The 109,339-nt window shown below is 34.2% G+C and overlaps 12 protein-coding genes, 3 non-coding genes and 2 pseudogenes across 15 annotated transcripts; 9 read left to right on the forward strand and 8 right to left on the reverse strand.

Moving 5' to 3' along the window:
* Positions 1-2,627: 2,627 nt before the first annotated feature.
* Positions 2,628-5,810, forward strand: LOC114713374 (uncharacterized). The gene is made up of 5 exons (XM_028898005.1): positions 2,628-2,740; positions 2,957-3,517; positions 4,929-5,108; positions 5,198-5,249; positions 5,351-5,810. Exons 2-5 carry the CDS (start codon positions 3,258-3,260, stop codon positions 5,441-5,443), a joined length of 585 nt encoding a protein of 194 aa, XP_028753838.1. The 5' UTR covers positions 2,628-2,740; positions 2,957-3,257; the 3' UTR covers positions 5,444-5,810.
* A 1,623-nt stretch (positions 5,811-7,433) lies between these two features.
* Positions 7,434-11,202, reverse strand: LOC114713375 (signal peptidase complex catalytic subunit SEC11A-like). Its single transcript, XM_028898006.1, has 8 exons — positions 10,983-11,202; positions 10,355-10,467; positions 9,831-9,902; positions 8,810-8,845; positions 8,399-8,444; positions 8,186-8,273; positions 7,792-7,849; positions 7,434-7,686 (listed from the first exon to the last, which is right to left on the reverse strand). Exons 1-8 carry the CDS (start codon positions 11,059-11,061, stop codon positions 7,636-7,638), a joined length of 543 nt encoding a protein of 180 aa, XP_028753839.1. The 5' UTR covers positions 11,062-11,202; the 3' UTR covers positions 7,434-7,635.
* Positions 11,203-16,486: 5,284 nt separating this feature from the next.
* LOC114713366 (NHP2-like protein 1) lies at positions 16,487-18,562 on the forward strand. Its single transcript, XM_028897998.1, has 5 exons — positions 16,487-16,593; positions 16,705-16,825; positions 16,987-17,090; positions 18,040-18,171; positions 18,261-18,562. Exons 1-5 carry the CDS (start codon positions 16,591-16,593, stop codon positions 18,285-18,287), a joined length of 387 nt encoding a protein of 128 aa, XP_028753831.1. The 5' UTR covers positions 16,487-16,590; the 3' UTR covers positions 18,288-18,562.
* Positions 18,563-19,762: 1,200 nt separating this feature from the next.
* TRNAS-AGA (transfer RNA serine (anticodon AGA)) lies at positions 19,763-19,844 on the forward strand. Its single transcript has one exon. It is a non-coding gene; the product is annotated as a tRNA-Ser (tRNA).
* A 4,439-nt stretch (positions 19,845-24,283) lies between these two features.
* On the forward strand, positions 24,284-27,825 carry LOC114713423 (protein NRT1/ PTR FAMILY 6.2-like). Its single transcript, XM_028898070.1, has 4 exons — positions 24,284-24,545; positions 24,860-25,410; positions 25,764-26,107; positions 26,917-27,825. The coding sequence occupies exons 1-4, from the start codon at positions 24,357-24,359 to the stop codon at positions 27,441-27,443; spliced, it is 1,611 nt and encodes a 536-aa protein (XP_028753903.1). The 5' UTR covers positions 24,284-24,356; the 3' UTR covers positions 27,444-27,825.
* A 1,541-nt stretch (positions 27,826-29,366) lies between these two features.
* LOC114713358 (probable sugar phosphate/phosphate translocator At5g25400) lies at positions 29,367-30,986 on the reverse strand. Its single transcript, XM_028897989.1, has one exon. The coding sequence runs from the start codon at positions 30,719-30,721 to the stop codon at positions 29,684-29,686; it is 1,038 nt and encodes a 345-aa protein (XP_028753822.1). The 5' UTR covers positions 30,722-30,986; the 3' UTR covers positions 29,367-29,683.
* Positions 30,987-38,271: 7,285 nt separating this feature from the next.
* On the forward strand, positions 38,272-40,784 carry LOC114713413 (beta-glucuronosyltransferase GlcAT14B-like). Its single transcript, XM_028898055.1, has 4 exons — positions 38,272-38,930; positions 39,580-39,655; positions 39,766-39,881; positions 40,016-40,784. The coding sequence occupies exons 1-4, from the start codon at positions 38,375-38,377 to the stop codon at positions 40,528-40,530; spliced, it is 1,263 nt and encodes a 420-aa protein (XP_028753888.1). The 5' UTR covers positions 38,272-38,374; the 3' UTR covers positions 40,531-40,784.
* Positions 40,785-42,295: 1,511 nt separating this feature from the next.
* On the reverse strand, positions 42,296-43,947 carry LOC114713400 (pentatricopeptide repeat-containing protein At2g22410, mitochondrial-like). Its single transcript, XM_028898030.1, has 2 exons — positions 43,632-43,947; positions 42,296-43,430 (listed from the first exon to the last, which is right to left on the reverse strand). Exons 1-2 carry the CDS (start codon positions 43,880-43,882, stop codon positions 42,296-42,298), a joined length of 1,386 nt encoding a protein of 461 aa, XP_028753863.1. The 5' UTR covers positions 43,883-43,947.
* A 727-nt stretch (positions 43,948-44,674) lies between these two features.
* On the reverse strand, positions 44,675-46,725 carry LOC114713382 (2-alkenal reductase (NADP(+)-dependent)-like; annotated as a pseudogene).
* Positions 46,726-48,212: 1,487 nt separating this feature from the next.
* TRNAR-CCU (transfer RNA arginine (anticodon CCU)) lies at positions 48,213-48,285 on the reverse strand. The gene has a single exon. It is a non-coding gene; the product is annotated as a tRNA-Arg (tRNA).
* A 131-nt stretch (positions 48,286-48,416) lies between these two features.
* Positions 48,417-52,181, reverse strand: LOC114713385 (heme oxygenase 1, chloroplastic-like). The gene is made up of 4 exons (XM_028898016.1): positions 51,772-52,181; positions 50,164-50,387; positions 49,300-49,407; positions 48,417-48,631 (listed from the first exon to the last, which is right to left on the reverse strand). Exons 1-4 carry the CDS (start codon positions 51,962-51,964, stop codon positions 48,539-48,541), a joined length of 618 nt encoding a protein of 205 aa, XP_028753849.1. The 5' UTR covers positions 51,965-52,181; the 3' UTR covers positions 48,417-48,538.
* Positions 52,182-54,308: 2,127 nt separating this feature from the next.
* TRNAS-GCU (transfer RNA serine (anticodon GCU)) lies at positions 54,309-54,390 on the forward strand. Its single transcript has one exon. It is a non-coding gene; the product is annotated as a tRNA-Ser (tRNA).
* A 940-nt stretch (positions 54,391-55,330) lies between these two features.
* On the reverse strand, positions 55,331-58,117 carry LOC114713383 (SPX domain-containing protein 1-like). The gene is made up of 3 exons (XM_028898012.1): positions 57,676-58,117; positions 57,003-57,129; positions 55,331-56,081 (listed from the first exon to the last, which is right to left on the reverse strand). Exons 1-3 carry the CDS (start codon positions 57,985-57,987, stop codon positions 55,639-55,641), a joined length of 882 nt encoding a protein of 293 aa, XP_028753845.1. The 5' UTR covers positions 57,988-58,117; the 3' UTR covers positions 55,331-55,638.
* Positions 58,118-68,519: 10,402 nt separating this feature from the next.
* On the reverse strand, positions 68,520-69,630 carry LOC114713384 (ethylene-responsive transcription factor WIN1-like). The gene is made up of 2 exons (XM_028898013.1): positions 69,480-69,630; positions 68,520-69,314 (listed from the first exon to the last, which is right to left on the reverse strand). The coding sequence occupies exons 1-2, from the start codon at positions 69,557-69,559 to the stop codon at positions 68,696-68,698; spliced, it is 699 nt and encodes a 232-aa protein (XP_028753846.1). The 5' UTR covers positions 69,560-69,630; the 3' UTR covers positions 68,520-68,695.
* A 10,344-nt stretch (positions 69,631-79,974) lies between these two features.
* LOC114713386 (uncharacterized) lies at positions 79,975-80,792 on the forward strand. Its single transcript, XM_028898017.1, has 2 exons — positions 79,975-80,243; positions 80,346-80,792. Exons 1-2 carry the CDS (start codon positions 80,084-80,086, stop codon positions 80,618-80,620), a joined length of 435 nt encoding a protein of 144 aa, XP_028753850.1. The 5' UTR covers positions 79,975-80,083; the 3' UTR covers positions 80,621-80,792.
* Positions 80,793-87,583: 6,791 nt separating this feature from the next.
* On the forward strand, positions 87,584-90,845 carry LOC114713380 (uncharacterized). The gene is given in 6 exon segments (XM_028898011.1): positions 87,584-87,798; positions 89,249-89,510; positions 89,761-89,801; positions 89,804-89,856; positions 90,306-90,372; positions 90,468-90,845. Coding segments are annotated over 6 exon segments (504 nt in total). The 5' UTR covers positions 87,584-87,771; the 3' UTR covers positions 90,522-90,845.
* Positions 90,846-103,965: 13,120 nt separating this feature from the next.
* LOC114713359 (EIN3-binding F-box protein 1-like) lies at positions 103,966-106,644 on the forward strand (annotated as a pseudogene).
* The last annotated feature ends 2,695 nt before the right edge of the window (positions 106,645-109,339 follow it).

Raw genomic sequence — 109,339 nt, forward strand, 5'->3', positions numbered from 1 at the left:
GTGGAATTGTGGCTAAGGATCACCTCAAGTCCCCAAACCCTCATCCCCAGAAAAAGACCAAAAGAGGAAACCAGACAAGAAACTTGTGGAAAGTTTCATAAGCAAGTCTTCTTAACCACTTGAAAACACATAATTTTTGGCCCCTCCAAATCACGATTTATATTATTCTCTTGTACAAGAGTCTACTGGGAATCTGAAGGCAGCCATACCACAAGCTATATATCGCAATATAATAGAGGACATAAAAGAGCTTACCTGTGAAGGGCGGATATATATGTCTAGACATATAAACACAGAGAGGGATGCTTTAAAAAGAAGCTTATGGCCGCCGATCTTGGAACTTCTGGGTATTCTCGTCAGGTAATTTAGAGCTCTTGTAATAGTAAAATGGGAATTATGCGACAGTATGAAGGATCTGAATCTGAATGTAGTTGAATGAGGCGTAAGCTAATGACATAATTGAAGTAAGTTGCGCAGATGATGATTCATAATTGTTTAGATTATGGCTCAAAAACCTATGATTTATTGAGTAATAAATATAAGAACTAGTTGAAGATTTAATTTATTTTTTTAAATATAAGACCTCAATCCATTTTTTCTCCAATATTCATAGCAATTGCCCATGTTAAAGGATTTTTATTCTAATGTATATGATTAAAAATGGTATTTCAGGAAAAAAAAAACAATATTCATTTATTACAAATAACTAACTTAACTAATTATTTTAATATTCACAGATTAGTTATGAGGCTCTTATATTAAGGATGGATTGGAGTTAGTACTTAGTATTCACATTAATATTTTCGTTTTGTTAAAAGCTATATATATACTCCATTTAAAAAAAAAAAAAAAAAAAGCTATACATGTACACTCTCTGACTTTATAGAATTGAGATCATCAGTGTAAACTTTATTTCTCAGGACAAATTTTTTCCCCTCTTATTTCACTTCTGTATAATTTTAATTATTTGATTCTTTTTTTTTTAATCCTCTTCTGCAATCCTCAACAATAATTAAGTTATAAAAAGAAAATAGAACTCAAATCCAACGCAAAACAGAGCAAGCACGTATAGACAAAGGTATTTGCCTGCGTTTTCGCATCATGTTTTGCGAGTGGGTCGAATCTTCATTTTCCAAGGGGTTAAGGTTCATCAAGAAATCTAAAGAATTAATCTAAGTGTGTCTAGTATCATAAAATATTTTGTAATTTATCAAATGCTCTGAAATATTATTTTTAAGTGTATCTGGCATTTTAGAGTATTTTTAATCTTTCTATACTATCAGGTATTAAGTGTGGATACTTCTCCTAACAAAGATTTTAATACTAGTTCATTATGTTTTTTTTTTTTTATAAGCTATTAGTTCATTATGTTATAAGAGAATAACTTTAACTAAACGTTAAATTTGAAGCGTTTTGTTTTATATGGTAAGGTCCACTATCATGGACTGGATCTGCAAAATCCAACAACCTGGGCCTCACCCAAGCTTAGACAACGATGTTTGAAGCAGTTTATGCCATTCATATTTCATGCCAATTGCAAATGCATGTGTTTGACGCATACGTATCGAAATATACAAGACGCCAATTTTAAGAATATCTCTGTGCTATCATCTCCCAACACATGGCCTTGTGGGATTATGTATATATAATCGATCGTCATTTCGATCGAACCAATGTCTGCTTTGTTTATGAATTTGATTAGATGGATGCCCAGAAAGCGACACAATGTGCCCACACGAAAATTTAAAAAAATAAAAAAGGTGAAAGCAGTCATTCACTCATTCTTCATAGGTCGTGGGCAGAGTAATTTTTTTTTAAAAAAATCAAATATATATCAAAGACATTAAAATGTGTTTTACTACTGGTTACTATTACTAGTATTTATTTATAAGGGACTGTTTGGTTTGGGAAAAAAACATTTTCAAAAAGTATTTAAGTAAGAGTAAAACTTCTCTTACATACTCATTTCATATATTGTAAAATTATTTCTAAAATAATAATTTGAATTCCAAGCAAACACTAGCTAAGTCATAATAGTTCAAGTTTTTATAAAAAAAAAAATGCAAGTTATGTTTTGAATCTGCATATTAATTTTATAGTTAAACAATTATTCATGAAGGAAGATAATTTTTTTCTCTTAACGAAAGATATTTTTAGCCAAAGCTTTGGCACTGTATTTTCACCCTGTCGAAAGAACCAAAAAAAAAAAAGCAGTGGTCTTTGATTATTTTCATTGCAAAATTTATTGTTAAAAGGTATCCAAGAATTCAAGTTTCTAGACGGTGTAATTCATTTAAAATTATTTACAAAAAATTTATGTGAATTAAATTCTAAACATACTTCTAAGCTCAGAGAATATTTATAAAAAATATTGACAGTAATTCATTGTAAGGGGTCTAAATCTTCTTTAACAACATGTATTCACCTTTGTGAACATGTAAGCTAAAAAAAATTGCATGTAAGTACTTAAACAAATTTTGTGATATGAGATTTGTATGCAATTTTTCAATGGATTATTTTCACATTAACAAGGAATACAATTTAAATTTTAAAAATATTTTTAAAAAAAAGGGTCTGAAAGGCTATAATCAAAACAGCTCCAGGAAACGAATCTCCAACCCCCCACGCTCCTCGTCAAATCCTCTTTTTGATGGAAGGATAGCGAAAATCAGATACCTCGTCGCCGTCATCTTGCTTCACAAAAGCCCGACGCATGCACATTCTCATCCATACGACTAAGGTACCCTTTTGGGTTTCGTCACAATTACAATAGCCCAAGCTTTTCATTCATTACCGGAGTCCCAGAAACCAAGGAATTTCCCATGTTGGCGTTTCCAGTAACTATAATCGCTTTAAAATGGGGCTTCTGGTTTTCTCTCGGAAATGGTCTTCAGTTTTGCTAGATTATTGAATTCATAATGCGTTTTAGTGATAATTCATGACCCAACATTCTTAGGTTGTCCTTCGCGGCGTCATGATGATTCATAGACCTCTGTGAAGTCAATCTCCCATTGGTGTGCTTGCCTGCTCTTTCAGAAATTAGCTGATTTTGAATCTCGTTCAAGAGAACATCATTTGGGATTACCCTGTAATTAAATATTAGCGAGTAGTGATCACTACGAATTCTTGGTGACAAAATTTCATTCATCCTGAGGCAAATTTGATTTGCTCGCAATTGCTTGCGTGGTTTGCGGAATTCAAAGAACCGAATTACAGAGGTTTTGGTGATACTGTGTGGGGGGTTTCTTTTAGTTCCAATGTCGGGTGGATCACCGGTTGGGGGAGGTGGATTTATGAGGCAGAGACACAGCCAAGGGTATTCAAGCAGTGGTGATGAGCTTGAGGACGATGCATGCTCGAGGCTGCGTCCTTCTTCGCCTCCAAGTCCTAGATCAAGGACGTGGATCGAAATTCTGGAAAATTTTCTTTGGCTAGCTTCGGCGGCTTTCATCATATATTTTGGTGATCAGCGTTCCAATTTGATATATCTCCTCTTCCACGACGACAGGATCAGAAGGTAATAACTCGCCCGATCACCACCGGCCCCCGCCCTCAAAATACCCTTTTTCCTTCTTTTCATCTCTGCCAAGAGCATATTCATTTGTGTTTTGTTGGGTCTTTTTTCTTTTGTTATTGAAAATCTCGAGAATGTACTCTATCTGGCTCTAACATTGCTTTCTATGGTGATTGGTGCATTGTGTTTTACTCAGCGAAAGTAAACGAATCAATACCATAAATAGAAAGCTATAGTAAATACTTGTTCATTTAGCTTGCATGTGTTTCTTTTTGCTCCCTATTTCTTTGTACTGGAAGGAGAATGTTCTTTTCTTCTTCTTCTCAATTACTGTTTTGCTGATAAACGGAAGACTGGGCCACACCCGGGGACACACCCCTGCATGCACGATGGTTTCTATTCTAAACATGTCCAGCTCATTTTATTTGAGCTAAGAAAATAATTTTTGTCTTTGTTTCTATTTTACCCTGTTGCCAGTATAGATAGGTAGAGCATGCTACTTATGCACTATCATTGGTAGTATATTGTTTCACAGCGTGGGCACTATTCACTGTCACTTTTGATTGGAGGTAAATTATTGAACATGTTGAAAAGGATTGCTATCTATGATTGTAAGCTGTTTCAATATTATTGAAGACTTTTAACTACTCAAGTTTTGCCATATTGATCAGTGCTTGAAGATGTTCATGTCTATTAAAATCACCATATTGTGAAATTTGAAAATCGGGTTAGGGATATTGGTTACTAGTGTTGCATTGTGCTTTTATATTCAATTGCTGGAGCTATACATAAATTGACATGTTATATTCAACTGCTGGAACTATGCATAAGGCGTAAAAATGATAAAGAATTATATGAATAGCATATTACATCCTGTTTCATTGTTGAGTATTTAGGTTTTAGATTTTTGCCCTCCTGTTGATGGAAAACTCTTTATTAAATTGTCGTCCAATGGTCATATTTACCACCTTTTGGTTTATTTGCGTCTTGTTAACAATATTGGCCTTTTCATTTGGAAAAACACCTGCTATAGATATAATATTTGTCAAAAAGTTAACGTTCCGGAGATGATAAGATTTAGCTCAGGGTGCTGTTATATTACAGGATCACATTATTGGTTAATCTTGCACGTAAGCCCTTGTGCCCTGGTCTCAATATATGTATTTCCCTCCAGTTGGAGCATGACCACTAGTAGTTTTGATGGCAAATTTCATGTTGAAAATTAAACCATTTTATTATGAAGAAACATTAGTTTTAATGATGTACAGGTTGAGTATGATTTTGCCTGTTTGAAGATTTATGAATTCAGAATAATGAGGATATCTGCAAACTCCTTGTTGCTATGGATTGAGTGATTAAATTGTTGGCTTAAATCAGTCTGCAAGAGTCATGGTTCTCCCTATTTTTCTTGCAGACTGCCTCTATATCTTGGGATGATAGGTGTTGGTCTCAATGCTCTGATTTTCATTTATACAAGCATCTTGGCATGGAGCGTCCGAAGACTTGATGAAAAATGGGGACTGAAAAAGTGGGAAGTGACAAGTGTCACCTTTTTGCCATTTGTAACCGTATTTGGAATCATCTCTTTTTGCTTGTAAGCAATTGTTATTTCTTAATTCCAGTGCATTGTATGTTAAACAATTTGAGTATGCCACCCTGTGACTGATTCCTGTCCCTTTCCAGGTTTTCCTTTGCTTTGTGGCCAATCTGGAGTTTCTTGACACTCCCTCTCCTGGTATATTGACAGTTTTGCTTTACTTATACCTCCTACTTGTTTTCTTTTTGACCGAAAGGTAAAGTTGTGACTGAACTACTTTTGTTGCTCTTGTACCGCAGTTTACCCTTTTCATGGCTTCCATGGTAATAATCCCATATCTTGTATTTGGGATGTTTCGGCCGCAATACGATGAGCAGCTCCGTACAGATTAACCTCATATGATTCAAATGAGGAATATTACTGACATAGGTGAAGAGTTTCTAACCCAAAAGTCGATGATCCGTAGCCACGGCTATGTAGATTGAAATTTTGTCTGAGTATGTGCGGTGTGGCATGCTGTGTTTTCGAAACTGGTGTCAAGTGTCAACTGCTTTCTGTAAGAGTTCAAAATCTTGTTACCGTGCAAAGCACGTTGCTTAAGAATCATAGGATGCCAGTTGATCGCAGTTTCTGGGCTTCTTGACAGAGAAAAAGGATTTAGGTGCATTAATAGGCGATAGGATGGCGTAACGTAGCAGTTTTGCAAGATTAGTTTGCGTAATGCTAATTGCAGTTTTGCTTATTGATGCCTCTTTTCAAGTTTTTCATCTTTTTAATTTTTGGCCAACGGATCTCTTCAAGTCTTCATAGTATTCTGTTATATGCTAACCAGATAATATTTGGGCGAAGCACTAGTATTTCATCCAGCCCAAGCACGTATCATGCTGAGAAAAAATGTGTCCATTTGATCTTTTCGATATCAAATTTTGTTTTGCTATAGACTGGGGAAATACTTGGGCACTAGGATTGACCCTGGCCTAAGCAGGAACATGATCTCTGATAAATTCATTGAAAAAAAAATGATGCAAAATTTATAATCACAATGAAGAATGGCTGAGCAAATTATGCTGTTTCTAGAGCCGCTGGGAAGACTGCAAGATGGTAGCGCTGACCTTTGACTTTGTGGTTTGGATCTGGCTTTTGCCATTTGGGCAAGCAGTAACAAGTCAACAACTCATAAATTACCACCCACTCAAAAAGGAAGATTTCAGGTTTCAGCCTATACTTGCCTGGGGAAGGAGGAAGTGTTTTCATGGTGGTTGTACCAGTTGTTGAAGCTGAGCTGTTCTATTCGGTTTGTTTGCCAAACACGATAATGCAATTAACCAGCACTGTTGAGGTCCCACGTGTATAAATCACTTTAGTATAATGTAGTTAACTTTTTATTCAAAAATGAGGGGCAAGAAAGAGAGGAGGCCAAGAATTTGTTTGATTTTATTCACTATTTTTATATTTTAAGGACAACTTTAGAGTAATTTTTGGAACAAATTTTTAAAATTAAAATTTAAAAATAATTTTATATTATTAAATTTTTAAAAAACATATTTCAAATGGTGAAGTGAAGAGTAAAAGAATAATTTGCTTTACTAGCACAATTGTCATTAGTAAAAATATAACGTTCTTTGCTTCTTTAATTTTATTTAAAAAAAAACATAAAAAAGTTCTATTTAAATTTTAATTTTGTTTTGCAACATATAACGGAAGATACATTTTTAAACATAATTTTATTTTTATTTTTTAAAACAAAAAAAAATGTTTCGAAACCAGAAACCAAACAACCGAACTTGCTTTTTTTTTCTTGCTTCCCTTGTCTTGGTTGAGCTAAGAAAAGGGCAATGGACAATGGTCATTTGTCTCTCACTGAAGTCGAAAGCTCAATTTCAAAGGAGTTGCGGAGGCGCATTTAAAGCTCGACCCACGTGTCCTGCTCATAAGAACATTTTTTTTTATTAAAGAAAATTCGAAGGATTCTTTACCTCGAGAAAGATTAACCAAAATACAGTAGCCTACTGATATCAATATTAATGATACTGATGAAGCTCCAATTTTTCATATTGCTTCCCGCTTGTTTTGGTCCAATTTCTTTTTTATATTTTGAAGGTTAAAATACATATTTAATTAATTTAATTTTATATAAAACTATTTTGGTTCTCTAATTTTATTAAATATTTTTTCAACTCGCTGACATATTGTCGTGAGTTTTATTAACCAAAAACATCGATATTAAAATTCAATATAATTCTACTCATTTCTTTATTGATGAATAGCTTCTTCTGTTGTGTTGCCGTTGTCCTTAATTCTTTTCGTTAAAACTGAAATCCCACCATGTTGATAGGCATCATATGGAGTAAAGGGGCAATTAACTAATTATCCAAACGCGTGTAATATCCAGTGTTCTCTTCTCTCATACTCAGCTGAGTCTGGACTCTGGAAGGCAGTGACATGTAAATAGACATTAAGCAAAAGCCAGCGAGCAAAGTTCAGGAATTCATCTCCAATGTATTGTACTATTTAATAGTAATCTCCCTAGACAGCTAAATTAACGTATGTTTATACGAATATGCCTCAAGAATCGTACACCTAATTAATCTTTTGAAATTATAACCAGCAACCCCAACGCCCCGATTAGTATGTACTGCAACAATCAAGAGAAGACAAGTCAGAGAATTGATGGAAAAGTGAGCGAGCAAAGAAAAATGTAAACGAGAAAAGAAGAGAAAGTTGACACTTTAAACCTAACCTTCAATACGGGCTTTTCGGTCATCATTATTGTCACCCAGCCAACATAAGGTAAGAATCTGCAGAAAATCATAAGAAAAAGATGTTAACAACAGTTTCAACTTTCAAGCGATAGTGACTACACAGAAAGTTAATTTTTAGTCATTCTCAAGGCATATCAATCACTCCCCTTCAGAGGCAATGAGATATGGAACTAACAAGCCCTCCATAGATCTTTACAATAAACCATGTCATATCATAATTTTGTGTGTGTGTGTGTGTGTGTTAAAAACCGTGATCTCATCTGCTTCATAATTATAGGCTTCATAAAGAGTGAAGATCAAGTTCATTCTCGATGCTTCTGAAGGAAGACAGTAAAATTTAGTATTCATTTCAAAGATATTTGAATGAATTACCCAACAGCTCTGCCCATTATATGATGTTTCTGCAGCCAATGCTGACCATGTTTGTACAAAAACCTGTCGTCCATTGGGTTATTGTCCCCTGGTACAGTATAAAATAAATGTTAGAAACCAGAAACTAATTATCACTCAAAGCTTATTGATGCGTGTCTCTTTGGTGGCCATACAAGATCACAATTGAAACTAAGTTTATATAGAGCATGGAACCTTTAGTGAGGATATAAGCTTCTCCAGTGTCTTGACGTTCATGAACCTCATATAAAGTAATAGAATAATTAGAATTTATATTAGCTATTTTGCTTTTTAAGCATAAAGCATATTCATGATCTATTGCCAGACATAATAAGCACATTGACTATGGATATTAAAAGCAAAGTGGGAATTGGTATGCGTAATAAGACTTCGGTTCCATTCACCAAAAAGAAACAGAAAAAGGAAAAAAGACGTCCATTCGAGTTTGCATCGATCAGTGGCTACGAGCGAGTCATTAACATCTATAACCTGCTATATTCTTGCAATGTATTCTTAGTTAATATAGCATATATTACATGAATCAAATGGATGTGGCATAGAAAAGAAACTAGATACGCTATATAGATGTCTTCCAAAGTCTGTTACCTGTATTACTCGGTGAACAATTGGAATATCACGTCCCTACACGATGTGCAGACATTTATTAGCAGAACAGATAATAAAGAAAACCATATTCAAATCAACATTAGTGGACGCAATGCATAAACACATTTATTGGCTTCATTTCCACCCATCTTCCTGTTATTACTTTTTATATGAAAGTAAATTAATGGTTCAGGCAAAATCTAGGATGAAATCAGTACGCAGGCAACAAAATTGAAATCCAGTATGATTACGCCAACAAATTTTTTTTTGTTCTTCAGCATCCTTGACAAGTACATGAAGTCTCAAGGTGAAAAATTGAAAGAAAGGAAGGATCCCTATGCTATAAGACAAGTGCAATCATGTACAGGGGACCAGTTACACAGTCCATCTTATGTAATCTACAAAAGTTAATTCCTGTAGCCAGCAATAACCATAGGATCTAGGACTCCTTCCTCTCCGTCTGTAAATATGGAAGAAACGAAACTCCATGCTACAATACTACTTCTGATATTAATTATAAAACCTTATTTGTAGTCTACAAACGAAATTTTATAATTAGGACCGGAGGTAATACATAATTGCATTTGTGACGCTTGTAATTAAGATAAACAAAGAAAAAGCAAATTATGTCTCTGATTATCACTAAAAGGAGGGGATAAAAGAAATCTTCACAAGAACGCGTGATTCCACAAAAAATGAAAATGGCTCCGTGTCTTATGTGAGCGAAGTAATTGCAATACAAGAACTATCTTTTAAGTATATGTTAAAGTCTCATCTGTCATTGGTACTGACAAATGCAGCACAAAACTAAATACTGCAATTTCACAGTAAACATGCCCAGAAAAATTGACAGAGGTAGGATCATGCACTGGTCATATGTCTTGCCAAGATGTGGTAGTGTTTACTGTTACAGATAAGTCTACATCTACAGAATCAGAAAACTTCAGGCCTCACAAGAACGGATTTCTAGAATAAATAAATCTAAGCACCAAACCTGAAGAAAAGGATAAAGAAATCATACTTCTACATTGAAAACAACAATCTCTCCTGTGCGAATGGGATCCTTGCTCATTTGCAAAAACAGAATGTCACCCTGGAAGAGAATCAAAAGCTTTAGTCAGATAAAGCATTTGAAGGAGAAAAGACGAGAAAGGAGAGTGAAAATTTCAAGTATGAAGTATATCAACTTATAGTGACAGCGGGTATGCTAAATTGTTAATAGCTTACCAGTGCCACATCCAATGTATATTAGATAACATAAAAAATTCTATTCTTTTCATCCGTGACACCCTTTTTAGGGGCATGATGCTGAGCCGCTGGCTTTTCCAAAATAAACGTTAACTTGTCCTGATGTATGTACTGAACTAAACTTTGAAACGATTTGCCACTAAAAATGTAAGGAAAAAACAATACAGCAATCATTGGTTAACACCTCAATAATTATTGTAATTGTATCCAAATATGCATTTGTATATTCATAATATTTTTTATGGCTATGGGAAAAACTTCAGCAAACTTCTGAGAAAAATGTATTGACATACTCACTCTCTGGAAACCAGGTTCCATGCTTTCAGAAAGTACAACTACTACTGGTGATTCACTGCCAGTTATACACATTAATCCTTTCCATATCATTAGAGCTGATGACACAATCAAGCCTGAATAGATAAGAGAAAAGGAAAGATAAATGCAAATTATAGACTTGAAGACAATATTAATAAACAGAATTAATTGCACTCCTTTTATGTTGGCATAAAAGAGCAACAAAAAGCATACACGATTGATGAGATAATGTCATATAGGGCCCCATCACTTTCTAAAGTCTAAATTAAAATTGAAGAAATCAGGCTGAAGTTCTCCAGTACGGAAGAGAAAAGTCGTCGCATTTTTCATCAGGCTTCACTTTTCTCCAACGAGATTGGTGAGGGAGGGGGAAAAAAAAGCGCAAGGAATATATATAACCGAGAAGTTAACAAATTAAACGATTTCAATAGCAGAAAACAATGAAACAATAAATTACGGTACGGGTTAATGGACGAACGAAGACTCAACTACCGGATGAAGCAGGTCTCTGAAAGAACGACGAAGTGCGTGGCAGTCACAGCCGCCGAGGAAGAAAATGGAGAAGAACATATATAAAGATGGGGATACGAGCAGGGATTGTAGTGCATACCAAGATTGACGAGCTGGGTTAGAGATTGTCTGAGTTGAATGGACTTGAAGGAATTGGCAGTATCTCCGATCCACCCCATTGGTCTCTCTCGAATCAAAACGAAACGCAGAGTGTTGAGACTGAAGAAGGAGCAGTGAATTGGGTTATGCGCTATAAAACTTCTCTGCCTTGTAGAATTTGTATGGGGCTATCATGCAGCCTGAGATTCTTACTTCTACTACATGGGTTGTGCATCCGAAAATTGCAGATCCATCTTTCACACTTCAGACCCGCGTGTCCGTGGCTTTATGAATGTGCATGTGACACGCGTATTTCTGCGGGCCCATGGGGCAGAATGAGGTACGAGGAACCTTCGTTACAGTGATTTTTTTTTTAATTATATACTTCCTTCAGTATTTTTATTATAAGTTTTAAATAATTAATTTATAAATGATACATAATTATTTAAATTCTAGTTTTTAATGTCTTTATAATAAATAAAAAATATGTAAGAAAATGTGACAAGAAAAAATTAATTAAAGTAATATTAGATAAATGGTATTAAATGTTAAGATCTTAAAACTTATAAAATGTACCACACCTCTTTTAAAATTTGAGTTTTTTTTACCAGATTTCCTGCATTTTGATTATGGAAATTAATATCTCCCACCAATTATTAAGCAATTAATATTTTTTTTGGACCTCTAATTTATATGCCGTTAACATCAATAGCATCTAGAGGCTGTTAAAACCGTTTGTTCTGGTCACGAATGACAATGAAAAAGTAACAAGGGAAAATTCTTAGTAAATATGTTGAACGTTTCCAGGATCCAAACGACTCCCTCAATTCAACAAATCCCGAATTTCTCCAAAGAAAGATTAATTCAATAATTTGAGATTGTGATTGTTGTAATTTCACCAAACTGGCCCTCGCTTTTATAAAAAGGAAATGCCAGCCACCTCTGGCACCGTTTGTCACTCCCGCAATGGCTGGAATATTTTTGGCAAGACTGGGTAATAACTGTTGGGAAAAAAAGGCATGATTAATAGGAAAAATGGTTAAAAAAACTGTCAAAAAAATTACAAATAAAAACCCATAACAATATTAGTATGGGTTTCAACAATAATTTTTATAAATCAGTCCCTATGAGTGATTTTTCTATTTCGGCGGTTTTTTTTTTACCATCTTCCCCAACTAATAGTAAGTTCACACCTTAATATAAAAACTAGTTTCTTATTCAATTTGATTATAAATGTAAGGCCCCAATTTATTTTATCTTTCATATTTATTTATTTTTTTAAAATAGTCCTTATTATTGTAGTTACATATGTTAAATATAAAATGTAAGACCCCAATGTGTTAAATATTCTATTAAATAATAGTTCTAATTAATGCACACTATTAGTAAGGGTATTCTATGTAATATAATACTACCTCCGGTTTTTAATATAAGAGCTTGTTTGAATTTTATTTTGGTTCTAAATATAAAATCTCAATCCACTTTATCTCTCATATTTATCTATTTTTTTTTCTAAAATAGTCAGCGTAATAATGGTATTTATAACCAATACACTTGATTAGTAATGATATTTTGAAAAAGACAATACTTATTTATTACAAAAAACTAACTTAACTAATTTTCTTGATCGACTCAAATTAGTTAATTAGCTCTTATATTAAGGACTGAGGACAGTATGTTATACTTGATCCTTAATATTATAAAAATGAGATAATTAATTTATTTATGAATATTAAAAAAATTAATTAAGTTAGTTATTTGTAATAAATATATCTTGATTTTGTTAAACTATCCTATTTAATTATTTGCATTGGAATTACCCATTAATCGGCACTTCCTTAATATGTCCAATTAATAAGGATATTTTGAGAGAAAAAACAATTTGTGAGACAAAATAAATTGAAATATTATATTTAGAACTAAATAAATCTATTGTCTAGCTCTTATATTTAGTACTAGAAGTAATGCCTTGCATCAAAACACTTTAAAATTTGTTGGTGAAAATACTGAGTAATCGCTAATATGTTATAGTTAATTAATAACTATTTCATGCAGTTAATCGCTATTCCAGTTTCTGACACAATACCATGTATGCCATAGGAATATCACCTCCGTTTCTAATTATAAAATTTTATTTATAGTTTACAAATGAAATCTTAGAATTAAGATTGGAGATAGTGATTTAATATTATTATAGTCTATACAAATAAGAAATATGATTAAATAATTTTATGTGAAAAGGTTTATGAAAATACAATTTATTAATGGGATTGGGTTCAGGGGGCTAATCTCCCTAATCAGGCCGAAATCCCATCTAGGAGAAATACTCATGTAGAATTATATTGAATTGAATTACCATTTATTAGTCTGAGAACGTAATATATAATTAAATATAATATAATATTATATATCTGAATACATAAAGAAAACAAGCACCCAATAAATTGACAAACATGTAATACAAATATAATTATAAAATTAATAATTTGTAATCTGAATTTTTATAATAATTTTTGTCCTTACTAAATAATTACAGATTAAAATATAAACATTTTTCATTACTTTTATAATATAGTAAATCCTCGCAATTTACACTAATTGATATGATTTTATCTCACAATTAATTTAACGTTCTCCTTTCAAAACTAATATTTGAAAAGAAGATCTTATTACACTTCCAAAAACAAGATAGGAGGATTATTCCAAAACTGATTGGATCTGCTTTTTTTAAAAGTATGTTGGACGATTTGAAAATAATTCTCCTCACGCTATTGTTTCCTCCTCCTCTACTATACTTTACACACAACTTGGGTGAAGATGCAGGTCACGCTCCTTTCTTCTTCCTCCACCATCCTCTAATTTGCACACAACTTGGATGAAGATGTGGGACGGAGTACAGGCAGAAGGTAGTTTGTTTGTTTGTTTATAAGAGTACTTTCGTCTTTCTGCTCTTTTACATACACGGGAAAAGATGAGCGTTAGAAAAACTTTGGATTTGCCCACCATGAGAGCTCCATAACAAGTTGTGTGCAGTGATATATAGATGAGTATGGCTGTCTGGCTTATTTGTTTACACTTGCATTGGTGCACAGCTTGGGACTGGCTATGTACCAATGAGAATTGTACCCAATTCTCACCATTCCATTCGCACATAACCAGCTTGTATCCGTATGAAGTATTCTTACGGTTCTAAATATAAGACCCTTATACTAGTGTGTATAAAAATCTTATATTTAGAATCGGAGGAGTATCACAAATGTGTTAAGAATAAATATGGGCCTCCACAAAGAAGAGTTGTTCCAAAAAAAAGGTAAGTGTTGAGTGTGAGTATAACTTTCTCATCCAAATTTTAAATCCTCTATGTGTACTGTTACTGGCTTGCTGCTTAATTTAGATTGTTGTTTACTGATAATCTTATTTATAAAATCTAGTATCCAATATCAATAGCTGTGATAGAGAAAGGATATATCTAATTTAACATCTAATTAACACACTCTTAATGCTAATGAGAATCTATTTCTTGGTGTACGAGAACGTTTGTAGGAGAATGTGCGAGAAATGTAAGAACGCCGGGCTAAATGCATCCATCTAGATGTGTGATCGTGTACGTAGTTTTTGTCATATTCGAAGACGAATGCAAAACGTACGAGTTCTATTTTTAACATTCTTTGATCCTCTACAAATTTGAAACTTTAATGTATAGATGCATACTTATACCCTGTTCTGTAAATTGCAAATTTTGTTTAAAAACCTGGTTCTTGTTGTTCGATAACCAGATATTTCTGAATTAAAGCGACGTACGAATTTCTGAATTGCTACCATTTGCTGATCTAGCGGCCCAGGACTATGGTTGTTTGATTCTGCTTCTTAATGGCAACCCGTTCTATATATGGTGCAAGCAATTAATCAGTTTTAAGCTTTTCCCTGTCAACATTTCTTCAGTTGATGACTTTTTGTGCTTAATTCTTAAAAATTCATATTTTGACGGTCGTGAAATTACTAAAATCTACCCGTGTGTTCAGGTTGAGCTTTTCCAAACAATATACTATTAGTAGCTATGAAATTCATGAAAGGGACTAAGGTGGAAGTATGAAGCAAATCAGAGGTGCAAAGATCATCTGGGACTAAGTCATTTCATTTTCAAGATAATGATTTTACTTAGCTCATAATTGAGCATCATAATGATTTGAAGAAGTGAATAGTGTTGTTTATTCACGTGCGTACTTTTGAGTGCAGTCATTTCAATTAATTTTCAAGTATTTGAAATTCATTTCTAAACAATCTACTGTGAAGAGTCAAATCCTTTTCCTTGCATGCCTCAACAAATGCCATCAAAATTTGTAGACATCACTTTGTTATCATGTCGTATGCGTGAAATATTATTATATTTAATATGTGTATTCATATTTCATACGAATAAACAATACGTAGAAAGATATAAATTAAAATGATGTTATATAAAGATAATAAAAATCATTAAATAGAGATAAGATCTTTAATTAATACCAACAACTATGAAAAAAAATCTGAATAATAGTCGTTAGATGAGACAAATTTTTCATCTGAGGTCAACATGTATAAACAAAATTAAAATCTAATTTCATCTGATGCGATAAATATTTGTAGTTAATATCAAATAGTTAAAATTTTTATAACACTCAAATGTATCTGTTATGATTTCACAGTATTTATTTTAAATTTTTAACAATTATCAGGTGTCAAAAAATAAATACGGAATAATAGTGGGTGATGCGTACGTAGTTGGAAGCTCTACAAACAAACTCATGCAAGACGCCAAAAAAAAAAAGGAGAGAGAGAAAGAGGGAAAAAAAACTCGGAAAATTTAATGATTAGGGTGAATAATAAGTAAGGAATGCACTTCCTATATATTAGGAAGATATGATCTCCCATATTTTAAAAACTTTCCTTAGCATTTGGAATATTTGTTTCTTGCCTCTAAATTAAATTAGATTTTAAAGCAATTAAATATATATATCTTCTTATTGAAAACAATTATATTCGAGGTACTGTTAAATACTAAATATAAATACTTTTTTTAATAGAGATTTAAATTTTGATTTGTCACGTTGTGATAGACTAGTCTTTATATTAAACTCAATCTCTATAAATTAAAGTAATTTATGTATTTTGATTAGGTGAATATCATAATTAAAATCGCCCAGCCATTAAGGATGATTCACGCCCAAAGTCCAACATTAGGAAATCTATTTTTTTAATTAAATTTATTTTAAACTATCAATTTAATTGAAAATGTCATCAAAATTCTTATACATCAATTAATCGTCATATTTTCCAAAATCTAGCTACAAGACAAAGGCAGGAGGGGAAAAGGATATAAATATATATATATATATTTATTTTTTTTAAAACAAGGGGCGTGAGCCCAAACCCAATGGAGTCCTGGGCCTCCAATAAATAGTATCAAGCCCATGGCAATACAAAACACCTAAAAGATATGACGCTACTTCTGTTAGCGCTTAACAAACAGCATCTGTTACTTAAACCTCAAGTTCGGTGCGTTTCCCCTTGTCTTCGCAAGGAAAAACCCTAGCCTCTTTTTTCTCAGGAAATCAGCGACGCAGCCAATAATGGTGACCTTCCCTTTTCTCTCCTCGTCTTTGCCTGCTTGGTTCTCTTTAGTTCGGAATCATTTTCTTCATATCTTTAATCTTCTTTTGTTTGTTCATTGCTTGCCGCGGTAGACTGGAGAGGCTGTGAATCCTAAAGCTTACCCCTTGGCGGATGCCCAACTGACAATAACAATACTGGATCTTGTCCAGCAAGCTGCCAATTACAAGCAGCTCAAGAAGGGTGCTAATGAAGGTCAGGGTTTTATATTCCTGCCTCCAATTTGCTTCCGCATGTTTTGTTGTTATTATTATTGTGTGTCGTATTTTCTCTTTTCTGTTGTTATTTTAACAAGTTCTTTACTTCGTCATTTCACAAAAATCAAGTTGTTAACATTATTACTCAATCTGTTTCAGCAACCAAGACGCTGAACAGGGGTATTTCTGAGTTCATAGTGATGGCAGCTGACACTGAGCCGCTTGAGATTCTTCTTCATCTTCCTCTACTTGCTGAGGATAAGGTTACTTTGGATCATTCTTCTCTTTTTTGCGAACTTCGTTTTTCTTACTCTGCAATGAATGAATTAGCGGTGTTATTTCATGCGTTCTTGGTCGTCTGGCTACTCTTTTCTGCATTGATGTTTGGCCAAAATTTATTGTTTGATTGTTATGGAACTCGATATTAGGATGTGTGTGTCTGTGTTAGTTTGTTACTTGTTAGCCGTGCTGCTCTTGTGTTATGATTGGGAAATGTCATTTGTGTATAGCATCATCTCTTGTTTATGAACTTAATATGGACTAAATAGTTAATATAGAACTATTTCGGATTGATGCTGTTAATCCTCTTTGAAAGTGGCCTTCCTCTGTTAAGGTGTAGAATTGGTTTTGTCAAATTGGTGCAGGATAAAGGAAAGGAATTATCTGTTGCCCGGTAGAATGGGCCAAGAGATTTGTGATGGTCATTTCATATTTTTCTGTGCAGCTCTCCTGTGTATTGTTCAGTAATATGCTATTCGTTTGTTCATCTGCTGTAGCTGTTGGTTGGGATAGATGTTATTATGTAAGATGTTTTAATCTATACTATATATTTTTTTATGTGGCTACAGCTATATGTCTACCTAACCTGTGACATGTATGCTTTGTCTAACCTTGTTGTTCTAGGAAGAAATTCATTGATGCAGATTGGCTTATTTTTATCCATATTCATGAAGTATTGTGCTGTCTTTGTCCTGCTTGCATCAGCATGGATAATAAACACTTTGTTTCATGGCAAGTGTAATTAATCAACCACATCTTGCGGTTGGAGTGGATGAGTGAAAAAAATAAGCTGTCTTAATTTTGTTAACCTTCTGGTAGCTTAAGTTATTAAGTTCAGATTTGAGTCTAGCTTGTGTTCCAGCATTCGAGCTGCTGTTACTGTTTGAAAACTTGTAATACTATGATATAAAATTATTCCTTTGAATTTTGCAGAATGTTCCATATGTGTTTGTTCCATCAAAACAAGCACTTGGACGAGCATGTGGAGTCACACGGCCGGTGATAGCATGTTCTGTGACCAGTAACGAGGGAAGTCAATTGAAATCCCAGATACAACAACTAAAGGTGAACACTGTTAGATGCAGACTACATTTTAGTGTTACCATGTATATAGAATGAATTTGCATTCTGATGATAATTGTCTGGAAATGCAGGATGCTATTGAGAAGCTTTTAATCTGAGAAATACTATTCGGTATGATGGGCTTCTTGGGTTGTGTTGATGCTCCTTCAGAGGCTTTGACTGGACGAGATGCTGTGTTGTCTAGGGAATATATAGATATTTGTTAACCTACATTGTTGTTGACTATGGAAGATTTTCTGAGTGCTATTTTTTGCTTTAGTATGAGTGATGCTTGGAACTGGGATTTGAAGTTTTCAATGTGATTTCAGATATCGTGAGAATTTATGCACCTCTCTTCTGCTTAGAATCTAATGAAGTCTTTTTTAAGCTGTAATCAATTTCTCTTTAGGATTATTTGTTTTGAAGAAAAAAAACTAATCTTTCTGAGTTGAAGTAGCCAGACCGCTTACCAAAATAGGCATGCTAGGCTACTTATTTTTGTCTTCTCCCCAAATTTTTGGGATGAATCGGAAATGCATGTTGGGTTATGTTTGTTTTAACTCATAAGCATCCAAAAGATATTGTGCTTTCCTACGAAAAGGTCAAATGACTATGTTCAACTGTGCACCTTGAGTAAACAGGTTTCGGAGGATGTCTGACAATTTTCATAATCATTTAAAAAATGACGCGAGCTGAGGTAATTTTTTTTTTAACGTATTTATTTCAAATTTTATAAAATTATTTCTTAAAAGCTATTTTGAACGCCTCCTGAATTGTGAGTGAGTCGTGTTTCGGTTTTAAGATGTCGTCTTTTAAGTTGAATCAGTTGTGTAGAGTTGCAACCATTCAGATTAATTATACTTTTTGTTTTTCTCCAATATATTTAACTAAACTCTAAATTGTTAATTTAAATCTCTGATGGTTTTGCTAGAGACAACAGTTGAAAAGTACACGATTGCAGAAGTAGCAACGGGTTGGTTAGGCATTTTCGCTGGTGTTTTTTAAACTCCGTACTTCGTTACAAGCGTTTTATTTCCAGCGAATTTGAAATTTTTTCTTTAAAAAAAGCAGGAAATTATGCAAGGCGCTTGAAAAAACGAGGTTAAAGTAACTAAGAATACTTCAAGTTCTAGTCCTGCATCATATTTTAAAATTTCTTGCTTCTTTTAACCCAAAAAAAAATTCTTGTTTTGATTACTTATGAAAAATAGTCATCCAATAAATTTTTGGTGATTCAATTGAAAATTCATCAGCGAAAACAAACAATTAACTCAGTAAATAAGTGGTTAATATAATGTGTTGTTCTCATGAAACTTTAGAAAAAGTCAAATCCATATAGTCAATAAAACTCCAGCAATTTAACTTATGTCCAGTTCATCACCTTTAACTATTTATTTATTTTTCCTCGACAAATTTCATTTTGCTTTATAATAGCACATAAATTATACTTCTATTTTAAATATTTCCTTTATCAATTATTTTTTTACTCAAAATATTTACTTTTTATCGTATTTTCCCTGTAATTTTTCTTAACGTTTTTTTGAAGTGATTCACCCTGATCACTATATGATCTATGTGCGATCCGAACCTCAAGGTGGGCGTGCCGGAGTGGTTATCGGGCATGACTAGAAATCATGTGGGCTCTGCCCGCGCAGGTTCGAATCCTGCCGCTCACGTTTTGCTCCTTGGTTTTTTACCACCTGATTATTATTGTCGTCATCATTTTAAATCTGATTTCCGCAGGACTAACAAAAGAGAGGGAGAGCATGTGTTGGCTACTTGGCTTTCAAAGTGGATTATGGGTCTGAGCACAGAATCCTCCCATGCTAATCCTCATATTTAATGAATTCATACATGGAACGATAACGTTAGCTTTGTATACGATGAAACAAAGGTCGTCCCTTAGCTTCCACCATCCCATGGCTTAGGTTAGTGGTACGAAAGCTTTCAACTTTCCTCTCATTTGTTGAGCCATCATTATTCTGGACCAGGTATTTCATTTGTGGTACACACCCTTTCTCTTTTTATCCTCTTTCCCAGCTTCAAATCAATCAAATCCTTTATCCTTCAATTTTACTGATCCCTCTTGCCATTGCCAAATTAAACACTACTGCTCAAGCCACATGGTGGGATCGATATGCCACTTGACTATTTCTTACCCAAAATCTGATTCTTTGCAGGTCAAATTCAACAGCCTGTATCACCGCCACACACACAGCATCCCACATTTGCGCATGAAAGATTCTGCATTATCCTCCTCACTGTGTGTTCCCACCATGTTCATTATAACACAATTATTTGCAGACCACTAATGACTCACAATTACCTGTGACTGACATCCTCGGCCTTCATCCATTGTAGGTCTTTTAGCAAGCCTTAAAACAAAGGCAGCATCAAAGATTCACCCCCTCCCCCCAAAACCAATGTTTTGATTCTATGGTAATAAGCAATAAGAACAAACGGCACTGCCATTTGAGTATAAACACATGCTTTCTTATGATTAAGACCAGCAGGGCAGGTTTTTTTTATTTTTATAAATAAAACAATGCATCATTACATGTTTGCTGGAGAATAAAGTCCACATTTAAATATATAAGCTTGTGAAGTTTAGGATAACATAAGGCTTCTCTTTTTGGAGAATTAAAAGAAAATAGAAGTTTTAAAGAATGAGAAAAAGAGAACATGCATTATAAAATACTAATTATCTTCAGCCCCTACATTAATAATTTGTGGACAATCCGATACCACACACACACACACACACACCATTGCAAGTAGAAGGTTACGCAAAACTAGTGTAATTTTGAGCTTGGATTTGCTCTATTTCGCATAATAATAAGAGTTTCTTGATAACCTCTTCCCACCTATGTATGTTATTGCAAACAATAACCTCTTCTCTCACTGACATAAACTCCAAGTAACTGCAGATTTTAAACTGCAAACATCGGAGTTGTTAAATATTGTAAATGTATATGCATGTTATAAGAAGTCATAACAGGACACGGAAAAAGAAAGAAAACTGCAATAGCTGATATTAAGACAAATTTACAGCATGAATGGAGAAAAAAAATAATAACTTATTCCAATGGTACAATGGATGAAGCATTTGAGTGCACAAACGTTTGAATCATAGTGAAATGGTAAATTTAATCTCATGTATTCATATTCGTATTATTTAGTCAGAATTCACAACATAGATCAGACTTCTCTAATGAAAGAGAGTAAGAAATCTTCCAAAACAACTAGACATGACAGCATCCCCGCTTATACACCAAAACCTCATATTTCTTCCGTTCAAGAAAGTAGCGCTACAAAATGAGTACCATGGACCACGTTGAAGGATTAGAATCAAGAACTAATCTTGTGGCATTCATGATTGTGGCTCTTGGTGAACAATTTGCCCGACCACCATAATAAATTGATGGGCTATAGTGGCTGCTGGGCTCCACTGCGCACTCATTCTAATTGCTAGGCACGGCCACCACTGTTTTAACCTTTGCTACCTGCTTTTTAGGAAATAGATTTAGTGAATTCGAAGGGAAACCCATTCAAATTTTGCTAAGACAGAAAAACTCTATATCAAATTTCATCTCAATGCCCCATACTTTTCATATGAGAAATTATGTATTTTTTGATAGATCTGAGGCGAAGTAGCCATTCATGTCTCTAAATCCTAACTCAAGATTAGTAATTTCTTGTAGTATTAACTGTTAATTAAAATGCCAAAGTGAAACTGAATTTTATTTTGTAGATACGTGTATCAGACATGCGGTATGCATTTGTAGTGTGAAGGACTTGCTTGCAAGTAGTCAATAGATAGGTTTGCTGAGTAGTTAGGATACATGAAAGCAGTGTTAATTAGAAAAGTAAAAAAGAATAATCTAATTTCAAGGTACTGCTGTAATGCATAATTGCATACTAATGATTAGCAGAAAGAATTAGAAGGTAAACAGTAGATCCACAAAGAAGTTTTTCCATGTTGCTTCTTGCTCTAATGGCTCCTCACTGTACAATTATGATGGTATTGTCTGTTGGTATTTGTGGCCTAGCAGTGCACGTACAGTCCAGATCACATGGATTAGGAATTATGAGATTATTAGAGCCACCAGTTTAAAGCTAAACCATTATAGCGTTATTGAATGTGGAAACAAAGAATTTAATAACAAAATCTCTCCAAAAACGCGTGGTTGGATTGCCTTCATTGGATTTTCATCCAGCAAGTGTTCTTCTACTGTATTTTCAAGTAATCGGGGACAAGAAAGCCCTATGAAGAGTGCTGGTTCAATTCGATTTTGATCAATGGGGAGTTCGAATACACTTGAGGGCTAAGTAAACCAATGGATGGTTTTGATTCTATTTAAAACTAGACCATGAGCCCTATGCTAAATTTACATAAAAATTGGCGAGTTGCACAATTCATGGCTTATAAATAGTATGGTTTTCTATGGATTTTATATCATATATTATATTGATACTGTGCTAATGTAAATGAAGACCTGACTATAACAGATATGGATAAAAATCAGTCATACATGGAGGGATAGTGGCAAATGTAAATACAACAATTCTTTCTTATTCTCCTCAATCAACATCTTTTTTTTTTTTGGCTCTTAAGTAATATTTTAAACAATAGCTGCATATAAAACAAGAAGTTTCAATCCATCCGAGAATTATCCACTTGCAATTGCCGCCACTAGCATAAACGTTCTGAAGTGGGAATAATGTAATTTCCCTTCTTACCTATGGGATGTTCCCACTGAGTTCATGTTATATTCTCTGCCTTTAAAAGGGCAAGCTCAGAGATCTCAAATGCAAGCTCCAAGTTGAAGCCTAGAAGAATTACAAGTTTCTGTTCATTCTAATTTTAGCAATTCATTGAATGGTTAGTGCATGCTTGTTATTATTGACTTTTCATCATTGTCTGATACATTACCTTAGTTTTTGCAAATGCTTTTATTTCCTATGTTTCAGGAGGAGAAGTTGAATTGGACAGTTGATAATGTTGTGGACTACAGAGGTTGTCCTGCTGAGAGATCTAAGACTGGTGGTTGGGTACCGGCCTCTCTCATTCTAGGTTTGCCTTTCCCCTTTGACGCAACACCATTGGCCTTATCAATTCTGAAAGTAATTTTTGATTAACTGTAATATGAAATAAATCAGAACTAAATTCCAGTTACTATGCAATATAAACTTGACTATAATTGACCCTTTAACATTCTAAGATTGTTATGATTTCATGTTTGTTTTGTTAGCTACAAGATGGTGATTCATGCAGTACTTGCAGCCTTAAAAAAAGAGAGTTGATGTTTCATAAAAAGGCAACATAGAAACACATGTAGTATACTAAGAACGTCGAGAGTAGGACCCACGCTGGGAGTTCTGTCCCTTCTAATCATCGGAGCTCCTCATAATATTCCATTTGATTCAATCTAATAGCTATTCAGGGGGATAATTTCATCATAGGATGGAGAAAATGTTAGTGAGACATGTCAAAGCAGATACATAACACAATATTAGAGTTGGAGAAAAATCCAAGTGGAACAGATCACATTAACTTTCCAGCATCCCAATGTACTGTTTGTTGGGAATTGGAGTTGGAAATGGCGTAATACGGTGATACCATATTAGATTCGTACAGGATTTTTTTTTTTTTAATTCTCATCATTCGTACTGTAAATAAAGACAACTTTTCAGGCCAAAAAAAAAAAAGATAACTTTTAGATCATATTTAAGGTTTAACCAGAAGATTTTTTCCCCCCGGCTTTTTATCTTAGAAGAGACTACTTGAGTAAGTCGTTGACCGTAAGGAGATCCATCTTGAAGATTGTGGCCATTAATGAGAATACAAGTCCAAGGGTGAAACCTTACTTATGGAGATGCAGAGAATTTTTTATGTAGTTTCTTGAATCTTGTTTTAAACCAACCCCCCCCCGGGGGGGGGGGGGGACTGTCTGTTTCTAAGGATTGAACTTTGTTTTTTGTGAGCATATTATGTTTTCCCCCCTCATTTAGAGCTATATTTTCAACTTTGTTTTCTTTTCGACGTAACAAATTGTTCAAGTTTCATAGTTACATCTGACCAACGAACTGAAAATATTAATATTAATCTTCACAATAGAAAAACAAATGAGTAGAAGTTAATTTCCAAATTTCTTACAGGAATTGAAATTGTTGAGAGGCTATCCACCATGGGGATTGCAGTGAACCTGGTGACATACTTGATCGGAACTATGCATCTTCCAAGCTCAACTTCAGCCAATATTGTCACTGATTTTATGGGCACATCGTTTCTCCTGTGTTTGCTTGGAGGTTTTCTTGCTGATTCCTTTCTGGGAAGATATAGGACAATCGGAATCTCTGCTGCAATACAAACTCTGGTTAGTTCATACTGCACCTAAACGTTATTTATTTATGTCACAGAAAAACGCAACCTTAATTTGAGTTGTCATTAACTTATTCCTCCTCCAACCACCAACTTAACAAGTTAGCTCCTATTTTGGTTGGTGGATGCAGTTGATATAAAAAGACAGCATTAAAAGCATTTTACGGACTACAATATTAAATCGAAAGAAAATTTTTTGTAATACTGGAAGTTCGGTTCACTGAACAAAAGTAGGATTTTCCTCAGACGAATTTTCGTCTTGTCATGTATTCTCCCTAGTTTTAACTTTGAGGAGGATGGTGATTCCAGGGAACTGCCACATTGGCAATCTCAACAAAATTGCCACAGCTACGTCCACCACCTTGCAATGCTACAACGAGCGGGGACAATTGCAAGCAAGCTAATGGATTTCAAATGGGATTTTTATACATGGCTTTGTACATTGTTGCTCTAGGGACTGGTGGTCTGAAGTCTAGTGTTTCTGGGTTTGGAACTGACCAGTTTGATGAGAAAGATGAGAAGGAGAAGTATCAGATGGTCTATTTCTTCAATAGGTTCGTCTTCTTCATTAGTTTTGGAACTCTGATGGGTGTCACAGTGCTCGTGTATATAGAGGATGAAGTGGGTCGAAGCTGGGCGTATGGTATATGTTCTGCTTCTATGTTGATAGCCATTTTGGTATTCTTATCTGGAACTAAAAGATACAGATATAAGGAAAGCTTGGGAAGCCCAATTATCCATATTTTCCAAGTCATTGTTTCTGCTATAAGGAAAAGGAAACTCAATCTGCCATACAATGCTGACTCGTTGTTTGAGAACACACCTGAGGCTTCAAGAATTAAGCACACTGATCAGTTCCGGTAGGGTGGACTTTTAAACGTCACATCATTATTTGCATTACAATTGAATTATCTGCTTTTTGCCTGTAAATTTAAGCAGACTGATCATGCCTATAATAATCAGTGATGGAGCCAGCCTCAAACGTTTGGGAAGGATTTTTTTTTTTTTTGGGTGTGTTTTATATTAAAATAGTTAATATGTTAGACGATTAGATTAAATTTATCCCTTCATAGTCTCATACCCTTAAGAAAGAAAACGGTTATCTAAGACATCATTTTAGCATTGTTTTATTTTCTGCTATAGTTTCTTGGCTACGCATTTTTGTTAAGATTAGAGGAATCAGTCTAAATGATTGTCTCATTTTCTGCTATAGTTTCTTGGAGAAAGCAGCAATTGTGGCAGAAGGTGATCTTGAGAAGACCATATCTGGTTCTGCTCCAAACCCTTGGAAACTATGCTCATTGACAAGGGTAGAGGAAGTTAAGATGATGGTGAGGCTGCTACCAGTGTGGGCCACAACCATCATGTATTGGACCACATACGCACAGCTGATCACCTTCTCAGTTGAGCAAGCCTCCACCATGGACAGGTCCATTGGGAATTTCCAGATTCCTGCAGGCTCTCTCACTGTCTTCTTTGTGTTGGCTGTACTAATCTCTATTGCTGTTTATGATCGTCTCATCATGCCCCTTTGGAAAATGTGGAAAGGCAAACCGGGTAAAACTTACTGTAGAGAAAAAATACGAAATAATAAGATATTCCAATTTGTTTTGATACAAAAACAGATCAGAGAAATGGAGAAAAGAGTAAGGCAACTTGGTTTACTGGTTGATGATAGATGCTAGTCAATATAAAATAGACTCGTCATGTTTGAGTCAGTCATTCATTCATGTATATAGGCATTACATGGCACAGAAGTACCCGGTTCAACCTGCATAAATTATTGGCATTTATCAGGTCCTCTTCTAACATATTTCCATGGAAATTTTTACGTTTATAGCTTAAACCAAAGTATTAGAAACAAAAAGCAATTCTTTACAATATAAGTGCGTGTCAATAGGTCCCATCATCTGGAAAACCTACTTTTTACGTTTTATGAAAAATTCTTGGATGCACCATATGTACATACAACTGTTAAAACTTAATCGGCACAACTTGTCTTGTGGATCTCACATGTTCCGGCCAAATCTGAGCCGTGTCATATTTGTTCGCATGGTGTACAAAAGAATTTGTCATGAGTGATTTGTCCTGGCACTTATTAGTGCAGTTATTACATCTAAAGGTTCAACTGTTTTCTCCATTACTGAAGCCAACATAAAAAATCCATTGCATAAAAATTTGAATGACAAAACTAACCTTTAAAGCAGTTTTAAGTAACTATATTCCATGCAACGATGGGATACTTATCCAGCTGCAATGGCCTAAAAACATTTTCGCCATAGGTACACAAACACATTTAGAAACCAAAGCTATCTTCAACGTAACAACACTATTAACTAGAAAAGTTGCATCTTTCTGTGAAATAGGTTTCACCAACCTACAGAGGATTGCGATAGGGCTTGCACTTTCAACTTGTGGAATGGCAGTCGCTGCATTGTGCGAGAGAGAAAGACTGAAGGTGGCAAAAGGAGTGAATCCAACCCCAGCAAGGCTCCCAATAAGCGTTTTCCTGCTGATTCCACAGTTCTTGTTGGTAGGTTCTGGTGAAGCCTTCGTATACGTAGGCCAACTTGACTTCTTCCTGACACAATCCCCAACAGGCATGAAATCCATGAGCACTGGTCTCTTCCTTACCACCTTATCTCTTGGCTTCTTCGTCAGTAGCTTCCTAGTTTCAATTGTGAAGAAAGTTACTGGGACTAAAGATGGAGAGGGATGGCTAGCTGATAACATGAACAATGGAAGGCTTGATTTGTTCTATGCCCTGTTAACCATTCTATGTTCAATAAACTTTGCTGCATTTCTGGTGTCTGCAATGTGGTACAGGCCTAAGAAATCTAAACCTGCTCAGCAAATGGCGGTAATAGACGAGTCATTGGCAGATAAGTTTTGAAGAGCTTTGACGGTTAATTGTAGGTAGCCAGATTATTTTACGTAGTTTGGTTTGTTCTTCCTGGCAAAGTTGAGGACTCCACATATATATAACAAAAATAAGCCATGACTCTTCACCAAAAAGATTCTGGGTTGAGCCACTAAAAGCTTTGATACAATAGAAAGTACTTCCTGTCCCAATGGGAAATTGTCCTGTTCTCGGAGAACTGTGAATTGTCGTTTGCAATTTTGATGCAGCAGTGCATGAAGAAACAGGAGATTCAACCCGCAATTTGAGATGATATTTTGGAAGACTTGTTGGGGTGTTCATGTTGGAGCTGGAATTCCTTGTCCTGTGAATTGGTAAGATCATTGTTGTCTTTTATATTCTTGTATGTCATGTTTGTCATTGTTTGGTTTTGCTTATATGATCTGTTATACAAGTCTCTCGTTCTGTAACGTTCTGGCTCAATGAATAAAGTTTATCACATTATTCAAGATTGTTAACAGATATTCATATATTTATACGTATACATATATAGGTCGTTTCAACATAAAATTAATAGAAAATAAATAACAAACCTCATGCATAAGTCATAATTAATATAGCTTATTTAGACTCTATGCATTGAACAAGAAAACACATGTCCAAGAATTCATATCAGTTGCTGATATTTTATTTTTCAACACTCGGATAAGAGTAATATAAAATATACGGGGCGATTAAGAGTTTGTTTTTGGTATTTAGCGTCAATCATGCCAAGTGTTTAAACCTTTCATCATGTAACAAATGGCAGCATACACCAAACATCCACATAGGTGGCAGGCAAGAGCTCCGTTCCTGTCATATCAGAGCCCCTCATTAGCGGCGAGGGGATAGAATATTAGAATTTCAGGTCCTGTTTTTGGCCATGATAATTGAAATCAGATCAAAAGGGCTATTTCCTCATGAAGAGGGAGGCTGCATATTGTCAAATACTACCTAACGCCCTCAATATAAAAGTTAATTATTTATAATAGATTAAAAAAACATACTAAGTTAATTATTTATAATAAATAGGTGTTGTTTATTTTAAAATATCCTTGATAATCAAGTATATTAGTTAAGAATATTATTATTAGAAAGGCTATTTTAAAAAAAAATACATAGATATAAAAAACAAAATAAATTGAAGTCTTACATTTATAATCAAAATAAAAATTAAACATAATCTTATATTAAGAATCTAGAAACATTTCCCCACTTTAATGACAGCCGAAAGCAACATATCATGATAGAAAGGAGACCTTCCCCAAAAAGTGAGACTCAGATACGAGTGAGAAAACAAATTCATGTTCAGTAGTCACCACTGTTGACTATCATGTACGAATGCATACCTTTTTTTTTTCAATTTTAATTCGAGGAGTTTGAAATTATAAGCACGATCGAACTCCATTTATAAACCGAACCCAATGCCAAATTATTAGCCTCATCAATAGTACCCACAGTTCCAAAGCGCCAAGCGAACTAGCAAGAAGTCGAACGACACAATGCCGCCCCTAAACAAAACTGTTATCCAACTGCAGGTGGTTCTGTTCTTTCTCGACCTTTTCTTCTCTACTTTCGTCATAGCATAGACCCATGCTTGTAAAATGAATCGAAAATGTAGCAATGCAAACACAAAACAGTACTTCTGAAAAGCTCAATGATCATCAGATCAGAACCCAGAGTGTAGGGACTAGGTTAAATTAAAAATCCAAGTATAGAAATTCCTTCAATATTGAAAATGCATTTTGGTCCAAGAAAGGGAAACGGATTTCAGGTGAACGGGAGTCTAAAAATAGGACTTCTTCAACAACCATACCCTAACGTATATACCTCCCACTTTCACAGCGAAAGGCTAGATCTAGACGACACAGCCAATTCCGCTGCCACGGGGGCAAATTGCAGTGAAAGCAGGAAGTATAAACAAAAACATAGAACAATACACATCAATTATCAAATATAGATTTTAATAATCGTCCACAAGGTTTTCTCCAAAATAAGGTACATCTAGCCTAGGTGAACTGGAAATACAAGGGGAAAATACCCATCATAACCCGTGGTGCATCATCTCAGCTAAAACCTACGTACATGGAAGGAAAAGATATAGGGATAATAACATAAAAACCCACACCCGTATACCACAAACCCAAAAGCGCAGCCAGCAACCTCCAACTTCGATCAAGGAATTATAACTATAAATCTTATATAATCCAAAAAAAATGAGATTAGCAGTCACTTCAATTCTCGTTGTCGTTCTTCCTTCCGGTGTTTCCTGCTTCTTTCTCTTCTAGCAATCTTCCAGCCTCCTCATCAGCTTGCTGAGCCTTCTTCTGTGCCTCCGAGGCCTTGAGGGCCTGCAGCTTGGAATGATTATAGTACGCGACCCCCAAAAACGCAAGTCCATACCCAAGTAAATTGACGGGTGTGACTGTGTCCTTTATCACAGACCAGGAGAATGCAATCAACAACCAATCCTTCACCACCCCAGCAACATTCATGGTCAAAGCCGAAGTCTTCCCAACAAGCAAAAACACCGCAAGATTCAAAGCAAAAGCGCAAAAGGAATTTGTCCCGAAAATTTTAAGGTCCAGATGAAAACTTGAGTGATCCCTCAAAGTCGGGTACTCTACGATGACCCAGGGGATGGACAAAAACACCAAACAACAAGGGGCGACATAGTAAAGTGAGGTGATGGGGTTAAGTGAAATACCCTTGGAATTCAGCAAAATCTGGATCAAAACCAACCTGGTGGCTTCAAATGCAACCGCCATAAGCTGCAAAGTAACACCCCAGGAATTGAATTTAGCTTCACCATACGCGGCAATCGCAACCCCAACAGAAATCGAGATCATGTTAACCATGGTTTCACTCTTGAAACCGTCCTTCTTGAACAAAACCCCAATGGAATAAACAGCGACGGGCATAAGAGCTTTGAGCATTTGAATAAAGGAAACAGAGAGGTATATATATGCAGAATTCGAGAACCAGAGGGAAAGGGAGTAGAGTGCACCGATGGGCACGACGGACTTGAGGTAGAGTTCGCGGGACATTGAGACGGGCTCGACCAGCTTCAACACACGAACAAGGAGATAAGCGATGGAGGAGCAGAAGGCCATGTGGATCATGGTGAGAGAGATCGGGAAGGGCCAATTGTACATCTTGCGGTCCAGGATGTACTTGTTGTAGACGATGACGGTGAAGCTGAGGAAGATCCATATTGCCACGTAGGTGTAGGAGAGGATGACTTTCTTAACAACCCCATCGGAGATGGCCATTTTTGTCGATGGAAGAAGCAACCCTAACCCCAACTCCGATGAGACTTTAGGGTTTTGAAGCGAGAAGGGGAAGGAGGGTTTAAGAGAGGCAAAGAAGGAAGCGGCTCACCTAGATCTCAGGAGCAGATCATTCAATAAATTTTTTTTTTTTTTTGGCCTGAGGAGTAGATCATTCAGTATGAAATGGGGTATTTTGAAAAGAAGTAGAAGACGACGAAGCAAGAACGCGGAATCAAAAGACGATTTTGGAATTGGGAGTTCAGCTTCGTCAGTGGAAAGTCAACAACTTTGAGCAATTCAACTTCGGTTGACACTTGGTGCATCCATGATCCAACAACCAAAAAGATAGGATAGGGCGACCTGGAACTCCATGATTGGTTGGTGCTTTGCGAACTTAATTTCTTTAAAAAAAATTGGTTAGAATAGTATGTGATTCTTTTTAACCGGAGAGGAGATTTTGATTTTTTTATTTATCATGTGCACTTTTTTAGCGCATCATCTCTAATTTTGTTCCCATTAATTAAGGAAAACAAATATAAAGACGAAAAGAGATAAAATGAGTGAGAAAAAATATTAATTATTTAATAAGGATAAAAGTAAAAATTTTAAGTATTTAATGATTTCTTTAATATGTGAGAAACTATTATAAGTGACAATAAAAAAGGACCAGTGTAAAAACCCTCTACCTCAAAACATTTTAACCCATCATAAAACCTCTACTATGGTAGAAAAGGAGAGCTGTTAAAACGAGCTACCATAGTAGAAGGAAAATTTTATATTTTTAGAAATTGACTTTCAAGCTCGGGTCAACTCGTAAGACGTTGCATGCAACTAAAATAATCTATTCATATCCACTGGGCCTCCGAGCCTCCGGTCCGGGTAACACATACATCAAGATCAGCCCATCTAAATAGTTTTCAACCATATAATCCAGAGTTCATCAAACACTAGCAATGGCCTCCGACCAAACAAAATAAGGAGATACATTCTCTCCAGTTTACAATAAGGCCGGGTAATCAAATATATCAAAAAGCAGTCCTAAATGTGGCAATATATACTAGTCATACATATACAAATGCTAGAGGCCTAAAGCTAACCGAGCTCAAGCCTCTACGTCTCTTCCCGATGGCCCACGCCCAGAACCTTCACCTGAAAACATTGTAAACCACGGGGCGAGACTAAGTCCCAGTAACCAACCTTTCCAATACTAGGTACTACTAAATAGGTGCTCGTGAGGTGTCAAGTGGGACAGTTCACAAATAATATAAAACGATAGCCACAACAATTCATGTAAGTGCAAGATGCAATCCCATCAACCAAATCCCTCACTTTGGGGGATTTTCAGGAGCCGAAGCCGGCCTATCCCTCACTATGGGGGACGTAAGGAGCCATAAAAGGCCTATCCCTCACTCTGGGGGACGTAGGGAGTCAAAAGGCCTATCCCTCACTATGGGGGACGTACTAAGCCAACCATCATGCATTAATGGAGGCCTTACCACGTGGTAGTAACAGACAAAACTCTCACTAATTCCCAATTAATGCATCATGCTCAAATCATAATCAAAGAGTAATAATCATTTCACAATTAACCTCATTCAGTGGCATATCCTTCACAATTTCAAGATTTCATTCATCATCAATTAAAAACCCCACAAGACGGTTTTCCCTTTTTATATACAACATACAGTTCGAACATAATTACTACTTAAAGCACAAAACACAAATCTACTCACAGTACCACAGAAGCAAGTACTAAGGATTGGAAAGTGGTTACCTCTCGCCTGAGCAAGGAACAACAAACCAACGATGTGGCCCCGTGCACCACTAAGACTCACAACCGGTCTACACAAGCACACAAACACACAACCATCATATATTAGCTTTCAAACTAATAATGTGGTCAACACAACACTTGGGGACACAAAATTCCTATCTCCCATCAAAACTCTACCCAACTCAAAGGGTATATCTAACAAGGCAACACTCTAAAGTCATACCAATCCATTAACACCTTAATTCCTTTCCAAACATCAATTAGGATTCACAACCTCAAGGACCCACTATGGAATTCTACACCCAAACATCCCATTTGAGCAATTAAGGCTCCAACAACAATTCTAAACCGATTAAACATCCAATTTAACCCTCCTTAACATAACCCAATTCACAAAACCCAAAATCAATCTCTACATTGTCATCCTCAATCCCAGATCATCCAATTCCATAAACCCTAGCTCCAAAAATTCAAGATTCTTTAAATCTAAGGAAACTACACCGATTAAATACTTAAACTAACCCAATGCAATCAATTAAACTCAAAACAATCGGTCAAAAACCTCAATTCCATCACAACTTAGAAAATCCTAGGGTTCCACCAAAAATCCTCAGAAATTCCAAGAAATTCCAATAAAGAAAGAAGATTAGAGGTTAAAATCACTTACTTGAGGTAATGGATTCTTAGAAATGCCCCCTCCAAGCCAAAATACCGAAACCCTAGCAGAGCCTCTCTCTACCTCAGATTTTCTTATTTTTCGCACGCTGAACTGCTCCCGCGAATATATAGATTCGCGACCTTTCGCCGCGGTGAACTCCATCTTCGCCGCGGCGAACTAATCCCGAGAGGGATTACTCGCCTGAAAACCTGGCTTCGTCGCGGCGAAAGCTTCCCGAGAGGAAACTCTCGCTCGCCCAGAAAACATTCGCCGCGGTGAAACCTTCCCGAAAGGGAAGCCTCGCTCACTTGAACAACTTCGCCACGGCATCCCCTAGACTTCGCTGCGGCCAAACCTTCCCGAGAAGACACTCCCCTTTGAAACTCCCGGTGTGCCGCGGCGAACATACCCTGAGAGGGGTACATTCACCTATTCCTCCAACAAACCTCAAATCCAACCCAAACACCAAGATCAAGATTAAATCACTAATCTATCCTCAAAATCAACCCAAAAGAGGCTATTAAAACCCGATAAAACTCAGGATGTTACAACCAGAGTGGTAAGAGTTAATTGATTAATTTAAGTAAATTAATAAAATTAGTTAGGTTAGCTATTTGTAATAAATATGTATTGTCTTTTCTAAAATACTATTGCTAACTATGTGTATTTGCTAAAACTACCATATGATGAAAAATTTAATATGTGCAACTCTTATGCGAAATACCTTAAGAAAAATAGATAAATATAAGAGTTAAAATAGATTGAGATATTTTATTTAAGATTAAATTGAATATCAAACTAAATCTAATATCAAAGATCGGAGGTAGTATTAAAATTCAATATTTCTATTACATATTTGTCACTCTTTCAATTTTAAATGTAATACCCATTTTATAATATAATTTATATTATAAAATAAATCTTATATTTATTATCCAAGTATTCACAGTGATTCCAGGTTAAGCTCAATTATATTTGGTATAAAAATAAATAAATAAATGTATTTTTAAAAAAGATGATTGAAATCAAATAAATAGACTAAAAAGTTTATAAATTGAATTAATATAAATACAAATTATGTTTATACATATAATTTAAAATTCAAACATGTATAATTTAATTTATTTTAATATATGGCTATTATTAAAAACTATACATCTTCAGCCCCTTCGACCTTCGGCGACATTCAAAAAAATGTTTTTAAAGAAAATTGAAACATCTCTTCTCATAATTTGAATATAAACTTTCACATAATTGCATATTATGGGGTGTCTTTCTTTAAATTCTGGCAGTATTTGACCATTGAATTTATAGTAAAATGTTTCAAAGCGTTTAAGAAGACGGTGAAATCTTGGCCTGCCAGACAATTTCTCTTATGGAATTACGGGTCTTATAAGTAAAGCGTGGAACGCTAAAAGTCTTCTGTAAACTGCAATTCTATATAATTTTTATGCCTAACTATTCTAATTGTCGTAAATAATGTCATTGACTTGAATTTCATGCACTGTTAGTTGCATATTGATGTGGACCTTTTCTGTTCACTTCATACCATTACTTTAGAGTAAACTTTATTTTCCTGGTAATATGTAAAACAATAAGAAGTACTGCGTGGCAGGGGAAAAAAAAGAAGTATAACCGAAACTAAACTTTTCTTTTTTGGGGTACAAATCGAAACTAAAATGAAGACAGAAAGAAAGATCTCATTAGTCATTATTACAATTCAGGGCCCAACACTGTTCTTAATGTAAACGAAAACGCAATGGTCATAAAAAAGCAAAAAAAGAAAAAGTGTAGGGCAGGATGATTATTGTTCACCGAGTGGAATGGGGTTTAAATCAACATATTTCTTCAGATATATGGGTTTGGTTCTTATTTCATGGTTGGTTAATGTTTATTTTCTATGATTATTGCTAATCTAATGAAGAGATACAGTGATAATGGGAAATCCAACAGTGAGGAAGCCAGGATTCAGGAAGGAGGTGAAAACTGAAAAGGTGATCTAGTGTTTTGTTTGTGGGCCTGAACGGGCTTTTTCGATGCCATTTTGGGCCGTCTCTGCTGTCCACTTTTATAATTTTTTTTTAAAAAAATTGACTCAGTGACTCGAGTTCAGTTTTATTGGCTGGTTAGGATTAGAAACATGAGACATAGAAAATAAAGTCCAGTAGAAAAAGTTAATTCCTTATAATACAGCGAACCAAAATTTGAATTTTTGTTAGGAGATATGTTCATATTTAGTATCTAACAGTATCTCAAAAAAAAATTCAACAAAAAAATACATGTGCTTAGCAAAACAAGTAAATAAACAAAAACATGAGAGGTTTCGCTTAAAATCCTAATGTATTTCAACACATGCAAATTTGTAATATTCAAAGACCTAAAAGTAGTTAGAGATATCAGCCATTGAACATGCAAGTAAAATGCAATTTCGATAATACTGGCAGAGGTGTTAGTTAAAGCCGGGAAAACGGGCCGAGCCCGTCGGGCCGGTCCGTTTAAGCCCGTTTAAGTTGAGGGCCGAGCTTATATTTTGAAACCTTGAAAGGAAAGTCGGGCTTAAAAGGGCCAGCCCTGTAGGGCTGAAAAATAAACGGGCCGGCCCGTTTAGGCCCGCCAAATTTTTTTTTTAATTTCTATCTTTTTTTCTTAACTTAAAAAAGAAAACCCTAACATTTTAAACATAACATACTCTTAGTTTTACTTATCTTGGCAACTCACATAGATAGCATTCACAAAAAGAAAAAAAGAATCACTATAGCTGTGGGAAAAATAACCAAAAAAATATGAAAATTGCAAAATTTAAAACTAGGTATATTCATAAAAATATATTGTTATTTATAAGTTGTCAAAACCTATTAAAATACTGTATCTATAATTTTTACAGTCTTTATTTATCATTCTCCCATATTTTTTATACTTGAAATATAATTGATCAAAAAATCTTTTAAACTAAAATAAAGATTTATATCATTTTTATAGTAGAAACAAATTTAGAACTAAGAATGATGGACTCTTTTCTTTTTTGTCGGTATGATAAATGATTATTCTTTATGTATACTATGTTTGTTAGTTAAACTTTTTTGTTAATTATTTATAATCAAACTAGATCATCCGCATTGTAATTATCTACTGAACTTAATGCTTATTTAGTTGTTTATGTCTGTCCTCTATTTAGTTTGTTTATTCAATAAACTTTATTATACTGTAATATATGTTTAGACATGATAATGTTTATATTTGTGACTCAATTTTATTTATATTTATACTTTTTATTAGTAATTTTTATTGTTTCATTTTTATTATTTTGATAAAATATACAAAAAAAAATAAAAATAATTATTTTAATTAAAAAGACCAGAAGCCCGCGGGCTAGCCCGAGCCCGTCATCTCACGGGCCGGGCTTGAAAAAATGACTTATTTTTAAAACTCGGGTTTAAACGGACCGGCTCGTTTAAGCCCGAGCCCGTCACGGGCCGGCCCTGCAGGGCCGGGCCGGCCCGTTTTCCCAGTACTAGTGTTAGTAAGCATTCATAAATGTCAATAACAACTGTTTTGGTAATAATGCCACCTCATATTTAAATGAGATCTTGACCTTAAGTCGGCATTAACATGTTTATGTTCATCCATACATTTAAATTGTATTAAAAAGGGAACAAAAAAGACAAAACAAGTATGGGAAGACATTTCTGAAGAAGTGATCTCCCAAGTAAGCTGTTTTGCCATGTCATGTATACAAAAAAATTCATTGCATGAGGATAATTTTAATATATACATATTCATGTACAAAAGAGCATTGTTAAAAATATGTTTTGAAAAATATTTATTTGAGCCTAAGGGCGAATGAATCATGACATGGGATAAAGATATACTACTATATTGCTATAAAACAATGTGTGTTGCACTTTAATTTGTGTAAAATTAGGACTCCGTCATTATTGAAAAAGCACCCATTCTTTTAGCACCCAGGCATGTGTTTTTACTGTTTGTTGCTTTCAATTAGACTCCTTTTTATTCTCTCTCGTTTCACAACTGTCCACAATCCACTTCCCATCCTTTTTGTTTTTTTGGGAGCACTGATGTCCGTCTAATTTTACACCTACTTACCAGCCAGGTGTTTCTTTTGTTATCTCCATGTCTTCCCACTTGCCCTTTTTTTCCTACTTTAACAAAGTACGTATTCCTACCTTCAAGACTTGTTCCTTTTGACTCTTTATTCCCTTTTGTTTTTACTTTATACTTCCTTACGCCCCTCTTTGACGCCATTCATAGAAGCTTTCATACCAATTTCTTCTTATCTTCCATTGCCTCCACAAATAACGATTACACGACCCTGAAAAAACAAAAACAAAAACAAAAACAAAATAACAAAATATGAAAAATCCTCATTCCACAGTTTATTCCGCATTTCGCTCAAAGGGTTGAAGGGAAGGAATGCATCAAGCTGTTTGCTTTTTTGATGGTTTACATTAATGTTCAAAAGAAGAAGAAGAAGACGGTCATCCGAATTCTTTATTATATACTCCTTTGATCCTTAATATAAGACTTGATTGTTGAGTTGATTTGGGTCCTAAACATAAGATTTATTTCTCATATTTATTAATTTTTTCTAAATTACTTTCATACATACTCCTTCAACCACAATTAAGTAAAAGAGGGAAAAAGGATATTAAAGAATATGATTATGGTGTTTTAGGAAAAATGTGTCATATTTCTTATAATTAACTAACTTACCTAACTTTTTTAATCTAATCAAATTAGTTAAATAAATCTTATATTAAAAAATAAAAAAGTGTCTCAGTATAGGAAAAGTATCTCAACATAAGATTTACCCTCTAGTACAAAATAAATTTTATTTTAAACATCAGAGGTCAGGTCACGGAGGAACCACTAATAAGAACGTGACCATGCTGGGAAAGGCGCGTGTAAGGCGAAGTCCTCGTCCTTCTTGTGAGAAGTCTTCTTCTTCTTCTTCTCTTCTTTAAGACTTTAACTGATAATAACATTTTTTAAAATAAAAATGAGACGGTGAGAAAGTGCTCTTTTATTATCACATTCTTTACCTTTCCACTACGAATTACCATAATCATCGTTCCTCACAGATTCTTTCCAGTCTCCTCCACTTTGCATCAGTTACCCCACTTTCCTCCACCCACCATTGTCTTCCCCCCACATTTCATCTTCAACCTCATTCTCACTCGCACACACCCTCCTTCCTTCTTTCATGGATCCCAACAAGCAGCCACAGAAGAAGAAGTGCTTTCTCTCACTTGCTTTCTCTCTCCTCCTCTCCACTTTCCTCATCTTCCTCTCCGTCTCCGTCTCCTCCAATCTCTCCTCTCGCTTCAATCCTGCTGCTCAACGCGTTGTTGCCCATGAAACGCCTCGTTTCGTTGAATCCAAGCTTCGCGTCTCCCCTACGTCCTCTGACCCTGTTCCCAGAATCGCTTACTTGATTTCTGGATCAATGGGAGATGGTCACAGTCTCAGGAGGACCCTCAAGGCTCTTTACCATCCGAGAAACCAGTACGCGGTGCATTTGGACCTCGAGGCCTCGGAAAAGGAGAGATTGGAGTTAGCTAGATTTGTGAGAGACGAGCCTATGTTCGTGAGATTCCGTAATGTGAGGATGATTGTCAAGGCTAATTTGGTTACGTACAGAGGTCCCACGATGGTCACCAATACCCTTCACGCGGCTGCTATTTTGCTCCGGAAAGGTGGAGACTGGGATTGGTTCATTAATCTGAGCGCCTCCGATTATCCGTTGGTCACTCAGGACGGTACGAATTGCCCTGTAAAATTTTTCTTTCGTCAATTGTTGCTCTGCCTCATATTTGTTCGTTGGTGTGCAAGCTTTGTGCTTTTGTTTTTTGGGAAACTGATTCAATTCCAATGGACTTCTTTTTCTAAATTGAGCATGACAACAATTAGTTCTGGTATTTATCGAATCTTGTGCTTCTGAATTTAATGCTTTTTCTGTTTTGGCCTGAATCAGCGAGAATCCTGAACTCGCTGTTTCTTAATTAATATATTTTCCCAACAGTTGCCTTATTATTTATTATTTGATTACCTAAATGCATTAAAGATTCACGGTATAGTTGTCGGTGCACGGCTATCCCTCTCTCTCATGGAAGCTTTGATGGTTCGTTAATTCTTATTTGACGCTGTTGCTACTTGTTTGGTATGGTAAGAACGTGTTTTAACATTGTGGAAATTCATTTTTAGAATGTTTATATACACCTTACTATAATTATGTTGTGTATATTTTAAATGATATTGATTGATGATGATAATATTTTTATATACACGCCACACTTAAATTTTTAATAGCCTAAGAAATTGAAGGGAAAAAAATCCACGTACTGAGGTTGAACTTTTAAGGATCATTCACTTACTCTGTCAATCTGAATTGCTTCTTTTGTATGACAGATCTGCTACATACACTCTCAACTACACCGAGGCATCTTAACTTCATTGAGCACACCAGTGACATTGGCTGGAAAGAGTACGTTTATAATTCTTTTGAAATTTTGTTCGCCATGCTATTTATTTAAAATAAAAAAAATCCAAATGACCTGATCTTATTTACCTGTTACTTTTTACTATTTTCAACAGGCATCAGAGGGCGAGGCCTATTATTATCGACCCGGGTCTTTATAGCGCTCATAAATCTGATGTGTTTTGGGTGACGCAGAAAAGAAGTGTACCCACAGCTTACAAGCTGTTTACAGGTGAGAAATCAAACCGGCTTACGCAGAGTACTTCACTAAATTCAATAACTTGTACTGGAGAGAACAATAAAGAAATGACAGTATTGTAGATCCTGATCATAAATCCAAGGACTCAGCTTCATAATTTTGCTCAGGTTCTGCCTGGATGATGCTGTCTCGTCCATTTGTTGAATACTGTTTGTGGGGTTGGGATAACTTGCCCAGGATAGTGTTGATGTATTATGCCAACTTCCTATCATCACCGGAAGGATATTTCCACACAGTCATATGCAATGCTGAGGAGTTTCGTAACACAACTGTGAATCATGATCTCCATTTCATATCATGGGACAATCCTCCAAAGCAACATCCACATTTCCTTACAGTTCATGACTACCAGAGAATGGTGAACAGCCATGCTCCTTTTGCAAGAAAATTTGGCAGGAACGATCCAGTCCTGGATAAGATTGATTCTGAGCTCTTGGGCAGGAAGGCAGATGGGTATGTGCCTGGTGGGTGGTTGAGACAGACAAATTCAAACTTCACCAATCCAAAGTATGATGTGAGAAATACCACTGATCTTAGGCCTGGTCCTGGGGCTGAAAGGCTAAAACAGCTTATTAATGGTTTGTTATCAGCAAAGGACTTAAAGGCAAAACAGTGTCCATGAAAGTACAGCTGGGTTCAGTACCCATTTTCATTGCTCAGCAGCCAACTGCCAAATTGCTTGCTCTGGGCTCATCACATAGCAAGGATGATGCACCACAACAGAAGAATGAAATGAATGCTTCTTTGAAAATACGCTTTACCCGTGGCCTACTTTACACACACAAATTTGATATACAACCCCTAGTTTGGAGTTAATAATATGTATCAGATGCTTCTTATTACCAGTAATTAATGGAATTGTTGTGCTCTTTAGAATGTCTTGATAGCAAATATGAAAGAAGAGAGTTCAATTTTTTTTTTTTTAAATTATTGTCTTGCTAACTCAGCAAAAGGATATGATTTGGTACTCCGTCGAATGCCTTTTTCGCCACGGGAGAACTCAATTATAACATAATTTCGCCATTACACCTCGGATCAAGAACAATAGCCGCGGACCAGAAAAAATTTGTGCTTTTTTTGTCGTCCTCTTGGGGTTAAAAGTACATACTTAGAGTGATACATCATGCTCTGACATTATTTATTAAATACTCTTCCACTCCTCCTGAATATAAGATCCTTATATTAAATATAAGATCCTTATACACGCTAGTATAATGGTCTTATATTTAGGACCGGAGGAGTAAAATTTATCTACAAAATATATTAAATAGTGAAACTCCGTGCATTTTTTTTTGGGGGTAAAAAAAAACTCAGTGCATATTGTTTTGACAATATATATGAAATACATCTAATTAAATCATCACAGGGAAGTCATTTTCAGTTTTATTCCAAACTTGTCTTTTTACAAGCTTTATTTTTATAGAAGCTCATTCCCAAGATGAATTATTTTATCAATGAAATGACTGAACTTTTATTTATTTAGCTATTTATTTTCTAAGCAAGCAGTGCCTATATTACATGCTCAATTTTTATCTTATCCTATCAACATGCTTTTTCCCCCCTAAAATATAGGTATCCTTCTATCGAAGACCATCCTATTCTAAGCACTGTCCAGTACTAAATATGAATACCTCTCTCAGTAGGAATTCGAACATTGATTTACCATATGATGAGAAACTAAACTCTTCTGTTAAACCCAACTCCTTAACTTTATATTGGATCCCATCCCGTGGATTGATAAGAAAAATGCTTTAACCCAAGACAAAAAGAAAACAAACAATAACATACGAGGCCTTCGCCCGCCTTTTCCATTTTTTTAAATGTTTTTAACGATAAACGCGAACAGAAAAATGTGATCAGCAAATAACAGTTTTTAAATGTCCTTACCATTGCACTTCGCACTATTGCCCTCGTGTAATGTACAGGTAATAGATTAAATGATCAATTAATAGGGGTACGGAGGGAAAAAGTAAAATAGACTTAATTTAAAAAATTAAACTGACTTTACTTTAACATATTTTCAAGTAAAAATCACAAAATAAAAAAAATTACAAATAAAAAAATTACAAATAAAGACCCATTATAATATTAGTATGGGTTTTGATAACAACTTATAAGCAAATGACAACAATTTTTGTGAATAGGTCCTTGTATGTAATTTTTTAATTTCTAATTTTTTTTTACGATTTTTCCTATTTTTAACACTTTCAAGAAATATTACCAAAATCAAAATTAAATAAATACTATCATATCTTCAAAAACAAGATCAGGTTTCCCTTCCCATGCATCGAAATTTTCCTAAAAATCGATTTTTTTTCCTTCCCCTCGTTTTTTTTGGGGCCGGGGGCTGATGGCGTTCTACTCCCTCCCTGGAAAGCTTATTCCCATTAGATATCCTCCAAATTCACCATCCTGAGAAAAGAATCAAGCAATTTACATATTTCTTGTGCCTGTGGATGCGATTGATCACCGGCAAGAAATTCTTCAACTACATTATTCACTTCTATTATGCTACAACCAGGTTTCTTTTTCATTCCTGCTTCTGATATCTTACTCCTTACCTTGTTAGCCTCCATATCCCACCCAGCTTCCTTGTATATGTTATATGAAAGAACATGAGTCCCACTATCAGCTGCACCCATATCAGTAAGCTTTTTCCAGACTCTGTTTCCAATATCTACGTTCTTGTGAATTCTGCATGCATTTAGAAGAGCACCCCACACGTTGACGTCTCCACCGGCAAGTCCACCCATCTTCTCTTCAATAAAATTCTCTGCTTCTTCCACCATGCCTGCTCTGGACAAAAGGTCAATGGCGCATGCATAGTGCTCTACCTTGGGTTTAATCCCATAAACACTGCTCATTTCTTCAAACAACTGAAGGCCTTCTTCAACCTTTTTTGCATGTGTACAGGCAGTGAGAACAGCAACAAAAGTAGTCTCAGAAGGCTTTGTCCCATTTATAACCATTTGATGAAACAATTCTAAAGATTTCCTTGCATCGCCACTCAGAGCAACCCCAGAGATCATAGCATTCCATGCTCCAGTATCTTTGTATGGCATGGCCTCAAAAACAGATAAAGCTGATTCAATACATCCACATTTTGAATACATATCCACTAAAGCTGTGGCCAGTATAGGATTGGACTCCAAATTGAATCGCTTGGCATAAGAATGAACCCACAATCCTTGCATGAGTGCACCAAGATGAGCACATGCAGTGAGTACAGTTACAAGGATTGACTCATTTGGCTTGGTGCCTGTGTTCTGCATTTCTGAGAACAAAGCAAGCACTTCCTTAAAGTTACTCACTCGAGAGTATGCTGCCATCATTGCACTCCACGATATGACATTTCTTTCAGGCATTTCATCAAACAGCTCTCTAGCGCTTTGTACATCCCCCGTCTTGCCATAACCATCGATCATCGCGGTCCATAAGACTACATCTTTCCTCGGAATTTTATCAAACAACAATCTTGCAGTTTCCACTTCACGAGTGTTGGAGTAAAATTCAATGAATGCACTGACAACAAAAGGATCATCACAATAACCAAATTTAACAACATGGGCAAGCACTAAACAACCGGTTGCTTTTGAACAACGATCTAAAGCAACACAGGCCTTAATCAAAGCTGGAAAAGTATAATTATTGACAGGAACACCATTTTCCAACATCTCTAAGTAACATAATATAGCGGGTATGGGTGCATTTGCCTGAACGTACCCTCTGATCATGGAATTGTGCATGAAAGTGTTGCGGTGTTCCAGATTCGCGAAAATGGAGGAAGCGTAAGATAAAAGCAAGCCATCATCGGATGTCGCCGCGGCGGAGAGAAGCGGCGCGATGGCATAGGGATTATGCGCGAAGTGGCATCTGAGAATATGGGCATGAGTCTGCTTCAGTTCCTTCAAGTTCTTGCATTTTTGCGCCACAGCCGTCAGAAATCCTCCGTTCTTAACAGTCTTTTGAATCATATGTGAACCAGCGTAGCATTTACAACCAAGCAATTCGTGTCCTAAATTTGTTGAGCTTTCTCTCTATTATGGGGATTTTGATTTTGCTATCCTTCTCATTCGCATGACACCCCACAGAGACTTTACATATACATACACATTCATGTGCACGTGTGCGTATTAATATATATCAGATAGTCATCTTCGCTAGCTAATATCAACGAGAAATTTATATTTTATTTGCGGCATATCCTCCACCAACAGAAGAAAAGACTAATCTCATTTAGATATGGAAGTTACTAGAATTTTTTCAAAATCCAACATCTGACTCCATGTTGAAAGGATGCGTAAGTTGATTTATATTTTATATTAATATATGGATTATTTATTTTATTTTATTTTATTTTATGTTCACAATTTTTATCAAATAAATTACACCAATGTCATTTTTACCTTTAATTATACACAATTTGAAACCCATTGATTCAACTGACACTAAACATCTTTTTTAATCTTCACTTAGATTACATGTTATTGGTCTGCATTGTTTAGGGCTAATTATGTTTTTAAAGAAAATATTACCACCGGTTTTTAATATAAGAATTCGTTTAACTTTTATTTTGATCCTAAATATAAAACCCTAATTCACTTTGTCTCTTATATTTATCTATTTTTTTTAAGATAGTCATTGTAATAATGTTAATTCTAACCAATACGCTTAATTAGCAATGATATTTTAAAAAAGACAATACATATTTATTACAAATAACTAATTTAACTATTTTTTTTAATATACTCAAATTACTCAACCACTTAAACTAGAGCAAATATATAAAGTTTTATTCATAAAGATGCAGGTGAGTTTCATGTCACGTTATCCTGTAACCTCTCTCTCATCATAATCTCACTCGTTATTCTCTCCATCACTGTTCTGCAACTTTAACAATTTTCTTTCCAATGTTATCTCCATGGAAGAGTCCGATGAAAGCAGAAGGGATGGTGTCAAGCCCAGATGAAATGTCTTCAAGATTCTGCAATTTCCCACTACGAAGGTGGTCAGATGTGCAAGAGACAAAATCTGGAAAAAATGTTTAAGAAATCAGCGGCCAGAAATCCTCTGATGTTAAGTCTCTTGTAAACAACGTTGAGCATGTCTGGTGCAGCTCGCTTCCCTGGATCAGTATACTCAGACATCACCCCACACACAGCCACTCTTCCAAATGCATTCATGTTGTCCACTGCTGCCTCCAACATGTCTCCTCCAACGTTGTCAAAATATATGTCTATCCCTTCTGGAAAGTACCTGTAATTGAAATTTATCGCGTTTTGTCAACAACTTATCCAAGGATCTTATTGCTGATAAAGCACAATAATATCATACGCAACTCATGTAACCGACCCCACCTAATAGAACAACATTGTCATCATTGTTGTCGTTGTTGTCTACTAGACAAATGTAAGAATCCACACATCGTGTATTACCTTTTGAGAGCAGATTTTAAGTCTGTTTCTTCTCTGTAGTTGAATGCATCGTCAAGTCCCAGCTTGTGCTTCAGTAATTCCACCTGAAACCGATTACTCCCAGATTAGTCTTCTAAGCTAAAATGGACAAGCTACTTTACAAAACAGCAATTCATGGCTATGACTCAAAAAAGGTCTGAGCTTTTTGGAACAAGATGGCCCTGTCAGATCAAAAAGATAACCTTTTTCTGGCTTCCTGCGCAACCAACCACATAGCAACCAAAAAGCTTTGCATATTGTGCTGCTAAACTTCCTACAGATCCAGAAGCAGAGGATACAAATACTTTTTCCTCTTTTTTGGGTTTGCACAATTCAAAGAACCCAGCATAAGCTGACAAACCATTGAACCCTGTCAAAGATATTAACAAGAAACAAAATTCCCCACCAATTCAGATTGCTTCACGACAATCAGTATACATATGTCAGTACAATTTCATGCAGCTGAGGGATTCCGGAGAAGTTGTCCACTCATTTCATATTTTTTAAGGGAGAAAGTCCCACTATTGACCCAAAAGAAGACTGAATATACTGTTGTTTTCTGACAGATGATATAGAATTGGGTAAGATTCTTCATGCTATAAAGTTATGAATTATGTTATGCAAATAAATGATGGGTGGAAAATAGATACCTAGAATTCCAAGATGGTAAGTGAGTGGGAATTCAGAGTGGTCCAGTTTGTTAACAATGCTTGCTTCTTTAACCAAGCTGTACTCGGCCCACGTGAACACTCCCACAACAACATCGTCCTTCTGAAACTTAGCACTCCCAGAAGCCACCACTTTCCCAATAGCAACACCATCAATTGCCTGCATATCCCAGTGCCGTCATTCCAAGTCATACCTGTGAATTTGATCTTGAAACATAAATAGTTCAGGAGCGAGTGTGTGCGTGCGTGTGTGTGTGTGTGTGTGAGAGAGAGAGAGAGAGACCTGATTAGGGGTGATGGGGGCTGCGAAGTATATGGCTTTCTGAGAGGAGCTATGGCTCTTCATGCGATTAATCTGGTAGGGATCGATGGAGATATAGAGATTCTTAACGATGACATCGTCAGAACCAGGCACCAGTGAAAGAGATAAGTTCTCAGTTTTGAGCTCAAAGTGAGACTCTTTCGGTGTATCCTCTATGTGATTCTTTATCACTACCAACTTGTTGCTCACTTCCATTTCTTCTTCTCCTCCTTCTCCTTCGTTGCGCTCTACCATGGCGGTCACTGGCTCATTTATATCCACGAAACGGAACGCGGAGACAAAATGGAATCCTCGTACAATCACAACATCTCGATTTCCTAGATTCCCTTGTACAAAAGCTGGATGTTCACAGCCGGCGCGTTGTCCTCCTTGGTGGGGGAGCAACTGGGTTCAATCCCACGGAGGAGTGTGTGTACGTGTAACCCTTGTAACCACAAAATAAAATAAAAATAAAAAAAGCTAGATGTTCACATAATTAATTCAGTAAGTTGATATCTATTTATGCATTGGTTAGTCCTTTTTACATCTGAAGACACCAATTAATCTATTTTAATTCAATTAAAAAGAATTCCGTTATTAACCACAAATATATAATTTACCCAAACTGTTTTGTAGGCAAATAGGAACTATTCTTTTTGTAAATAAAAGTTTAGATGTGTTGAATTTTAAAATTTAAAATAAAGACATGCATTCAGGTTTAAAGAATAATAATAGCTAAGACTATAATTATTAGAAGGACTATCTTAAAAAAAATACATAAATATGAGAGACAAAATGGATTAGGGTCTTATATTTAAAACAAAATAAAAATCAAACAGAGTCTTATATTAAGAACCGGAGGTAGTACTTACTAACAATGTCAATGTCATCACATCGTAACTATTTAATTATAAAGTACTGTAATAGTTGTTCTAAAAATGTTTGATAATGCGTTTTTTTTGAAAAAATAACAATCAATATACTAATATCCTATGACCTAACAACTATAGAATACTGTCAATTAAAAAGATTAAAGGAGAATTTCAGTTAAGGACCGCAGAAGACAATTTGTATTAATCAATAACTTTAGCCACCGGTGGCCGGAACAGTATCTCTGGTTAATATTTATTTTTAATAAAAAAAATGGAAGGGTATTATTGTAATCTCACTCTAAATTTTAATTTCAATTTGGTCCCTTAGTCCTGCAGTGAAATTTTAAAAAGTTTTGATCCTTGATTAATATAATTGTCTTCTGCTTTCCTTAACTGAAATTCTCCCAAGATTAAATGTACGAAACCTAGCCGAGCTACCATAATGCAATCCCTTTATTTATGTTGCCGATGTATAAGATAAAGACATCAAGTCAAAGAAAAATTAATTAGCATCCACCCATGTTTTTTAATGCAAAAGGAAATAAAATATCGCTTCGCTGAAATTAAGCAGGGCGGCTATTTTGTTCCGTTCTTTAAAGAGCTTTCTCTCCATTCTTAATTTAAAAAAAATAGTAGTTAATAGCTCTCAAATTAAAATTATTTCCAACTTTATCATCATAAAACGAGATTATGAAGGAGAGAGAAAAATGTAAAAAGTGACATATAGGCATTAATTATAAAGTTAAAATTGACGATGTACACACAGGACCAAGCAGCAGTTTGTACAATTTTTTTCCCCTACGTCATTTCAGTTTAATTTCCTCCCGGCACCAAAGCGGCGCTGTAAAATTGAAGCATGATGAGAATTAATATTAGAAATTTAACCCAGGATTTTGATTAAAAGAGTCCAGATGTTTTTTATCATGATCCCAATTCCCAAGGCTTTCGAATAAGAAGGGCTCAACCATCCGATGGCAGGACTGGCAGGACAGACAAAAATTTTCAGAAATCGCGCCAGGTAGGGGTCGAACCTACGACTTTCTGCTTAGGAAACAGACGCTCTATCCACTGAGCTACAGGCGCCAGTTAGTCAGTTATCTTTCATCAAATCATAACGTATATGTGACCACCCGCAGGCCCTCCCCCTACAGCAACGATCGAACCGGAGTCATCCAACCAAAGGTTGCGTGGGCCTCGGATTAACACGAGCAATGTTACGAGTTGATAACATGGAAATGTGGAATTGAAGACGGAATGATCATACATTTCACACTGTTGTTGGCTTACGCCATTGGTTAAACATGATTAAGTGGATAATGACTGAGCAATAATTACATCATGATAATATTAAACGCAGAATCTCCCCCGAGAATTTGAATGACTTCTCTGTTTCTTCCAGGCAATGATTCTTCTCCTCCCGAGTCCATCCCTGACAAAAACCACCAACCAACACATTCTCAGAATTCCATCTTCAATCACCAACTATGAATCATGTAAAAGGTTTTTGAGACATTCTTATTCTTTGATGGGATTTCTTATATAAGCAAGTTTCATGTAAAAGAATCTCAACTTGAGAAAAAACTTAGGGCTTGTTTGGTTTCTTGTTTTGAAAACAATTTTTTGTTTTTAAAAACAGAAAAACAAAAAAAACTTGTTTGGTAATTTCTTTTTAGTTGATTGTTTTAAAAAAAACAAAAAAACAATAATATGTTTTTTAAAATTGAAAAACCAAAACAACTTTTACATGTTTTCTTGTTTTTGTTTTTATGTTTTTTATTTTTTTATTTTGAGAAATTGGAGAAATCTTCTTTTTTTCCTCTACTACCTACTACTTATCACTACAGGTGATAACTACCACCTGTCAAAGTGTAAATTTTTATATTTTTTTCCAAATGTGATTTTTTAAAAATCATTTTCCAAACAAAGTTTTTTGCTTTTTGTTTTTGGTTCTCAAAACTTGTTCTTAAAAACAATTTTATAAAATTGTTTTGAGAATAAGAAAACAAAGAACAAAAACAAACAGGCCCTTAATTATTTTAAATTTTTTCCCCCGAGAAATGGAGCCCGGGATCAAAGGAAAAGGTATGAGAAACTTACTTCAGCAACTTTATTCAACTTGTCTCTCACATTCTGCAGTAGCTGGGAAAGATCACCATCCCATTTATAGAACTCCAATTCCTTGTTGTTGAGTATCTTCTCAGCCACCTAGAGAGACAAATTTGAGAGTTAAGATGACATTCAGCATAAAATAAATCAAGCAAAGCACTTCTAGGCTTTACCTCCACTGGAGGAAATGATTATAAAATATCTGTAACTGAATCAAGCCTCCTTTCTGGAAACCACATACATACCCACACAAAAGTGGCGGGCAACCACACTTGAACAAATAGCTGGTTCATTATTTCTCTCGCTATAACTTTAGATATTGCAAATTCTGATTAAAAAATTAGACACAAAAAGTTGCATTCCAATGAAGAATTATAGTGATTAGACGCCATAAAGATGCCTCCACAAGATAAAGTTTACGATGCAAAGAAAATATGAAGGCAGGAACAGAACTTATAGGCCGTGCCCAAGTGAGGTGATACGACCACGCTTTGGGCAGTTCAGGCATCTGACAGACTAGAAATGTGTCACGTATTCCATTTAACAGGAAGAAAATGGGGGCATTCCAACTACTTTGAAAACCTTAACTCCTTCAGTTATCTTAAATTTTTTGCATAGCCAATGATCAACAATAGTAATGATGCAGAAATTGGAGATGACAGAGAAGGGCCATTTCTAGAGATAATGATAATGGTAACTCCCCCAGCACCTTAACTGATGCACCATATGATTCATGCACAAACATTGGCAAGACTGAAACTTCAAATCTGATGTGCTGGTGAATTGATATCATCCAGGGTGGGTATGAGTTATTGACATAAATTGAAGAGAGATTGCATGAATTTGATTGATTACCTTCCTACCAATCATTCGACCACCTGCTGTATGGGCAAAGTAGATGTTGTAAAAGTGACAAATGAAGGCCTGGGGATCATTCTCTGATAACTCCTTAAGATACTGTGCATAGGTTAGACCAGGGGTGGAAGGTTCAGGAATGGTATGCCCTTGTTCACGGAACCACTGCAAATCCTTTTCTAAACTAGCAGACCTTTCCAATCCTGTATTTCTGAATTCAGCATCTGCAGAAGGAGCAGTGAAACTTCAACAGACTAAAAATCAACGTAAAAGAAAAAAGACATACAACAAGGGGCAGCAATTCATAAGTTATACACGTGCTAAAGAACCTAGATCAACCACTGCACACCCACAAACCCTCAGGAGGGCGAGATTGACATCGAAACAAACAAGAAGTCCTTGACATCAAGAAAATCAAATATGAATGATAATAATCTTCACTGCATCTGCATGTGCTTTAAGATGCAAGTGTAAATTCACCATTATCATAGTAGAAAGGCTATATATCACAGGTCTCCCACAGCTGCCCAAAACAAAAGCAATTAGGAACGGAAAGTAAAACCCTTTGTCCCTGGAACACCAGCTTTGAACCGTTTCTACATAAAGAAAAACAAGCCAGGCTTCGATGCAGTGTTGTGTGTATAAGCTAATTTTAGAGACATATGACAGGTAGAAACACTTTCTACAACAATCAACGAGGCAAGAATACTGTTACCCTATACACGATGATGGAGTTTATCTCAGAAGAAAAGACAATTATAATAAAATTAATTTTTGAGGGGGGCGGGAAAGAAGGAAAACTATTTCAGGCAAACTAATGAAGATTCCAGGAAAACTATTTCGGACCAACTAATGAAGATTGCATTATTCTTGGTGATATTCCACGCTCATTAGAAGTAACGCAAGACATATACGAGGACCACAAATATCTCCCATGTAAGGAATACTCATTTTGGCATAGGGTTCGAACTATGCATCATACTCCCATTATAGTTTTTACATGATTAAGAACACATTAAAAAACACCAAAATAAACATTTAACCCCGGTAAAAGCCTTGTAAGGATTTTGAATTTTCCAGCAGAGGAAATCCGAGAAGCAATGTTTCTCATTGGATGAATAATCCAATATAGATAACCACAATAATCACTTGAGTGGCTAATTTTTCTCTTTCAGTAGATTTTGCAAGCCGGATTTCTGGGTTCAACTTCTCCTAAATGACACTATATATTTCCACATCATTCAAAAGCGGTAAAAACAGTATATAGAACCCTTTTAGAACTCTGATATCTCCCATCATTATTTTGATGAAACCCCGCATAAAATTCCAAAGCCCTCAGAGCACAAACGACAGAAAATGAAACAGAACTTGAAATTAACTATATCTGTCTCACGTTAATAAGCGGTCAAAATGAAGATGAGTGACAACCAATCGGATGGACAACTATACGTCAGCCAGAGCCAGGATCAGCAAACTTACAGCCAACCCTAGGGAACCACCTTTCATTCACACAAATGAAGATCAACTCAATCAAGTACGAATCAGAACAGCGCAAAATATCATTAACCATTCAAAGACAAAGAACATTAACTCAGGGCAGGAACTCACAATAAGGATAAGCAGCATCTTCAATTATCTTCTCCAGCGTATCATAAACCAATTTGCTATCCACTAGAAACCGCAAATATCCATCAATTGTGAGTTCCCACTTGGTCACGCGTTGTTCCTCGGGTTCCTTGACTTCCTTCTCACCCTCCTTCGCCTGCTCTTTGGTATGCAACTTCATGGCCACAAACCTCATCTCCTCCACAAACCCCTTCGACTCACCCGGATAACGTTTCTTGGGTTTCTCAGCCGTTGTTGCAGAAACAACAGCCTTCTGGGCACCTTCGAAGTCCCATTTGGAGCCCGAATTTGCAAAGATAACCTTTTGGACAAGAAAAAGGTGCCAAATTTTGGATTGCCGATGAAACTGGGTACAATGGAAGGATATTGACGAGATGCTCTGATACGGAGCTCGCTAAAACGGGATTTAAATTGAGAAGCTGGAGCGAGAGAAGCCATAGGAGTGCACTAAGTCGAATTCAGTCTGAGACTAAAAAGGCGGTGAGAGCAAACCAAGTCTCGATTAAAGCAATCTTAAAGAAGAAGCAACAGAAAATTCACCAGAATAATAACCGAGTTGATATAGTAAACTTCCGGTCAAATATGTATATAAAAAGACGGTATCAATATCCTGGTCGAGTGGATGAAATGAATCTCTGCAACAAAGTAGGGGACTGAGTCCGTGAAAGCATCAGGTTCAAGCGGTACACCAATAACAAGCAGCAATCACAACAAATAAGTTTATTTGGTATGATAAGGGAAAAATAAGAGATCGTGCTTTTCCTCGTATAGGAGATTCTTGTTCTTTTTTCTGGCTTGTGCTGCTATTAGGGAAGGAATGGGGAAGATGTTTCGTGAAATAGCAGGAAAATAAAGGTTAGAAATGTCTATTAGGAAACAACAAGGAATAAAATAAAGCTAATGCTGGATTTCCCTGGTCGACACTGTGCCAAGCAGGACAACCAGATTAAACGACACCGTTCCTGAGGATACCGATTCTAGAATAACAACAGATCATGTGATGGTTATGAAAGCCAGGCAACGCTGTGAATGATTTGCCCGGATTGAGCAGTCTAAAACCGGGCGGTGGGCTGGAAACCGGAACCGGTTTAAGAAAGCGGACGGGCCAAAGTTTCCTCCTTTATTTGGAATCAAAAGGCGAAGGACGAGGAGGAAGGGGCACGAATAAGAAGATAAAAAGAGGGAAAGATAAGAAGCAGCCAACAGCCAACAGTAAGTCAAGCAGCAAACTTTAAAAACAAAAAAATCTGAAAAAGGGTCTTAACCTTTTCTTCCCTCCAACAATGACAACAAAAGAGCACAATGTAAAAAGGGTATTGGAGGACGAAGAGAATGAGATGAACTGAAGTGGAAACCCAGTGCCGTGGCCGGTTAAAATTGTGGAAGATTTTGAATCTGGAATAGTCATGGACAAAGCAGCTAGGATGACTTTAAAAATGACGATCGAGAGAGATTAAAGAAGCCTATGGACGGCATTGAAAACATGCGAAGAAAAAGGAAATGTTTCTAAAGTACATGAAAGATATTTTTTTTCACCTATTTACAAATCATCTTATTAAATTTTTAGTATTTTATCTTTCATTTATTATAGTCTAGATAATTATTTCTTTTAAAACATGTATATAGTAAATAAGTATAAAGTTAAAAAGTTGTTATATTATACTACATCCGGTCTTTAATATAAGACTCTGTTTGACTTTTATTTTGATCCTAAATATAAGACCTCAATCCACTTTGTCTCTTATATTTATACATTTTTTTCAAAGTAGCCCTTCTAGCAATGATAGTTCTAGTCAATACACTTGATTAGTAAGGATATTTTAGGAAAAACAACACCTATTTAGGACAAATAACTAACTCAACTTACTTCCTTAATCTCCTCAAATTAGTCAACTGACTCTTATAATTAGGACCGGAGGTAGTAGTAAAGAGTTAATGTAGTTTAAAATTTTTCTTAATTTATATAAAACATGCTGAATTTCCCTTATAAATAGAATCAAAGTATTATGTCCTACTTTAACTATTTAACATATCTTCAAGACATGCTCTATTATAAATACTTACTTTTTATAGTTAAATTCTCATAGGTATAATAATATTTTTTATTTAATTATTATGTTGGACTTTCAGTCTAATCGATTTCATTTGAACAATGATCCGCTAGTTTTTTCAGTTTCATGTTCAGTCAGCTACCTAGAACATTCTGCTTAGGAAAATGTTATTACCAATCAATGATCAAAAATATCAATCATCAGTCAATATATAAATATATGCAACAACGCTTTGATGTCTTTTGCCTTCCATTCGGGGAAAAAAAAGTGATATCCTTCTCAATATAAAATTCTAAAATTATGATTTGCAAGAAAAACAATCTTAAATATTTCATTATATACTTAGAATTTTTCCTAGTTTTGAATTTACATCATTTGAATTTATCCACCGATGGAGATAGAAGCGTGTTTAAAGAAAGAAGCTTCAACAGGTATAGCTATCTGGTTAAGAAACACCCCATCAACAGAGTCGCTTTGGCCGAGTGGTTAAGGCGTGTGCCTGCTAAGTACATGGGGTTTCCCCGCGAGAGTTCGAATCTCTCAGGCGACGTTGATATTTTTGTTCTTGTGCACTTTCCTTTAACTCCATCTTTGCCGATTCTGTCTTTGCTTTCACCGCTTCCCGTTTACGCCACTTTGCGTGTTGAATCCTGTTGCACGTATTCCTTTCCTTTCTAACAATCTTCATTTGTTGCCGTTTACATCAGATCAAACATCAATTATCTGTCTCTTTTTGTCATTTTACATTTCGTTCCGTGATCCCCATGAGTTGCCACCCACATATGGTTCTGGTTCACCAACAGCGCGAGTCAAGTTGAATGTTAGGAACAAACAAGACTCCTTTTGGAAGAATCTTCTTTCTGTGTGTGTATGGATATAAGCTTTTATTGCAAGGCAAGCACTGACTAGCATGGACCATGATTCTGCAGTGCTGAGTGTTATCATGATCTTGTGAGATAGGTTCGAATATTACGAGGGGAAAACAGAGCCAGTGGCCTCACTCGGCGATCCTGTGTGGATGACTATTTTTTGCATGATGTCTTTGCTGGTCCATCAGTTTTAGGTTGAATCAACCTAAAAATGGAGTTACTTGATGCCATGTGAGTGCAATAACGAGGTTGAGAATTAGCGAATTTGGAAACACGAGGTCTTAGAAATGAATTCTGTCCCATGCAGCAAGCAGTTCACTAAAAATTATCAGAAGTCTTGAAAACAACAAGAGAAAAAAGCACATATCTTCCATCAATTAGTTTCGTAAAGCTTTCGCGATCAGGCTAGGATCTACATGATTAATTGATCATGCCCGCAAAGTAATGTCTTTTCATGTAAATATCTACTAACATCTAATACTATTGACCAATGAAAATTTATAGTAAATTAGTCCAAATGAAAGAGTGGCTTGCCTCACAGTGACCACCATTAATATCTTCGTAGAGTCATCCAAGTCATGAAATGCATCAAAAAACCAAAAAAAAAAAAAAGGCAACCAGAAAGAAAACCTCTAAACCTGTATTAGTAACATTCAAGTAAGAAGCAGCTATAGAATATGGGGTTACAGTACATACTGATATTGAATATATAAGCGTCGGCAAAACGTCAAAACATGGCTAATCCTACAAACTGCAGAGGTTTTATTATCCGGAACCTATATGATTCTATCGATCCAACCAATCCCTTCTTTACATTTAGCATCTTACATCTGTGTTAGTATCTAAGGCATAAGCGTAACAGAGACTTCATTCTCAGGGGAAAACAAGAGGGGGACGGGTGCACTGCCCTCTCAAAGTAACCCAGCAGGTTACTTGGCCGTTTGTTCCAGAACTGGTATTTTCTTCCACTTTTCTTCCAATCCATTCATTTGCAGGGGTGGCAGTGAAAACACGCTAACTGTGGAGCTTCCACTTCTAATCTCCTGCAAAACATGCAATGCTGATATGGTACTCTTCATATAGAGACTCTCCATGTACTCAATCTCCGACATTTCCTTCGGTATCAGCAGACCATTGCTCTTGGTTGTAGCTGAACTTGAAGGATCACACCCTTCTGCTTGTGGATTTCCCTCACCACAGGCTGCTGGTTCATTTGCAGGGAAGAGGCGATCCAGCATTGATTCACATTCCTTTACTAGCTTGTAGAGGAGGTCAGTGGTGAAAAATGGCTGCTGCAATACCTTCTGAATGAATGGCAAGCGAATCAGGGCCCCAGTTCTCTTATCATACTTCTTTAGTATTTTCACTAGTCCTGTAGAAAGGAACATTGATTAATATCTGAAACTGTTGATGAACGAAGTCTAAGTTTACACAAATCCTCAATGTATGCTCAAAAGCATCTACTCTAGGCTGACTAAAGTTTAGCCTGTATAAATCACTTAATCTAAATATAGCTTTTAGCACTATTGAAGTGAGGGAGAAAAAGAAATTGAGCATCGGAGACTAGCTACAAATCTTTTTTAAAAGAAAAAATCATGATCAGCCAGTCCATTAAAAACGGATCATTTTGATTCATAAAGAATGAGGCGCAAGAGGACTTATGGAGAAACATCTCTTGTTCTTTTTACAAGATCCTGATTGGATCCACATGTGCTGGGTAAAAAGAACAAGATTCTCTTCAGCGTCAGCAAAAGACTTAAGAAAGTCATCTGCTATAATTACACCGAGTCTATCAGGATCCGATTTCATTTGTTTTTAAAGCAGTTTCAAAATAGAATCACTCTCAATTGAAAAGAGTCAGACTTCTATTCAAGGGTTATGGCCTTTCAATTGATGGGACCCTTCTATACCTTGTAATAGGAAGTTCTCTAGGTCGTTAATAAAAACACTAACATGGAATTTTTCAGGAGGCAACAAAAGTAGATACAGAAGGCATTATATTCATAGCGCTACCAACAATGTTAATTGACAAACTTCACTGAAATTGAGTTGAACAACTGGTCCTTATTTTAACACGCAACAGCTACAAGTTTTTATCAACTTCAAGAAAGACACGAGTATAATTACCCTATAGCGCACAAACACCACAGGTTACAACGTAAATATCTGATTTACTCTGTAATGGAGAGAGAGAAAGAATCCAAATTTCAAACAGTCCACATGATTTGTCCTCATGCTAGATTTTTTTTTTTAAGGGATTATTTAAAAGTAATATATTGAGAGTTTAAAGCACCTGTATAGTTAAGGGCACTGTAGTTTTCCAGCAAGACCATCTCTCCATGGAAATCAACAATTTCTTTCCGAATTTTCAGTAGCTCTTCATTAGAATCCTTTACTTTCGCCACCCTATCTTGTAACTCCTGCATTTTAATTACAATAAACACAAGTAAGAATACTAGTTCTCAGTATAAAGCTGCTTTACTTATCATTAAAGAATATGCTTAAGACTTTCTTTAGAATATATGATGCAAACCAGTGACAATATTTTGGAAATGCGAAAGCCACTAGCATAAGCATCTTGCCTTTCAACTATGCACAAAAACGACAACGTATGGCACTGTGCAGAATTTTTTTGGGGGATCATAACTCATAAGCACTATGAGGAGAGGTGAGCTGTGGTCCGTTAATCAGTTCCCCTTACCAAAGAATTTCTTTTTTTTTTCTGCTTTAATTTTTTGGGAGAAGGAAAAAAAAACAGATCTAATTCTAGCGCTGTGGTAAGTTGCGTCTCAGCTTTTTTCTAAGCATATATTCCAAAGCATATCAAGCCACCAAAAAAAAACAAAGAAAGAAAGAAAGAAGAAGAAGAACGAAAGAATAACAAAACTCTGAAACATAATCACTCGTGATTTGAAATTAAAATGGGAAATCCATGTTCGGAGTTCGGAATAGAATGATTTTCTCACCTTCAATTTGATAATGTACTCTTCCTCCTTCTCAACGAAGAAGTTATTAAATTTCTCGAGTTCGTTCTCCAACAAGTTCCTGAAGTCGCACTCCTCCTTGGACATGCCATCCTTGTCTCCGCCCTCCTTGGAATCAAAGGCGTCGACTCGCTGGCGTTTAGCGGCCCTGTCGGAGCCGCCGTCGCAGCCAACTTTAGCAGCAGGCTCCAACTGCTTCAACTTCTTCTTGAGCTCCTTGTAGGAGAGGAACTTGTCCCGCCACTCAGGCAGGGTTTTCTCGATCTGGTTGCTAAGACTCTTACCGAATTTCATGCTTCGTAGTGTGAAGAAACACACGATTCCAGCGAACAAACGAATTACAGAGGGTGTAAGTTGAGGAGGAATGTGTAGTTATGTGTGTGTACTAGAGGGAGGGGGGAGGAAAGAGGGAGAGGGAGGGGATGGAGAGGAGGAGGAGAGTGATATAACGGTAAAGGAAGGGAATATTCGGAGGACATTGATTGGAATATCCAAAAAAAGAGTATATTTGGGGTTTTATTCCCTTGCCCTGCTAGCCTCTCATATCACCTGCCAAATTGACTCCCATTCACTCTCAAATTTCAAGATTGATTTTTTTTAAAATGTCAGTTTAAGTGTAATTAAGCTTTAGATTTTGAAAATAATTGTTTTTCTTAAAATATGATTCATTATTTAGATTCACATTAGATAATAGTCTAATCAATTAGGTGAGTTAAGCCGAAAAGTAAGTAAAATTGAATATTAGTCAGACCTATTGATCTATTTTTATTTAAAAAATGCTTGTCGATATGACAACGATACATAGAGTAAAGGTAAAGCATATTCATCTTTTGCTCTTTTCTTTTCGACTGAGCACTCTTCAAGAGTAAGAGGAATTTCAAGTTTATTAGTGAGAATATTAACCTCTAAGTATATTATATTTGTATGCTTTGCAAGCTACAACATCCTCCTCTCTTAAAAGTGAAATTGAGTTTCTTTTCCATCCAAAAGTGAAATTAAGTTCGCTAACAACAAAAAAAATCAATTCACATATAGTGAACAAAATAATTTGAAATTGTTGAGTAATATCTATACACCCCTTATGCACTCAATATTTAGGGGGAGAAATCATGTGGATTAACAAATGCCATATATACATTGTCACCAAAATAGACAAATCCATGTTGTTTGTTTTCCTAATTAATATTAAGATATAAAAAAGAATATTTTATTTTATTTTATTTATTCAGGGGGGGATAGAGGGAGTAGAAGCCAAGGGGGAGCTTTGCTCATAAAAGACGCATGGTATAATTCGAAGGTCTTTGGAATATCCATTCCTCTGTGTTCAGTTTAGTCATAAATCAGACCTTCCTTCATCGCCAACCAACTGCTTTTATATAAATATATAGAAAAGACAATAATTTCAAATTATGTTTCAAAATGACAGTACATTTGAAATTAATGAATTTACAATGCTATCTTTCTGATGATGATGATGATGAGCAACGTGTGCACTTGATAATTAGTCATTTGTGTTCACCGCCATGCCAATATATATATCTGATAGGGTATTATAGACACAAGAATCGGATGAGGATAATGTGACGAGTTTAATTGGTCAAAATTAATGAGTTTGATTATATTTGGACTCCAAATTTAAAACATTTAAAGTTTTGGTCCATCAACCTAATAGGCTGAATCTCACCTGCGCCCTCGGATATACTTGGGCATAATCTAGATTCTTTCCTCCTTGTATATTCAGTTTTTTTAATTAAAAAAAATTAAATTGCCCAGAGCATGTGTAATAAGGTCGCATTGGTTTTAGTCAATAATACGGTTCTAACTTTTGACCAAAACAATTGTAAATGCTCATCCCATTAAAACCTAATTAATTAATTTGAGTATATCAATAATATTATTTTAATATTTTTTTTAAAATATGCTAAGCATCTTTCTTAATTCTTTCATCTCTCGTACCTAATTATTGTTCGAAGAATATTAATAGGGTGAATTTGAAAAAATTAATGAACATATAAAATAGATTTTATATACAGGACCAATATTAACTTTTCAATTAAATCACACTGAATACTAAACATGGACTTATTAGTTATTAACACTTGAAACTCTAATTGGCCGTACGATTTATTGAGGAGAAAGATGTGGAGAGGAAGTATTAACCCCTTTCCCCATGCAGCCAATTGTCAGATAATTTTATTTGTTTAATATAGATACCTCTATTTTTTAATTGAACTTATAATAACAAAAGGTATTAAACTTGAGATTTGTGTTGGATTATTTAAACCCTTGTACTTTAAATTTTAATGTGAACTTTATGATGTGTGTGTGGAATTTGATATTTGAATTGCAGATATGGTGGAAGAGGAAGAACAAAAGAGGTGGGAAGGTGAGTACCAACCAAGCAGCAATAGTATTTGTGCAGGGCCATGATGCTCATATGAAAATATTTCTTTAAAACAGATAAAATAAAGGAGGGCAGCATGAGTTGTAGCGGTTTATTCAGAAATATTAAGTTTGACTCATAAAAATTTGATCATATTAAATATTTGATGATAGAGATTCGTTGTGCTTTGTTGTCCTGCCCAACTAATCTAAATTAGCCTGGATCTTAATAAATTTTTTTATTAAAGTGAGATAGGTTAAAGAGACTAGATATTCAGAGATAAATAAATAAATTAGGAGATGCGGGAATAGAGATTTTTTTTTTTTTGGGAGCCGAAGGGAATAGAGATAATTACCCCACCAAAATAAAGAATGGGAAAAGGGAATATTCGGAAGGAGCTTCCTTTATTCTAGATGGGTCTCCACTCCTTGCTTAAAGCTTCTTGGTCCCACCCCTCCTCCCATGTTCTTTCCTGTCTTTTTATCTAACATCTACCCCACGCGCCCCTCCCCCCCCCCCCCAAAAAAAAATTCACCCTCAATTTCTAATTTCATATTATTCAAGTTAAATTTAAAAAAAATGATAAAAAAAGTAAAAATTACTAAATATTAAATAAAGAATGTTAACAAAAATTTATTATTATTTACAAATTCAGCATTGTCAACACCAAAAAAAATATTATTACTAAATTTGATTTTAAATTTAGTAATTTTTAATTTTTTTTTGGGTCATTTTTTCTTAAATTTATGGCGAATAACACTGTTATTCATAAATTACAAACATACATATGTCTCATTTATTTCAAATCTTATTCCGAATACATGGACACATGAATATGACATATTTCACTATTAGTCTTTTGTTCATGCTTATCTTTAATAATATCCTACCCTCTAATCCTTAATATAAAAATTAATTAGATGTTTAATTTAATTCTAAATATAAAACCTTGATTTATTTTATCCCTAATATTTATCTATTTCACTTCTAAATAATTCTCATAATAATTGCACATGTTAAGAAACTTTCATAATTTTGTCTGATAGCTTCATAAAAGCATAATTTCAATGCACATAATTTATATGAGTATTTAAAAAAAAACAACATCTATTTATTATAAATAATTAAACAAACAAATCTTCTTAATATTCACAAATTAAAAATGATAATGAAATTTGAGTATAATTTTTATATTTTTTTCAAGGGAAAAAAGGTATAGATTAGGATGAGAGCACGAACGCGTCTTAGGTCAAATCAGAAGAAGATCCCAAATGGTTAAAAGCATATACCCCAAACGCAAGGGACATGTGTGGCTAAAGTAGTTGGTCTTTTAAGAATCTGGTCCCTCCCCCGTTTACCCCATCTCCCTTCTCTCCTCCCTATTTTTATTATTCTAATTCCATCTCCCACAAATTTCAACTTCCACCCCCCACAATATTAGAAAAGGAAAAACCCCAAAAAAGAAAGAAAGGCAGAGAAGGAAAGCCATTATCACCAACTGGTCAAACTTTGTATATTTTATTTTCGGACACTTAAATCAAGACATAAAAAAATTGGTTGATTTTGATAATTAATTATCACCTAAAAAATTTTTTTAAAACTTTCAACACATGATATGATTTAATTAAAATGGTAAAAAAAATAATTGTATTTAAGTCTAATCATTTGATGGATAGATAAGGCTCGTGAACCAACAGCATGAATGATACTGTGGTACAGTATAAGCACGAAGAGGGCCCATTCGAACAGGGAATTGGACCATCTGGCCCAATAGGCATTTGAGATGCAACAAAAACATTAGTGTTCGGAGATCATCTGGAATGGGCCCAGGCCCAAATTAAAGTATCAATTGTAGGAGCATAGCATATTAGGATGTTTGGCAACCCAACAAAAAAAAAAAAGGAGAAGTCTTTTTCCTCTTAGTTAGAGGCTTTGAGTTTAAAGCCCTGGTTAACCTTTGTGTGCGTGTGCGCGTCTCAATTTTATTATTTTTATGTTCCATGGCTAATAAATAATGACGAAAAAGAATATATAGTTATTTATTTATTTACAGGGGAAACAGCACAATGATGGCCACCCAACTGCGATAAGCATTCTCGTACCATGGCGGCCCCAGCTCCAACAAGGAAGAGGATACTCTCAGCGTCCTCTTCCCTCAGCGTCCCTCAGCGGCGCAATCACAGCCATTAAAATTCATCTAACACAGATCATATTGTGCCACGTTGTGATATTATTAAAAATTAGAAATAAATCAAATTTTTTTACTAGATTTCAACTGGGATTATTTTTAGCATGGAACATTCAGTTTTTTTTTCACCTGGCTCATTTTAGTTAGAGAATCTACGAGACATTCAGACTCCAGACTTATCCAAATAACCATAAAGAATGAAAAAACTTAACCATTAAATATTTATATATAATTTTTTTGGACTTATCCATCTTAGACTGGAAAATTTATCTAAGTTCAATCTAATACAGATCAAGTCAGGCAAAACCATAAAGAGTGGCAAAACTATATCAAGTATTTTGCTTGATAGCAGAACTTTGCCTCTCTTGTGGTCTTATCTGACTCAATTTATATTAATTTGGACTCTAATAAACTCTTCAGTAAAAGAAATAGATCCAAGAAATTAGGTATTGCACTCAGATTTTTTTAAAAAAAGAATAGTTCTTTTTTTAAAAAAAAAAAAGCAATCTTATAGCATAATTAGATTTATTTTAATTTTTAATAGCATGATAATATGGCATATTGTGAGCTCTTAGATCAATCTGATGGTAGATATTGGGACGCTGAGAGACGCTGAGAGATGCTGCCGCTGAGAGAATCCAGACCCTTCGAACAACTCGTTTGTTGAATTCTCAGCAGTTACTATTTGTCAAATATTTTTATTCTGGATTTAAATATGTGCTGATAAATTATTTTTTAATCCAACTCTTGATATTGAAAAATAAAGGGTGTCCACACTCTTGATTTGGATATAAAAAACCTGTAACACAGTTTATATATAAAATCTTTTAATAATATGGTTAAACCTATATACACACTGTTTCGGTCCTTAATGAAATAGTTAATTTATCATAAATATAATCCGTCTATTTTATTCTCATATATATATTTTCAAAACTAATTTATCTATCAACTGATATATATAATTTAATGGTGGATACATGTATTTTAAAAAATTATATCAAGTTTGCTAGAATTAACTAATTTATTTAATTTTCTTAATATACTTAAATTAATTAATCAGTGAACTAACAATAATTGACAGGAGTATAAGATAATCGCGAGATTAAAAAAAATGAATCGGTATTTTTTATTGCTCAAGAACTAAACATGCAATAAAATAGTATATAAACCAAAACCACAACGAAGAAACAGCCCAGATATATATTATACAGCACAGATGAGCAATTAATAGAGTTTTGGTTTGAGAGCTGGAAGGATGTGCCAGAAAGAAACATAATAACCACTTGATATCTCCACAAGAGAACCCTAAGGATTGGACCACTTAGTGGTTGCGCTCTCCTCTCCGCTTTATTTCGTTCACATCACAAGGCATCACCTCTTCTGGATATTAATTACCTGCGCCATTAAAGCTTTGACCCACCTCTTCTCCTCCTTTTTTCCCCTCTTTTTTTACTGTTCCCTCTAATCTTATATGAGTTAAGACTTAATTTGAGAGTTGAAATTGATTTATATGTAAGACTCGTTTCATATGTCTATTAATTATTTTTTTAAAATTAATCCTATTGATATTCATGCAACAATAATCAAATAGGAGAGAAATTGAAGAAATTAAGAAAGATGATTAGGGTGTTTTAAAGAAATACATCATGTTAACTAATTTAACTAACATCCTTAATATATTAATATTAGTTAATTAGATCTTACATAAGAGTAATTTACAAATATAAAAAATTTAATTAAGTTAGTTTCTTATAAAAAATCTGTGTTAATTTTTTAAAAGTACTTTTTTTTATAATTCTTAATACAACACTTTTAAATCATTTGTATTGAAAATTAATTTCTTGATAGAAAATCTCTTAATATGTGCAATGAATACGGAGAGTTTACTTGAAAAAAAAATACAAATTTAAAAAATAAAATACATTATATTTACAAGTAAAACAAACTCTTTACTGAATTTTATATTTAAAATTGGATGGATTACATTGTATATGAAAATCAACGAGGAGACGTACACCAAGAGGTTAAAAAGACATTTGTTTCGTTGGTGGTTTTTGTTGCCAACTGATATTTCTTTTTACTTGTTTGATGGACCGAATATGTTGGCGATTAAACAATTGTGGCTTTCAAAGCAAGCAATCCCTGAAAATTTAATTTTCTTTTAGTGTTTTATTATAGTTATTGCCAAAAGTGTATAGTCGATAGCCGTTATTAAATTAATAACCTTTAAAATGCCAAACACTTGATTGATATGGTTTAATAATACTCGCTCGTTCCCTCTGCTTCATAATACAAGTCATTTTACTCATTTATAGAAAAATAAAAGTCTTTATAATTTTCCTCCTCGTTCATAACCTTATTTAATTTGAATAAAAATGAAAAAAAAATTCCATTTGAAACGAGTTAACTACCTATTGGGTCTTCTTGCCTAACATTAAACACCTGTTTTAAATCTTTCTTAATTGTGAGATTACGAATTCAGCCCTCTATAACTGCAATGGACACAAGAGTTCCTTAGATGAGAAGGATACATGGCAAAATAACGATAACAACAACAACAATAATATCCCTGCCTATTCCCCTTAAACAAATGTTTCGTTATTAGACTGTTGTTGGTGGAAAAATTATTGAAACGTACTCTTGATTTGAACTAGTTAAGATGCAAATAATTATTGATCTTTGGTGACTTTTTAAGGTGCCATCTCATAAGTGTTTGTTTCCATAAATAAATACATGGTAGAGATTTAAACGCAAGGTTTTATATAATTAATTGATCAACATAACATAAGTTCATAACCGAAGATGCATTTAGTTTGTTAACTTATAGCCTAAAAACTTGACGTCTCAAAAATTTGAAGAACATGTACAGTAGTTCCTAAAGAGGAACAAGAATAAGATAAAATAAAATTAAACTGACGATTAGGATTAAATTTCAATAGAAATAGCCCAGTCATGCATCAAAATCAAAACGACACTGTTTTGACTGTTCTAGTTTAGTAAATGGTCAAAACAAAGGCGATGCAGATGAAGAGGGTGAGTTAACATAAAGAAATCAAAAGCAATGATTCATTTTGTTAGGTCTTAATTCTTCTATTTTCTTATCTGATCCATAGCTAAAATTGAACATTTTGTAACACGATTAAGAAAAAAAATTTTTAAAAAAAGGAAATGGTCAAATAATTCTATTTTTAATTTCTGAAATTTGATCTCATTTTGGTATAGCTCTAATATGTGGAATTTGAAACCAGGTTTTCAGGGACTAAAAATCGTTGAACAAAACAAAATCAAGTCAAATTTCAAAAATCAAAATTAAAACAATGCTAGATTTCAGGAACTAAAGATGATATTAACTATAAAAAAAAAAAAAGGCATTTCTTGTGGTTGAATTTGTATATACAATGAATATAAACAGCTAACAATATTTTATATATATAATGTGCATATATACATATATCTTGAACCTTGATGTATCAATGCGTATACCAACAGACAAGAAAAGGTACGTAAATGTTTGACTACTTGGGGGTATATATGGAGAGCCATTAAAGCAGAGAGCTTTATGATTGTGCAGCAGGTTCAGCAGAAGAAGGAGACGACGGGTCATAAGTAATTAAGAACATAAAATACGAAGAAAAGTAGCTTGTTGATGATTTGGTAGGAAGAGTGACATGGACCATGAGTATAGGCATTGCTAATTAAGGAGAGACAGATAGGACTCCTTTTCGAGGGAAGTATTGAGTATTTTGTTCTTGTTGTCCCCTGGAAATCAATAATATTTGACCAAAACCACAGAAGAGCTAGCGTGGCAGGTTCTACAATATATGTTCACGAATCGGCCTTTATGGAATCTAACTAGCTAGCTAAGCTCTACAATATGACAGCATTTGAGAGTCATGGGGTTTTGTTGGAGTGGTTGAACTCTTTCACGAGCTTCCAAGCCCAAGTTCCATTTATTCAACCTTTTATTATTATTAGTTTATTACCCGTGTATTGAAAGCTACTCTCCTACGACTGTATTTTAATGGCATAACTTCACTATAGCTATAAAAACTGAAATTACTTTTTAATTTATGCCTTACCCTCCATCAAATATATGTGTGTGAGAGGGTGTGTACGTATACTCCATTTGGTTCTTATTATAAAGCACTTTTAATTAACTCATCGAAATCAAGAAGATGAGAGGTGAGAATTGAACATGATAAAATTTCAAGTTTACTCTGTTTAAATATATATGTATATATTCGGGGAGTCACAGAAGGCAACGGACATATTTACCACAAGTTTCAAATTTTGCTCTATCATCTCACACATTTCTAACTTAAATGTTGCCAGGACCTAAGGACCATGGGACCAAAAGGGTTGTCACATATATATCTTATTGCTTTGACAGCAATAGGTATTGTCAGTTTGTTGGAAAAAGGGTTTTCGCGGTGATGGCATATAATTGGGAAAACTAAACTTTGACAATTATTCACCTTCATTGTCACATGGTTTCATTTTGAAAAAAAGGATTGATTCTTACACTTCAATTTCCATACTTTTTGGAAAACAAAAATTGATTGATATGGAATCACATACATACCATAGAGTTATTAATTAAGCTAGTTCGATACTTTTTTATTACCCCATTATATCTCAGGATATTACCTTTGGTCTTAATTATAAGACCTTATTTATTGTCTACAAACGAGTTCTTATAATCAAGACTAAAAGTAATACATAAAAGTATCAATCCCAACAACAAAAATTATCTCCCTAAGAATAAGAAGGGCAAACGATAAATCCCTACTAACTATACGTACTCAATAAGCATTAAAAATAATTACTTTTGTTCTTACATAATTGTCATTTTAAAATTTTAATAATGAATTAATTAATTGTTTTTATCATTTTACTACCATTCAGTAATAAAAACAACGATGGAAGCCATTGCCACCATGTATTAATAGCATTTTTAATCCATGCATACAATCACTTTAACATAGACGTGTTATGTACGTAATAATTAAACATATAAAAAAATTATATTTAAATATAATTTTATTTAAGAACACACTTTGCTTTTCGTAGGTGACGTGGCTGTCGGGTGGAATGAATTGAAGCTTAGAAAAGGATGCCACATTATTTTTGTTTTAATATGGAGTTTATGGTCTATTAAGCATCGGCATCAATAATAATATTCAGATCTAATAATTAACCCTGCATGCAGATATTTTGACTCCGATCCTTAGCATAATCACATAATACCAAAGTAAGTAATAATTGATTTCTTCTTTTAGTTTTTGAAATTCATCACTTTACTTTCGTCTTGATCTAAAGAAATTATGTGAATCGAATATTCTTTGCAAACTTTAAAAAGGATTTTTCTATATTAGAATTGTTTTTTTCCTCCTAATCTTGTGAGTTAACTCTACCGATCAAAAAAAAAAATCATCTCATAACAGGATCGCAAATTCAGGTTTCTTTGGGATTTGAAATTTTCCTTTCTCTTGTAATACCACAAAAAAAATTGACGATGAAGAGCTGAATATTTAAGCCATAAAATAAATAGGAAACCAAAACAATGTGATAATTAATTTAGAACTTTGAATTGTACATCACAACACTAAGATACTGATTTTTTCTTTGATACCAAACCACGCGATATTTAAAAGTCCAGTAGCGTTGGCTTCTCGTAAAGTCGAGTTGAAAAAGACTACCATAAGGATAACAAAGTTTCACCATTGGATATTAATTGTCATTACCATCTTTTGTTGTTATACTACGAATGTTTAAAGTTCAAATTACCCCCATCTCACATATACCTCACTTTCACCATCAATTTGAACTATTTCGGATATCTATATGTTATCTATAAACTTTTTTTTCCAAAAAAAAATTACAACAAGTTGATGACCACAATATATCGTTAGGCTACAAGACCCCTTTGACCTTACCCGATGAGAGAAAATTAGAAGAGAATACAGCAAGAAATAAATTGACAAGAAGATATATAAATACATAAGAAGGTATTAGAAACCCTTTTCATTGTATAACGCTGCTTCATAAACACACCAGTTGAAAGTGTATTCTTGTACGTACAATTGCAACTGGACAGCATCTCTGTGTATATAATATTCCTGTTTATTCTGCTCCGTATATATACTCCCACAAATTCAACTTTCCTCGTACGTACAATTTCAAACATACAAATTAACATATATTCGTATGTATGCCTTATTCTGCTTCCTTATAGTTTCCAAATTTCACACCCGTCCTGTTTCTTGTCATAACTGATATAATTAACCTCCTCGCCTTAGAGCTACCTATATATATATATATATATATATATAAATATAAACCTATATGCATATATAGTAATTAATTAATATTCATATAAGAAATTAATCATCACCCACCTTTTTGTTCTTGTCCCAAACACCATAATGTCAAAAGAGAAAGCCTTCAGCATAAGCATGGTTATGGTCCTCTTCAACCATATCGTGAAATGAAGGTCCTGGAGGACTTGGACAGTTTCTGTTAAGAAGTTCTTCGATCATTTGCAGTGCTATTCTTTCTTCCTCGTTCATCCCTCCTCCTCCTCCTTCCATGACCACTTCATTTCCTTCTGAGGTTGCACGCTCATCGCACGTCCACGGCGACGTCGTTTTCTCCGCTTCATTACTGTTGCTGTTGCTATTGGTCTTCTTTCCCAGCTCCACTGTCATCACCCAGTTGGAGCTATCAGTACGCTGGCCGGCACGTTTCTGCCACACTCCGATATTGGAGTTCTCGGTGTCCAGCCTCAGGCAAGTCATGGACGGCGACGGAAGCTTCCCGCATTTCCTCAGCTTCGCGCGCAGAATCTCTTCCAGATCCCTCGCCGCCCCTGCCTTGCTATGATCGGTGGCCGAGGCCGCCACAGCCGCCTTTGGATCACCGTCCGGAGTCTGGGTTATCGGGAAATTGGTCTTAGCATTCCGACCACTCATCAAAATGGCAGCTTGATCGTACGCTCGCGCCGCTTCTTCCGCCGTCTCAAATGTCCCCAGCCACACCCTCCTCTTCCTGTTCCACAAAATCACAACATTCAAATAAAACGAATAGCAGGACCAGTAAATGCACACACACACACCTACGTATATATGAAATGAAAATGCGTACTGAGAGTGTGATTTGATTATAATTTAGATGGATGGGAAGAGAGAGAGAGAAAGTAAAGGAGAATAGTACAGGAGCGGGTGGCGAATTTCGGAGACCCAGGAGCCCCAGTGACGCTGTCTGACGCCTCTGAACTTCTTTGAATGCACCATGATGATGATATGAGGAAGAAGATACGAATGTGGGGAGAGACGATAAGAGAGGAAAGTACAGAAGGAACAGAGAGGGGGGAAATATGGGGGAAGATTATAAAGAGAAGAGGCACAGTGTCGGCGAACTGCGAGATTAATGGTACCGAGGGGCATTAAAAATGGTCACCTAAATCCTCATAATATATAAACCAGTACAATTTCATTTATTGTTATCGCTTGACTTGTTTCTTCCCCATCTCACTTTCTCCCCCCAAGCAATTGCCTCTACAGTTAACTTTCTATTATTATCTTCCTCCTGCTTCTTTCCCATTATTGCCATCTCTTTAAATTCCATCATCTCTAAAGTAGGTGACTTTGCCACAAATGTAGCAGCACTGTGTTTATTACTGTCATACTCCTCTAGTCCTATTTATAGGATAGAGAGAGAAGGCTTTTTTTTGTCCTATTTATAAGTCATTTCATTAACTTTTCAGTGTGAATGTACTATTTTGTCCTTCATTTATTATAGTATAAATAGTTATCTTTTTTGAAAGGAATATATATTAAATAGGGGTAAAGTTGGAAAGTTGCTATATTTTAATGGAGAGTTAATGCAGTTTAAAGTTTTCCTTGATCTGTGTGAAACATGTTGGAAGTGCCTTATAAATAGGACCAGAGAGTATGTTCTTTCTTTTCTGCTATAAAGATTCAGACTTGTATATGCATGCAACGTTTCTGCTTGTACATCAATTAATTTCCCTGTAAATTTCAGTTATTACCGGACTTATTTGAAGAATTACTACTACTACATGTTTGGATTTCAATTCGGAAATTCAAATTATTTGATATTCTACCTTTTAACTATATATATTTGAATGCGCTGAAACTCTGGTTTTATAACCTCAATTTGTCTTTTACAGGTAGTTAAGCACAGCGATAACGGCGTGTGTGATGCATATGTATAAATTTATATTAGGGGTTTTGTCCCACTGATCATGTCCTGTCATTATTTCAGACCAAATTTGGTTCAGAACGGGGAGCGAGGCTCAAAACCAGGGAAGTAATAAAACACAAATGGATGGCAAGGAGTGAACAACATTTCATCTTAATTCAAAATCTAAAGACTCAAATAATTGATATTTTTTATGGATCGAATAACATAACTTTCTTAATCTCTTAAATTAGTTTATCAACTCAAACCCACCGATCATATGAGACTTGGAAGAAGCCATTTTTTTTTATGCATTTCTTAGTTTTTTTAGCCAATTTAGCATCATTAATATATATAGGACACCCAGATAATCTTGAATTATAATATATTAAAGTTATCTCGTACTTGAGAAGCCAAATGAAGCCCTGTATGAATTGAGAACACAACACTAATCCATATAAATCATGACACGTTGATGTCTTTGTAAGTCATTGGAAGTTACAACCAATAATTGCTGCATGTGTAACTAAATTGCCTTGTAATTAAAATGGCCATTTCGTAAAATTAAAATTGGGTTCAAAGGACCAACTTGATATGGAAGAGAAATTAAAGGAGAAGAGTTAGTTGAAGTGACAGCGCCAACATATCCAATGAAGAAAGACAGCGTTGAACTACGATGTAACATGTTGAAACTGATGTTGCCATTATTGGGAACTGGTGAACCTGCCCTCCCGTAAGCCCAACCTATGACCCTCACATTCTCTCCTCTCTTTCTTTTTCCTCATTTTTTGGGCACTCCCTGTGCATTCCTCACTCCACACAAAAGAAGAGGAGGTCGAAACACCAAATCCCTCCATCCAACAAAGTTTTGGCAGCCAAATTCGCTTCTTTAGCTCCAATCACAAGAGAAATTTCCTGATCAAATTTCTTCAGACACAACAAATTCTCAAGGAGAACATAACATCTCTAGTCGGGGACCAAGGCTTGTTGATGCAACAAGCATCCGCCATTGTCATTTGAAAGTAAGACGTGACTTTATATTAATCATTCTTTATAGAGATAATTTTTTTTTAGAATTTCAATATACATATGTTTGATAGCCGTCCAATAATACAAATTTAAGGTATATGGAGTTGGGGGATATTAACGCACGATGACCTGTATAACTTGAAAGGTGTTGGCTACATCCATGTGTAAACTCGGCGTTAGTTGGACCATTTAAAAGGAAGAGTTAGAATATTGAGAGGGTGCAAATATGTAGGACACAGATCCCTCAATATGAGGGGGCGGTCCGCTACCTCAATCTACATTGGGTTAAGGAAAGGTCACTGTGAAGGAGTGGAGCTGCCAGCTTTCCAAGTCACTTCATCTCTTTAATGCAAATATCAACCACTCCTTCTTCCCCCCTTTCTCCTCTACAGGCTTCAGTTTCACACGTTCATTTCTCTTATTGTCCTCTTGTGTTTATGACCCATTTTCCATCTGGGTTTTGAACATTGAATGAATAAGACACTGCCACCACTACGTACTTTGATTCGCTCTGCGTGTGTGAGACAGAGAACAGGGTTTAAATATGAATATGAGTCAGAGAAATTGCAGCTTTTGTGTGTGATCAAGTACTCATGGATCGAGCAAGAAAACTCCCCCAAGAAAAGTGGCAAAATCAAATAATACTTTTGCATTTGCAGCACATATGCCTTGTTTTTGATGAAGAGTGTGGGAACTTTTAGTTATAGGTAGTTAAGTTGGTACTTTTTCGAGTATGGGTCACCCACGTGTAAAAAAAGTGGTAATAATTATTATTCTTAAATGCACAATTATCATGGTATTTTTTTTTTATTTGGTTTAACAAAATATGCTACTCCCTCCTGATCCTTTTTATAAACCTAAATTTTTGTTATTAAGTTTAACCTTTTTTATTTAATTAAGGGTTTTTCTTTTCAAGGTTTAAAATACAAAGGCTTTCGTCTTTTTCAATAAGTGTATTTTTAAGAATTCAAATATGGATTCTTTCTCTTAAGAAGGTTAGGCCACTTATCACCTCAGCCAATAGCTTGTTAATAAGTTTAGTCTATTTTTCTTAATTAACGCATTTTTTTTCATTTTAATTCCTAATTAATTACACATTTATCTCATTTCTTTTTTTTTTCCTCCTCATTCTCTCTCTTTTTAATTCATTCTCTCCCCCATTCACACTCTTCTTAAATAAGGGTTTTTGAGAAAATAAATTACATCTTTTACATATTTATTATTTTAACTAACTTTTTGTTTGCATAATTTAGTTATTTAAAATTTATTAAAAAAAAGATCGAAGGGAACATATGCTACCTCCACTCTTAAGTATTATAAGGTAAACTTTACAATTTCACGCATCTAGAGTGATACTTCTCTGATCATATCAATAAATAATTTTTAATAGATTTTATCAAAATCAAGAAAAATTTGAATCTCACTATCGATTTCTTAAATGTAATACCTTTTCAACTCTACTTTCTATTTAAATATACATCTTTTACAACACAAATAATTTTCTCTCTCACTAAACCTAGGGAAATTTATTACTTTCTCTAGTTCTTTTTATAAGAGCCTGATAACTAAATTACGTAATTTAAAAAAATAATTAAAATTATTTAAAAATAATAAATATGTAAAAAATAAATTTTTTCCAATCATGCCCTTATTTATAAGGGGCAAGAGAAAAAAATTTGAAAGAGAATATAGTAAACCTTTTAATTAATACAATACAGAAAATTAATAAGGGACAAAAATGATAAAAACATATTAAATATCTAGACAATCATGAGTGACATTTTATAAAAAGGACAAAGGTAATTCAAATTTCAGATTCCTATTCATATTTCACGTTTTTTGATGATGGTTTGAAAAGTAAGCAGCAGACAAGGTTTGGAAAGAAATAAAATCCACCTGAAAAGGAGGAAAACATCGAGGAAGCACATATATTAATTAACAATTAATAAATAATAATGAGATGTTAAATGGGGAGACTTGTGGCTTAAAACAATTTTGAAGCTGTCAATTTATGTGGAGGGTTTGATTGATATGATGATTATTCAATGACGACATGACTAAGTAGCAATGAACGTGGAAGGAGTTAGGGGCCTTAATGCCAAAGACCTTTTACGAGTAACATGACGATGTGGCCTCACATTATTCTCTATATTTCCATGTAATCTCTCTCTCTCTCTCTATATATATATAAAGATGGATAAATAAATAAAGTAGCTTGATCTCTCTATATAAAATGTTAAATGTATATAAATGCGATCTAACTGGAACCTTTTATTTATTATTATGTAAATTGTTTATATTGTTGAAAAGTGTCTTTGTTAAATTTGTTAAATAGGAATAAGGTTAGAAAGTTTTTAAATTTTAAGGTAAAATTAATGAAATTTGAGAATTTTTATTCTGATAAAACATGTTAAAAACGATTGATAAATAAGATTAGGTAGATAATACATGAATCCTATATGAGCACGTGGCGAGTGTATTGAAATAAATGGAGTGAAGAAAAAGGTGGGGCACATATTGATTGCTAAAATTAATAATACGAATCACTAATTGGGTGATTCTTAGCAGGTTCAGTTCTTGATTATGGGGTGTTTGGATAGAAACCAAACTATGGTTTCAGAAGTACTTTTACGGATTACAAAGTAAATATGTGGAGGAGGTTACCCGTTTTGCGGAAAAGTGATTCTGAAACCTAGGTTTTGGTTTTGCCAAACAACACCTATATAATTTAAGTAATTGCTGACTTTTGTTACCAACTCAAAATGGTAGGACTACCACACCTCATTCATGACCCAAGTGGCCACGTAACTTTAATGACCTTCACAACATTATTATCAGAAACCTTTTTCAACTTTTTTCATCAATACAAATAACCCTCTCACCACTCTAATTTTATTTATATAAGGTACACCCTTAGTTTTTTTTTAATCATTCTTAGACTTTCAAACTCTTATTTGGATAAAAATATCCCTCCGTAACGAAAATGTTATTTAAACATTTATATTGATAAAAAAAGGAATTTTTTATAAAACAAAAAATAATTGTAATACATGTATCTTCAAACTTTTTAGCATGTTATAAAATTTATTAATTTTGATTATATTATAGAATATATAATTTTAATTCTTCATAATATATTGAAATTTATTTTTTTTATGTTTCTTTTAAATGGTTGGAAAATATTTTAAATGCATTTTTTTCATCATATAATATAAATTATGTGAGTTAGGGACACTATATAAATCATTTAAACTTATAATTTAAATTTTTTAAACAAAAATTTTGTTGCAACATTTTATAACTTATTCGAGCCGTTATATATTAATTTAAGAATTATTCAAATTTTTATTCAATTTTTTTATGTCTGCATTAACTAATAATTTAATTTTCTGCCCTAATATGATAAAAACATTAAATAAATAACTATTTGTAAAAATAAAAAATAAAACTAAGGTAAAGAAAAATATCTTAAATTCTCTAAAACAGTTTGAGCCAAAATTTAGGGATTTAATATTATGAAGGGTAAATTAATAAATAAAAAGTATTTCAACATAAATTTTAATTAAAAAGCATCTTTTTAGAATATTTTAAACAGGGTTAACAATTTAAACTTAAATATATGTTTTCCAAATAGAGAGAAGGTCCATATAATTATGAGAAAATGCAAAAAAAGTTAGAGTGTTTTACTCTAAAATAATACTTCCTCTGGTCCTAAAATTAAGTAACAAATTTTTAAAAATTGAGAAAATTAGTTCAATTAATTATTTATAAAAATATATGCTGCTTTTTATAAAATATTTTTTTAATTATTTGCATCATAACTACTCTTAGTGGAAATCATAGGAATAAGCTGGTGAAAAATTAGAAAATTGAAATATAAAATAAATTAAGATATTATATTTATAATCAAACTAAATCTAATTATTTCTACTCAGGGCAGATGAGGAAAATTCAATGTCTTTTTTAACATTGTAATCATTACTGATGACTAAATAGCATTTTGTATCTTTATAAAAGTTAATTTTTGACTATAAAATCATTTTTTGTTCAATTATTTTTACATTTCATTCCATCCCATTTTATGTGTCAAGCGAGTCATAGCTTTCAATATTTTCCTAATTGACGTTTTAAAATTTTGTAGTGATAAAATTTTATTTTCCTCCACCTTAACGGAACCCAACTCGCAAATTACTTCCTCGCTCTAGGCCTCTAGCAGAGCGATTTCTTCCCCATTCCATTGATCATCATCATGGATTTCAACTTAAGACCCTACACATAATTTGACCCTCATCTGCCTGAGTTTCATGGGCTATAGGCCCATTGAGTAATGGATCCTGGATCTAAAGTTTTACTTCCTTTTGGGCCAACCCACTATGTTTTTCTTGATAATTGGGCTTTCCTTCAGTTGTCTGATCCAAATGAATTTTCTCATATTTTGAAGGGAAGCATGTGAGACGCCCCATGGTTTTCCACTAATGGTGAGTCGTAAATAATATAATTCACAAAAAAAAAAGCTAACCATATAATAATAATCCAATTTGGATATATGTCAAGAAAGACAGAACTTCATTTACCGGGGGGGTCAAAACAATGAGTGGGCTGAATCATTCTGGGCTTTCTGTGGGTTCGAGGAAAAGGGAGAATTTTTCATGTAACTAGGCCCCACTGAGATTGGGTTAAAGGATGAACGGCCCAGATTCCAAAAGTTTGGCAGAGAAACGGTTAAGTCTCTCGAGTAAATTACAGTTAGGTTCTCGACAAATTTTTTTTCTTTTTAATGAGTTGCAAATCAACAGCAGATTAAGAGTCTCTGTTGCAAATGAGATATTTAAAAGTTTCAAATGTAACTCTCCAATTATAAATACAACCACGTGAGTATAAATTAGGTTCATTAATCTGTGTATTAAATAAAAACCGGAACAATAGATGAATAGAGGCTGAGGAGTATATAGAAGAAGCGGAGAGCAAGCAGCAAAGAGGAATTTATATCTGATTTGTAAGTCCCAAGAGCTGTCTTCTCACTAAGGAGATGAAGAGGCTGTGATTGGAAGGTAAAATTAGAAAAGTCATAAGGAAATAAAATAATTTAATATTGATGATATTTATGAAGACAGGGGACACGTGGATATGGTTGGAAATAATATCTCAGTTGGGAAGGGGAAAAAAAAAATCAGGAAGGCTACTTAAAAATGCAGAGTCACATTCAATCAATCAATCAATCAGCTTATATTCTTTAAATCTTGAATTTTCATGGGAGTGTGGCAAACTGTGTTTATTGGAATTTCCCGGGTTGGTGTTTCCATTTTCAATATCCTTTTCTTCTTGCTTTTGGAATGACAGTGACAAGTCTTATTTTATCAGATAAGATCAGTTATATGAATCATACACATCATTATGTTCTATTAACAATATAAAAAAAATATAGGTAAAAGTGGAAGGTGAAAATGCCAGATCAAGCTGGATGAAAAAGGATGAGGAGAGAAACAAAAAAAAAAAAAAGGGTTAGAAGCATCACACGAGAATCATTTGGTGATAGTAATGATATGGTGACGTGAAAGTTCAAAAAAAAAGATTGTGGATTTGATATACTTTGTATCCAAGACCCTAGTAATAAAAGGACATAGGAAGAAGAGCGAGGGTTAAAAATGGGGGGAATGATGAGAGGGGCAGACATTTTCAAAGGTTGCAGCATTTAGAATCTAGAAATGTAGCGAGGAAGGAAATGGGCATTTGTTGTCAGGTCGTACGTTTCATTGACTCCTGTAACTCAATATCCACGCAACACGCCCATTGTATATGTTTTTTTTTTATTTTTTTATCCCAAAAATATTTATAATTAATACTACTTTCGATCTTAATTATAAGAACTAGTTGACTAGTTTAAAAGATTAAAAAAAAGTTAAATTAGTTATTTGTCATAAATAAGTGCTGTCTTTCCTAAAATATCCTACTAATCAAATGTATTGGTTAGACATTATTATGTTAGAAGGACTATCTTAAAAAATACATAAATATTAGTGACAAAGTGGATTTGGGTCTTATATTTAGGATCACAAATAAAAATCAAACGAGATTTTATATTAAGGATTGAAGGTAGTATTATGATTTTGCATTACTACCAATTGATATTTTATTAAAAACATCCTGCTATAAGAAAATCGATCAAAAACAATTGTTATTTATGAATTTTCAAAAAAGCGAGATAGCTGATTAAATTGCTAAAACCTTGTGAAAAGGGTCAAACCTTTAATCCTCTCCCACAATTGCAATGTCTTTTTATCTCGGGATCATGTTGAAATGTTGTTAAATACTAAATGATTTTGTTTTGTGTCTAAAGTCTAAACTTGTGGTTGTTATTTTGCTGGCGAAAAAACAAAGAAAATACTCTACGTGTAAACAAAAGCTTAATTATGACTCGAGCATCTCGAATGAATTGAATATTTTCGTTTGACTAACTAAAAATAATAATAACAATAACAAGGAAGATCAGTAAACAGAGGCGGCAGGAAACTTATAAAGTGTAAATTACTCAAGTGCATGCGCATGACTCAGCACCAACAAAATTATTATGTATGTATTCTACTTCTTTAATTTATTTAAATAATTAATTCACTGAGGTACCTCAAAAAAAAAAAAACATGATGTCCCTATAGCTACTACTGCTAGCATCTAAATTTCTACACACTACTGCCTCCAATAACTAAGTTGACTAATTTAAAAGAATTAAAAAATTATTAAATTATTTAATTATAACATATGTTATATTACTTTTATAAAATAGTCATATAAGTCATTAGATTATATATCAACTTATAAGTGAGACAAATTAATTTGGTAAAAAATAATAGATATAAATACTTTAAAGTAATTTAGTAACTTTTTTAATCTCTCTAATTAGTCAATTAAATCCTGTATTAAGGACTGAACGTATTTTATTGGCCATCGTATAATTTAATTTGCTCGACAGTCAATACCAATGACTATTAAATTAACAAAGTGTTTTGAATTTTTGAATTTTGAATCATTAACAGTTCGTTGAAAGGGAAAAATAAAAGCATTTTAAATAGATGAGACCCATTAAGACTTTTTCTATTTTTGTTGGCGTTTTCATTTCATAGATAAAATTCCAAAATAGCCAACCCAGAGCTGTAAAATACTCTTTACAAAATCTTTAAGAAATATAATAATAATAATAATTAGGCTTGTGATTACAGCAGATGATTAAGTAAGGAAAACGCATCTTTCAGGGCTTAGAGAATAATGAAGTAATTAACTATTATAATCCAAGTTGGTGAAAAATGAACCCACGTAATTACCCAAAAATACAAGTTGATGAAACTGCGACGATTCACATCCATGACATCATCCTGCTTAATGTAATCATATTAAACCCAGTCTAACAAATCTATCCATCCCATGGCTGCCTTTCACTTCTTCTTCTTCTTTTTTTCAATTTCTTTTACTTTTCTTACATCACATCTGCCACCCCCATCATTATCATTATTATTACTTCCGGATCTAATTATAATAACTAGTTGATTAATTTAAGAAAATTAAAAAAATAAATTAAGTTAATTATTTATAATCAATAAATATTGTCTTTCCTAAAATACCCTTATTAATCAAGTGTATTCGCTACAACTACTATTATGAGAAGGACTACCTTGAAAAAAAATATACAAATATGGAAGACAAAGTGAATTAGAATCTTATATTTAGGATCAAAATAAAAATCAAATAAAGTCTTATATTAAATACCAGATGTAGTATTATTTTAATAATTTTTTTTGCCAAAGTATTATTTTTAATTACTAAATGGTTTAATCCCTTTCGCACGCCTATAGATTAAAAAAAAAAGATTCAAATATACTATTTGTACAATATAAACACCTCAGGAAAAAAAATTAAGAACGCAGATAAAAAAGATTGAAAGAGTTGATTGTAATTTTTTCGGCCGGCAAGAGTTTTCCTTTTTTTCCTTTTTTTTTCTGGGAAGAAGAAGAGCTATCCAAAATTCTTAGTTTCTTACATGCTGGTTTAATAGAAAAATAAACACGAAGCCTAGAACCCGACGCGAAGGAGCACGCGCAACACGATCTGCCAGTTCAGTTCATATTATTCATGCAATAAATAATTTATTTGACTTTGGAATTGCCGGGCACCTAATCCTTTAATACTCCCATATAGTACAAAATGGTCCAATTTTGTTTGGCCTATAAATTAAAAATTTAAATTTACACTTATATTATAAATTCATGCTTGATAAATACCTAATAGTAATAAAATAACATGTGATCCAAATGAATATGGCAAGAAATAGGGGGGCTATACATATATATACACACACACACATGAAAATTAAATTGCCGAGGGAAAAAGGTGACGCACAAATAATTTATTTATTTATTTAATTTTGTTTTTGGCTGTTTGCTTGTTCCTAATAGTATTAAGGGTGGGAATATATATTATAATGTCCCCAGGCCAAATCATCTAAACTGCCTCTTCCTTCTTTTTTCTTGTTCTTTCTCCAAACCACCACCACCACCCCCACATTCATCTGCAACTTGTCTACTTCCCTTTTGACCATGTCTTCCTCAGTGATGGGCTCTCAAGGGGTGGTCGTCGCCACCGCCATGGCTCTCTCCGGCACCGTCATCCTCATCGCTCTCCGTCTCCAGAAATCTCTCCCTCCTCTTCACACTCCTCTCTCTTCCTCTCCAATCCTGCGATCTTGTATATCCTCTGGTAAGCACAGCCTCCTTCTGTTTTACATTCGATCAATTCGCAAGATTCGTTCTTTACTCTGCTCCTCTGTCTCCCCTCTGACATAAATTCTGGGTTTTGAAGCAGAGAGGAAGAAGGGACAGAAGAAGAAGAAGAAGAAGACGAAGAGGGTGCATTTCGCTGAAGATGTGGTGGATTCAAGGAGAGATGGATCAGAGTTCAGGAGGAAGCATCGCGTGAGTAACAGTTCTGTTGTGTATTCAAACTCTGAAACGAAGATGAGAGCAGAGAATTGTAATGGCGCGGCTGAGATCAGAGGAATGCCTGCGAACAGAGTGGCCCTCTATAATGGAATTCTCAGAGATCGCGTGGCTCAACGATTGGCTTACTCTTACTGATCTGTGAATATTTTTCTTGTGTTCATCATCATCCTCCCACTTGTTCTCTCTGTTTTCTTTCTCCTTCTATTATTGTTTATCTTTTAGGACGGATCGATCATTTGTCCTCTGCAGAACTGAGGAATTAAAAGCAGAGGGATGGGTGAGGGTGATCGTGGTTACAGGCTTACAGTCTTCTAGTTAACAGGTTTTTTTTTTGTCAATATTTAGGATAATTTCACTGAGAATTGGGTTATATATACTAATAACCCTCAACTTGCAGTTAGTTTAATGCTCTGGCCTGTACATACAAGAATTATTGAAACGATAATATATATATATATATATATATCCTCTTTGGAAGATAAGTTTTTCTGTTTTTCCCTTTTTGGTTTGCGGAAAAGCACGAAGGTTCAATTTTCAAATATTATGTACAGAAGAGGTTGCTGGCTAGTGGAATGGTTAATAGAGGTGAAAATCTCTTCTGTGCTTACTCAAAAAAAAAAAATCTCTTCTGTGACAAGCCATTATTTTATGTTTTTCATTGGTAGTTGTGAAGAAGGTGAGTCAATAGGGTTCTTTTTTGTGCCTGGCGCGCCTCAAATAATAATTGAGACTGTGGTTTGAGTATTATATGCCAAAATTGAGCAATTGTAAACAGGACATTTAAGAAAAAAAATTATAAAGAATGAAGATTCGCCCTATAATTATTGGTGCACCTTTAAGAATACGTGTGGGTGTGTGTGTGAACCGACTAATGTAATGTGAACTAGATTATCTGGTTCTCCAAGTAACCCAAATAGAAATTTGAACAATCATTGACACCGACTCGAGGAAACTTTAACTAAAAGGTCATACTTTCATAATCGCCCCAAGTTTTACAAGTTCCTTTAGTCTTTAATTTGACTAATTCTTAAGCTCCAATTAGTTTTAACTTTGTGTTGAGATGTTGCCTGGTTGATATGCCAAAACATGCTTGTTATTATTTCTCTAGCCCTTAACCTAATCATTACTTACATAAACTAATCAATAACAAATGTGACTCGGGGGTGTTTATGTCTGTAAATAGAAACAAACTCCTCTATATATTTACTTTGTATACCGTAAAATCACTTTTAAAATATGATTTGGTTTCTACCCAAACACTCCATTGATTTTTTTAAAAAGTACTTTTATTTAAAATTTGTAGCTATAAAATCAGGAGCATCAATAAGGATAATTTAAGAAAAAAATAATAAATATGATATATATATATATATATAGTGAATTGACAGTTTATGTTTATAACCAAAAATAATGCCTAACGACTTTTTACAGGAGGGTTATTATTTCAAAAAGAACCGCAAAAGCAAGTTAAAGAATCGAATCATTAATAAATTAGCCATTCGTGGTCATACAAATATAAAGTAATCCAACATTCATGAACCATGATATTGTATTCTGCACAGTACAATGCATGGAACCGTGTTCCTTAACAAATCGTGTTACAGGCAAGCTCTTGTAATACCCACCAAATCGTAACAAGTAGAAAAAAAAAAAAAACTATTAACAGAATCAGAGTAAATTAAAAGTTGCGTACAGCATATTGAATTTTCATCGAGGAGAATACTAGTTGTTTGGTTCACGAATGAGAATGTCGGGTTCATAGCTCGTAGAAGGAAGACAGATGGCGAATAAAAGCTGGAGAGAATTGAAAAGAAGAAAAGGCCATGAAGATGTGGGGAACTTAAAACCAACCAAAGCTGATTTGTTCACCTATTGCTTCTTCTTCCCTTGTTCGTATTATAATTATGGGAAGTGTACACATGTGGATATAGATATATACATATATATATATATATATAGTGTACCAATAAATGGGAGCCCCATTTTTTGTGAACTCCAATGTCACCCTCCCATTTGGTTCAATATTTTTTAAGAATCATGATTCAACGAATCCGAAAGAGTCCATGAGATGTGGTGAAGTTGAGACAATTATTACTATATTGAAGGATAGTGCCCCAGAGTGGGGACTCTGCTTTCTGGGCTTCCAAGAGTTTTTTTTTTTTTCCCTTTCCCCCTTTTTAAAGATTTTATACATATTTTCCCATATCAAATAATGTGTGAAATTAATAAAATTCTCCAATTTTATCTGTAATAACTTTTTTTCGCTCTGTACATTTACAAGTCAGTCTCGTATTTCTTTTTTTTCAATAAAAATTTAATAAAGATAAAATTAAAAAACAAGCATTTAAATATGTCTACAAATTACTTACAATTAGGGTGAAAACTTTTCCTTTCAAGTATCAAAAGTTGAATAGAGTCAAACTATAGATAGGATAACTTTTTTTAGGGCAAAAAAGATGTTTGTTTTTACGTTTACACAAACTCAAACTTGAGATTTTGTGTTTAAGTAATGATATAACTAATTTGTTTAGATGAATGACTATTAATGATAGCAGTGTATAATAGAATGAATTGAAAAGAAAGACGATAGAGATGAATATAAAAAAGGGAAGGGGAGTGTTAGTGGCGTGAAAGTAGCTGCATGCTCAAAAAATTCCAAAGCAAAAGTCGGTTATCCTACCCAACCATCACTCCTTGAGTGTTTGACCAAGCCAACCATCAACTACCTTACATAACTCATCCCCTGTTTCTACACCATCTTTATAACCACAATTATAAAAAGATTCATTTTCTATATGATGCTTTTTTAATATCATTTAACTAATTTCCCCTTTCCTAACATGCTTCCAACTTGTACCACCATGTCTATCATTCACTTATCTTACATATTCATTATTGCATTTTTTATACTATCTTCTTAAATTACTTTACTAATGTGAGAATTTTGTTAACAAATAATCTATAAGTGCTTCCATAAGCTAGTTTTTTTTTTGTTTCTCCCCGGAAGAGTTGAGAACTATCTCAGCTGCCCAACAAGCAGGGTTGGGACCCAAGTGATTAAAGTTTGTGGAGGGGATGGGTGGGGAGGAAGTGAAAGAGTAGATGGGGCAACATGGGAGAGCATTGATTGGACAGAAGCCATGTGCTGACGTTGGGCATTTACACCTCATTGCTTTTCGCAGGCTGTCTGTCTGTGACACTCACTCACAAAATAAAGCCTTCTACTTTGGTTGTATTTGGCTACTGGGACCATGTCACTGTGGCTTTTCTACAATTGTAGATGCTCTTCCGGTGCTTAATATAAGACATATTTAACTAATTTGATTAGATTAAGAAAGTTAGGTAAGTTAGTTAATTATAAGAAAAGTGACACATTTTTCCTAAAACATCATAATCATCTTTCTTAATATCCCATATTCTTCTTCTACTTGATTATGGTTGAGGGAGTATCTATATGGGTAATTTAGAGAAAATTGATAAATATGATAAATAAGTTTTATATTTAGGACCAAAACCAACTCAATAATTGAGTCCTATATTAAGGACAGTAGGAGTATAAGAACTGCTCTGTGCTGGTATTAATAAAACCGGCGTTCATCAGTATGTATACAGTGTTAACGCACACCCATGTGAGGAGCCTTCAATTCCCTTTACTTTCTATTTCTCTACTTCATTCTACACTTACACTTTGCTTTTCTGTCGATCTCATGCCTTGTTTTCTTGCTTCTCTGGTATTATACATGTTCTTCTTGTGTCGTGTTTCATGCTTGTCTCTGTCCTTTTGTTTCTCAAAATAATTCTGTCTCCTCCCTTTATGTGACCCTCTTTCTCAGATTCTTTCTAGTGATTTTGAGTGTGGATTTTATATTAAAATAGTGACTGAATGAAGTTAAAGGGGGGGGGGGGGGAATAAGGTTTTGTTTTCCACGTTAGCAATGATGATGTGCAATTGATCCGAATCGAATCTTATTATCTTGTGTAACAAAAGAAAAAGTTACTGTCAATCAAACCCAAGTATGAATTGAAACTCTACCTAACTGGCCTCTCTTATCCATCTCACCACAAAGCCTCCTCACCGAATCACATCACCTCTATAAAATAATCCCCTCATTTTTCTTCTAACACCTCATGTTTCATCATGCTTTTCTATATAAACCATGACACTTAATCTTCGAGAATATCAATAATTTTAGGTTTTTTAGACCGCGAAAGTTAATTAGAGGTTTGGTTTGAAGATAGAAAGCATGTTGGAAATATATATATATATATAATTCGTTTTTGTTTGTCTAGATGTCTGGGCTTGTGAGATTAACAATATAATGTTAAAATTAATGTATGTATTTATTAAAAAAAATTACAATAAGCTCTAGTTAGGTCATGAGGCCAAAAGAATTGGCTTTTATAGTTTCACAAGAATGTTATTTCTGATATGTTGTATTAAATTTTTTATTTTCCTTTAATTCAGTTGTTTTTTTACAAATTTTGTGAAATCAAGTTTAAAATTTTTAAAGCGAAATAAACTTATATTCCCATGTGCTGCGCATATTTCAACTGACATGTTATCGTTCTATCTACTACGCCAACTGAATCTTAACTAAAGAATTTTTTTCTTTTTTTAAAAAAAGAAATCAGTGGAAGGTGACATCCCTACGGCCATAGGGAAAGGCAAAGGCCAAAGACACAGGAGAATGGTGATGACGTGTGCAAGCTTTCAAATTGGGACCACTTTTTCTGTGACCTCACCAACTTTTGAAGATTTGTTAATCCCACAAATTCAAATAAATAAATAAAAGACAAAAAAAGGAAGTTTCTGGGAAAGAGAGGGCTCCTTCCGTGTCGACATTACTGTGTGAGTAACTAATCTAATCCCTCATTATTTTGTAAATACAATTTCACCCGTCTAAATTTAAAGTTTTTAATTACAAAAAATCATTTGAACAAACATTATTCTCTATTTTAGATTCTGTATAAACTAAAATAATTTTTAAAAAATTAAATTAAATTAAGTTTTCACTGTTTAAATTTAATCTACACAGGGCATATAGTATGCTCCTCTCGCGTCAGCAAATAGTAAACAAAAGCAAGGCCTCGATTATTATTATAAAACTCCTTCGTGCTTATCTATGATTGATCAGTGATTAACTTTGTCTTCTTTCTTAATCATCAACGTTTATGCCAACCACCATTTCCCGAATCCTTCATAATTTATCATTCTTCTAAAAGTGCCAGTGCTTCATCCACAACCACACAGTCAATTCTGACCAACCATAATTACTTTCTTTCACCAATCAAAAATTGCAAACCATGCCGGTTGCAGATAAGTTTTTTTTTCCCTCCCCTTTTTCTTTTTCTAAAAGCCATCTCTTCCGCTGTGTATCTGAATTTTCTTTTTTCTTTGTTTCTTTTTAATTTCATGCTGGAATATGCCCAGAACATGTCTCTGGTTGTGTCCATTTATGTACTGCATTTTTTACGTTACCCTGTATGCATCTATCGGTTTTAATTAACATGGTTCTCCATTTGCTCTTGTTTTCGAATATTATTAATTAGCCCTGCACAATTTGAAGATTCAATTTGATCACACTTAGGATAAGTAAACTGAGAATGTTGAAATAGATATGTCATTGTGTTAAAAAAAAGAGAGAGAGATTCGTGATGAATATGAATTGGTGTGACGCTCATCAAACAAAAAAATTGTAGAAAACCGTTTGATATGATTTAAAAGCAACAGTTAAAGGATGTAAAGTAAAATTGAAGAGAACACTCAGTGTAATGTTTTTGATCATTTTTGTGCCATTGACCCAACTATATGTTACTCTTCCGATCCTTAATATAAGACCCATTTAACTAATTTGATTAGATTAAGAAAGTTAAGTAAATTAGTTAATTATAAGAAATATGACATGTTTTTTTTAAAATACCATAATCATCTTTCTTAATACCCCATCTTCCTCTTCTATTTGATTATGGTTGAAGAATTATCCATAGGAGTAATTTAGATAAAATTGATAAATATGATAAATGGGTCTTATATTTAGGACTAAAACTAACTCAACAATTAGATTCTATATTAAGGAACGGGGGAGTAACTCATACGGTTAAAAATAAAAGCAAGGTAACAATGATCTCGATAGAAAATTCACCTTCACAAACGTGAATTTAATCAAAGGACCCGCGGTTGGGGGTTATTATAGTTGGCCACAAGTGGTTTCATGTCGCTAGGATATTGAAGCGCTATGGGCTTTCTCCGATAAATGGGCCGAAATTGGCCCATTATGCCCCCAAGATTGATTCCCCTTGAGATTTATTTTGGGGTGAAATCGATTTAAGATAGTGTCACACTTACGGTTTCGCCCCATAATGTGCGAATTCGAAGCTAATTGGATTTTTTTTGGGCCTAGACTTAGTCAAGATCATCACACAGACCCAAGGTAGGGCCCATTTAATTTAAATAACAAACCAATCACTATAATACATAAATCTATACCACTTCTTATTATGAAATGTAACTAAACATTTTGATATAATATTTCAGTACACTTTCTATATATCACTTGTATCTAAATTTAAAATTATTAACAATATCACACCACATGAGATATCAGAAATATTTTAATTCAGAGTAAATAAGTAAACAAATTGAAGATAATTATTCCATTTAACTCATACGGAAATATTAAGAAAAATTCACATACATAAAATAATATATTTATTTTTACACAATACCAAACATAATTAATACATTTATTTATATACATTTATTAATTATTAATTAATAGCAAAACGCGGGGAATTATTAACGACGAGGCATAACAAAGAAGCAGAAGAATTATAGATTGGCGTGTGCTGTACGGCAAAAGCTACAGCACACGAGAATTAATGAACATGGTTGGTGTGATTTGAATATTGATTCACTTGTCTTTTAATACCTTTGCTTGCGTATTGGGGTAAACGACGGTTAGATAAAGAGGGAGTTTCGTTAGGGAGAACAACGGCTATTAATGGTCGTATTTGTTGCAGGAAACGTTAAACGACAGTGGCGGCAGTCTCAGGGAAGCGTAACATCAAGCCTACGGCAGGCACGATAAAAAGCGGCTCGCGTGGGGCGCCTGGAGAGTAGAGACCCAAAAGATTGACGAAGAGAAGTCGCAGCTCAACGGCAACCCAGCTTTTGAATTGTCGTTTGGAGATAATCCTCTTGCGTCGTTTCCCAGTTTCACGGATTTGTTACCTTTCTCGTGAGGAATCCATGTTCTGCGGGTGTTGATTTTTTAGTGGATATTGTGATGATCAGTGGCTCGATTACTGCTTGGGTCAGTGACCTTTTTGCTTGCATAGGGTGAGCCCTCCATTTTTATTACTGGACTGGTATTAGCTAAAACACTGCTGTGAAGATTCCCATTTTCGGAAGTCGTTTTATTGTATCGGAGTTCTTAGTTGCTCATAGTCCTGTTTTGGTTCCGAAAATGGAAAAATTTTACTCCTGGAGAAGCGGCAGCATTTGGGTAACTGCTATTGGTTAGGTGCTGGTTTTTGCTGATTTCCTTTTTCAAAACCGACGAATTAAATTTGTCTTCGGAATTTTTTGTTTGGGGGGGGGGGGCGGTGGGAATTCTTTATTCCTCGCGCGTTGACTTCTGCAACATAAGGGTGATTTTGGATAAATATTTATTATGCCACTGCTGAAAGATTTGGTATTCTGAATTTCATTATGCAAGTGTTGCTTTCTGTAATTTTTTTTTTTTTTGGCAAACTACATGGACGTGATTTTATCTCTACCGTTGGGAGTCAGATTGATGGCTACTTCATCAGGTTTTTGGTTGATAAATTGGATCCAGATTCGTTAGTGATATTAAATTATGAAATTTCTTATTGGACAAATAAATGTGGGTGCCGGAAGAGAAATTTTCTCTCTTTATTTTTGGGAGAGGTGTGAATATCAGAATTAACGGCTAATAAGCATTGCTTATAGTGTTTGCTTTTACTATTAGACGATAACTTTTTCTTTTCTAAATTAAACAAACTTGATTCTGTGGCATAACTACCATTACTACAAGACTAGCGTTTGCTCAGTCAGATTTTCTATAGAAAGACTGAATTATTCAGTATATTATATGGCACCTACAGCAGACATTTTTTAATTAAAGCTGCTTGAATTGGACAAATTTTTATCTTATACATCCTGTTTTTGGGGACATATTCTTGTACATCTTCTCTTGTGAGTTAATCACTACCTATCTCGGAATAGCAAAGTAAAGATCCAACTGCAACAAAATACTATGAAATGACAGAGAAGAAACATTATGGGCCTAAACTTGAGAACAATCGATGTGTTTCTATCCTTGTGGATTGTGTTGTCGATCCGTATTGCAGTAAGTAGAAAGTTGCGGATCAAGTAAAGGGGCTGTAGTGATGTCAACTCTAATAATGCCAAACTATTTACTGAATAATTGGAGAAATGATGCAAAATGTTGAACTTTTGTAGTAGGTGCCATTACGCTTCTTTGACAATATTATTTGGATAATCCCTTACTCCTTGGCTGCATTGAACATCGAGAGCAATGAGTTGAGGCTTATTATCTTCCGATTGCTGTTAAGAACAGAAATATAATGAGCAGGTTCTTCTGTAATATTCCAGGCATAATTTCCTTGATGGTTTTGCTATCTTTTGAGGCTAGTATAGTCACTTCAAAATATTTTCTTCTATTTCCTACATTTTTTATTGGCCTGTGTTTTGCTGTTATTTAACTTGTTTTTCAACAGTGCAGTAGTTGTTTTGGATGTCGCCTGAAGCCTACACCAATTATAGCTGTGGATGAGCCAGCAAAAGGACTAAGAATTCAGGGGCAGACAGTGAGGAAACCAGCCATATCAGATGGTTTCTGGAGTTCGAGCACATGTGATCTGGATTACAACACTGTTCAATCTCAAAGAAGCATGACCTCTGTCAGCACATTAAACCAACTTTTCTATCATAGCAGTGAACTTTCTCCCACAGGCACCCATCCTGAATTTGTGAACCAAGGCAAATCCTGCATTACTGTTTTTTTTTATGCCCTCCCTCACAGCTACTGATATATTTTTTTAATTTTATTCCATGTCACTTGTGGTAAAATGAGATGTTTTGTTGGTTTGCTCAATACTGAATGCTGGTATTGTAATCCAGGGCAATTTCAGCTTTCTTGTGTATTGTGGTTGAACCATGTTAGTTGTAATACTTTTTCTTTTTAAAGGAAAAAGAAAGGTTAATTCCTCTCTCTTGCTGCTTGATGCAGGTCTTCTTCTCTGGAATGAGAGCAGGATTCAGTGGGTTGGAGGTAGGGTAGCAGATCTAAGAAGCAGAGTAAACAGAAACAAGAACCCAAACTTAAGTATGTCATTTGCGTAGGCACTGATCCTATTAGTTAAAGTGTAAATTTCAAGCCCACTCCAACTACAATTTGATCATTTAAGATGGTCAGGCTTGACTAGAGTCGTGAAAAATCATGGGATAAATATGTAATTCATCCATCAAAGATTTTTAAGTTTGCTGCTTCTGATATCAATTAATATGGTTTGTTGGTTGATTAGCCTTACATTCCATTCACGTCTTGATTCACTGCTTTAGTTTGCACCCCAGCCCTAAAATCTACACCTTGTGCTCATGTCAATGATTTCTTGCTGACCTTTGTTTTCCCTTGAAGTTTCTTTTACCTCTTATTCTACGCATTGTTTGAGAAAAGCTGAAAACCGAATTACTATATTTTTGCTCACGGAAGCATATTTTGTCTGAAATAATATTTTTTTTGCCCCACAGTGATTCTCATTCTGTTGGTTGCAGCTGGGATGCAACTTATGATAGTTTGCTTGGGACTAAACAACGTTTTCCCAGGGCTGTACCTTTGTCTGTAAGTATCCTCTACACACACACATTTCCTTGTTGAGATTATTTTTAGACAAGATAGCACAATTACTTGTTTCTGATGAAATTTTCAATAAATAGGAAATGGTTGAATTCTTGGTGAAAATTTGGGAGCATGAAGGGATGTATGATTGAGACTGATTGGGGCTACCGAAGCTGCTTCTGACTTTCTTTTTATTAAAATGCAATCTTTAACTGGTGAAAAGCTTTAGTACATACATGTGAACAGAAGGTTAAAGAATCAAACACACGTTTGTCTTTTGATTGTAATATCAGAAGGACAAGAACCTACCTTTCTTAGTCCTTGAAAGGTGCCGTGACCGTAAATTATTTGATTCTCCACTGATTGTATAGTACCACTCTGGTACTCTTGAAAGGGTGAAATAGGAATGAAATAATACTGTTGACTATTGAGTACTGAATGGATACAAAGAATTTAGCATATCAAATTGATAATCAGATCATTCTTCTGAGGCCAAACTGGTATTTCTGTCTAAAACTAGCCCATCCTTTATTGTTTTGCCGACTGGTGCATGCCTGTGTATCATGGTCAACTTAAAATCTGATTTACGGAATGCCGAAATTGCTGCTATTGCCTTTAATTATTATGTCTGTAAAGTGAGTCTTACTCACGAGGTGGCTGAAAAGATAAGAAAACATTCTTTTTCCTTTGAACTTAATGTTTTCCTATGTGGCCAAAACAAAAGGGGAACTGCAGAATGTTTTCCCACGACACTAGAGGCGTGTCTGGCTTTGGTCTGCATGACACTTTTCTATTTTCTTCTTTTACTATTAGAACAAAAATCAATTATATTTTTTCCAGTCAGCAAACTGATAGGTATGTGCGGGCGGCTCGTTACGCGATGGTTGCCAGAACATTACAATAAGTTAACAAGTATGTTTCTTCAAACTTATTTTTATGCATGTTGATTAATCTAAATGAGTGAAAATGGAAGATTGAGGCTCGCATTTGTGAAAGCATGCCTAGTCATAATTCTTCGTGCTCAAGCTTTGTGAAATTCCATACAGAAAACAAAAATGGTGTCCTTCTGAGCTTGGATCCTAAACGTTTTTTGCAGCCCCAACTTTCGACTTTTCTGTATCTTTGAGTTTTCGGTTTGATTTTGTTGAATATTCGATGTGATGATGGAAGCGACAACTTTTTGGGCGCAGCTTCGCTTTCTTGGACCCAACTATTGTACGGTTGTGTTGTTTGCCAGGAAAATCCAGGCTCGTCAAGCGTATCTTTGACAAAACCCACAATTTACCGTGTCAAAATAATACCTAAATTGTATCGCAAAAAATAGTAGTAGTAATGATAATAATACCTAAATTTGTTTTCTTTTCCTCATACTTACGAGGGCTATCACATGAAATAATTTTCCCCCCTTTTCGTTATCAACAAACAGAAACTAGAATTTATCTCCACCGATTTATTTTAACGGAATGGTGCGTTTAAAATTCCTCGTTGTTCAGAAAATTAAGTGCATCCAAGAGCAGCTAATGGTAATTGATTTAAGAAGTTGCAGCATATGTGATGCCAGGAGGTTACAGCATATCTTTCTCTCAAGTAAGGTTTTGATTAGAGTAATTAAAAATCACCATCTCTCATGTTTATTATTTGACAACGCTTTTGAAATTAGAATATAGAGTATTTTACATTCATATTCTCATTATTACCTCATCATGTTTCTAATCAAGATATGATGAGTCTTCTTTTCCTTATAAGCACAGACACCCTCATATGAAAGGCGATCTCATTCAAGGCATCGTTAAGTATATTCACTATAGGAATTTAGATTTTAGTTCGTATGTTGTGAGAAAACTACCTTTCTATTAGACTCAATTCTATTTATATGATGAATTACTTGTGATCCACTGATTTCACATTATAATGCATGGTTATCCAAAAAAAATTTCCAACTTCTGATTAGTTCAAATCAGAAACCCACATAATTAGACTTAAAAAATAAGTGGGTCATCATTAAAAATGGAAGACTTTTAGACTAACACTGAATCTGGGCTTGTTTTATGTTTCCTCAACAAAACACACACATTTGACGTAGCCTCCTTCTTGACCTTTTGTTTCACCGGCATCCATTCTTTTATCATATATAAAACATTAAAGCCTCCAATAGTCTATTCTTTCATTAATTATTAACATGACTTTGTATGTTACATGAACCAACCGCTTGATGTTCATTGTTCATTGTCACTTCTCTGAATTGCCATGAACTTTCTTTACAAATGGATCTTATATGCACATTATTGTACACTTTTTCCCCCTTCTCCATCTTACCTTGTTCACACCCGACAAGGTGATTATATTGACTATAAAAGAGTCAATATTGTCTGAGTAGACTTTAAATAGTTGAATTTGATTCATGTGGATACAAAAAAATGTTGAGAGATTTTACTTCAACGTAATTTCTTCTGAGGAGTTAGTTAATTAATATGTGTAAATTAAAAAGATAATAAATTATTAATTCTATATCATTTTAGAAGCAAGATAAATTGATTTAAAAAGAATGATAATATGAGATATAAAATAGATTAAGATTTGTATTCAGAATTAACGTTAATTGCTTAATCAGGACTAAATGGTTTGGCCATAGTTGCTTCGAATTGACGACTTTTAGGCTGCCCAAACCCTAGCTAAGAATTCCCTCCGTTCATTGTATTTCTCTGTCAAGAATAAGATTATTGTACACAGATTAAATATATATATTAAAAATATGTTATATTATACTCCCTCCATCCCTTATTATAAGATCTCATTTTTTGAGTGGTATTGTCTCTTTTTATAAAGTCCTCTTTGAGTTTTCTGAGTATTTAATGTATTTAATACATTCTCTTTTTTTATTTATCTCACTATTACTCTCTCATATTTATCCATTTATATATAGGGATATATTTTAAAAAAATTACATTTGTTACATATTAATTGTTTTAAACTAATTTTAATTGTTTTCTTAAACCACGCAATTTAGTTAAAATGATCTTATAACAAGAGACAGAGTAATACCAAATTTGTTCCTCGTATAATACCTCCAAAAACATTGTAATAATAATGGTCAATTACTCGCATGATAATACAGGAAAAAAAAATCTTAGTATTAAATACTCGATTCAAAATTCTAACTAAAAGACATGTAACAAGAAACAAAATTACTTCTATCAAATGACAAATACCTTTTTTTAAAAAAAATAAAAATAATTATAATTACGGTGAAGCCAAGTTTTGGATGTTTTATTTATGACCGACATGTCGGTAACTTGGAATTATAATCAGAGGAAGGAACTGTTATGTCTCAACTTGCAGGTCGCTTTTCTGTGAATTTGTTTTTATCAATTAATTGCCCACTTGTATTGTAATCTGACTTGATTAGCGAACTTTGATGTGTAATTAAAGTCATTAACGCGATTCATGGTTTTGAGATTAGCGCGCAATTATATAGGGGCCCACGTGGCAAGTTAATCAATCCCACTGTCATGATTCTCCAAGTTGATCATTTATATGATACTCCCTCTCGTTCTTATTATAAATTTTAAATAATTAATTTACAGATAATAAATAATTAATTAAAATTAGTTTAAAGCAATAAATAGGTTAGAAATGTAATTTTATTTCTAAACATATCCTTATAATAAATGGAAAAAAAAGATGAAAAAGAATGTGTGAAGAAATGTGATATGAGAGAAATAAATAATTAAGGGTAAAATCATAAAAAAATGCATTAAATACTAAGACAAATCTCAAATTGAAACTTATAAAATAGACCATACTCTTTTCTAAATTTGAAGCTTATAAATAGGACTGGAGGGAGAAATTAATTAATAAAATTACGTAATAGTAATAATCAAGAAACTGCATATAACATGGATTAATATAATTAAATTATTCCCACTCAGAGAGCAAATAAATTGTGTAGCATTATTATTCTATGAATGTTGTGGATCAAGATGAGGTGGACAAACATTCTTATTAAAAACGATGAACTTGTGATTAGAATGCATTAACTAAAACATTATTCTTAAAATTATTTTATTTTTGTGGCTAAAGTTTTAATCTGTTTCATATATGTCGTAACTTGATTTACGGACGGCGTTATATTTCAAAACCATGATTATTGATATAGAGATGAGAAAAAAAAAAAAAAGGATGAACATGACACAAATCAAAATTCTACACAGACTACTAACTAAACTAAAACAAGTAAATAATTAAGAGACAAATAACAATGAACCTAATAAACCATATTAATTGTCACCTCTTATTACTAATTTAAATAAATTAAGAAAATTAGTTAAAGTAGTTATTTGTAATAAATAGATGTTTTTTTTTCTAAAAACCCCTATTAATCATGTGTATGAGCTAGAACCATTATTTGATAATGAAACCTTTAATATATGCATTTGTTACAAGGACTATCTTGAAAAAAATTAAATAAATATGAGAGACAAAATAAATTGAGATATTATATTTAAGAGTAAAAAGTATTAAACTAGCTCTTATATTAATGATTGGAGGTAGTATTATTTATTAGCAGTACGGGTAAGATGGGTGTGCATGAATATTGTGAGAGTAAAAATTTCAAAGAAACTAAATTCAAGAATTGTGGGCATAGATATATTTTTGTAAGGACTCATGCATCGACGAAGAGTGAGCAATAAATTGGGGGCATTTTGTGAGAAGTTGGTTCATGCACAAAAAGATTACTATATCTATTAATGAGAATGGTCAATATTGTGAGAGAGAGAGAGAGAGAGTATAATGTTCAAAGTGGAGAGAGAATAATAAACAACTCAAACAAACATATATACTTTGAGGAGTGCGAAATGAATCAAGAAGTAGGTGAGGTGCATTGTTTGTAGACGCAGATCATATTTTATATGCATGTGGCCGAACTATCTGCTGCTGCAATCAGATATACATATATCAGAGCCCATTTCTCTCATCATATTCATCCTCTCATCAACGCCCTGTGTCTAATATTCATTATTCATGCATGTACCTGCGAATTTCAAACCTAATATCCATAATCTCTAAGTTCCAAGGAAGACAACGGTGTGAGATAGAAAGTAATTACAAGATCGATACAGTAACAAAACTGGGTTGCCTTCATGAACGGCACCGCATGTATCATGATGCTTCGTATACATCTAACCTATATTACTACATCATCATCTTTTCACATCGTGATCCATTCGAGGTTTGAATATGAAACAGTTTTTGATGGAATTAGTTAGTTATGTTAATTTGTTTAAGCAAACAATATTATTGGGACCGATCAAAACCACATGGTTTTGAATTAATCATAGAGAAGAAGTGATTTCATATACTATATCAGGTAAAGATTTAAGAAAAATTTTAGTTTTAACCTACCTCATCAATACAATATTGTATTAAACAGGAAAATCAATGATCTTTTGTTGGTTAATTGGCTGTTTGGGATACATTATTGTTCCTGTATTTCCTTTCTGCCAAGCGATGGCTAGCTAGGAACCGAAAATGAGTCGGAAAAAAAAAAAAGTATGTGTGTTCAACTGAACATATTGGAGTTGGATGCATTGAATATATATATATGTGTGTGTGTGTGTGTGTGTAATCACATATATACTATGATCAAGTTGATGAATTGGTAATGTACGTTAATATAAAAATTAGTTTGAAATTCAATTTAGTCCTAAATATAAAACCCAAATACACTTTGTCTTTATATTTATTGGTAATCTATGTAGTAGTTGCACATGTTAAAAGTTCCATCAAATGATAATTCTACCTAATAATATATATAGTAAATATATTTTCAAAAAGACAATATTTATTTATTACAAATAACTACTTAACAAACTTTCTTAATCTATTTAAATTAGTTAACTAACGATTATATATTAAGGATAGAAAGTAGTACTATAATAGCCAATCAATAGTCGTATTTTTTTTTGCAAATAAAGTGTTAATTTATGTTTTATGATTTTTAATTTTGGGGCTGACAGTGACAAACTCCAAACTTTGCACTAACTTCAAAAAAAAAAAAACAGAGAAATAAGTAATGGGGATGATGAATTAGATACATAGAATAATGGTTGTAATGAGACGGAAGTTGCAGAGACAGCAGAGACGTGCCTTGAAAGCCTATGCATACTCAAATTAGGGTCAGATTAAGAGAAGAGGTGCGCTTCCCTCACATTCATCTCACTTTGCATATGACATTATATTATATCTATTCATTTCACTTTTAATTTTTTTAATATATATAAATAAGAATATTTATCTTATACCACTACACCATAGTTAGCTAGCTAGGTTCCATTCATTTGGAGAACATTTGCTCCTTGCGGTCCCATATAATTAAGCAACTTTTAAAAGATTTGTTAAAATTGATAAAAACAATAAGTATATGTAAAAAATATATTTTTTTAAATTATAACTTAGTTATGGAGAAAATGAGTGAAAGTGCCAACGTATGATAATTAATACAAAGACATATATTTAAAGTAGGCAAAAATAATTTTAAAAAATTAAGACATATACAAAGTGTACGTTATAAAAAGACTAACCATATTTCGAAAATTATAATTTACGTATCGTAGCGGTGTTAGACAAAAATTTTAATTGAAATTGAAATGAGGGGAACGATGGTCAAAAGGAAATGAGGAGAACCAGTTTTAAATTAATCAGCAATTAATCACTTTACACGTTTATAGTGCTTCGTTCTAACGGTCTAGCTCTAGCCTATATACAGACACATTTTAAATATATACTAATTGAAAAATGAGATTATTTGAAGATCTAAATAGTAAAATTAAATATAAAAAATCTCAAAAAATGATTTTCTTCTATCTCATAACTTTAGTTAACTCATAAATAACATAATTCGACTTGTAGACATAAAATTCTGATTTATAAACATTAATTATTAAATTTAACTGATAAATATTCAAATACAATTTATAAATATAAAATTTTTAAAATTTTTATATTTAATGATTTTTTCCCACGCATAGTTAGCTTCCCATCGGTATATATTTCATGTTTTTATGTGCACATATGGCTAATTTTCGTTGATATATTGCGTATATTAAATTATGCATGCCTAGTATAGTTTACTACTATTTCCGATTTTTAATATAAAAACTAGTTTAATATTCAATTTGGATTTAATATAAGATTTTAATTTATTTCGTCTCTCATATTTATCTTTTTTTTTAAGTAGTCATTATAATAGCTGCATATGTTAAAGGTTTTACTAAATAGTAATTCTAATTAATACATATAATTAGTAGAAATATTTTAAGAAGAATAATAGATATTTTTATAAATAACTAACTTAATAAATTTTTTTAATCTATTTAAAATTGTAGGCGACTAGGCGTGAGGTGGTGATTATCTACACGTAGTTTCCAGGGGTACTGTAAATGTAAGATTGTGAAAGGTGTTGTTATCTTCTTTTTTTTTTTAGTAGGATGGTATCGCTGCCTCAGGGTATCCCAGCACAACTGGCCAACTAATCCCAGGTGCACTCGCAGGTATTAAGCCCATGATATGGTAGGAAGGCGCCTTGCGTTCCCGTTTGCGACCAGTCGGACCTACCTCAAGGTGTCGTTATCTTTAGGTGACATGCATGTGAACTTTTGCGCGTGTATGGTATCAGCACGAATCAAACAGGCTTCTTTTCTTTTCTTTTTTGTAAATGTTTTTAGGATTATACCGAACTTTATAAAAAGTATGAGTAAGTACAATACCCAGGTCAATTTCATATCGAATTCTCCAATTAAGCGTAATCACATATTCTATTTATAAATTATTAATTTTAATATTATTTAATTATAAACTTATATAAAAATAAAACACATAAGCATATATGGCTAAATAACTTGACCTAAATATTTTCTTATGAGTGATATTTTTAGAAAATACCAATAAAAAATTATTATTATACTATGTTCTTATAATTACTAATAATCTTTGAGGGGAATTTTAAATCTTAAATATACACTTGCTATAGCTGCCAATTTGCATAAGTTCTTTGACGTCATTTTCCTGAAATAAACTAAGTTTTATAAAATGGGCCAAGACATCATATTACTTGGTGGAATTATTCACCTTATGCAATGTACGAGGCACCGATTAATAAGTGTACTTCTTAGCGATGCATCATTCTAAATGACTTGCCAACAAACTAAGACAATTAAATGGAAAATGACACTTTGGCACTAATTAATACTCCTTTAGTCTTATTCATAGAGTATAAAGAGAAATTTTTTTTAGTCTTATTTATAAATTATTTTATTTTATTTTTTAGTATGAATGTATTATTCTGCTTTTCATTTATTATAATATAGATAGTTATTTTTAAAAAAATTGTATATAATAAATAGAGGTAAAGTTACAATGTTGTTATATTTGACTGAAGAGTTAATGCAATTTAAAATTTTTCTTAACCTGTGTGAAATATATTGAAAATATCTTATAAAAAGAGTAAAAAAGTAAGAAATATAATCATATTCTAGATTCTAAAATTTAACATTCCAATTGATTATCATGATGCTTTACTATTACATTTAAAAATAATGGATAAAAATCTCAGGAAGGCATGGGAAACCTTACAAGACTGGCAGACATCGAAGTTAGCGAAAAACATGAAGTTTCACACGTTTAAATATATATAAAATGCAAAAAATAACTTAAAGAGAACTATCTCTAATTGAGTCTGATAATACTTGAATCTAACTAATAAGATGGTCATCTTAAAAACTTGCACATGTTTTTCTTAAAACTAAGCTTGAATTAGCATTTTTCAAATGAATGTACAAAAATTAAAAAATAACCTTACTTTCAATATTTTCAACTCAAATGTCAGTAGAAGCATTATTGTCAGTTATTTTTTATGTAATAAACAAGGTCTTTAATTAGCATTATAATTAAGAATTTTAGGTATTAAAAGTCTCGTTATTCCTTTTATTTAACTTGATAAAAAATTGTCATTTTCTCACCATTATAGGCATAAACAGAAATTAACACTCTCAATGTCACACATTCATTTTTTCATTTGTCTTCACAGAATTAGCAAAACTTAGCTTCCCTTCATTCCAATTTACCTCAACTGATTATACATTAACTTGAAGCAAGGAAAAAGCCAAGTTAAAGGGGTTGGCAGGTTGTTTATTCTTATAATCTTAATCTTCTGGAAGGAAAAAACCAAAAGAGAGAGAGAGAGAGATTCATTGATCCTAACCTCCCCCTATCATTTTTGTGCTTCTTTACTTTTCAATGCTCACTTCTTTTTTAATTAATTACTTGTCAACGAAAATTATTTGGCGCGTAATTTTCTAAGTATGTGGTCGATGTGATAATGAAGCATGAACAAATATAAATTAAAATGTGAAAGCCCATAAAATTACGTAAATATAATGAGACATGTAATTTCAGCCATACTACTAAAAAATACTCCTTCGGTCCTAAATATATGACTTCTTTTGTATTAAATTACACTACAAAATAGGTCCTATATTTAGGACCGGAGAAGTAAACAAAATGTCATCAAATGCTCCATTAAATTTAATACTCTTCTATCTTGTTAATCCATTATTTAAATTGTTTAAATACAATTCAAACCATCTAAAATATTTTTCGTTCTTTAACTCTAATCAAACATTACGTGAAGTCCAAAGTAATAAACATGTTTTTTTTTGTATGCCTGCAGATATATTCTTCCAAAGATTACATATTATATACATATTTATATAAATAATACTATCATTGATACTTTTGTTTATTGAAAATTGAAAATGTTTTCTCAATTATCAAATATGACGGTATTTTAAATCAGTCTGAATGGCAAAAACATAAATATTAAAGCATAACCATCCAAATTTAGTTCGGATGATCAAAAAAATCTATGGCCGGTGAATTTCTTTTTTTTTTTTCGGACCAAAGACTGAAGGAAAAACCACCTAATGCGGGTGGTACAAATTTCTTATTTTTTTTTAACTTATGCTTTCATATGATGATTTGAAAGTACCATAAAAGATAATCTTCCTGCATTATGAGACAGAGAATTTAATATTTTCAAGAGAAGTTCAATATTCAGCGTTACGTATTGGAAACTATATATGAAGAATATGTTGAATTTAATTTCGTGTAAAATTGAAATATTATCATTTTCTTAAATCAGGAAAGAATGAAGATCCATGTCTTTTATTCTGAGCCACGCTTGCATTTCTGATGCCCCATAGAATGGACCCACCATAATTGAATTAAGGGAGGGTTCTGGTGAAATTGAAATTCAGTGAATGTCTAATTGTCTAAGCAAAAAAGTCTTTTAGATGGGGACCCTCAAATTCTTTCACCTTGTTCATTCCCTCCTCTCTCTCTCTATTCGGCCCCTTAAAAATGCACTAATAAATAATACATTTTTATAAAACTTGAAAAATAATTCTCTTCTGTTCACTCCAGTTCCATCAATACGATGTGAACTCATTAATTTTTAGACGAATTTAATATAGTTAATGTTACTAGACTCAACAAACATAAAACTTTAGTGTGATAAGGCTCACGTTTTGTTGCACTTTGATCCATTTAGATCGACATGAATTAATTTTTTTAATTTTTTTTTCTATACATTTGGTGTGGCTATTGTATATAATTATTTATATCTCATGAAAGATCAACTACAGTTTATTGATATTTTCATATCAACATCCATTATTAAATTTTACTCCTCTGGTCTTATTTATTAGCTTCAAAATTGGGAAGGGGAGTGGTTCATTTTATAAGCTTCAGTTTAGAATTGTCTTAATATTTAATGCATTTATCTCACTTTTGTTTTTAATTATTTATTCTCTCTCTGTTATTATATTATCTTTTATCACATTTCTCCACACATTTTTTTATTTTTTTTCTCATTTATTATAAGGGTATATTTGGAAACAAAACTATATTTTTAACATATTTATTGCTTCTAACTAATTTGAACTAATAGTTTATTATTCGTTAATTAATTATTTGAAGCTTATAATAAAAAACAGGAGGACTTTTAGTGTTTATTTCTTTTCTAACTTTGGCAATCATATTTGCATATCGCACCAAAAGAAAATCAAATTTGCTGCGGAAAATGGTTATTGGAGGTCATACCAATCTATTTATTGTAGGGCAATAGGGGATTGTATCAATCTTAATTTCCCATCTAACACGAAAATTACTACCAAATTAACTTGAGATGAAACATTGATTCTGGGATTAGCATCTGAAAGCAAAGTTAGAAAGACAAATCATCAATTACACCTCATTTTTTGTTTTGCCCTTTTGTAAATGATGATTGAGTTGTTTTTGAAAAAAAATAAAATAAAATAAAACATAGCGTGCTCCTTTTTCCTAGAATATAAAGTGCGCGTATCTTACACTAATCTCTCATGAAAAATGTTCAAACTTAAAAATAAAATAAATGTATTATTTTTGGAATAAAATAAGTAAAAGTATGTTTCAGGTGTTTTAATCATTAGAAATTTCCTATAATTATTATTTTGATTTTAAAAAAAATCCTCCAAGGCTCTAATTCTTTTTATAAGACAAATTTAAGAAGTTCTGTGGTTCTTATTTTTGGATAATTTATAAAATCTAGACAATAATTAATATTTTTAAAAAAATATGTACTTTTTCTCAAATAAATAGTGTGTGTGTGTGGGAGAAAGAACATTTAAATCAACGAAGGGTATCTGTAACGAGATAATATAATTTTAAAGACACTGAATAATTTTTTTATTTATTTAAACTAGGTAATTTTATAATAAAAAAGGAATTATATATAATCTGGTTTTAATTAATGATTATAGCAGCTCACTTACTGTTGCAGGATACAGCTTCCTTTTGAAAAATTCAATGATTCGCATCCCATCGTTATTCGTTTTCACAAAAAATAAACCAGAAAATCAAAGAAAATAACATCCTAGGATTTAGGATCCACTACAACAACAGCACATCCACCAGAAAAATACACACAAAAGTACCCAACGAAAAATAACATCCTAGGATTTAGGATCCACTACAACAACAGCACATCCACCAGAAAATACACACAAAAGTACCCAACGAGGGGAAAAACAAAAGGGAATTAAATTTGCAAACCAAAAAAAGGGAATTAAATTTTTATCTGGAAAAAGTTGTATTGTCTATTTTTCTAATCAGTCTGGTAATTTCAATCTAGCTGTAAAAAATCGGGTTCTTAGTCATTAGGTTAAGTGCTTTTCCTTAGATTAAGCTAAAAGCTTATAAAATCTTCTAGATAAAACTGAAACGAAAACGCAAGAGCAAAACCATGGGCACACAGACTAACAAATATTGGTTGAGGTCAAGGAATTATAATGCCATATGAAATCTAAAATCCAAACTTATATATTGTAGATTTTTTTATCTTACAGGCACATCCAAATAAACAAAGTTAACATCGAATCCTAAAATGTTAGTAATTAACTTTTTTAAATGAAAACCTGCTATAATGAATAAAAATTATTTTAGTTGATAAATAATTATCTCATAACCCATAAAGTTATGAATTCAAATTTCTTGAGGTATGTCTTAGTTTTTCTGAAATTCCGAATCTAATTCATCTAAACTTTTCATTTATCATAATATGAAAACTTTTTAAACCTTAAGGTATACTGGTCCTAATGAATTCCGGACCAAATTACCCAGACTTTTCACTTATAATAATATGAAAACATGCGGCAACCTTTTGTATCTGTCAACTAACGCGTTCAATTAATCAACCTGTTAGCCTTGGGAGGTCATACATGCTATCCTTTTGGGGGGAAAAAAGTATCTTTAATCTTTTTTTTCCCAAATGAATGACTACATACAGTTAATCCAACTTCATTCAGATGAACCATTGGACATACACTTGGCCCTCTTGTCCAGTTGTTTAATGTGTTTCTTCCAAATATCTCATTTTCCATTCTCCATCCTGCCAAGTTGCCAAATGTCCCTCTAGTTGGAAAAAGATTAAACCCAGCACACTGAACTGAACCATTAAAATTTTGTTAATTGTCAACAAGATGTTTTCTTTCTTAATTAACAGCGTACATGAGACACAGATTTGTTCATGCACTTCATCATTAGATTAAATAAACAAGATTTGGAGATGTTGTAATGCACGTACTGCTCATTGTATCTGCAAAAGTTGTGGACTTAAAAAATGGAGCTAGAAAGTTCTAAAGGCGCCTTAACAAGGTAATTTGGTTGTGGTGATCATGAATCTAAAGTATAACAGGAAAGTCCACACACAAATAATAGGATAATTAGGGGCTTAAAAAAACTGAACTTGGAAATTTGGAATTGTTTTTTTCCCCTGAGAGAGAGAGAGAGAGAGAGAGGTGGGAAAAGCGGTTCCTGGTATTGTATTTTCAAGGCCTGGTTTTGAGAAAAGGTTCAATGCATGTAGCATTCCCCTGTGTAAGACAGGGGAAGGGGAAATGAAGCTGTTGACGACACCTCTGTTTCTTCCTTTCCCAATATAAAAACTTTCCTCTCATTCATTCCATTCATCTCTTTAAAAGCTGCTTCTTCTCTCTCTTTTTTTTTCCCTGCTCTTGTGGGGTTACTGTTCTCTAATGTTCTTGATCCTTCTGCTTCACCTTCTCATCGTCTTCTCTGCTTCGTTTCTGTCGATCCTGGTCGTGTTCCTTTTTGGGAGGTTTCAGTTTTTTGAGCTTGAATTCTTGCTGTACTCATGCCTGCCCTCGTCAATTACAGTGGTACGCCTTCTGAGCCTTTCGGATTTCTTGAATGTTGAATCCATTCAAAATGGTCGGGTTTCGATGTCTGGTGATAATTTTTATGCATGTTTGCCAAGTTTGGATTCTTCGCGAGTTTCTTGTGAATTTTGTGGTTTAGATGAAAAAAACTCGTATTACATTTCTAATAGATTTTATTGGAGTCAGTTTTCCATTTTACCAGATGGCATCAGCCATATATTGCACACAGTGTGTTAAATTCAGAAAAAAGCTAATATCCATTTTAACAGGGGGATTGGGGGGATAAAAAAGAGCTGATATCTATGTTTGCATGTGTATGAATACTCTTGAGCTCGCCCTTGTAATAAGAATAGTTGAAGAGGGGGAAAATGGATCTACTTCTCTCTGTGTGACTGAGTACATAATGCACTGGTATATGTATCGAGTGCTTAAATCTTATTATAAGTGGGATAAATTTGGGACGCTTCTGGTTGAATATGCCATAATTGGGATCCATTTTTGTGTGGCTGATTTCGTGAACCGGCTTTTCAGGTGATGATGACCTCTATCCTGGGGGTTCTTTTTGCCCAAATCCTATGGATTTGGGTAGGCTATATGCTATTGGTTCGAACTTCGATGTTTACTGCCCTCCTAGCAAGCGAGCTCGGATCAGTGCCCCCTTTATGTTTGAAAAGCCTGAGTCTGAGCAAGATCAAAAGCCTACAATTGAAGTCCTTCCTGATGAATGCCTATTTGAGATATTCAGACGGCTCCCTACTGGCAAAGAAAGGACCTCATGCGCTGGTGTGTCTAAGAGATGGCTTATGCTCATGAGCAGTATCAGCAAAGCTGAAATCTGCAAGCCTGCTTCATCTGATATTGAAATGAGCCTGGCGGATGAGGATCAAGATAGTGAAGACGATGGCTACCTTACAAGGTGTTTGGAAGGAAGGAAAGCAAATGATGTAAGACTAGCTGCAGTAGTGGTTGGGACCAGTGGCCGTGGTGGACTGGGGAAACTCTCCATCAAAGGAAACAACTCTGGATGTGGGGTCTCTAACATTGGCCTCTCGGCCGTTGCTCGTGGCTGCCCTTCTCTCAGATCACTTTCTTTATGGAATGTGTCTTCTGTTGGGGATGAAGGCCTTATTGAGATAGCGAAAGGATGCCATATGTTGGAGAAACTTGATTTGTGCCAGACTTCGTCTATTAGTAACAAGAGTTTGATTGCCATAGCGGAGGGATGCCCCAATTTGACTACCTTAAATATTGAATCATGTCTAAAGATTGGAATGAGGGACTGCAGGCTATTGCAAAGTTCTGCCCAAACATACGGTGCATCTCTATCAAGGATTGCCCTCTTGTTGGAGATCATGGAGTTTCAAGTCTGTTAGCATCAGCATCCAACCTATCAAAGGTGAAGCTTCAGTCTTTGAACATTACTGATTTTTCTCTGGCTGTCATTGGCCATTATGGAAAGACAATTACGAATTTGGCTCTTAGTGACCTCCGAAATGTCAGTGAAAAGGGCTTTTGGGTCATGGATGTTGCTCAAGGTCTGCAGAAATTGATTTCGCTTACAATTACTTCTTGTCGAGGGGTAACCGATGCCAGTATTGAGGCCATTGGTAAAGGTTGCTGCAGCCTGAAGCAGATGTGCCTTCGGAAATGTTACTTTGTATCTGACAATGGGCTAGTAGCATTTGCCAAGACTGCAGGATCTCTTGAGAACTTGCACTTGGAGGAGTGTAGCAGAATCACCCAGGCTGGGATTATTGTTGCCCTTTCAGATCTCAGATCAAGGTTGAAGTCTCTCACACTTGTGAAGTGTATGGGAATTAAAGATATAGATATGGAAGAATCTATGCTTTCTCCTTGCACGTCTCTCCGATCTCTTACCATACGAAACTGCCCTGGTTTTGGTAGTGCAAGCCTGGCTATGGTGGGAAGTTATGCCCTCAACTTCAGCACATCGATCTCACCGGGCTTTATGGCATAACTGATGCTGGTCTTCTCCCTCTCTTGGAGAACAGTGAGGCAGGACTTGTCAAGGTGAACCTTGCTGGGTGTTGGAACTTGACTGATAACATAGTTTCAGCATTGGCAAGGCTACACGGTGGAACGCTTGAACTGCTGAATCTCGATGGCTGCATGAAGATTACCGACGCAAGCTTGGCTGCAATTGCAAATGACTGCCTGCTGTTGAATGATCTGGATGTGTCAAAGTGTGCAATCACTGATGCAGGTTTAGCTGTTCTTTCCAGTGCCAAGCAGCTCAGTCTGCAAGTACTCTCCCTTTCAGGCTGTTATGATATATCAAACAAGAGTGTCCCTTTCCTTAAAAAATTGGGCCGGAGCTTGGAGGGGTTGAATATTCAGAACTGCAATTCAATTGGAAGCAGCAAAATTGAGTCATTGATGGAGAGCTTGTGGAGATGTGATATTCTGGCTTGATGAATATAGTAACAAGTACATCTGCCGGATCCGGGAAGGGTGTGCAATTGAAAAAGGCTTTGAACTGGAAGTAGAACTCAAGAATACACAGTACTGTATGAAGTCAACTCACAAAGCCTGTGAGCTGGTGACATTCGGCATACTTTTTGGGCTGATATGCTTATCCCAAGTGGACTAGGTGGCGGTTTGAGGACCTGGCTGTTTTCCAGTGAACCGTGGCAGATCCCTTCTTGACTACCCACCCCCTCTTTTTTGCAGGCATTTCTTCCCCGTGAAGTGCTTGTTTCAACGCTTTTGGCCTCTCTAGCAAGACTGTTTTAAGGCTATGGTTCCCTGAAAAATACAGACATCAAGTCCTGGTTGATGGTTTGGTCTCCACTTGTGGACAATGCATTGTTTATGTGAGGTCTTACTTTGTGTTGCTGGATGATGTATAATGAGTATTTTAGCTTCTATGTCCGTACTTAAGCTTAGTTCATTGTTTCTTAAAGCTTGATGTCAGTGTAGTTTCTCGTGTCTTTTAAGAGTATTGCCACGCTTGAAAGGGATGAGGGACTTGTCTTAAGTTTTCCCTAGGGTTTTCTTCTGAGCTTTGACTTCGTGGTTGTGTAGGTCAGTTTTTAAGGCTTGGTGTCTTGTATTCAAGGGCTTTGGTGGGGGCAGTTCCGACACGTAGTCTGCCACAATAACCCTGTTTTGGGGGTTTTTTTTTTTTCTCCCCAAATCGAGTCCTTGTTTTTGCAGGCTTATCTTGCTTTATCAATTGTACTCTGCATGCCACTTTGTTGATCTATAATAGAATAACTACTTCCTACCCTTGTTGTAATCTCTTTCATTTTTGTTGCGAATATTTGTGTGTGTGTGTGTGTGTGTGAGAGGAAAACATACTGTATTATTGTTAGTAGCAGAATACGAAGATAAGGAAAATGTGGGGCAGGGAAAGTCTTGAAAATTGAAGTGAACAGAAATGTTGGTGGAGCCCTGGGTATCAATGCGAGTGACAAGTGTTTTTTCCTTGGGGAGAGCTGGGTGGTGGCACTGATGCTGCATCTTTAGAGGAAAGAGCAGCAACCCTTTTTACAGGTAGATGCTCTTTATTGTAATTATGTCTAACGTTCAAGTGATGTACTGATGTTGAACTGTGCTGAAGGATCTGACTTGATATAGCCGGATCAAATTTATTTTCCAGTTGGTGCAAGAATCTACAGTGCGAAATAGGGTAGTAGGTAGTGAGGGGGGAAAAAAGTGCTGTGAGGGAAGGATGGTTAGCTGCACATGCATTTGCATAAATTGCTTGCTCAAAAAAGCCAAACACTCGCTGACTCTGCTGCTACCTACCATCTGGAATTTTCAGATCATAAGTACTCCTCTCTCTCTCTCCTCTCTAATCTTCAAGTATCATTTCCTTTTGCCAGGCCTACCTATATATCGTAATAAGGGATTTTGTCTGCTTTCACCCATGTGCTTCTTCAGAGATTAAATCCTTATTTTAGGCCTCAAATCTCATGAAACATTAATTACAGATCCTTTGTAATGGAAATCTTGATTTGCTTGACTAAACCTTTGTATGAAGCCTAGGTTAGGCATCATAAGATCTTTAGAGATAATCATCTCTGAACTTTGGTGGCCCATCAAAAGATTTTGTGCATGTGTTTTTTGTACCGTCCAAGATGCTATGCATGTTATTAGTGCTCTCATAAGTAGTTTTGAAGTAATCTGTCCTCCTTTGTTCCAGTTTTATAACCCAAAAAAAAAAAAAAAAAGGAATGCAAATTGAAAGAGGGATATGGGGGCCGGGGGAAACAAGCGGAAGAAACATTGAAATGATGCCTCCTTTGCTTTGTCCTTCTACGCTTATTACTTCAAGAATCTCTTCTGACATGTCTCTGCAGTCTGCACTTCTATTCCAAACATACGTACATATGTTCCTCGTCTTTTCTTTAATTTACAGGTGTTTCTATAAAACCAAACAATAATTTTAATAATAATTTAATAATATACAAAATATTTTATTTTGATTCACGTAGAAACATTTTTTTAAGAGTGTTTTTATATTTATCCAAATACTTCCTTATGCTAAATTCTTTATACTAATTTTCAAACTAAAAAAATATATTTTTAATGGTCTTTAGGATGGAATTAAATGGCCTCTGTCTTCAATTCTTTCTTGCAGCGTAATACTCCCTCCGTTCCTTATTATAAGAGACGAATAACCGAATTACGTTGATAAAAAAAAGTTAAAATTAGTTAAGAACAATCAATGTGTAAAAAGTATTTTTTTTCCAAAAATGCCTTCATTAATAAGGAGAGAGCATGAGAGAAAACAATGGTAAATTATTAAAAGAAGAGAAGTGGAAGGAGAGATAGTGTGAGTTGGAGACAATAAATATAGGTAAAATAGAAAATCAACACAAAAAAATAAAGACAACTTTTAAGTTTTTCTTATATAAAGGAACATGCCAGAGCATCAAATGTTTCTTATAATAAGGAATAAAGACCCCATCCTTTTTAGCTACAAGGCCACTCCAGTTTATCTTATGTGATGAATAAAGCCTTCTGTAATCATAAATTATGACTTACTATACGACAATCAGAAAAGTATTATTTCTTTATAATGGACAAATAATTGAAAGAAAATGTATATGTATATATATAATCCAAACGAATAATTCTGTCGGTTATTTCCCCACGTTGATTAAAAATAAAGGAAGAGAAGTTAATTTGTAAACTAGCTCATATTATATACTCCTCCGTCCTTAATATAG

The sequence above is a fragment of the Neltuma alba genome, unplaced genomic scaffold (assembly GCF_004799145.2).
Source record: "Neltuma alba isolate B1F8T4 unplaced genomic scaffold, ASM479914v2 tig00011424_pilon, whole genome shotgun sequence".
Classification (NCBI taxonomy): Eukaryota; Viridiplantae; Streptophyta; class Magnoliopsida; order Fabales; family Fabaceae; genus Neltuma; species Neltuma alba.

Excerpts from the sequence above, each read along its gene's own strand:
- LOC114713374 (XM_028898005.1), top strand. The coding sequence starts at position 3,258 with ATGTCGGGTGGATCACCGGTTGGGGGAGGTGGATTTATGAGGCAGAGA. Across the intron at positions 3,518-4,928 it reads CACGACGACAGGATCAGAAG|ACTGCCTCTATATCTTGGGA; the intron begins GTAATAACTCGC and ends TTTTTCTTGCAG. Across the intron at positions 5,250-5,350 it reads TCTTGACACTCCCTCTCCTG|TTTACCCTTTTCATGGCTTC; the intron begins GTATATTGACAG and ends CTTGTACCGCAG.
- LOC114713375 (XM_028898006.1), bottom strand. The coding sequence starts at position 11,061 with ATGGGGTGGATCGGAGATACTGCCAATTCCTTCAAGTCCATTCAACTC. Across the intron at positions 9,903-10,354 it reads TGGAACCTGGTTTCCAGAGA|GGTGACATTCTGTTTTTGCA; the intron begins GTGAGTATGTCA and ends ATTCTCTTCCAG. Across the intron at positions 7,850-8,185 it reads ATAATGGGCAGAGCTGTTGG|ATTCTTACCTTATGTTGGCT; the intron begins GTAATTCATTCA and ends GATTTTCTGCAG.
- LOC114713366 (XM_028897998.1), top strand. Across the intron at positions 16,826-16,986 it reads CAAGAAGGGTGCTAATGAAG|CAACCAAGACGCTGAACAGG; the intron begins GTCAGGGTTTTA and ends AATCTGTTTCAG. Across the intron at positions 17,091-18,039 it reads CTCTACTTGCTGAGGATAAG|AATGTTCCATATGTGTTTGT; the intron begins GTTACTTTGGAT and ends TGAATTTTGCAG.
- LOC114713423 (XM_028898070.1), top strand. The coding sequence starts at position 24,357 with ATGGGGATTGCAGTGAACCTGGTGACATACTTGATCGGAACTATGCAT. Across the intron at positions 25,411-25,763 it reads AAGCACACTGATCAGTTCCG|TTTCTTGGAGAAAGCAGCAA; the intron begins GTAGGGTGGACT and ends TTTCTGCTATAG. Across the intron at positions 26,108-26,916 it reads AATGTGGAAAGGCAAACCGG|GTTTCACCAACCTACAGAGG; the intron begins GTAAAACTTACT and ends TCTGTGAAATAG.
- LOC114713358 (XM_028897989.1), bottom strand. The coding sequence starts at position 30,721 with ATGGCCATCTCCGATGGGGTTGTTAAGAAAGTCATCCTCTCCTACACC.
- LOC114713413 (XM_028898055.1), top strand. The coding sequence starts at position 38,375 with ATGGATCCCAACAAGCAGCCACAGAAGAAGAAGTGCTTTCTCTCACTT. Across the intron at positions 39,656-39,765 it reads AGTGACATTGGCTGGAAAGA|GCATCAGAGGGCGAGGCCTA; the intron begins GTACGTTTATAA and ends TATTTTCAACAG. Across the intron at positions 39,882-40,015 it reads AGCTTACAAGCTGTTTACAG|GTTCTGCCTGGATGATGCTG; the intron begins GTGAGAAATCAA and ends AATTTTGCTCAG.
- LOC114713400 (XM_028898030.1), bottom strand. The coding sequence starts at position 43,882 with ATGATTCAAAAGACTGTTAAGAACGGAGGATTTCTGACGGCTGTGGCG. Across the intron at positions 43,431-43,631 it reads CACAATTCCATGATCAGAGG|TGCATTCATTGAATTTTACT; the intron begins GTACGTTCAGGC and ends TTTTGTTGTCAG.
- LOC114713385 (XM_028898016.1), bottom strand. The coding sequence starts at position 51,964 with ATGAGGTTTGTGGCCATGAAGTTGCATACCAAAGAGCAGGCGAAGGAG. Across the intron at positions 50,388-51,771 it reads AGATGCTGCTTATCCTTATT|ATGCTGAATTCAGAAATACA; the intron begins GTGAGTTCCTGC and ends CTCCTTCTGCAG. Across the intron at positions 49,408-50,163 it reads GTCGAATGATTGGTAGGAAG|GTGGCTGAGAAGATACTCAA; the intron begins GTAATCAATCAA and ends TTGTCTCTCTAG.
- LOC114713383 (XM_028898012.1), bottom strand. The coding sequence starts at position 57,987 with ATGAAATTCGGTAAGAGTCTTAGCAACCAGATCGAGAAAACCCTGCCT. Across the intron at positions 57,130-57,675 it reads AGTACATTATCAAATTGAAG|GAGTTACAAGATAGGGTGGC; the intron begins GTGAGAAAATCA and ends ATTAAAATGCAG. Across the intron at positions 56,082-57,002 it reads CAGTGCCCTTAACTATACAG|GACTAGTGAAAATACTAAAG; the intron begins GTGCTTTAAACT and ends TCCTTTCTACAG.
- LOC114713384 (XM_028898013.1), bottom strand. The coding sequence starts at position 69,559 with ATGGTGCATTCAAAGAAGTTCAGAGGCGTCAGACAGCGTCACTGGGGC. Across the intron at positions 69,315-69,479 it reads GAAATTCGCCACCCGCTCCT|GAAGAGGAGGGTGTGGCTGG; the intron begins GTACTATTCTCC and ends TTTGTGGAACAG.
- LOC114713386 (XM_028898017.1), top strand. The coding sequence starts at position 80,084 with ATGTCTTCCTCAGTGATGGGCTCTCAAGGGGTGGTCGTCGCCACCGCC. Across the intron at positions 80,244-80,345 it reads GCGATCTTGTATATCCTCTG|CAGAGAGGAAGAAGGGACAG; the intron begins GTAAGCACAGCC and ends TGGGTTTTGAAG.